Here is a 144,179-nt window from a genome sequence, read left to right on the forward strand (position 1 = left end):
AGGCAGCACAGGTGAGTCTGAGATAAATAAAGTGTGCATTTCAGTGTTTCGTTTTAGGAAAGGTGACAGAAGATGAGGCGGAGAACTGGAAAAAAAGAAGAAGATTGTGATAGAAGGCAGCACAGGTGAGTCCGAGATAAATAAAGTCTGCATTTCAGGGTTTCATTTCAGGAAAGGTGACAGAAGATGAGGCGGACGACTGGAAAAAAAGAAGAAGATGTTGCTAGAAGACAGCACAGGTGAGTCTGAGATAAATAAAGTGTGCATTTCAGGGTTTCGTTTCAGGAAAGGTGACAGAAGATGAGGTGGAAGACTGGAAAAAAAGAAGATGGTGATAGAAGGCGTTTCAGGAAAGGCGACAGAAGATGAGGAGGACGACTGGAAAAAAAGAAGAAGATGTTGCTAGAAGACAGCACAGGTGAGTCTGAGATAAATAAAGTGTGCATGTCAGTGTTTCGTTTCAGGAAAGGTGAGAGAATAAGACGAGGCGGACGACTGGAAAAAAAGATGGTGCTAGAACACAGCACAGGTGAGTCCGAGATAAATAAAATATGCATTTCAGTGTTTCATTTCAGGAAAGATCTTGACCAGCTTAATATAGACATTGAGAAATATATAGAACAGCAGCTGCAGTACAAACGAGACAAGTTCAAACTGGTGAATCAAGACTACCAAGAGGGTCATGTATATCCCTTGCTCAGTGGGATTAGAGAGGGAGGTAACCCACGTTTTCCACCAAGGTTTCCGAGGAGACCAGGACGCCCCAGGAAGCCCAGGCCGCAGAAACCCGGCGGTAAGGGGGGCGACGTGGGGAGTGAGAACCCTACATCAGAGAGTGACAGTGCCCCTGGACCAGCAGAAAAACCTCAGCACCCTTTTCAGGAGGGAGCCGTAGGAGGAGACCCAGGAGGGGGAGGAAGCGCAAGGGCCGGCAACTACTCCCCAATACAGACCAGACAACAGAAATACCGGTAGTACATTTATCCCAGAAGATTCTTTCTATTGAAGAAGTAAAAGTACTGTCCAAAGGTCTTTCTTTCTGCCCTTTTTCAAATTTTAATAAATTTGATTTTGAAATCAACATGTTCAGGTATGAACGTAATATGAAGTTAAAACAACACTTCTCCAAAGAACTAAGGGCCACCAGAGAGGTATCCACTAATCCGTTCAAACTCAAAAGTAACTTCATTCCACCCGGCCAGTTTCCATCTATTGAAACCTTTACGCAGACCATCAAATATGAAGTTTTACAGGCGGCTGACAAAATCTGACCGAGATACAATCTGACAGCGGGAGAAAGAGCGGCACTTGATAATTTAAAAAAAGATCATACCATTATAATCAAGCCAGCGGACAAGGACGGTGCCATTGTGGTACTGGATTACTGTGAGTATCGGAGATAAATGAATGACATGTTGGGTGATATTACAAGCTATAAGAAAGTGCTGGGGAACCCTACCTCGACGGTGGTTGCCAAAATCATCCAGCTGGTGGAGATGGGTTACCAGCATGGCTGCTGGATCATGGCTGAGACGAAAGGGTACCTTATGTGTGAATATCCACAAATTCCAGTCATATACGGATTGCCAAAAATACATAAAGGTATGACCCCCCTTAAATATAGACCCATTATCTCAGGGTCGGACTCTGCAACACAACTGTGAGAAAACGTGGAAAAGCCGCCGCGTGTGCTATTGAGGAGGCGGCTGTTTCCACGTCCAATGCAGCGGTTTGCACACGGAGGCGTGCGTCTGGTAACAGGGCAGAACGCGGAAAAGCCGCCGCATGTGACAACAGTAAGGCGGCTGGTTCCGCGTCCAGCGCGGCGGTTTGCACGCAGCAGCGTGTGTCTTGTGTGGCTGGGTCTGTTAGTGCACACAGGCTTAGGAATACATGCGCGCGCGCTGAGAGGCAGAACTCTTATACTGGATAGGAGAAGTCAGCTGATCACACCGATCAGCTGACGCCAGAACAAGATACTATTGGTTGATCATTTAGGGGTGGTGCTGGAGAGCACTGCTCCATATATACTTGCTGCTGGCCAGTCTCAAGTGGTCTGCCGTTGCGAACACTACGTGGAAGCACTCAGACCTTAGTCAGATCCTACAGTGTGTTTGAACCAGGTGGACCTGGGAATTCACACTGAGCCAGATTACTTGTATTGTTATTCTGTTTATGCTTAGACTAGTTCCAGGGTGTAGAGACCACGGACCTCACACCCAGACTAGGGAACTTGCATTTTCATTGTGTTATACTTCAGACTAGTTCCAGGGTGCTGAGACCACGGACCTCGCACCCAAGATTAGGGAACTGTACTTTCATCTGTGTTATACTCCAGACTAGTTCCAGGGTGCTGAGACCACGGACCACGCACCCAAGATTAGGGAACTGTATTTTCATCTGTGTTATACTCCAGACTAGTTCCAGGGTGCTGAGACCACGGACCTCGCACCCAAGATCAGGGAACTTGTGCGATTATTTCTGTTATACATCAGACTAGTTCCAGGGTGCTGAGACCACGGACCTCGCACCCAAGACTAGGGAACTTGTGCGATCATTCTGTTATACTTCAGACTAGTTCCAGGGTGTAGAGACCAAGGACCTCACACCCAGACTAGGCATTGTTTGATATCTGTTATGACTTATTGCTTTCCTGACTACTCTTCTGTCCTCTGATTCGGTACCTCGCATTTCTGATACTCTGTTGCCAAACCCTGCCAGCCTTGGATACCAAATCAGCCTTCTGTCTATGTACTTTATCTGACCGTGTGTTGCCGACCTGGCTTGCCAGACCTCGAGAGCTATCTCTCTCATTAAGAGATAGTCTCTAGATCAGATAGTAAAATCCACCTTCTAGGTGTCACTCACCTTCTGGTCCTTCCTACCTCCAGTCTGACTCCACCCCTTGGAGAGCCTCAGGCTGCTGGAAGGTTTCTGTCAGGGGCGAGCCTGGGCGGGTGCAAGGCACCCAGGCGCCTGCCTCTGAGAGGCGCCGCCCGGCGTCACTCTCCCCCTGTGGCCGCCGCTCTGCCTCTCTCCCTCCCTCTAGCAGCAGGTGCACTGGCGCCGTGTCAGACCTCGATCAGGCGGCGACCAGTAGTGCGGGCGCTAGGACCTAGCATGCCGCACTGATATGCGGAAGTGACATATAGAGCGGGTGCGTCCGGCGCCCGCTCATACTGGTCGGGTCGCCCGCTGATCGAGGTCTGACGCTGCTGCAAGGTGAGGGGGGGGGGGGGCAGCGGCGGCGGCGAGGGGGGGGCGGACTGTCACTCACTAACTAACTAACTAAAGGGGGTCCCTGTCACTCACTACATCTTCTGAGCACATATACCCCCCTGGCTACATCTACTGCGCACATTAACCTCCTGGCTACATCTACTGGGCACATATACCCCCTGGCTACATCTACTGCGCACATATACCCCCTGGCTACATCTACTGGGCACATATACCCCCTGGCTACATCTACTGGGCACATATACCCCCTGGCTACATCTACTGGGCACATATACCCCCTGGCTACATCTACTGGGCACATATACCCCCTGGCTACATCTACTGGGCACATATACCCCCTGGCTACATCTACTGGGCACATATAACCCCTGGCTACATCTACTGGGCACATATAACCCCTGGCTACATCTACTGGGCACATATAACCCCTGGCTACATCTACTGGGCACATATAACCCCTGGCTACATCTACTGGGCACATATAACCCCTGGCTACATCTACTGGGCACATATACTTCCTGGCTACATCTACTAAGCACATATAACCCGTGGCTACATCTACTGGGCACATATAACCCCTGGCTACATCTACTGGGCACATATAACCCCTGGCTACATCTACTGGGCACATATAACCCCTGGCTACATCTACTGGGGACATATAACCCCTGGCTACATCTACTGGGCACATATACCCCCTGGCTACATCTACTGGGCACATATACCCCCTGGCTACATCCACTGGGCACATATAACCCCTGACTACATCTACTGGGCACATATAACCCCTGGCTACATCTACTGGGCACATATAACCCCTGGCTACATCTACTGGGCACATATAACCCCTGGCTACATCTACTGGGCACATATAACCCCTGGCTACATCTACTGGGCACATATAACCCCTGGCTACATCTACTGGGCACATATACCCCCTGGCTACATCTACTGGTCACATATACCCCCTGGCTACATCTACTGGGCACATATACCCCCTGGCTACATCTACTGCGCACATATACCCCCTGGCTACATCTACTGGGCACATATACCCCATGGCTACATCTACTGGGCACATATACCCCCTGGCTACATCTGCTGGGCAGATATACCCCCTGGCTACATCTACTGGGCACATATACCCCCTGGCTACATCTACTGGGCACATATACCCCCTGGCTACATCTACTGGGCACATATACCCCCTGGCTACATCTACTGGGCACATATAACCCCTGGCTACATCTACTGGGCACATATAACCCCTGGCTACATCTACTGGGCACATATAACCCCTGGCTACATCTACTGGGCACATATAACCCCTGGCTACATCTACTGGGCACATATAACCCCTGGCTACATCTACTGGGCACACATAACTCCTGGCTACATCTACTGGGCACATATACTTCCTGGCTACATCTACTAAGCACATATAACCCGTGGCTACATCTACTGGGCACATATAACCCCTGGCTACATCTACTGGGCACATATAACCCCTGGCTACATCTACTGGGCACATATAACCCCTGGCTACATCTACTGGGGACATATAACCCCTGGCTACATCTACTGGGCACATATACCCCCTGGCTACATCTACTGGGCACATATACCCCCTGCATACATCCACTGGGCACATATAACCCCTGACTACATCTACTGGGCACATATAACCCCTGACTACATCTACTGGGCACATATAACCCCTGGCTACATCTACTGGGCACATATAACCCCTGGCTACATCTACTGGGCACATATAACCCCTGGCTACATCTACTGGGCACATATAACCCCTGGCTACATCTACTGGGCACATATAACCCCTGGCTACATCTACTGGGCACATATAACCCCTGGCTACATCTACTGGGCACATATAACCCCTGGCTACATCTACTGGGCACATATAACCCCTGGCTACATCTACTGGGCACATATAACCCCTGGCTACATCTACTGGGCACATATAACCCCTGGCTACATCTACTGGGCACATATAACCCCTGGCTACATCTACTGGGCACATATAACCCTTGTACATATACTGGGGACATATACCCGGAGCAGTGCTTTTCAGCGCTGCTAGCTTTGGGCGCAGCCAACGCCGCCATAGACTGTAATGGGAATCAGTCTATAGCGGCGCTCAGTGAGGAAGGTCGGCTTCGTCGGAAGACGGAGCCGAAGTTGCTTAAAAAACACAATAATTCGGCCTCCAGCAATTATTTCATTCCCCCACTATCCATGGCGGCCTGGAGGGGGAATAGTTATTAAAACGGCCCGGACTTGTGCAGAAGCAGGACCAGCCATAGAACAGCTGGATCCTGTGCCCAAGTCTACCGGCGCCAATTTCAAATGTACGCCATATACCTTTGGCTACATATACTGGGCACATATATCCCTGGCTACATATACTGGGGACACTGGCTGTTTGTCATTATGTGCATTTACTGGTGAAAATCTGTCTCTTATTATGTGCATTTACTGGTGAAAATCTGTCTCTTATTATGTGCATTTGCTGGTGAAAAGCGGCCTCTTATTATGTGCATTTGCTGGTGAAAAGCTGTCTCTTATTATGTGCATTTACTGGTGAAAAGCGGCCTCTTATTATGTGCATTTACTGGTGAAAAGCGGTCTCTTATTATGTGCATTTACTGGTGAAAAGCGGTCTCTTAAGTGCATTTACTGGTGAAAAGCTGTTTCCTATTATGTGCATTTACTGGTGAAAATCGGTCTCTTATGTGCATTTACTGGTGAAAAAAAGGTCTCTTATGTGCATTTACTGGTGAAAAGCTGTCTTTTATTATGTGCATTTACTGGGAAAAAGCTGTCTCTTATTATGTGCATTTACTGGTGAAAAGCTGTCTCTTACTATGTGCATTTACTGGGAAAAAGCTGTCTCTCATTATATGCATTTACTGATGAAAGGCTGTCCATCATTACGTGCATTTACTGGTGAAACGCTGTCTCTTATGTGCATTTAGTGGGGAAATTTTGTCAGTAAAAATCTTTTGTCAGTAAATTTTTAGGTATTTGTCAGTAAAAAAATAACGTGAAAGGTTGGCAACACTAGCAGGCTGTGCGGCGCAACGGGAGAGATACAGGCAGCCCACCTCACGCTTGGGCTTGGCGGGGGGAGGAGCCGACGACAGCGAGCGAGAGTAGGGTGGCCGCAGGCAGCCATAAATACGCAGTGTGTGACTGCGTTGCACTCGCAGAGCCTCTCAGCCTGAGTCAGTCCAGAGACTAGCAGACTTGCAGGCAGCCAAAGCCCGCCAGGAGCAAGCCCATGGAAGAGGGGTAGGAATGGGGTATCACATGCATGCGTAAAGAGGTGGAAGGTGTGGGTCTGATTAGGCAGGACATGGGTGTGGTTATGTTGTTGGGCACGGTTAATTTAACCACTCACATAAGCGCCAGAGAAAATCTTGAACCCAGGTGCCAGGCACCCCAGGCTCACCCCTGGTTTCTGTGTTCTCTAGAGCCTAGGTTCTCAACATGTGGTACGCGTACCCCAGGGGGTACTTCTGATGGTTGCAGGGGGTACTCGGGCTTGATATGCTTAACCAAGAATAACATATTTAGAGTTTTAGAAAATGATAAATATTATCTAAACAACACAAATTTAGTATTTTAGCTAATTATAAGCAATAGTAAATACTTGGAAATTGTTTAGAATCAATTGTCATGTACTATGATTAAATATACTGTATATTTGTCAAGGGGTACTTGTGATAATGTTTCCTATGCTAGGGGGTACTTGGTGAGTACAGGGTTCTAAAAGGGGTACATACCAATAAAATGTTGAGAAACATTGCTCTAGAGCAGTATTCCTATACTGCCTATGGTCATCTGCTCAGCAGGTGCATTACTCAAAGCACTACTGTTACACCAAACACTCACATACCTTAGGTGTTCAGAGGTTAGCAATATATCTGTATTATCGGTGATTCTGCAGATCATCAATAATCAGGTATATATCTGCATTCTTGGTGATACTGCAGATTACCAATAATCAGATACTCTCTGCGTGCTGACACCAATCGTTACAACAACCCATGGCCAGGTATGTGGATTTCTACTTACAGCCATTGGTTAAGGAGTTACCAGCATACCTCAGAGATACTGATGATTTTTTGGGTAAGCTTAGCAAATATCAAGGGGACATTAACTCCGTTATTTTGTGTTCCATGGACATCTCGGCGCTATATACCAGCATTCCCATTGAACTGGGTTTGAAAGCCGTGCATCACTTCTTGTCTAAACCTGAGAATGATCAAGGTCCCGGACAGTTTATCATTCAATGTCTTGAAACTGTATTAACTAACATTTTTTTCCGATTTGAGAATGATTGGTATGAACAGGTCAAGGGAACAGCAATGGGAAGTTCGGCTGCCCCATCTTTCGCAAACCTCTTTATGGGGTTTCTAGAAGAGACTATGATCTACCCCAATCATTTATTCAAAAAATAAGTGAAGCTTTAGCTCAGATTCATAGATGATGTGTTCATGATCTGGGAAGGGGAGATTGAAAAATTGCAGGAATTTATTGTGTTTCTCAACAGTGTCGCTGATGGTATTGTATTTAATCCAGAGGTTTCCAGGGAAAGTATTACATTTTTAGATGTGAAAGTCAGCAAAAACCCACAGACCGCAACAGTTTGCTGCGAGCTGAGAGTTACCACCCCCCACACCTGGTCAACTCATTGCCAATTTCTCAGTTCCTGAGGGTCCTGAGAATTTGCAATACTGACGTGGAGCGGAACAAACAGATTGAATCCATGCGCTGCAGATTTCTGGAGCGGGGTTACTCTGAAACCATCCTGGCTGATGCCCTCAGCAAGATCCCTGGCAAAAGTATATGCGGAAACCATTTAAATTGTCGGAGCGCACGGGATGTTACAAGTGTTGCAAATGCAACATATGTAACTCACTTATCACGGGAAGTGCGTTTACCCACCCACACAGTGGCAAGAAATATGCCATTAGGGACTATGTGAATTGTGATACTGATCATGTGGTTTACATGCTCAAGTGTCCTTGCGGTATGGCGTACGTCGGCAAAATGACAGGTCCCTTCAAAAAACGGTTTCAAAGACACCGCAGCGATACTCGCACTATGTATAAAGCCATTGAGAAAGGAGAAACCCCTGACTCTACGAAACCTGTAGCGCTGCACTTTGTTGAACAACAACACTAGGTTCATACCCTTAGGGGCATGGTCATTGAGTGGGTACAAACACCTAGAAGGGGTGGAGACAGGAAATGCCTATTATTACAAAGAGAGGTATTTTGGATATACACATTGAATACAGTGGCACCTGCGGGTCTGAATAGCTATAATGGTCTAACCTGTTTTCTGTCTGAGAGATAAGATATTGCAAAGTTTGCTGATGTGTAATTATGATCTGTGTTTTACATAATATGTATATATATGTATGTAATCTTGTGTTTTTTTACAGGACATCTTCCTATTTTTCTAAGGGTGAAGGGTTTCCAGCTCCTCTTGTTTCCACGGTGTCACTCTGCATTTCTCATCTTTTGGTGGTTTGTAAGTAGTGTCTATCTTCTTTTTTATTCTCACGTAGGTGTGCTCATCTTGAACGGTATTGCCTTCATCCTATTAGGGTCCACAAGATATTGCTATACCCATCTGTCAGTGTATAATCCGGTCTGTGTGCGGCAGGGGTATGCTTATTTGTCCAGCAATTGCATTGTCCGGTTATAATGTACATATGACACCTTGTGTCAGCGTGTGCATTACTCCTTTTCCGATGTGTCTGCTCGGTTCTTCAGAAGTACTGAAGCACTGAGCTGGTGTTTACGTGTAGTACGCCGCAGATGTGAGGAATCATGCCCAGTATCAACCCACAAGGGTTGTCATGGAAACCGATGCTCTTTTGTAACTATGGCGCGTTTTAGCGGCGGTGCGCCGACGATTGGTGCAGTAATTTTTTTTGGTTGCCATGACAGCGGAGGGTGATAGGGATTGGTGTGATGGATGGTGGTGTTGACCAATCCTGATGCTCTCCTACGGTGCGCAGCTGCAGGGCGTGACGCACTGATGCCGTTAGAGGGGGAGGAGCTTGCCCGACACTGAGTGATGCCGGTACAGGCCAATCCAGTTCATCTGTCGGGTAGACGTCTTCGAGTGTGAGATTTCCGCCCTAACCCCTAGGGGATTTCCGCCCTAACGGCCGTGACAATGTAGTTGCTGGGGACCCCTGGTGACATGACAGGCCGGTGACTGACACGATGCAACAGAAGATGGGTAATTATGTTGTTTTTGTGTAGTTAGGGGATGCAGGTCTCCATGCACTCAAGCAGATGTTTATTGTACTAGCATTGAGCTGTTGTGTAGATATGCTAATCATGTATTGTAGCGGCAATTTCGAATGAGCTGGGGGAGTGGTTAATGATTTTAGTAACTACTTATAAATGGTTTGGCTGCTGTTCACATTGTCACCATTCTGTGTTTTGTTGCCTTGATAAAGGGGACCCCACGGGGCCCCGAAACGAATCGTTGGCTTATGGAATGGCATGTGTCACTTTGTTTGAATTAAAACAGTGAACTTGGTTCATACAGAGTGTGCGGATTAATAGGATCTTTTTTGCATTGAAATACTAATCCAGCACCTCCATGGTGGTGTGCAATTCTTCATCAGACTTGTCGTTTCAGGAAAGGTGACAGAAGATGAGGTGGAAGACTGGAAAAAAGAAGACGTGATAGAAGACAGCACAGGTGAGTCCGAGATAAATAAAGTGTGCATTTCAGTGTTTCGTTTCAGGAGAGGCGACAGAAGATGAGGTGGAAGACTGGAAAAAAGAAAACGGTGATAGAAGGCAGCACAGGTGAGTCCGAGATAAATAAAGTGTGCATTTCAGTGTTTCGTTTCAGGAAATGTGACAGAAGATGAGGCGGAAGACTGGAAAAAAGAAGATGGTGATAGAAGACAGCATAGGTGAGTCCGAGATAAAGAAAGTGTGCATTTCATTGTTTCGTTTCAGGAAAGGCGATAGAAGATGAGGTGGAAAACTGCAAAAAAGAAGATGGTGATAGAAGACAGCACAGGTGAGTCTGAGATAAATAAAGTGTGCATTTCAGTGTTTCGTTTCAGGAAAGGTGACAGAAGATGAGACGGAAGACTGGAACAAAGAAGACGGTGATAGAAGACAGCACAGGTGAGTCCGAGATAAATAAAGTGTCCATTTTAGTGTTTCGTTTTAGGAAAGGTGACAGAAGATGAGGCGGAAAACTGGAGTTAGACTGGAAAAAAGAAGACGGTGATAGAAGACAGCACAAGTGAGTCAGAGATAAATAAAGTGTGCATTTCAGTGTTTCGTTTCAGGAAAGGTGACAGAAGATGAGGTGGAAGACTGGAAAAAAGAAGAAGATAGTAATAGAAGGCTGCAAAGGTGAGTCTGAGATGAATAAAATGTGCATTTCAGTGTTTCTTTCCAGGAAAAATGACAGAAGGTGAGATGGAAGACTGAAAAAAAGAAGAAGATGGTGATAGAAGGCAGCACAGGTGAGCATGAGATAAATAAAGTGTGCATTTTCAGTGTTTTGCTTCAGGAAAGGTGACAGAAGATGAGGTGAAAGACTGGAAAAAAAAGAAGAAGATGGTGCTAGAAGACAGCACAGGTGAGTCCGAGATAAATAAAGTGTGCATTTCAGTGTTTCGTTTCAGGAAAGGTGACAGTAGAAGATGAGGCGGAGGACTGGAAAAAAAGAAAAAGATGGTGCTAGAAGACAGCACAGGTGAGTCCGAGATAAATAAAGTGTGCATTTCAGGGTTTTGTTTCAGGAAAGGTGACAGAAGATGAGGTGGAAAACTGGAAAAAAAGAAGAAGATGGTGATAGAAGGTAGCACAGGTGAGTCCAAGATAAATAAAGTGTGCATTTCAGTGTTTCGTTTCAGGAAAGGTGACAGAAGATGAGGCGGAAGACTTGAAAAAAGAAGATGGTGATAGAAGACAGCACAGGTGAGTCAAGAGATAAATAAAGTGTGCATTTCAGTGTTTTGTTTCAGGAAAGGTGACAGAAGATGAGGCAGAAGACTGAAAAAAAGAAGACGGTGATAGAAGGCAGCACAGGTGAGTCCGAGATAAATAAAGTGTGCATTTTAGTGTTTCATTTCAGGACAGGTGACAGAAGATGAGGTGGAAGAATGGAAAAAAGACGGTGATAGAAGACAGCACAGGTGAGACCGAGATAAAGGATGAATACAGCAGCAGCAGGAGGAGGAGTGACGTGTGGCAGCAGGCAATGCAATGGGGCCATGGTACTTAGCGTTGGTTCCACGGCTGTAAATAAACAGCAAGATCAGGAGGTTCCGGACAGCAGTCGTGAAGCCCACATTGTGTCCAATGGACAACTGGGACAGCACAGTTTTCAACCCAGACACCTCAGAATTTTTTTTTTTTTGTACAACAGTATATAGCTATTGTAGTGGCGTAGTAGCTAGTGGTGCATGGCAGCAGGCAATGTATTCTGTGGACCCTGGCGGTGGGAACACAGACAGCAGGAGGATGAAAATCAGCGCTGCGTAATATGTTGGCGCTTTATAAATACAATAAATAAATAAATAAATACATACATAAATAAATAAAATCATAAATAAATAAATACAGCAGCAGGAGGAGGAGTGACGTGTGGCAGCAGCAGGCATGTCACAGGCCATGGTACCTAGTGTTAGTACCGCAGCAACTAAAGAAAAACCAGGCCAAATTATCAGGACTAAGCGACTGAAGGTCAAATAATGATTCCCAGACACCTCCTGTCCTCTCGCCAACAACAGGTGCCAGGAACGTGCCTTCAATCCAGGCCTGGTTAACCTTCAAAAATGTCAGTCTATCCACGCCCTCTGGGGACAGACGAGAGCACTTCTCAGTGACCACGCCACCGGCAGCACTGAAGCACCTCTCGGACAGCTCGCTGGAAGGGGGGCAAGACATTACTTCCAGGGCGTACTGCGCCAGCTCACTCCAGATGTGCAAGCTCTCCACCCAGTACTCCGTGAAGGACCCCATGTAGTCGGCCACCATCCAGGTCATGCACTGGCTGTGACTTCGCAGTCCATTGCTGCGCAGGTATTTGAGTCCCTGGAGGAGGATGAGGAGGAGTTGGAGGTGCTGGACGTTGCTGCTGAGGGGGAACAGCGGAGCACAGCAGCAGGGGCCAGAGGAGGAGGAGGACGCAGACCCCTTTTGTGGAAGTTCGCGAACCCGGTTCGCAAACTGAAAATCGGAGGTTCGGGCCATTTCTAGTACTGAGTTCAGGCCTCACCATATGAATGCCACCCAGGCTGCAAATCCCCAGGATCTCGGTCTGTAGGTAGCTGCAGCTGGGTGGCCTCTATCCACATACACCCCCTCCCCCCCAACGTGACGTGGCCTCTACCCACATACATTCCCCCGTCGTGACATGTGGCCTCTACCCCCTCCCCACCACAACATGACATGTGGCCTCTACCCCCCCCCCCCCCACAACATGACATGTGGCCTCTACCCCCTCCTCCCCCCCACAACATGACATGTGGCCCCTACCCCCAACATGACATGTGGCCTCTACCCCCTCCCCCCAACACGACATGTGGCCTCTACACTCCACAACATGACATGTGGCCTCTACCCCCTCCTCCCCAACATGACATGTGGCCTCTACCCCCCCCCCCCAACATGACATGTGGCCTCTACCCCCTCCCCCTCAGCATGACATGTGGCCTCTACCCCCCACAACATGACATGTGGGCTCTACCCCCTACCCCTCAACATGACATGTGGCCTCTACCCCCCCCCCCCCACAACATGACATGTGGCCTCTACCCGCTCCCCCTCAACATGTCATGTGGCCTCTACACCCCCTCACAACATGACATGTGGGCTCTACCCCCTCCCCCTCACAACATGACATGTGGCCTCTACTCACATCCCCAAAACATGACATGTGGCCTCTACCCCCCCCCCCCAACATGACATGTAGCCTCGACCCCCCCCCCTACCTCCACAACATGTCATGCAGCCTCTACTCCCTCCCCCCAACATAACGTGTGGCCTCTACCCTACCCAACATAACATGTGGCCTCTACCCCCTCCCCCCAGCATGACATGTGGCCTCTACCCCCTCCCCCCAACATGACATGTGGCCTCTACCCCCCCCAACATGACGTAGCCTTGGACCCCCCACCCCCAAAACATGCCATGCGGCCTCCACCCTCTCCCCCAACATAATGTGTGGCCTCTACCCCTTTCCCGCCCCAACATGACATGTAGCCTAGAAGCCCCCCACCCCCACAACATGACATGTGGCCAGCCAGATAGAGGGTAAGACAATACAATACAAAATACAATACAATATACAGAGTCACACTAATACCAATACAAAACAACCCAATACCACCCCCCATAAACCGCCGTCGCTTACAGACACAATCCCGCCCTCCCATTCCCCAACCATCACACTTGCTCGCTCACTGCCGCAATTACTTATCTAGCAGCAGCTTTGAGGACATGGCCTCGCACTGAGAGAACACCCGCCTCACCGCCCGGCAATGCAGCAAACAGTCAGTCCGCCCGCCTGCCTGCCCGCTTCTCCACCTCACCTCAGGGCCTGTCAACTTCAAAACGTGGTCGCTTCAGCGCGCTCTTCTACGCCTCCTCCTATCGGACATGCACTGTGCCCCACTTGCCAGCAGCGTCTCCACGTACATGACGTCAGCTATGAGACGCGGTGTTCTGAGCCAGGGCCAGCAATCTTTGATGCATGGGGCAGAGCAGATAGAGCGAGTAGCCTGCCAGAGAGTGAAAGAGCCGCAATGAAGTGGCTAAAGATTCCGAGTACAAAAACGTGGGTTTTTTTTTGTTTTACCTCTTATAAATGGCCATGCACAATGCCTTTGTGCTTTTTAAAAAGACAGGCCACACTGACCCCTACCTACAGTGCCAGAGGGTAGTGATGAGGTCACTGATTAACCAAGCTGTTCATATTATGGATGAATTCGACCTTATGCAATTCGATGATACAGTTTAACTAATTGGAAGACATTTTCCTGCCCTGATCCCCCTGAATGAAGTTAAAGAGAGCCCAAGGGGGGCTCATATAATAAAAAAAAAACCTAGGCTACCTGATCTGGGGGGCTTCTAGGATCAGGTAGCCGCAATTCCCGCCGCCCACACTGCCCCACTTTCACTTTTGTGACAATTAGGGTCACAACGCTGGAAGGAGAGAGATCTCTCTCAGCATGCAGGGAGGCAGGAGGGTGGCAGGGGGCATAGCCAGGGAGAGAGAGCTGCCCAATGGCAGCTCTAGAAAGCTTTTAGGAACGCCTTTAGTGGGAGTTTTGAACAGGGAATCCCTCTCCTCCCATTACCCTCCGAGATAGCGACAAATATTGGCACTAATTTCAGGGGGCTATAGCTCAGCGATGAGGGAGCAGAGAGTGGGGGACACAAAGGCATGTCATGAAGCATGGCTCCATGTCCCATCTGCCCTCCCTCCTTTATCCATCAGATTCAATCTTAATCATCAAATTTGGCAGAAATCGAAGCTGCAACATGGCCACCCAATCGATCGCTTTGATCAATTTATGGCCAAATCAATCAAACCGACATGGTAGAAAAATATTGGTTGAAAGGGCTTGATTAGGTGCACGGCAGACACATTGTTGGATTTCCCAATGACCGATGGACCCCCAGCCAGTCTCTCCCAAAGTGGTATGTATAAAGATCTCCCCTTCGTAATGGTTGCAGGCTTCCCTGTCAGGCTGGCATGACTTCTCGCCTCCTCCTGTTTCACACTTCCTTCTCCATTGGCGCCCCTACCTTCAGCTCTCAAACATCCCAAATGCTATTATCTCGCTTGTCAAAGTGAAAATGATAGACCATATCCATAATCAGATAGCTTTTTGGGCACACAGCAGACTGTTAACCACCATTTTTTTTTCAACAAATCAATGTCATTATTTCTTAGCAAAGCCTCTGGTGTGTCTTAACATTTGATACATGTCGTAGATGTTAACATTTTGAAAACTAGAGACCTGGGCCTACTTACATATTGCTATTTTGTAGCATTTGGATTTATGGTTTTGCAGAAATTTTCATATCATGTGATAAAGATGCCTATGAAAAAGGGCGCCACATAGACATCAATATTAAACTGTTTTCTTTTGGCGATAACTGTATAAAAAGGGTGCTGCGTTTAATTTAAAACAATTTTTTCATTTGTAAAATCGTTTGCCAAAATATAAAACAAATATATCGCTTGTTATCTTTAACTTTCATATCCATACCAAATGTATTGATTACAGTAACCCACTATTTAATAAATAATTGTTTCTATACTGTATAAAACTGTTCCCTACGCTTTCTCAGAAAAAATCGTTTACATTTCAACTTTGTTTTTCAGTGTTACAAATTATTGTTTTTCAACAAGTTTAGTTAAACTTATATATGTAGAAAACGTTTATTTTTACGTTTGACTCCTAAATTATATATTTTTTTCTTCTATGTTAAACTAAAACATAAACAATAATTTACTCATTTATTTTACACCAACAAAATGGGGGATTAAGGTTAGGGTCCATCCATGGGGAATTAAGGTTAGGAGCCCCCGGGAGAGTATTAGGATTAGGTACCACCAAGGGGAGTCTTAAAGCTAATGTAACCCCATGTAAATAAAAAAAAAAGGCAGATACTCACCTAAGGAGAGGGAAGGCTCTGAGTCCTAATGAGCCTACCCTCTCCTCTCCCGGTGCCCGGTAAATCCTCCATGCAAATCCGCCGCCACGGGGACTTCGGAAGTCTTCGGGAGCACTCGGGCTCCCAAAGGCCGGCGGCTCCATACTGCGCACGCGCGAGTGCGTCAGAGACGCGTGCGAGTGCGTCATAGAGTGCACTCGTGCATGCGCAGTATGCAGCGGCCCGTCTTCGGGAGCCTGAGTGCTCCCGAAGACTTCTGAAACCTCCCTTCGGTGGCGGAAGTGACAGTAGTTGACCGAAACGGTCGAATACTGGTACGGGGATCGTGCGTGGGACCGGACACCGGGAGAGGAGAGGGAAGGCTCATTAGGACCGAGCCTTCCCTCTCCTTAGGTGAGTATCTAACTTTTTTTTTATATCGGGTTCCCATTAGCTTTAACCACTTCACAACTGAGGAGTTTTACCCCTTAAAGCAGGGGTCTCAAACTCAATTTACCTGGGGGCCGCAGGAGGCATAGTCAGGATGAGGCTGGGCCGCATAAGGGATTTCACAAAAAAAGTCAATCAGCAGCTATCCCCCCCCCCCCCCTTGCATTGATTTTAATTTCAAAATCAAATTCACACTGAAGCAAACTATTTTGCCTATTTTACCTTATAGTTCGCTTCAGTGCTCCCATTACAAGTAATCCGCTGTGTCCCCGCCGCAAACCGAGGGCTGCAGAGCCCCCAAATCGCCCGGGGGCAATCCGCCAGCATTTCCTGGAAGGGGCAGAGCTTTCAGCTTCAGCTCTGCCCCTCCTGACGTCAATCACGGTGCATTGCCACCTCTCCCCACCCCTCTCTGTGAAGGAAGAGTGAGAGGGGCGGGCAGAGGTGGCGATGCGCCGCGATTGACGTCAGGAGGGGCAGAGCTGAAGCTGAAAGCTCTGCCCCTTTCAGGAAATGCCGGCGGATTGCCCCCCGGGCGATTTGGGGGCTCTGCAGCCCTCGTTTAGCGTCGAGGATGCGGCGGAATCCTTGGGAGCACTGAAGCGAACTATAAGGAAGCTTTTGCTGGCGAGGGCCACAAAATATTGTATCGAGGGCCGCAAATGGCCCGCGGGCCGCGAGTTTGAGACCCCTGCCTTAAAGAGAACCCGAGGTGTGTTTGAAGAATGTGATCTGCATACAGAGGCTGGATCTGCCTATACAGCCCAGCCTCTGTTGGTATTCCAAACCCCCCTAATGTCCCCCTGCACTCTGCAATCAGACATAGATCACAGCCGCGCTGTGCGTAATGTGTTTACATCTGTAGTGTCAGTCTCGGCTGCTCCCCCGCCTCCTGCAGAGCTCGGGTCCCTGCCCCCCTCCCTTCCCTCTAATCAGCGGGGAGGGAAGGGAGGCAGGCGGGGACCGGAGTTCTGCAAGAGGCGGGGAGAGCAGCAGACTGACACTGTAGAGAAAAACACAGCCTGCTGCGACACGATGTGTGTCGACAGCACGGCTGTGATTTATGAGGGATTGCAGAGTGCAGGGGGACCTTAGGGGGGTTTGGGATACCAACAGAGGGTGGGCTGTATAGGCAGATCCAGCCTCTGTATGCAGATCACATTCTTCAAACCCACCTCGGGTTCTCTTTAAGCACCAGAGCAATTTTCACCTTTCAGAGCTCCTTCCATTCATTCGCCTACAACTTTATATTTCATTCACTTATAACTTATCACAATAAAATGAACTATATCTTGTTTTTTTCGCCACCAATTAGGCTTTCTTTGGGCAGGACATTATGCCAAGAATTATAATTTTATTGTAAATGTGTTTTAATGGAAAAATAAGAAAACATTTGGGAAAAAAAAAGACATTATTTTTCAGTTTTTTACCATTATAGTCTTTAAATAATGCATGCTACAGTAATTAAAATCTACAAAATGTATTTGCCCATTTGTACCGGTTATTACACCATTTAAATTATGCCCCTATCACAATATCTGGCGCCAATATTTTATTTGGAAATAAAGGTGTATTTTTTTCAGTTTTGCATCCATCCCTAGAGGCGGCAATAGCGAGACACAGAAGCGTGTGATTATGCACAGAACATGCGTCTGTGTTCTTCTAAAGGGAACCTAAACTGAGAGGGATATGGATGTTTCCTTTTAAACAATACCAGTTGCCTGGCAGTCCTGCTGATCTCTTTGACTGTTGTAGTGGGTGAATCACACACCTGAAACAAGCATGCAGCTAATCCAGTCTGAGTTCAGTCAGAGCACCTGATCTGCATGCTTGTTGAGGAGCTGTGGCTAAAAGTATTAGAGACACAGGATCAGCAGGCAGGGCCGGATTTGGGGGAAAGCCTCCAAGGCCAGTTCCTAGGGCGCCAGAATCTACCGGAATCCTAGGGGCGGGTGGTGACAGGTTGACTGCACCTGTCTGTCGCTAGCCCTGAGAGGAGCCACTTGGTGAGTCCACAGCTGCCCCTTCACTATGCCGGCTTGGAGTGGTGCATGCTGGTGGAGCGAGCGAGCCAGGCAGACTGTCTACTGTGGGCCAGCCGGGCAGCACTGTGCAGCCAGCTTCCTGTTAACGGCCAGTGGCCGCATCACTTTGAGCAGCGCCCCTCTCTTCCCCCCCTCCCCGATTCTCCCCCGCATATTCCAGCAGAGTAGCAGTCTTTCTCCAGTCAGCGTCTCTCACATGTGACTCGCCGGCAGGTTACCGGCGAGTCACATGATGGGAATCGCCAGCAAGAGAGAGGCGCCCAGTGGCAGCGGGACACAGGAAGCTTCGGCGCTGGAAGCCTGGAGAGGTAAATAAAGTGACTTTCTCTACTGCTACTTTGCGGGTACGTGCGGGGGGAGGATCAGGGAGGGAGAAGGACAGAAGACAAGGACTGGATCCTAGTCTCTGGGGGTGATAGAATGGACATGGTTGGAGGTCGGACAACATTTGGTGGGCCCCTCCCTATACTAAAAGAGGGACACAGCATAGCCTCTGGCCACCTATATGGGGGGGGGGGGGGGGGTAATGATAGCATCTCACTGCCTGTGCTAATTGGGGAAGGGCAATGGGGGACAGCACCTGACTACCTATACTAAGGAAGGGGGGGGGAAGCACCTCACTACTTATACTGGGGGGAGGGGGAAGCACCTGACTACCTATACCAGGGGTCCCCAAACGTTTTGGGTCGAGGGCCGGGACAACATACTTCAGACTGCTGGGGGGCCGGAGTATATATAAAATGGTGTAGAAGTCCTTTGCGGGCCAGACAGGCGTCAACCTGCAGCCCAATTGGACAGCAGAGTCACCTGACGTGGAATTAGATTGGAAAACAGCAAATTACTACTGCTTTCTGGGTTCCATGTGGATGTGTGGTGCCAGCACTGCTATTCTATATGCGGACCACCAATATTTAAAGATGTAGCTGACCACATCTATAAGTAATACATTTTGTGTGTGGGGGGCCGCTAAAAAAGCCTCAGAGGGCCACATTTGGCCCACGGGCCTTAGTTTGAGGACCACTGACCTATACTAAGGAAGGGGGGCAGCACCTCACTACTTATACTGGGGGGAGGGGGCAGCACCTGACTACCTATACTAAGGAAGGGGGGGCAGCACCTCACTACTTATACTGGGGGAGGGGGCAGCACCTGACTACCTATACTAAGGAAGGGGAGGCAGCACCTCACTACTTATACTGGGGGGAGGGGGCAGCACCTGACTACCTATATTATACTAGGGGGAGGGGGCAGCACCTGACTACCTATACTAAGGAAGGGGGGGCAGACAATGGGCCTTGGGTGGTAAAAGGTACAAATCCGGCCCTGTCAGCAGGAGAGTCAGGCAACTGGTATTACTTTAAAGAAAACCTGTACTGAGAAAAACCTCCCCTGGGGGGGGGGGGGGGGGGGTTACTCACCTGGGGTGGGGGAAGCCTCCGGATCCTATTGAGAGTTCCCCCGTCCTCCTCGGTCCCATTTTGGCAGAGATAAAGCTTCCCGAACAGCGGGGATGTAAATATTTACCTTCCCGGCTCCAGCGCAGGCGCAGTATCGGCTCTCTGCTCGGAGATAGGCGGAAATAGCTGATCGCTGTCTGGCCGCTCTACTGCGCAGGAGCAAGTCTCCTGCGCCTGCGCATTAGAGCGGACCCGATGGAGATCGGCTATTTTTGCTATCTCCGTGCGGAAAGCTGCAACAGCGCCCCCGCTGGAGCCAGGAAAGGTAAATAAATCAGCGATTGTCAGGCTTGTCGAGGGAGGAGGACACTTCAGGGGAGCCAGCGCAGGACTGCCTGCAGCTACAGGGGAGGAGGAAGCCTCATTGGGACCCTGAGGCTTCCCCCTTTCCGAGGTGAGTACCCCTCAGCAGGGCTGGGCCGAGGCAGAGGCTGGAGAGGCTCCAGCCTCAGGGCGCAGTGTAGAAGGGACAATTCATTCAGCTGTCATTCCCAATTGTGTTTGAAGCAGAAAGAAATAAGAAAAGGGGATACATGGCAGCGACTGAAAGCCAGATAAGTAGAGATTAAGGTGTTGGTGGGGTTGGGGGCCCTGGGGCACCTCTTAGTGTAATAGCAATCAGTGTGTGACGGTTGGGGTGGGAGGGATGGGGGGGCGCACTTTGCTGTCTCAGCCTTGGGTGCTGAAGGACCTTGTCCCGCCTCTGCCCCCCAGGGGAACTTTTTTTATTACAGGTTCTCTTTAAAAGGAAAAATCCATATCCTTCTCAATTTAAGTTAAAAGGCAAACTTCTGTTAACAGTGGCACAAGATCGATTTCTAGCAGCAGACACATATTTAGCAGATATACAGAGTGGCCAGAAGATAGCGCAGTAGAGCCGCCTATAGATACTGAGAGCTCTCCGCAGCTCAGACTCCCTCCTGTGTTCCATACGTGAGAAGCGATCCTACTCACTCTTCTCTGGCTTTATTAGATTTCCAGCCCCTTCCGGATGTCCCGGGTTGAAGCTCCACCTTGTGTACAACTCAGGATTTCGGAAAGCAGCAGGTCGTGCGGGAGGGGAAAGATCCTGGTTGGGGCAGGTCAGTGCTGTTGCTATCCCTCTGCTAACACTGATAAGCTGCAGGGATACAAGTGCTCTACAATCTCAGCCTGTCACTGTATTTTTACACTTTCCTTGGCTTGTCTGTCCTGCACACACAATACATGAGTACGGCAGCCTGCAGCTCTATGCACAAGTTGCTTGTATTTAGTTTTTGTTTGTAATAATAGACGTAGGACGATGCACATTACCTCACTATAGCTGCTGGTTGTGTTAAATGTGAATGGAACAGAAAATCTGTCATGGCTACAATTCTGATAATCTGGGCGCCCATAAAGTATGATGCTGATACCTGTAATGAGCAGTCCTTAAAGTGTCCATCAGTAATACAATCTTGGTTGTACAATTTTACCACATGTCATGTGAGGGTCTAAATAAGTATCCATCCAGAGTGTATACACACAGTTTACCCTAGAGTTGGTAAGATTGTACAACCAAGATTGTATCATTGATGGTCACCTGACTCCACAGCCATTGACCTATACCGTCAACCCTAATGCTGGGGATACACGGTACGTTTCTGTACCGTGTATCGATCAGCTGATATGATTCAGCTGGCCCGATCATGCCGCTCGATTCCCGCCAGCGAACAATGGCAGGGAATCGAGCAGTGATAAGGAAGCGCCGGCGGGGATGAGCGGCAATCGATCCGCGGGGATGCGCCGGCATCGAGCCGCTGGCTCGATCTGGCGCATAAAACGAGCCGTGTATGCACGGCATAAGGGACTGTTCAGATACACTGCTCGTTTCGTTGCAATGATAAAGCAATTTGAAAAGAGTTTGTTGTAGTTTGTCGTCTTGAAGACTCCTAGGGAGTGCGTGCCAGCGTATCGGGGGAACTCATCCGACCGCAGTGCATAACCAAAAGTTGGCAATCAAGGGTAAACCAAAAGTGCCATGGCAGCATTGGTTAACACAATGCATGTCACGTTTGAACTTGTGGGGGCTTTGCCCTGTGGCGAAAAACACATGTTGCGCTTGAGATGGTTGGGAGGGGGGGTTCCCCTGTTCCCCAGCTGTCCACCATCTGTGCCCAGCGCTAGCAAGCTCACAGCTGGTGGAGAGGAGCAAGATAACAGGTGGTGAATTCACTGCCTTCAGCTGCCTGTGGAAAAGAGGCCTTACTTCACTTCCTAGCTATAACCCATATAAAGAGAGCATGTTCATTCAGTTAAAATAGTAGTAGTATTATAATAATAATAATAATAAACTTAACATTCTCTATTGCTCAAAATTATAATTTCATGGTCTCACTAAACGTCAGTGCATCTCCTCTAATGCTAAACACACAATGCAATTTCCCAGTGGCGTAACTAAGGAGCTTGGGACCCCAGTGCGAGTTTCACATGGGGACCCAAGCACTGTATTGACATGGAGCCCAAAAAACCGGAGCAGTGCTTTTTCTGCGCTGCTAGGTTTTGGCGCAGGCAGCGCCGCCATAGACTAGAGTGGGAATTAGTCTATAGCGGTGCTCAGTGAGTAACGTCGGCGCCGTCAGAAGACGGAGCCGAGGTTGCATAAATATCACAATAATTCGGCCTCCAGCAATAGCTGGAAGCCAAATTATTTCATTCCCTACCATCCATGGCGGCCTGGAGGGGGAATAGTAATTAACACGGCCCGGAATTGTGCAGAAGCAGGATCAGCCATATACTGGCTGTATCCTGCGCCCAAGTCTACCGGCGCCGATTTCAAATGTACTCCAAAAACCAACCAACGACAGCTGCAGTGTCGGAGAGGAGTATTTAGAGTAAGGAAACAGTTTAAGGATTGCCACTATTCAATGCACTTATAGAGGTTTTCATTACCAGCATTAGCTCCAATGAAAAGCTTATTATTAATTAATGAAGCGCCAACATATTCCGTGGTGTGGATAAGATGTATGAAGGAGGGCCCTTATTGGCCCATTCTAGTCCAGTGACCTCGGTGCAGTCGCAACCTCTGCGTCCCCTTTTGTTACGCCACTGCAATTTCCCGTCCTATTGACTGGAATCGGATGATTATGTCTAACATGACCGATCTGCTCCCGTTCCATAATAGGATCGGTAAGTTATTATGGGAAATCGTTCCTGTTATCGATCGGGAGCAGTTTGGACATGTACACACAATGCAACTTCCCATCCAATTAACCGTCGATTGGACGGGAAAATGAATGGTGTGCATCCAGCATTAAGGATCTGAGAGTGACGAGATCTATTCAGTTTTCCCTCTCTCTTCCCCCTTGTCTGCTGTTTATCACAGCACTGTTCAGTGATTAGGCTATGTTCATAGAAGATTGCAGGATTGCAATGTGATGGAGGGGTAAATCCGCATTGCCTCGACTAGTAAGGGTCCTTTTACACTTAAAGCGGAACTAAAATGACAACAAAGAGGTTCACTTACTTGGGGCTTCTGCCAGCCCTGTGCAGCCTTCCTGTCCCACACCGGTCCTCCGTTCTCCCGCCGCCAGCTACTTTTGGTACTATTGTATCGTCGACTTACAAGTCAACAGCAAGCCACACATATCTTTCTTGCCTGCAATAGTGTCCGGTGCTAATAGCGCAAGCCGCTATTGCAGAGAAAGATACGAGTGGCTCGGGGCGCACAGGCGAAGTTGCTGAGTCGCGGGAACCGAAAGTAGCTGGTGACGGGAGAACAGAGGATCGTGGATGACTGGCGCAGGACAGGAAGGCTGCAAGGGGCTGGCAGAAGCCCCAGGTAAGTGAAACATATTTTTTTTTTTTTTTACATTTCAGTTCTCCTTTAATCAGTTGCTCTCCGTTATAACTGATAGAAAACTTATTTTCAAAGTACTGTATATTCTGGCGTATAAGACTACATTTTAACCCTTGAAAATCTTTTGAAAAGTCAATGGTCGTGTTATACACTGGGTATCATTGATGCCGGGTGATACACCCTATCCTGTTACCGCCTCTCAGATCTCGCAGCTGAGGACTGTAGTGCACAGGTGCACATGTGTGAGATCTGAGAGGCAGAGAAGGAGGTAAATAGGATACAAGGGTGGGCCAGAAGGGTGAAAGAGGCGTGTTTTATGGGCATAGCGCACCTATTCTTCCATACCGCTCTGATAAACAGGTGAAAGAGGAGTGCTGACCAGTCCACTTAGGGAGCGTTGACCAATCCAACCAGTCAATCGCCTACAGTGGAGGAAATAATTATTTGACCCCTCACTGATTTTGTAAGTTTGTCCAATGACAAAGAAATGAAAAGTCTCAGAACAGTATCATTTCAATGGTAGGTTTATTTTAACAGTGGCAGATAGCACATCAAAAGGAAAATCGAAAAAATAACCTTAAGGGCTTGTTTCCACTGTTGCGACGCGATTTCGGCCGCATTCCGACGCTTGTAAAAACGCATGCGGATGCGTTTCCACATGCGTTTTTACCCGCGATTTCGCCTGCGATTTCGCATGGCAGGGTGCCATGCGAAATTAACCATGACACTGCCAGGGCTAAATAAAATTGAAAAAGGTGCGAAATCGCACGCGAAATCGCGGGTAAAAACGCATGTAACAAACGCATGCGTTTTTACTATTAAATACATTAGCGGCGATTCGCACGGATTCCCGACGCAGGCGAAATCGTTGGCTCTTTTGTGCGTTTTTTTCACACTGAAAAAAACGCACCTCAACAACGCTACAGTGGAAACAGGCCCATCCACTTGTATTACATGTGCGGATCTGCATGCGTTGGACGCATGCAGATTCGCGATAGTGGAAACGAGCCCTAAATAAAAGATAGCAACTGATTTGCATTTCATTGAGTGAAATAAGTTTTTGAACCCTCTAACAATAAAAGACTTAATACTTAGTGGAAAAACCCTTGTTTGCAAGCACAGAGGTCAAACGTTTCTTGTAATTGATGACCAAGTTTGCACACATTTTAGGAGGAATGTTGGTCCACTCCTCTTTGCAGATCATCTCTAAATCCCTAAGGTTTCGAGGCTGTCTCTGTGCAACTCTGAGCTTGAGGTCCCTTAATAGGTTTTCTATTGGATTAAGGTCCGGAGACTGACTAGACCACTCCATGACCTTAATGTGCTTCTTCTTGAGCCACTCCTTTATTGCCTTTGCTGTATGTTTTGGGTCATTGTCGTGCTGGAACACCCATCCACGACCCATTTTCAGTTTCCTGGCAGAGGGAAGGAGGTTGTCGTTCAGGATTTCACGATACATGGCTCCGTCCATTTTCCCGTTAATGCGATTAAGTTGTCCTGTGCCTTTAGCAGAAAAACACCCCCAAAGCAAAATGTTTCCACCCCCATGCTTGACGGTGGGGACGGTGTTTTGGGGGTCATAGGCAGCATTTTTCTTCCTCCAAACACAGCGAGTTGAGTTAATGCCAAAGAGCTCTATTTTGGTCTCATCAGACCACAGCACCTTCTCCCAGTCACTCACAGAATCATTCAGGTGTTTATTGGCAAACTTCAGACGGGCCTGCACATGTGCCTTCTTGAGCAGGGGGACCTTGCGAGCCCTGCAGGATTTTAATCCATTGTGGTGTAATGTGTTTCCAATGGTTTTCTTGGTGACTGTGGTCCCTGCTAATTTGAGGTCATTCACTAACTCCTCCCGTGTAGTTCTAGGATGCTTTTTCACCTTTCTCAGAACCATTGACACCCCACGAGGTGAGATCTTGCGTGGAGCCCCAGAGCGAGGTCGATTGATGGTAATTTTGTGCTCCTTCCATTTTTGAACAATCGCACCAACAGTTGTCACCTTCTCTCCCAGCTTCTTGCTAATGGTTTTGTAGCCCATTCCAGCCTTGTGCAGGTCTACAATTTTGTCTCTGACATCCTTGGACAGCTCTTTGGTCTTTCCCATGTTGGAGAGTTTGGAGTCTGCTTGATTGATTGATTGATTGATTGATTCTGTGGACAGGTGTCTTTTATACAGGTGACTAGTTAAGACAGGTGTCCTTAATGAGAGTGACTAATTGAGTAGAAGTGTCTAACCACTCTGTGGGAGCCAGAACTCTGAGGGCTCGTTTCCACTGTTGCGGTGCGTAATCGCCTGGATTCCACCGCAGAAGAAATCGCATGCGGCTGCGTTTCCGCCTGCGGATTTAGCCGCGATTTCGCATGGCAAGGAGCCAGGCGAATTTAACCATGTCACTGCCTGAGTAAAGCTCCATAGCAAACCATGCGAAATCGCTGGGAAATCCGCATGACAAAGCCGCATGCGATTTCCCTATTAAATGCATTAGCGGCGATTCGCCCGCATTCCTCCCGCACGCGAAATCTGACGGCTCTGCCGTGCAGATTTCTGCCGCACCGAAAAACGCTCCCGCCGCCGCACAAGTGGAAACGGCCCCATCCACTTACATTGACTATGCGAATCCGCATGCAGTGCCCGCATGCGGATTCGCTATAGTGGAAATGAGCCCTGAATGGTTGGTAGGGGTTCAAAAACTAATTTCACTCAATGAAATGCAAATCAGTTGCTATCTTTTATTTAACCAGTTCGCATTCAGTCGTTTTTCGCTTCATGCATCCGAACAATGTTCACCTCCCATTCATTAGCCTATAACTTTATTACTACTTATCACAATGAACTGATCTATATCTTGTTTTTTCCGCCACCAATTAGGCTTTCTTTGGGGGGTACATTTTACTAAGAGCCACTTTACTGTAAATGCATTTTAAAAGGAAGAATAAGAAAAAAACGGAAACAAATCATTATTTCTCACTTTTCGGCAATTATAGTTTTAAAATAATACATGCCTCCATAATTAAAACCCACGTATTGTATATGCCCATTTGTCCCGGTTATTACACCATTTAAATTATGTCCCTATCACAATGTATGGCGACAATATTTTATTTGGAAATAAAAGTGCATTTTTTCCGTTTTGCATTCATCACTATTTACAAGCTTATAATAATAAAAAAAAAGAAATATTTCATCTTTACATAGATATTTAAAAAGTTTAGACCCTTAGGTAAATATTTGTGTTTTTTTTTTTTTTATTGTAATGTTTTTTTGTTTTTTTTTAATTAAACATTTTATGTGGGTATTTTTGGGAGGGTGGGATTGAAATTGTATTTTTTTTTTGTAAATATGTGTATTTTTATTTTTATTTAACATTTAGATGTACTTTACTTTTTGGCCACAAGATGGCAGCCATGAGTTGTTTACAGTGACGTCACTCTAAGCGTACCACGTACGCTTAGAGCGACATAGGAAGCAGAAAAAGCATAGCTTCCGAGAGAAGCTGTCGCTTTTTCTGCGGGGGAGAGGAATCAGTGATCGGGCACCGTTGCCCGATTCACTGATTCACTGGCTAACAAACCGCCGGCCGGGAGCGCGCGTGCACGCGCGCGATCGGCCGCGTGGACGCGCAGGAGCGCACATGGCTTCCTGGACGTGAGTTTCACGTCCAGGAATGTCAAATAGTTAAAGAGAACCCGAGGTGGGTTTGAAGAATGTTATCTGCATACAGAGGCTGGATCTGCCTATACAGCCCAGCCTCTGTTGCTATCCCAAACCCCCCTAAGGTCCCCCTGCACTCAGCATTCCCTTATAAATCACAGCCACGCTGCTGACAAACAGCTTGTCAGAGCTGGCTGTGTTTATCTCTATAGTGTCAGTCTGCTGCTCTCCCCGCCTCCTGCAGAACTCCAGTCCCCGCCTGCATCCCTTCCCTCCCTGCTGATTGGAGGGAAGGACGGGGGCAGGGATCGGAGCTATGCAGGAGGCGGGGGAGCAGCTGAGACTGACACTACAGATGTAAACACAGCCTCACAGCATGGCTGTGATTTATGAGGGATTGCAGAGTGCAGGGGGACCTTAGTGGGGTTTGGGATAGCAACAGAGCCTGGGCTGTATAGGCAGATCCAGCCTCTATATGCAGATAACATTCTTTAACCTATTTTGGTTCCTGGACGTAGTTTCTACGTCCAGGAACCATGCGCGCTACCGCGCGCCCCCGCGGCTGATCGTGCGCGTGCACGCGCACTCCCGGCCGCGGATTCGGTAGCCAAGGAATCAATGTATCGGGCTACGGAGCCCGATCATTGATTCCTCTCCCCCGCTGAAAAAGCGACAGCTTCTCTCGGAAGCTGCGCCTTTTCTGGCCGTTCCCTTCCCGATGTGTCACTCTAAGCGCGTGCTACGCTTAGAGTGACGTCATGTAAACAAACTCATGGCCGCCATCTTGTGGCCAAAAAGTAATACTACACCTGAAAAAAAAAAAACAGAATTAACACACATTTACATTATAAATCTATTGTTTACCTCCCACCCTCCCAAAAGTACCCTAATAAAATTTTTAATATAAAAAAAAAAACCATTACAATAATAATAAAAAAAACATATAAATATTTACCTAAGGGTCTAAACTTTTTAAATATCAATGTAAAGATGAAATATTTCTATATTTTTTTATTTTAAACTTGTAAATAGTGATAGATGCAAAATGGAAAAAATGCACCTTTATTTCCAAATAAAATATTGTCGCCATACATTGTGATAGGGACATAATTTTAACGGTGTAATAACCGGGACATATGGGCATATACAATACGTGAGTTTTAATTATGGAGGCATGTATTATTTTAAAACTATAATGGCTGAGAACTGAGAAATAATGAATTTTTCCATTTTTTTCTTATTCTTCCTGTTAAAATGCATTTACAGTAAAGTGGCTCTTAGCAAAATGTACCCCCCAAAGAAAGCCTAATTGGTGGCGGAAAAAACAAGATATAGATCAGTGCATTGTGATAAGTAGTGATAAAGTTATAGGCTAATGAATGGGAAGTGAACATTTCTCACGTGAAAATGACGGAACCTGAATGGGTTAAACACAACTCGGGTTCTCTTTAAGGTTATTTTTTCGATTTTTCCTTTTGATGTGCTATCTGCCACTGTTAAAATAAACCTACCATTGAAATGATACTGTTCTGAGACTTTTAATTTCTTTGTCATTGGACAAACTTACAAAATCAGTGATTAGTCAAATAATTATTTCCTCCACTGTATATACTGTTATATACTGGGTACCACATACAGTACAGCACCAGTATCTGTTCATACATAGCACCGGTATATGATGTTTAATTTTTATTTGGTGTGCGTTGGAAGAGGGATAGTCTTATACGGCGATTATATCCCAAACTCTATATTTTACCTGGAAAAGTTAGGGGGTCGTCTTATACGTCCAGTCATCTTATATGCCGGAATATACGGTAATGTCCATATTTCTCTATGGCACAGGTCATGCTATAAGTGTTCTAACTGAAAGCTTTTTCACAATGCACTGCTATGGAACACACACACACACACACACACACACACACACACACACACACACACACACACACACACACACACACACACACACACACACACACGCGCGCTTTGACCAAAATCGCATCGCAATCGGATCGCACTAATGGAAATTACTGCTGCAGTTTCCATTAGTTTAATGTACCTTGCGATTTGCGGTCAGAAGCAAATCGCAAATCGCAGGCTAGTGGGAAAAGGCCCTAAGCCTGTGGTGTATAGGAAGTGTCTGTACAGCCTCCTTTGCTTTGTGTATAATGCTTTATTTAGCTAGCAGTCTTTCGCACACCTGTTTTATTGTTGTCTTGCAGCAGAGCAAGAAGATTGGGGAAGTAGCTGATGCCTTCATAAATATGTCACAGAACTAGTATTTGCTAAACTTCACACATGCTGTGCAGTACCATCTGCCTACAGTGGTGTAGCAATAGGGGATACAGTTTGCAACTGCACTGGGGCCCTTAGGTCAGAGGGTCACAGTATTAACTCTCTGTTGGCCCTGTGTTGGTAATAATCACTTCTATAGATGCTTCAGATAGCAGTAATCATTAACAAACTTTTCCCCATCCCCCTTCTTGCATCTCTGACACTGTAGTCCTTGTCAAGTTTTGGTACACCATATGAATTATGTATAGAGCAGCACTTGGGGTACAATGTAAAACTTGCACTGGGGCTCCTTAGCTACACCACTGTCTTCCTATAGTAATATCACTTATCTAAAATATATTCCTTTCTCTATTCTTTCTGCTGGCTTGGCAAATTAATAGAAAGGTGCCTATACACTTGTCGATGGCCACCAGATTTAAAGGACACGTGTAGGTATATGGAGTCTGCCATAATACCAATTGCAAAGCATGCAGCAAATCAGGTGTTTCTGACATTATTGTCAGATCTGGCAAGATTAGCTGCATGCAGGTTTCTGGTGTTATTCAGCCACTACTGCAGCCAAATAGATCAGCAGGGCTGCCAGGCAACTGGTATTGTTTAAAGGATACCCGAAGTGACATGTGACAAGATGAGATAGACATGTGTATGTACAGTGCCTAGCACACAAATAACTATGCTGTTCCTTTTTTTTCTTTCTCTGTCTGAAAGGGTTAAATATCAGGTATGTAAGTGGCTGACTCAGTCCTGACTCAGACAGGAAGTGACTACAGTGTGACCCTCACTGATAAGAAATTCCAACTATAAAACACTTTCCTAGCAGAAAATGGCTTCTGAGAGCAGGACCGAGATAAAAAGGGGAATTTCTTATCAGTGAGGGTCACTCTGTAGTCACTTCCTGTCTGAGTCAGGACTGAGTCAGCCACTTACATACCTCATTTTTAACTCTTTTAGGCAGAGAAAGAAAAAAAGGAACACAGCATAGTTATTTGTGTGCTGGGCACTGTAGATACACATGTCTATCTCATCATGTCACATGTCACTTCGGGTATCGTTTAAAAGGAAATAAATATGGCAGCCTCCTTATCCCTCTTGTTACAGTTGTCCTGTAACTATTGGATGGATTCCACTCTGATTTAATCTAATTTGGAAATGGATTCACTTCTAATAGATTTTATTGGAAATCTATGCAGCCTCCTCCACCTGCCGCCCTCCAGGTCTCCCCCCTCCCCCCCCCTGCCTAAAATGTGCCCTAGCCCTTCCCCCAGGGTGTGCAGAGTGTCGCCGTCGGGGACCTTGTACCCCATGATGTGGTGGCATGTATGTATCCACATGGCTGCTATTGGAGGTCATGGTGTACAAGCAGTGAGGGAGAGAGAACACAGGAGGGGGTGAGCCAGTGGATAGATGAGTGTAAGCTCCGCTGCCATCTTTGAGGGGAGCACAATTTAGATTCTGGGAGACCGGTCGTTCCAAAATTGAATGCCGCTACTGCCACCCACCACGCTGCCTCCTTTCCAGCGGCATCTTTCCTACTTACATGATCAATACAAATTACGATTGGGTGGTCATGTGGCATCAGACCCTGGCAGATTCAATAATAATGATCTAATCTGCTGGGAACATCGAATAATGTATGAGCGCCGTTACAGATGCCTCAGACAATGGTGTGATTACTACAGGGAGCAGCTTACAGGAAGTGAAAAGTGATTTTCCTGTAGACTCATCATCAGAGTTCCTCTTTGGCCAATATTGCATGTTTTTCTTGTGTATTTATAGCTGTGTTGCGTGTAGGAGAATTTCTGGCATATCTTATGATTAAGCAGCAGCCAAGCTTGAGTGGATGAAAGTGAGCATACTGGAGCTTCACTTCTCTGTAACTTAAAGGAGAACTGTAGTGAGAGGTATATGGAGGCTGCCATATTGATTTCCTTTTAAGCAATACCAGTTGCCTGGCAGCCCTGCTGAGCTATCTGCCTGTAGTAGTGTGTGAATCACACCAGAAACAAGCATGCAGCTAATCTTGTCAGATCTGACAATAATGTCAGAAACACCTGATCTGCTGCATGCTTGTTCAGGGTCTGTGGCTAAAAGTATTAGAGGCAGGGGATCAGCAGGGCAGCCAGGCAACTAGTATTGCTTAAAAGGAAATAAACATGGCGGCCTCCATATCCTCTCACTACAGTTCTCCTTTAAGTGAGTCGTCCACAATATCTAGGGAGGGATGTTATGAGTGGGGTCCTCAGACATGTGCGTCAATCAGTACAATCTTGTAACTTAAGTTTTCTGGAGAGAGTGAGCTGGTTAAATGAATGCATGAGCATGTGCACAAAGATGCACACCCTGAGCGTGCATGCGCAGTGTTTTAACTGCTGAATGTAAATTTTACGTACTGCAGTTAAAACGCTGCATGGTGCACTCACATGTGCACATGCTCGTGCTTTCGTTTCCCCCCAAGATTTTCTCTTCGCGCCCCCCCCCCCCCCCCAAGTAAAATATTAATTCCCACCCAACTAATTAACACATTGTTTTACCTATATTTAGCCCTAAGATTGGGGGACACCTGTAACGGCTGCTGCCTGTAGCGATCGCTAGGACGAGAGCTCCGAGACCCAACATTGTACAGATGCATCACTGTGCTGTTGCCTAGCAATGTATCTGTACAGCACTTGGGTCCCTAAACTGTGCACGATAGTGGTCGGATCCAGTCACTACAGATGCACAAGTTGGTGATAATGGTATGCCACATTCTCAACTAGTGGCAAAATGTCACGTAGGGTATCATTGTAACTGGGAAAAAACAAGTAACATTTTTAAGTTTTGAAAGGGTGAAATATGATGTGTGTACCCACCTAGATTGTCCGGAAAAAAAACTACATGATACACAGTGAATCACTCTGATGGCACAAGTAATAAAAAAGTTATTGCTGTATCAATAGTGATAGCTGAAATGCCAAAATTGTCAGGACTCTTAAAGGTGGCAAAAGAGAAAGTGGTTAAAGAACCGATTAATTTTTTCAGCGGTTTCAATCATTTATTTTTATTGGGGAAAAATTGAATGTGTCACATTGGTCAATTTTTTTCAAATTTTACAATTAATTAGAAAAAATTATTGTAATTCTTGAGTTTAAAATCACTATAAAAGTTGTATTTTGTGTGGCTACATTTTTAAAGCTCTACATTACAGGTTGATTAATGAATATGCCATTCAGGAGCCAGTGAAAAAAATTGTCAGTTCTGCTGACTACAAACCACAAAAAACTGAAAAGTTAGGTGAAGCATTGGCTACCTGGTTCCTCCAGTTTATTAAGATTTGTGAAAAACTGCCATATGACAAAAATGCATAATCTCCTGTTATCTGGCACCTCTATCATTCTAATGACTTTATTTTGTTTGTTTAGGTTATGCATTAAGTTTCTATGGCTTGGCTGGAGGTTACCCCAGAGAACCTCTATTTATCTGAGCAGGTGATAGTTCTGCTGTCCTGTGCATTATCCTTTCTGGGCTCTGCACTCATCATCTACACCCACATCCGCTGGCCAGAGCTCCGAAGTCGCCCCCGGCAACTGCTTCTATTTTTATCTGTAGCTGACCTGTTCTCAGCCGCCTCCTACTTCTATGGAGTCCTACAAAACTTTGAGAGTACCACCTGGGACTGCGTGGCTCAAGGAGCCTTATCTACCTTCTCCAACACCAGCTCCTTCTTCTGGACCATGGCGGTGGCACTTTACCTCTACCTCACCATTGTGCACTCTCAGCAGAGCCTTGCTGAGCACATGGTCTACTGGTTCCACTTAATCAGGTTAGTAGAACCTAGCTAAGGTTTACCAGCGCTACAACAGCTGTTGAACTGTAGAAAAGAAATGAAAATGAAATATAAAATAATGCTACAGTAAAACAAAAAGAATTGCTTACAAAATATAAAAACTGAACACATTTATTTAGTAATGAGTACACATAAAAACATGTTTATAGCAGAAATAGTATAAACAGAAGAAAAGGCAAGCAACGTTGTGGCTGTGAGGCATGGCAGAGGGCGTAGGGGAAATAATGCCATTCTTACATTTGCAGCTCCCCACCATGCACATCCCTGAAATCTGCATTCCCGCATCTGTGTGCAGCCATTCCTTTACCTACTGCTCTGCACAGTCATCAGCTGGTGTAGTAATCACATAGACGGACTACATCTCCTGGCGTACATTGCGGCGCTTCGAAGTTCACCACACTGCATCCGGGGATGGGAAATGGGGGGGAGGGGTAGTTAGAGGAGCAGCTCCTGTAGGTAAGTAAGCAATGATTTCAAAATGACCATTAGTCGCCCCATGCTGTTGACAACATTAAACAACTACAGCAGCTGCAACATTTGATTGGTCCATTCACAGCCCCATACATTTTCAACAACTCGTTGACCGTCCCTATAGTCCCATCGTCATGGATACCCAGTGGAAACCCCTTCCTTTTTTTTTTTTTTTTTCTTATTTATTGTTATTCCCATAGCAGGGTGACAGCTGTTTGTCCTCCTCCTCTTCTCTCTATAGAACAGAGTAGGCTGCTCAGCAGGAACCTATCTGCATGTGTGTACAGCAATCATTCAACGATCATTCCTATACTGTCAAATATTGATAGTGTGTACGCTGATGATCCCAGAAATATATCCGGTTGTAGATTTACTACAAAATGACAATACTGCTGTGTTTAGGTAGCAGAATGTTTAGGTCTTGGATGCTACAACGGGGCACTGGGCAAAATTAACATTGGCCCCCAACACCCAAAGCGGCATTAGGGGCCCCATGAGGGGCTCCCCACCCTGAGTTGCTCCGCTGATGAAAACTCTGCTGGAGCCTGGTGGACCGCAAAAAGGTGTGTGTGTGTGTTTTGTGTGTGTGTGTAAAAGCAGTTACAATACATGTGGAATAAGTTTGCTAGATGCTTGTGGCTGGTTAAGGCTAATCTCAAAATTCAGAAAGAAGAATTGTGCAGTTTCATCATCACAGAAGTCTGCAGGGAGGGTTAGTGACTTGTGCTGCCCACACCACTTGTGTGTAACTCAGCTGGTCATTGTCCTCTAAAGTTTCTAAGTGACATGGAATGCAGCAGAGCCTGACTGACACAGAGCTTTTGTAGGACAGGCTGCATATTATGGGTCACTGATTTCAAGTCTTTAAAAGTACATTTTCCTTTTAACTTGAAGGACATCGGAGGGAAAAATAAACTTATGAGAAAAACAATTGTATCTATCCTCAGTCTCCTAAAAAATGACAATTTTAGATATCCCACAGCTTTATTATATATTTAAATCTAACATTTAAGGTTTTTTTTACTATTTCATTGTCTCTGCTCAATGATAACTTCATTGAAGTATGTCAGAGCTCAAATCTATGAATCATTGACCCTTTTTATCTCTTTCCTGCTCTCAGAAGCCATTTACTGACAGGAAAGTGTTTTATGGCTGTAATTACTTATCAGTGAAAGTTATGCTATAGTCTGACCTGGTCCTGACTTGGGCTGAAACTGTCACTTGCATACCTGATGTCTAACATTTGCAGGCAGAGAAATAAATAAATGAAAACAACCTAGTTAGTTGTGTGCTTGGCACTATACATACACACGTCTATCTCCTCATGTCACCTCGGTTGTTCTTTAAGTTTAAAAGTGTACTTACGTTTTCTGGAAGTGTTTTCTGCTCCTAGATAACTTTCCTCTGGCTCCCGTTCCATACAGTTCGGAAGACGGTTAAACAAATACAGCGACTGCAGCATTTGCTTGGTCCATTTCACAAATATGAATTTGCATCAACTTATTGACCGTCCCTATAGTCCCATCGTCATGGATATCTGGTGAAACTGTTTTTCTTTTGTTGTTCCCATAGCAGGGTGACAGCTGCTTGTCTTCCTCCTCTCCTCTCTATAGAACAGAGCAGGCAGCTCTAGCTACGTGTGTGTACAGCGATCATTCCCATACTGTCAAATATTGATAGCGTGTACGTTGATTATCCCAGAAATATCAAGTTGTAGATTTACTACAAAACGGTAATACTGCTGTGTTTGGGTAGCAGAATGTTTAGGTCTTGGAGGGGTTCTGGGTCTGCCAGGGCTCCTTACTCTGAGTTGCTCTACTGATGAAAACTCTGCAGGGGCCCCAGTGACTGCAATACAGTTGGGTGGACCTGGGAGGCCGTGGAAATTCCATCAGGGCTGTGGAGTCGGAGTCGAGGAGTCTGAGCAATTTTGGGTACCTGGAGTCGGTGGTCTCAGTAAACTGAGGAGTCGGATAATTTTTAAACCAAATCCATAGCCTTTGTAAAAATTAGACATAGGAGTCGGAGCAATTTTGAGTACCTGGAGTCGGTGGTTTCATAAAATGAGGAGTCGGATGAATTTTGCACCGACTCCACAGCCCTGAATTCCATGACTTATGTATGTATGTGTGTGAATAAGCAGTTACAATAAATGTGGAATAAGTTTGCCAGAGGCTTGTGGCTGGTAAAATATCAGAAAGAAGAATTGTGCAGTTTCATCAGCACAGAAGTCTGCAGGGAGGGTTGGTGACCCTTGCTGTGCACACCACTTGCAGCTGCTCATTGTCATCTTAGGTTTGTAAGTGACATGGAATGCAACAGAGCCTGACTGACACAGAGCTTTTGTAGGACAGGCTGCTTTATTATGGGTCACTGAGTTCAAGTATTTAAAAGTACATTTTCCATTGAACTAAAGCTCAAAGCGTGCTTACATTTTGTGGAAGGGTGTTTTGCTTCTAAGCCAGCTTACCTCTGGCTCCCCTTCCATGAGTAGCAGGTGTTCCTACCATTCCAAGTGCAGCCCCCTCTTCCATATGTAACACAAAGATGTACTGCTGCCTCTCATGTGTTGCTGCCCATTTGCAGCTTTGCCTCTCCATTTGAAGCAGCCTCTATATACAGTAACATTTTCTTCATGCCCAGTCACCCAAGGCCCAGGCCTGTGTGGCCCTTCCAGAATCTTGGCCCTGGCCATAAACTAGGGTCTAATAACACACTGCTACTCTGTTTGTTTGTTTGTTTAGCACACTGCTGTTCTTTTCAGGCTCCTCTGTTCTGCACTATAGTTGTAGCTTGTCTTTGCACAGAAAAGAACGGGAAGGCCCTTTGCCATCTGCTGAAGTGTTTCTCAGCTTTGTACAGTGTGCACTGGTGAAGGTAATGAAATATTTAGCTCACAAGAGGCCAGCCACAATTTAAATATACGTCACACATTAACGGATCTCTCAAGGATGAGTTGAACAGAATCAAAGCTCGATTCCATGTACAATTTTTTTTATTCCTGCTACTGAGTGGCATATCTTGTTTTATATGTGTACAAACACCTTGCGGAGCTGCTGATGGAAAGTCCCTGTGGCATTACTCCCTATTTAACCCCTCCTTCCCAGCGACGTCACAACCTAGGCTGGTAAGCTGAGCTTTCTGGGAGACCAGGTATTATTTGTACTGGCTTTGTAACACACAAAAAACAAACATTCTGCATTAATGCACATGGTAGCAGTAAAGATGTCACCTCTTGTGATAAATTTCAGAATTTAAATGGGGGTGAGGGAAAATTTTACATTGAGAAAACACCTAAATCCTTTATAAACCAATATTGTAAAAAAATAAGCAATTTTATTCATTACAATATTTTCAGCTCAGTTCCTCTAAGTCTGTTCATAAAATAACATTCATACATGAAGTACGCAATTAAAAAAAACAAAAGCAAAAAAAAGCATTGGTCTCATCTTGACAAGATAAAAACTAATTTCAAAGGACAGTTTGGCATGAATTTATATTTAAAAAACAGTATCTTTATTAGATACAAAAGCAAAGGAGTTCTTGAGTCTCCAATATCCTCAAAAATTATACAAATGCAATAAAGCTGAAACAGATGAAGGGGTTATTTTCTGTGATCAGTAATACACCTATGAATATGCAGATATCAAAACCAATTTATAACCTTAAAATAAAGTCTAATAGATGGATATCAAAGCAAATCTCCATACGATATACACACAGTACAAGTAACAGGTAGCAGGAAAAAAGGGCGCCGGCAGCTGGTGGACGATAAGGGCAGCACCATAGACTCTAATGCAATTATCGTTGTTTCGGCAAAAGAAGCAGAAAAAAGGGCGTTAACAACATTAGATCATTACAGTTTGTTGAGTAGGTTATCGTTTTAGAAGCTTGCAACATTATAGTTCATGTCATATTATTTTGTTTGTATATAAAGATTTTACGTTATCAAAGATATTATCGTTTCTATTTGTAAAAGGGGGTTTCTGCAGAGGGAGTGGTTAGGGTTAGGCACCACCAGGTGAAGTGGTTAGGGTTAGGCACCACCAGGTGAAGTGTTTAGCATTAGGCACGATCCGGGCGGCATTTAGTTCTAGGCAACACCAGGGAGGGTGGTTGGGCACCACCAGGTGAGTGGTTGGGCACCACTGGGGGTTTAGGGTTAGGCACCACGTAGGGGGGTTTAGGGTTAGGCACCACCAGGGGAGGGGTTAGTTTTAGGCATCACCAGGGGAGGAAAGGGTTAGGTTAAGGTGTATTGTTACTGTACTTAACGATTTTAACGTTAATATCTTTTCATTATCCCCCGTATGTGTTTAAAACAGTATTTATCGTTAACTAAGTTCCACAATGATATTTATCATTATTAAGATGCAGTTATCCACCAGCGTCATTTCGTTATCCAGCTGGGCCCTTTTTTCCTGGCGCCCTTTTTTTATGCACGCAAATAACATACAGTGTGTAGGTGATTTATGAAGCACACAGTTTGTGAGCAACAAGCCACTTTGCTGTGTCTGTATGATACTGTACTGTGGACTTTTATTGTTTACATGGACAGTCTTCTAAGATTTATTTCATTGTTCTGAATAATTCATAACCTTAAATTAAAGATGATTGCTAATGTTATCCATGTGTGTATTACTGCTGACCAAAAATAACCCCTGTATTTTTAAATGAATAAAGAGTTATGTTTGTATTTATTTCTTTTCTCCCTCACTTTTTTTTTTAATTCAAAGAGACACAGACACTGTTTCTGCTGAGGCTGCAAAGTACCGGAGAACTGACTACAATTCTTCTTGATGTGATCACATTGATTACATAATTTAGAGTGTGCTGATTAGCTAGGGGATTTGAATGCATACAAACATCCAATTTTGATTGGACAATGATTGATCAATGTTACCACTTCCATGTAGCATGAGAACTTACCTGTACAATTTGTTCATAGTAATTAAACTCTGTTGGCCCTCTTACTGAATAGAAGTGGTAAAATTGCATGTTTGTAAACATCCTTAGGGATGTGTGGAAGTAATGTTATTGATGCTGGTATATAAACTGTGCCTTGGCTGAGTAGTCAGTTATTCTGTCTGTTTCTATATGGCGCTTGGTACAAAAGTCGTGGTCAAGAGCTACCTCACTAGTCACTTCCTGCAACAGACATTTTAAGCTTCAGGCTGTGGTCTTGTCAGCTGTGCCTGTTCTCACTTTCCTTCCCAACACCCCCCTTCCTTCCTTCAATAAGTCTCACACACTCTACATTTTAATAGCATTGTAGTCAGGGCTGTGGAGTCGGAGCAATTTTTGGGTACCGACTCCGACACCGAATGAATTTAAACTGTACTTTAAAATATAAAATATGATAAAATGTTCTCTTTCTCAGATAAGTCATCATAAATTATATATACAGTAATAGCTCTGCTTAGCCCACAAAAATGAAATAAACCAATCAAAAATAGTTACTTGTGCTGCTTCAATAAAGCAGTCCCCGTATTTTTAAAGTCAGATACGGTATACATATCTGATTGTGACTGTATATATGATGTGTACACAGGAATCTTTTTATATATACTAAATAACATCTATGCTGTAAGAATAAAGCCTTATGTGTAGATGTCACTAATAGAGATGGTCATTGAGATGAAAATAATTCTGCATTGGTGCTGGTTTATGAAAATGTATGCACTCCTTTTGCTCGTGAAATCAAATAATTTGATATGATGTTAAAATTTGGTTTGGTGACTAAAGGGTACCTGAGACGGATGAAAAGAAAAGTTTTTTTATACATACCTGGTGCTTCCTCCAGCCCCCTTAAGGCTAATGAGTCCCTTGCTCTCCTCCTCCACCACCTGAATCTTCTGGTATGAGTCCCTGTAATTCAGCTAGTCATCGCAGGCCGGCCGTGTGCCGCTTCCACAGCCTGGAGCGTTCTGCATCTGCGCAATAGTGCTGTGCAGGTTTAGTACGTTCCTGGCGGCGGAGCATGTGCATGTGCACTCAAGTACCTGGACCCATAGCAGAAGATCCAGGTGGTGGAGGAGGACAGCGAGGGCCTGATTAGCCTGAAGGGGGCTGGAGGAAGCCCCAGGTATGTATAAAACTTTCATCTGTCTCAGGTTTACTTTGTTTCACAGTAATACTATACTCTACATATGCACTCTCCACAGAGCTACAGGGAATCCACTGAGAATGTTGTGTACATAGACAACACCTCTGTGTTCCATCACCCATAAACCTGGTTCAGATTGTACATGAAGAATGGGTATAAGCATCTGCAAATTTTGATGACAGGTGGTCTGAGCCGCCGAATTTTGTAGAACCGGTCATAAGCAGGGTGGCCTCTTAGAATGATGACAGGTTGTAATGGCACTGAAGTACTAAAAGCGCAGGATGTTCTCAAATCGTGACCTGGACATGGCAGCAGAGAACATGGGCATGTGGTGTATTGGGTGCGTAGATCAATAAGACTGCAATACATTCTTTTTGACTAGACCAGGTATGTCAAACCGGTCCTACGAGGGCCGAGATCCTCACACATTTTTGATACAGCTCAAATGAATTGATGGGTTTGAATCAGGAAAGGTGTGGTCCATCAGGTAGAACACATTCCTTTCTTTCTCAGTCCATCCTAAACACTGGCATGGATCACGTTTGGAAACTTGGAGTGGTTTCCACCGAAAAGGCTGGGCATGGTAGCTTCTTGGATTGGCAGTTGCGTATTGTGTGGCATAATGTTTGGTCTCAGCCACAACCTCCTGGGCGTAACAGACGAGCTCAGCAGACCCCTTGCTATGGGGTGGATCGGGACTCCCTCTGACGTCGATGACGTCATTCCGTTCGTCGCCATGGCGACGGGGTAAGCTCTACAGGGAATCCTGTTCAGAACGGGATTTTCTGATGGGTTTGATCGCCGGCAGCGATCGGAAGGGAGGGAGCAGGGAGGAGGGAATCATGCAGCTAGCCCTAGGATAAAAAAATCAGGTGAAAAAGACACCCGCAGCCATATGGCTGCGGGGATTTAAAACGCTAGGGAGGTTAAGTCGTAGAGAGAGCAGTGATGAGAAAAAAATTCTGTCACTGCGGTGGGGCGGGTGAGGGTTTGGCCGGGTGATCAGAAGCCCGCAGCGGACACATTAGGGCCTGATCTGATGGATAGGAGTGCTAGGGGGTGACAGGAGGTGATTAATGAGTGTCCCAGGGGGTGATTAGAGGGGAGAATAGATGCAATCAATGCACTGGGGAGGTGATCGGAAGGGAGTTTGAGAGGGGATCTGATGGTTTGGCCGAGTGATCAGGAGCCCACACGGGGCAAATTAGGGCCTGATCTGATGGGTAGGTGTGCTTAGGGGGTGACAGGTGGTGACAGGAAGTGATTGATAGGTGTCTCAGGGTGTGATTAGAGGGGGGGAATAGATGCAAGAAATGCACTGGGGAGGTGATCAGGGGGGTCTGAGGGTGTGGGCTAGGGTTGCAACGGTATGATAACCATCAAAAAAAATACCACGGTATACGGTATTACGCAATTATTCTCATTACAATTACCCTTATAAAAATAAGAAAAGGTCAAAGTTGAACAAACTCTTTTTTATTAGACCCTTAATGGTTAGGGTCCTCTTCCTCCTGTCATACTTGAAATATTTACTCTTCTAAATGTCAAAAAAAACAAGAATACCAAACAATACCAAAAGTAAAACTCATTCTCCCCGTGTCACATGACTGCCTATGGCAGAGAGGGCAGATAATAAGGCCATTTGAAAGCACAGTAGGTTAATATGTCTGCTTCCATGAATCAGGAAGTAGAAACTGCAGATGCTCAGACATCACACACACATCCATCAGGCAGACATACATTCATCAGGCAGACATAGCTCAGACATCACACACACATCCGTCAGGCAGACATACATCCATCAGGCAGACATAGCTCAGACATCACACACACACATCCGTCAGGCAGACATACATCCATCAGGCAGACATAGCTCAGACCTCACAAACACATCCGTCAGGCAGACATACATCCATCAGGCAGACATAGCTCAGACATCACACACACACATCCGTCAGGCAGACATGCACCCATCAGGCAGACATAGCTCAGACATCACACACACATCCATCAGGCAGACATCCATCCATCAGGCAGACATAGCTCAGACATCACACACACACACATACATCAGGCAGACATCACTCAGACATCACACACATACATCAGGCAGACACATCACACACACATGCCATACATATACATACATATACCTTTAGATTGTAATCTCGCAAGGGCAGGGCTCTCACCCTTTTGTGTCATGGAATGTTATTAATGAAATTGCTTGCACACTGTTAGACAAGACAAATAACATTTATATTGCGCTTTTCTCCTGGCGGACTCAAAGCGCCAGAGCTGCAGCCACTAGGACGCGCTCTATAGGCAGTAGCAGTGTTAGGGAGACTTGCCTAAGGTCTCCTACTGAATCCGTGCTGGCTTACTGAACAGGCAGAGCCGAGATTCGAACCCTGGTCTCCTGTGTCAGAGGCAGAGCCCTTAACCAGTACACTATACAGCCACCATTAAATTGTAATCAGCAGTGCTGTATCTTGTATCAGTGTTTATATTTCATGTATATCATTCTGTATCATTATGTATCCCTTGTTTGTTTTCTTACATTGTACAGCGCCACGGAATATGTTGGCGCTTTATAAATAAATAATAAAAAAATAATAATAATATACACACTGGCAGCATTCAGACACAGCACCTCTCACACAGCAACACTGCTTATCTGTTGTCATAAGCTTCAGCTCCTCCACATGCAGTGTGTTTCTCGCTCCTTCTCCCAGGCGGGCGGCAAGCTCATCATTTTCATGGGGGGAGGAGCGCTGGACATTCCTTTGAACACTGATCTGTAGCAGTGTTTATGTCAGCTCTGCAGTCGGGGGAGGCAGGGGGCTGCATGCATCTAGCAGAAGGGAGAACGGGCTGTAGCCTTTTCTCATTTGCCGTATTTATTTTGGTAGGAATGACCTGGTGACTCCCCCTCTGCCTTTGTAGTACAGTCCACAATAAAAAACTACAAGCAGATACATTGCCGGGAAATAGATGTCTGTGTGCGCTCCAGCCGTGCTCGCGTCATCACAGGACACGTATCACCACCCAGCTCCTGCACTCGTGTCGGCAAGCCTCCCGCAATCAGGAACTAGCTTTGGGAGCTTGCCTTCATAACGGAGGAAGACGGAGAGCAGGACAATGCCGCAGCGGTGGCGGGGGATACGGAAATACAGCAAAAACCGGTATTTCCTAAAAGTGCACGGTACGATTACCGTGCATTGTAAAACCGTGGTATACCGTAATACCGGTAAATCGCGGCAACCCTAGTGTGGGCGGGTGTTTGGGTGCCCGAAAGATTAGGGTCTGATCTGACGGGTAGCAGTGACACCGGGTGACGGGGTGATTGATAGGTGATCAGGGTGTGATTAGAGGGGAGAATAGATGCAAGCAATGCACTTGCGAGGTGATCAGGGGGGTCTGAGGGTGTGGGCAGGGGATTGGGTGCCCTCAAGGAGCAGATTAGGGTCTGATCTAATGGGTAGCAGTGACAGGTGGTGACGGGGTGATTTGATGGGTGATTAGAGGGGAAAACAGATGTAAACAATGCACTTGGGAGGTGATCTGAGGGCGGGTCTGTGGGCGATCTGAGGGTGTCGGCGGGTGATCAGGTGCCCGCAAGGGGCAGGTTAGGGTCTGAACTGATGGGTGGCAGTGACAGGGGGTGATTGATGGGTGATTGACAGGTGATCAGTGGGTGATTGCAGGGGAGAATAGATGTATACAGTACACGGGGGGGGGGGGGTCTGGGGAGGATCTGAGGGTGTGGGGGGTGATCAGGAGCCCTCAGGGGGCAGTTTAGGACCTGATCTAAAGGATAGCGTTGACAGATAGTGACATGGGGTGATTGATGGGTGATTAGGGGGTGATTGGGTGCAAACAGGGGTCTGAGTGGGTGATCAGGGGGGTCAGAGGGGTGCTGTGGGCGATGGGGGGGGGGGCAGGATCAGTGTTTGTGTGTGCTTACTAGGGGGGCTGCCTCCTGCCCTGGTGGTCCCTCGATCACTGGGACCACCAGGGCAGGAGGCAGCCTGCATAATACGCGTTGTATACATTACAAAGTGTATTATACGCTTTGAACGCGGCAGATCGGGGGTTAACAACCCGCTGGCGCTGCTAATTGGCCAGCGGATGGGCGGAGCCTAATGCCGGCGGATGCGGCATCCCCGGCTATTTAGGCCCCCGGGTACCGACGCCTATTGGTGTTATGCGGTCCTGGGGGGTGCCACTTTGCCGCCGGTAGTGGGCGGTCGGCAAGTGGTTAAAAGGGAACAAATATGGCAGCCTCCATATCCCTCTCACTTCAGTTGTCTTTTGAAATTCCTAAGCGTTGGCAGTTAAGAGATGCTATTTATGTTACATACTTTCAATTAACAAGATTGTAATATGCAAATGAGGAATCGGTGGAATCCTAACCTGAGGAGTCTGAGTCAGAGGATTTTTGTACCGACTCTACAGCCCTGATTGAAGTCCTGAGCCAACAGAGGTTGCTGCTCCGCTCTAGAATGTTAACGTGTTAAGTATGGTAGAATTGGGTCTCAGAATCAAACTTTTACAATTGGATGTTTAGCTGCTGGAGCGGTTTCAAGCAGAAAAGGTGACATTTGAGTACTTTGCTTACAAAGCTATTAAATGGTATATTTAGATCCATGCCTGGAATTGGGCTTTAACAGTGCTGCTTTTGTATGCAGTTCTGTAAACAAGCCTCTGTTGTATTCTTGGTAAGTTTGTTGATGTTTGTAATGTCACGCATTAGTTACAGTTTTAGGCAGTTTACTGATATAATGTAGAGGAATGGGATAAGTCCGGAGAGCAGGCTCATGTCATGTGACCATGTGGCTGCTTACTGCCCTGGCTGAGAGGATACATACATGCAGTGGCGTAGCTAAGGAACCTTTGAACAAAACCAAAGAATCATCATGTGCTTAAGTTTACTTTAATTATTTATCTGCAGAATCTTGTACAAAAACAATGGCTCACAAACATTAAAACATCCTAAAACCAAATACTGGCACAAGAGCTGCTACTTTCCTATATCCCATTGTCACTGTGATGTTTAATACCACATCGATGCCGCAGCCTATGCAAATCGATGGGTCACACAATCACAATTGGACAATTGTGGGCCCTCCACCCGGCACACACCACGAGGCCTCCACATTCAAACTGTATAGTGCACTATCACACTGGGGCAGCTAGCTGGACGGCTCCATCTTCTATGACAGTCCTTGATCTCAAAGGGTCTTAAGGCAATGATGCTTGCAACACACTTAGAGCATTTTTCCTAATTTATTTTGGGGAGAACAGATTTACTGTCCATTCTGGACCGCTCTCTCACATCCCACATAAAGCATTACTGCTATGTTTCTACATGTGTACAATGCCCGTACTGTTACACCATTTCAAACGTCTAAATGTCACTGCAACAGCTAATCACCCGACTCTTCCGCCCATCAGGGCTGCACATATCACAACTTGAACTTGTGTGGGTTACTCACAACCTTCACACAGTGCTGCGCTCTTCCGAGGGAGCTCCGCTCAGGGCTCCTAGTCTCTGGATGCCCGATGCTTTCCCCGCATCACCTCACAGCGTCTCCTGCTCGGGTTGTTTTCAATCTTTCCGCGGAGGTTCCTGGCGTGGCCCGGCGTCCCGGGATTTGGTGAGCGCTCACGCGTGCCAGTCAGGCCCCGCCCGCTGATGCGTTTTGCCCCGCCCACGAGGCTTTCTCAAAGCGAAAAGGGGATGGAGTTCCCATCAGCAGTGCGGCCTTAAAGTCTCCAACAATTCAGGTTTAAAGGTCATCATACATCCAGGCGGCCATTTTTGATGTGGTAAAAGAGGGCCAACTAACTGAGTATATAGAGCTTTACGTCAAAAAGGTTTTTTGACACTAATAGTTACTTTTTCTCCTTCACCGTCTATAATCTGTCTCCCCTATTGTTAACTCAGGAAATATACCATATTTAAATCAGAGTTCAACCCTTCTGGTATTCTGGTTCCTAAACGATAAATCCAGGTTGCCTCAATTTTATATAACTCATTTTCGATATCACCTCCTCTGTGTGACAACTTTTGTTTGACAATCCCCTTGAAACGTAATCCAGAGGGGTCTCTGTTGTGATAGCGGGCAAAGTGAGTTCCCAAGGGGCTGTCCTTCTCCGCTTTCTCAATATTTTTAACATGCTCCCCTTTTCTCGTGCCCAAACGTCGTTTTGTTTTTCCCACATACAGTAGGTTGCAAGGACATTTTATACAATAAACCACTCTTTCTGAGTTACAGTTAATGTTATCTCTAATATCAAATTCTCTTGTGCCCTTAGCATTTGTAAACGTTTTTGTTCTTTCCACTAGGCCAACTTCCTGAGTTAACAATAGGGGAGACAGATTATAGACGGTGAAGGAGAAAAAGTAACTAACTATTAGTGTCAAAAAACCTTTTTGAAGTAAAGCTCTATATACTCCACTAGTTGGCCCTCTTTTACCACATCAAAAATGGCCGCCTGGATGTATGATGACCTTTAAACCTGAATTGTTGGAGACTTTAAGGCCGCACTGCTGATGGGAACTCCATCCCCTTTTCACTTTGAGAAAGCCCCGTGGGCGGGGCGAAATGCGTCAGCGGGCGGGACCTGACTGGCACACGTGAGCGCTCATCAAATCCTGGGACGCCGGGCCACGCCAGGAACCTCCGCGGAAAGATTGAAAACAACCCGAGCAGGAGACGCTGTGAGGTGATGCGGGGAAAGCATCGGGCATCCAGAGACTAGGAGCCCTGAGCGGAGCTCCCTCGGAAGAGCGCAGCACTGCGTGAAGGTTGTGAGTAACCCACACAAGTTCAAGTTGTGATATGTGCAGCCCTGATGGGCAGAAGAGTCGGGTGATTAGCTGTTGCAGTGACATTTAGACGTTTGAAATGGTGTAACAGTACGGGCATTGTACACATGTAGAAACATAGCAGTAATGCTTTATGTGGGATGTGAGAGAGCGGTCCAGAATGGACAGTAAATCTGTTCTCCCCAAAATAAATTAGGAAAAATGCTCTAAGTGTGTTGCAAGCATCATTGCCTTAAGACCCTTTGAGATCAAGGACTGTGATAGAAGATGGAGCCGTCCAGCTAGCTGCCCCAGTGTGATAGTGCACTATACAGTTTGAATGTGGAGGCCTCGTGGTGTGCGCCGGGTGGAGGGACCACAATTGTCCAATTGTGATTATGTGACCCATTGATTTGTATAGGCTGTGGCTGGGTGATCGATGTGGTATTAACCTTCCTGGCGCCACGCAGGAGGTTTTCTCAGGTGTACGAGAGAGAACGGCGCCGGAGACTTGGGCGCAGGACACAGCCAGTATATGGCTGATCCTGCTGCCGCACAAGTCCGGGCCATGTTAATTACTATTCCCCCTCCAGGCCGACATGGATAGTGGGGGAATGAAATAATTCGGCTTCCAGCAATTGCTGGAAGCCGAATTATTGTTTTAAAAGCAACTTCAGGTCCGTCTTCTGACGGCGCTGAAGTTACTCCCTGTGCCTGCGATAGCCGTAGTTCCTATTACGGCCTATGGTGGCGCCGGCTGCGCCCAAGTCTCCTGCGCTGCTGCGCCCAAGTCTCCAGCGCTGGATTTACCGTGTTCGTTTCTCAGGCCCTGCTGGGCCGATTTGAGTAATTTTTTTTTTGCTGAACGCAGCTAGCACTTTGCTAGCTGCGTCAGCACTTCGATCGCCGCCGCCCCGCGCTCGATCGCCGCTATCCGCGTCGCAACACAGTCCCCCCCCCCCCCCCCCGACCCCTGCGCTGCCTGGCCTATCAGCGCCAGGCAGCGGCAAGGGGTGGATCGGGACTCCCTTAGACGTCTTGACGTCGGTGACGTCATCCCGCCCAGTCGCCATGGTGACGGGGGAAGCCCTCCAGGAAATCCCGTTCTTTGAACGGGATTTCCTGATCGCCTATCGCCGGAGGCGATCGGCAGGGCTGGGGGGATGCCGCTGAGCAGCGGCTATCATGTAGCGAGCCCTAGGCTCGCTACATGATTTAAAAAAAAAAAAAATAAATCAAAAAAACTGCTGCGCTGCCCCCTGGCGGTTTTTAATAGACCGCCAGGAGGGTTAAACATTACAGTGACAGTGGGATATAGGAAAGTAGCAGCTCTTGTGCCAGTATTTGGTTTTAAGATGTTTTAATGTTTGTGAGCCATTGTTTTTGTACAAGATTCTGCAGATAAATAATTAAAGTAAACTTAAGCACATGATGATTCTTTGGTTTTGATCAAAGGTTGCTATATACATTCAGGGTACCATTGAATCTCCTCTAATCGAGTCGTGCTAATTAACAAATTGTGGCCGCCTTAATTGTGAGTGGGATAGGCGTAGCTAAGGAGCTGTGGGCCTCGATGCAAGTCTTACATTGGGGCCCGCCAAACAGGGGATGGGGTATAGGGAAAATATTAGGGACATAAGTAAGTTAATTAAACATCACCTTTAACAAGTTGGGCAATGGTCCTGAACCTTATTTGTAAATGCAAATCAAATTAACACAGGGCTCCTTGGGACTCACCAGTGTATGCAAAAATGAAAAACTTTATTGACTAATACATATTGCAAGACCGACTGAAAAATGCACACGGAGCTATAAAAGCAACATCGCTGTTGTCAATTAATACCAAGCCAACATACACACCACACTAACACACTTCACACCATACGTAACCAGATGTTTACGGGGTACCCCATAAGTGGCAACAAGATTAGTCCGCCTGCGGGAAGAGGGACAGCCTAGATTCAAGAACACACAGGATTCTGTAACACAGTGTCCAATGTCCTCCAAATAGTCGTAACGAGGTCTCATTCAAATAAACTGGCACATCATGAATCCTGTATTCACTGAGTGTAAATTCTCATACTCACGACCTCAAAATGTCCGTCGCAAGTTAGATGAGAGTAATGCTTCACCTGGCTATTCGATCAGCCGCGCAGGCAGCCTGCACCAATTGTATTCCACAAAGGTGGGGCCCCCCTGGGTACGGTCCGGTCCGGCGTGTGATCCAAGAACGTTGATAGGTCTCGGACTTCATTGACTGGGAGATCAATAGAGCGCGTCTGCAAATGCGCGGTAGGGTGTAGCGTGATCCGCTCACCTCCTTCTCCTCCAGACAACCAGCTCACCCGTTAGAGTTCATCCGCAAGCATGGACACCCTGCACAGGTCTCAATTCAAGCAGTCGGCTTACTCGGTGGAACGCCGCGCTTCACGCGCTGAAACGGGTTCCCCAGCACGTCACCGCCTGGTGAGTCCGTGGTCAGTGGGCTGGATGAAGGCAACCAAACGCCGACTAGTTTCGCTTGGCGTCACCAAGCTTCATCAGGGAGGGGCTTGGAGACGTGAGCCATCCTCTTAAAGGGAATCCTCAGCTCCTCCTCTCCTAACGCAGCAATACTGTATTTTCAGATGCGGAAGTCACAGCCATCCAACCAAAGAGAGGAAGGTAATAGGTCCATCCCATCTGCCCTTACATGGACACTCGAATCAAATCATACTCTCAGTACCACAGATTGAATCAAGAGTTAGGCAGTATAACAGTTGTGACATATATTCACATGCACACAAGTGTGAACCCATCTTTCACCTGATGCGGATATATCGACACACAACAACGTTGCATCACATTTTGTATATATCTATTTGTAGAAAGAGACGAGATCACTTCAAACCAACCAAACATACTGCTATAAAAGCAGGGAAGAACAATGTTGTTATAACAAAAACGAGAGGGGGGGGGGGGGAAACAAATTGGAAGGGGGAAGGAAATTAGTTTTAGGGAAAGGGGGAAGGGAGAGAGATAGAAAGGGAAGAATAAAGAGGAGTTAGGAGTTGTAATATAAAGGATTTTTATAATTAACCTGTATAATCACTTGCAACCCTACAGGTAACATTTCAAGGAAAAGTCTGTATTTAAACCTGCGGGGAACACAGATCCCAATCGGTGCATCCACATGGCCTCTTTTTGTAAGAGCATTTTCTCCGTGCGTATATTGCGAAATGACAGAGAGGCTGTCAATCACCAATCCACGTAACCCTGCCGTTGATCCCCTGTGTTCCTCCTGGAAATGCTCCGCAACTGAGCATCTGCGCTCCCCGCTAACAATGTCACACACGTGTTCCAGCAAACGCGCCTTAAAGGCCCGAGTAGTCATCCCTACATAATACTTTTTGCATGGACACATAAGTAAATAGACGAACCAGGTCGTGTTGCAGTTGTAGAACGATTTTATCCTATATTCTCTCGATCCATCCTGTGACTCAAAGGTTCTTGTTCTCAGAACATATCTACAACCCTTACAATTGCCACATGGAAACAGTCCAATTGGAGGCGAAATTCTATCAAGCCATGTTCCAGACTATAATCTCGGTAATTCCGACCTTACTAGATGATCACGTAATTTTTTAGCTCTTTGTGCATTGAGCAAGGGGCGTGGCCCCACAATTCTCCTGATATTCTCATCTATCTGAAGAACATGCCAATATCTATCAAGTGCCTTCCTTATTTCAGACCATTGTGCATTGTACATAGTGATGATACGGGCACCACCACCAGAAATAGGGGCACGGGGCGGAGCAAATGGTTTCTATCCTCATGCAGGGCACCGTTCTATGCTCGACGTAAAGTTCTATGCCCATAATCTCTTTCTCTAAATCGATTATATAATTCTACCGATTTGGTTTTGAATTGCTCGATATCTGAACAATTGCGCCGCAACCTCAAGAATTGACCGACGGGGATTCCCCTGACCAAGGACATCGGATGATGGCTGGCAGCATGGAGGAGGGCTTTCCAGCGGTGGGCTTTTGAAACGTTTTAGTCTCCAAATGATCACCACACTTAAAGATCAGCAGATCCAAAAATGAAATGCAGGATAAATCAATGGAGAAAGTCAAACGAACGTTTCGTGTATTGCGATTCAGTTCTTCAACGAATCGCTCAAAATCATCCCTGGATCTCCTCCACACTATCAGCACATCATTGATGTACCTCAGCCAGAGGACCGCCCCCGAACGGAACAACTCATTTGTATATACCTCCATCTCCTCCCACATGCCCAAATGCAGGCAGGCATAAGATGGGGTGCACACACATGACCTGTCTACCGCTTGGAGGATGTTGGTTTCCTCTAACAGCTTGCATGCAACTTGTTAGGTACTCGTCCCTCCCACCGTCGTAGAAGTCTTTCCTCCATGGGAGGGGACCTAACACTAACTAAATTATACCTATGCATATGCATAGCCTGGGCGCGCTACCAAGTAAAATTGAAAATTGCGTAAAAAAAGTGGGATCAGCGCATCACCAGGCCGCCACCGATTGGCCTCAACTCAGAGATGCGCTGAGCCCCCCCAGAGACTGCAAACGCACCTTGAACCAAACAGAAGCTCTGCATATACACCAAAAGCAAAACTGTTAAGTGGGAGCAGCTGGCCGGAAATAAATTGAAACATAGTAAAGAGCTGAGCAGCGCTACTTAAAAACAGATGAATGCTTACCTGCAAAAGTGTGCAAGCCCCACTGATGGGATAAAATACACACTGAGCACACACATGACCTGTCTACCGCTTGGAGGATGTTGGTTTCCTCTAACAGCTTGCATGCAACTTGTTAGGTACTCGTCCCTCCCACTGTCGTAGAAGTCTTTCCTCCATGGTAGGGGACCTAACACTAACTAAATTATACCTATGCATATGCATAGCCTGGGCGCGCTACCAAGTAAAATTGAAAATTGCGTAAAAAAAGTGGGATCAGCGCATCACCAGGCCGCCACCGATTGGCCTCAACTCAGAGATGCGCTGAGCCCCCCCAGAGACTGCAAACGCACCTTGAACCAAACAGAAGCTCTGCATATACACCAAAAGCAAAACTGTTAAGTGGGAGCAGCTGGCCTGTGTGTGCTCAGTGTGTATTTTATCCCATCAGTGGGGCTTGCACACTTTTGCAGGTAAGCATTCATCTGTTTTTAAGTAGCGCTGCTCAGCTCTTTACTATGTTTCAATTTATTTCCGGCCAGCTGCTCCCACTTAACAGTTTTGCTTTTGGTGTATATGCAGAGCTTCTGTTTGGTTCAAGGTGCGTTTGCAGTCTCTGGGGGGGCTCAGCGCATCTCTGAGTTGAGGCCAATCGGTGGCGGCCTGGTGATGCGCTGATCCCACTTTTTTTTACATAAGATGGGGTGCAAGCCGCCCCCATGCTCCTCCCCTGTACCTGATGATAGTACCTCTCCTCAAAAGTAAAGAAATTATTAGTAAGGACAAAAGAAATTAACTCCCGTACAAAAAGATTGTGCACTTCGTGCAAGGGGTAGGCTCGAAACAAAAAATGATCGACTGCCTCCAATCCAACGTGATGTGGAATCGATCTGTACAGCGACTCCACATCAACTGATGCCAAAAACCAACTCTCCTCAACTCTAAAGTTCTTAAGTTGTTCTAGAACCTCCATTGAGTCGCGTACATATGCCAACCCATGAACCAACGGTTGCAGTTTCTTATCCAGGTATTTTCCAGCATTCTCACAGGGGCCATTTACAGCAGAAACAATCGGTCTTCCTGGCGGCGGGTGAGTAACCTTGTGGATCTTCGGAAGAATATATATTGTAGGTTTGGAGTAAATCTCCACCTTCATAAACCTATACTCATCCGAATTGATCACACCGTGACTCAAACCGGCCAGGAGACGGTAATTTAACTCATCAGCTACATGTGGAAAGGGGTCATTGGTGATTCTCCGATAAGTATCCCTATCGAAAGCTGTTTATAAATTTCATTAATGTACATATCACGTGGCAAAATCGCCAAGTTTCCCCCCTTGTCACTAGCTTTAATGATAAGACTCTCCTGCTTTTTTAGATCCACTAATGCCCATCTTTCACCTGGTGTAAGATTATCAACGGTGTTGGAGTTGCTCCAATCAATCTGTCGCAACTCTTTTTCCATGAGTTCTAAAAAAGTACTCAGATACTTGTTTGTAGAGAGAGAAGGCATGTATGTGGATTTCGGTTTCACCGGAATTGATTGAGGGGATTTTATAGCACTAAGCCAGTCATCACAACCCTCAACACCTATCACATCATCCCCGGGGGGGTCTCCCGAATCACCAGACCCAAGGTATTCATACTTCAAAGCTACAACTTACATTGGGGCCCCCCAAGCACTCTATACATAACGATTGATACAGCGGACCAAAACCTGCTAATGGCAACTACAGTGTCAGAGGTGCAAGAAAGGAATGCGGTGGAGTTTGTTAATGATTACCCTATTCAAAGTATTTATATAAGTGATTATTATGAGCACACGACCAAAAGAGCGCTAATACTGCAGTTGAGGCAGTGTACCTCTGGCCCAAGGGCTCCGATTCGACTGCACCCTCTGCACCCCCTATTGCAGTGGTTCTCAAACTAAGGCCCGCAGGCCAAATGTGACCCCCTGAGGCTTTTTTACCGCCCCCAACCAGAAAATGTATTACTTATAGATTAGGTCAGCTCCATCTTTAAATATTGGTGGTCTGCATATGTAGTAGCAGTGCTGGCATCACCCATCCACATGGAAGCCAGAAAGCAGTAATTTTGCTGGTTCCCAATCAAATTCCACATCAGGTGACACTGCTGTCAAATTGGGCTGCAGGTTGTCACCTGGGTATGCTTCACTGTCTGGCCCGCAAAGACTTCTACATCATCTTATGTATACTCCGGCCCTCAACTAAAAATGTTTGGGGAACATGCACAAACCGCATGAGCTTCTGCAAGCAATGAGCTTGTACTGTGCCTGCGCAGGAGTGGAGGGTGTAAATATTGCTGTGCACTGCAGCTCCAACTTTGCCTGGCGCACCGCCAACAAGCTTTTTGGCTGATGTTTGGGGCACTGCTGGATCCCAGAGGATGAAGAGGACAGGGGAAGCCACATTAGGATCCAGAGGCTTTTCCCTCCAGAGAGAGGTAAGTATCCCATTGGGGCACTTTTTTCATTACAGGTTTTACTTTAAAGGATACCCGAACTGAAATGTGACATAATGAGATAGACATGTGTATGTACAGTGCCTAGCACACAAATAACTATGCTGTGTTCCTTTTTTTCTTTTCTCTGCCTGAAAGCGTTAAATATCAGGTATGCAAGTGGTTGACTCAGTCCTGACTCAGACAGGAAGTGACTACAGTGTGACCCTCACTGATAAGACATTCCAACTATAAAACACTTTCCAAGCAGAAAATGGCTTCTGAGAGCAAGAAAGAGGTAAAAAAGGGGAATTTCTTATCAGTGAGGGTCACACTGTAGTCACTTCCTGTCTGAGTCAGGACTGAGTCAGCCCCTTACATGCCTGATATTTAACTCTTTCAGGCAGAGAAAGAAAAAAAGGAACACAGCATAGTTATTTGTGTGCTAGGCACTGTACATACACATGTCTATCTCATTATGTCACATTTCAGTTCAGGTATCCTTTAAGTAGCCACACACACCTTTTTCTACTACAGTAAAATCTCGTTATATTAAACTGTAACATAGTGAACCTCTGGATATAGTAAATTCAGTCCTCAGGTCCCAGCAAATGCATCTGTATAAATATACTATTGTGATATAGTAAACTTCTGATATAGGAATCAGACACTATAAGTGCTTTTCTGAGGGCTTTTTGGCCTCCAGAGCTTTCTGAGCGCTTTTTTTAAATAAACGCTCCCATTGACTAAAAGTATGCTAAAATTGCGGTAAAATCAGTTTGCGATAAAATCAAGCAATTTTACCACGATTTTAATGAAAGTCAATGGTAGCAGTTTAAAAAAAAAAAAAGCTCTCAGAAAGCTTTGGAGGCCAAAAAGCGCTCAGAAAAATGCTTATAGTGTGTCTGAGCCTATAGTAAGCTACTTTTCCTGGTCCCTTGGAGTCTACTATAGAGGAATTCTACTATATTAATAAAAGGAAGAATAGCAGAATGCTGTATTTACATTGGACACATGATGGCGAAGTTGTAGGGTGGGATAAAGGCGACCAGGGTTGATGTATGTATATAGAAATTCCAAGATCGGGACTGTGGTTTACTTTTTGCTGTGCGTGTAGATGGCAGGGATAACGGATTATGAATTATTGAAAATGCGCTTAGTGGCCACAGCTCTCTTCAGGCTGCTCGTGTGCAATGAGTCCTACAGGAGGAAAAACCCTTTACAAAATATAAGGTCATAGCTCATTTCATTGTATTGTTGAAATAGAATCTTGTAGCTGTGCCATTCTGTGAAGCTGTCAGGGTAACAGGTCTCTCCTTTGCTTTGGAAAGGCACTCAGCATGAAGTGCATGTAACTCTCAGATGACAGTGATTACACAGAGCTGGGACACACAGCCAATCTTTCCAAATTACATACTTGAAAAGATCTTGTTATGATAGTGGCAAACAGCATAGACTGAAATTAGAGATGTCAGTTTAAGGTGGCTGTCTAAGTTGGGGCTCTTTTTTTTTTTCCTCTGCACCTAATTGGATGTTTGAAAACAACAGATTGGAGACTCTTAAAGTGGACCTGAACTCTTGCACAGGACTGAAGGAAAACTGAGAAATGTGTATATGTAAGTTTAGCCTGTCTAATTCCCACTCATTTGTGTCTAATCACAAGTTGTAATTTGATCTCTCCCCTGTGTAAGATGACTGCCGTGGCAGATAAGGCAGATAAACTCAATTGAAAGCACAGGATGTTAGCAATATGTCTTCTTCCATGAATCAGGAAGTAGAAACGGTGCAGACTTATTTCAGGATTTGTATCAGCTGTAATAAAGAAATGTTTTTTTGTTTTACCACTTCTGGACGGCGGTGATTGAAATCTGCGCCCTGTTTTGATGCTCTAATACCTGCCAGGGCGTAGATTTCACATAACCGCCACATGTTCTTGACGCTTTTGTTGCTCCCACCGATCTTATCGCTGTGTCCCCGCCAGGGCTGTGGAGTCTGTCCAAAAATCCACCGACTCTGACTCCTCAGTTTAGGATTCCTCCGACTCCTACTCCTCTAATTTGCATATTACAATTTTGTTGATTAACAGTATGTAACGTGAAATTCGTCTCTTAACTGCCAACGCTTAGGAATTTTACAAGACAACTGAAGTGAGAAGGATATGTAGACTACTATATTTATTCCCTTTAGACTAAAACTAGTCCTTGGTAAGAGTACTTGTAAAAGGTACAGACCGCAACAAAGAACCTCTATCAGGCCCTAGGCAATGTGACTGTGGGTACATGTAAGAATGATGTGCAGGTACTCTGCAGGGGAATAAGGAGATTCTTCCTCTATTACACATTCTTCATGCACAATCTGAACAAGGTTTATGGGTGATAGACAACACCTCTGTGTTCAATGTGCACAACATTCTTAGTGGATTCCCTGCAGCTCTGTGGGGAGAGCATATGTAGAGTATAGTACTACTGTGTAACAAAGTGAACCTGAGACAGATGAAATTAAAGTTTTATACATACCTGGGGCTTCCTCCAGCCCCCTTCAGGCTAATCAGTCCCTCGCTGTCCTCCGCCACCTGGATCTTCTGCTATGAGTCCAGGTACTTGAGCCAGTCTGGTGTAGTGCGCATGCACACACTCCGCCGCTGGGAGCATACTACACCTGCGCAGAACTATTGTGCAGGTGCAGAACGCTCTTGGCTGTGGAAGCGGCACGTAGCCAGACTGCTCTAACTGGCTGAATTACCTGGACTCATAGCAGAAGATCCAGGTGGCGGAGGAGGACAGCGAGGGACCGAATGGCCTGAAGGGGGCTGGAGGAAGCCCCACGTATGTATAAAGCTTTTCTTTAAATTTGCCTCAGGTACCCTTTAATTCATAGTCACCAAACCAAATTTTAACAACATATCAATTTATTTGATTTCATGAGCAAAGAGAGTGCATACATTTGCTTAAACCAGCATTAATGCAGAATTATTTCCATCTCATTGACCATCTCTATTAGTGACACGGCTACACATCAGGCTTTATACTTACAGCATAGATGTTATTTCGTATATATGAGATTCCTGTGTACACATCATATATACTGTACAGTCACAATCAGATATTTATATCTGACTTTAAAAATACGGGGACTGCTTTATTGAATCAGCACAAATAACTAATTTTGATTGGTTTATTTCATTTTTGTGGACTGAACACAGCTATTACTGTATATATACACTGTATATATACATTATTTTTAATGACTATTATCTGAGAAATAGAACATTTTATCATATTTTCTATTTTAATTACAGTTACAAACTCATTAGGAGTAGGAGTCGGAGTCGGTGCATTTTTTTCCCGACTCCGACTCCAGGCACCCAAAATTGCTACGACTCCGACTCCACAGCCCTGGTCCCCGCCGCAGTTCACTCGCCCTGCCATCTCTAAAACAGCAGAGCCCTGTGAGCCGGTCAGGAGCCGATTTAATTTGCTTCTGACCCTGTCATCAATGCAAGCAACTCCCATTTGGCTTAAATTGATGGACAGATTCAGGAGCCAATTAAAGCGGGTGGCCTGAGGGTCTGGGTGGCCAGCGGTAGCGGCAGTTATGTGCAGCTATTCAGCAGTTTCTGGTACCAGCGGTCTCTGGTCCTTAAGAGGCAGAGACCGCTGGTACTTTATTTATTGTGTTTATAAAGTGCCAACATATTACGCAGCAAGGAAGTTCTGAGTTCAGTTCTGCTTTTATGTCATATTTGCTTAACCCCACCTGCACTCTTTGTAGCTTCAGTGGTTCTAATAAAAATCTACCAGTGTGTGGCCAGCATTTGATAAGTACGTTAATGATCCTTGTCTGCACTGGCTCCTGACCTTCATATTGGAGTCCTTGTTACACAGCAGAGTTTAAAGTGGGATTGTCACCATAAAATTTAAACAGCAGCTGGTCTGAGTTTATTAAGTGATAAAGATGCTAATCCTGCATTCAAAACTTTTTCTGCTGTTATGGTTTGGAGTTATCACATACTGTAGGTGCACTGGCCATTTAATAGTCAGTGCCAAACAGTTGCATGCTAGAGTATCTTTTTATCTATAATATATTCCTCCTCTTCCCTTTATTTCCCCCTCCTAATGACATAAGACAGTGCACTTCCTAGTATAGGCCTCGGTGAGAGTGTCTGAAGACTCTGGGAGGAGGGCGGGTAACGAATACACATTTAGCAAGAGGAGAAAAAAGAGTGAGGGAGGAAATTATGTCAGGATTAGCTTCATTTAAAGCTAACCTAGATGGAAACTGTCTAGAATAAGATTCTCTGCTTTTCCTTTATTAAATTCACAGGAACCATAACGTGGACAGCGCAATATATCTGTTATATAAGTAGAACTAGTATTTATCTACTTATTTATGTGTTTTTTATTTCTAGGTTAACATGGGTGTCACTTGTTCTTTAAAAGTCCTCCTAATACATTAAGCGGTGCAGAGACCATGTCCTGACTGGCAGGGAGTGTAAGGGCACACAGAAGGTAAATAAACTCTTGTCACAAGTCGCAATCTGAGATGGCCTGACTGCAGGGCCTACTATTTATAGAAGCCTGGAACAGTGCATCCTAATTCCTCGGCCTATTCTCTTGTGTTTACTCCTTTTCATCTTGCAGATCTTTATTTACAAAATACAGCGTACAGATATGCATTGTAATTGCACTTGGCATCCAGTCAGAGTGGTCATGTTTCTTGTGTAGGTAACCAATCAGAAGTGGGCCTTAGTTACTGCTCACAATAGCTCTATTTCTCTGTAGTCTTACTAAGTAACCATCCTCTGGTTTTGACCTCCAGTTTATGGCTGTGTTAATGCCAGCAGAGCATAGGTTGAGCAGTGCTGTGGTTATCTGGCAATGTAGGGATTAAAGGATATTCATGGTTTAAGATGACTTAGAAAAGCTGAAATTATTGAAGCAGAACTATGGACAGCAAGCCACACACATAGATAATTACATACTGATATGAAAATAGTTTAGATACTGATTATATAACTAGTTTAAAAAACGTGACTGTAACTAAAAATATAAACTTCTAGTACAATTGTTTAACAGAGCACTTGCAGCAGTGTAATCTGACTGTGCCTTTTCCTTGCACATTTGCACTCTAATATTCTGCAACTAAGAAGACTTTAATTACTCTACAGATGTCAGTCCCTTTCAGCATTTTGAAGGACTGCTCATACATTCCTGCTGCCTCAGGTCCTCTTTGCTAGTCTACAGCTGCAATATCAAAGAGGAGGCTGGGGATACAGCTCGGCAGTATTCACAATGCCCGCCACAGAACTTGCATTTCTGCATATCCTGTAGACACTAAATAATAATGGCAGTATTTGTATAGCGCCTTTCTCCTGTCGGACTCAAAGCGCTTGCGAGGCAGCCACTAGAGCGCACTCAGTAGGCAGTAGCAGTGTTAGGGAGTCTTGCCCAATGAACTCCTTACTGAATTACTGGCTTACTGAACAGGCAGAGCCGAGATTCGAACCCAGGTCTCCTGTGTCAGAGGCAGATCCCTTAACCAGTACACCATCCAGCCACTAAAGGGGAATTCTTGTAACCACTTTGGAACCCAAGAAAAAAATTCAGCCAGATCTTTCTAGTAAGTAAAGGTGCTTTGTGTTTTGCTTTAAACCTATCTCAGCCTACACACTATTCATTTACATATTGAGCATGCCTGCAAGATGCAAGCAGCTGTTATTGCGTGAAGAGGTTTCCTTGACAGCGTTTTAAGACAGAAATGGTTTTTTTATCACCTTGTTGATTGAACAGCCTTTTTATGGGCATATAATGCAGTCCTTATGCAGAAACGCTGTCCCTTTCAAATGGGGCAAATTGACGCATTAAGAGCCGGTAGGGATGGGCATCTGCCGGCGTGTCAGTCAAATGCTTTTCTGCAGGAGTGCAGAAAAGCATTTAATGCCTTCTGGCGATTTTCACCCCCACAGGGGGAGACAGACGTGGCAAGAAGTGACCCTACAAGCGGCATGTTGCTTCCAGGGTCTGCTGAAACGATGGAAAAACTTGGGATCAGAACGCTGCATTTGTGCAAACCACGGTAAACTATGGTACAGGTGCAGGCCATTAACTTTAATGGGCAGCGCGTCGCGGGTGGCGGGAAATGACCCTCCGGATTTCTGGCTGTCACATCTATACCAGAGTGAACCTATGGCTATGGTGTTACTATAATGACCTTGGTTTGATTTTGCTGACGCAGTGGTTATATAAATTGTCCATTTGTAATGATAAATTAGAATCTACAATTACTTACATGGGATATCCATGATCAAAATAAGTTTTTATCTTGGTCTCATCGGACCACAGGAAATGGTTGCAGTAATCCATGTCCTTAGGGCCTGTACACACTGCTGCGCTTGCGTTGCGTTTTTAAAAACGCATGCGTTTTTAAAAACGCAAGGTCTTTTGAAAAAGAATGAAAATCGTGATGACTTGTACACACTGGTGCGATGCGTTTTTAAAAAACCGCAAACGCAGTGCCTGCTGCGCTTTTTTAAGCGCAGCGCATGAAAAACGCATTAAAAACGCATGCGCTTGCGTTTTTGCCTGCGTTTTTCAGAAGTCAGTATCCCAGAAGACTCTGCAATGTCCTGATTCCTGTTGAAATGTAAACTAGAAAAAAAACAAAGGATTCTTTAGCCAATCAGCAATTACAAGAAAAACGCAAACGCACAAAAAACGCAGGCAAAAGCGCATGCGTTTTTAAAACTACAGGCACTTTAAAAACGCATGCGCTTGCGTTTTTGCCTGCGTTTTTCAGTGTGTACAGGCCCTAAGTCTGCTTGTCTTCAGCATACATTTTACAGGCTTTCTTGTGCACCATCTTTAAAAGAAGCGTCCTTCTGGGATGCCAGCCATGCAGACCAATTTAAAGCAGTGCATGGCATATAGTCTAAGGACGCCACTGACAGGCTGCCCCCATCCCTTCAACCTCTGGAGCAATGCTGCCTGTACTCTATTTGCAAAAGACAGCCTCTGGATGTGACGCTGAGCATCATCCATGACCATGCTTCTGAGTGAAGCCTGTCCTGTTAACCTACTGTATGGTCTTGACCATCGTGCTGCAATTCAGTTTCAGGGTGCTGTCAATCTTCTTACAGCCTAAACAATCATTATGTAAAGCAACAATTCATTTGTTTTACATCCTCAGTGTTTTGGGCCAAGGAAAATACTATAAGCACAGGGAAAAAAATGCTCGAACTCTGTGTACATATGATGCCCCTTTCACATTTCTGACTGCCCCCTCATATGTTCAACACACACAAGCAATAGAACACAGCCCCCTCATATGTGCCTGTCTAGAACTGGCCCTGTGGTGCAGTATCGTCAGATATACGGAGGATTAAAATTATATAGATACATACTCACAAAGGTGGGTTACAGTTCCTGCAACCACCGTATAGGCCTGCAGGGAATTAACCGTCCCTGCTCGGTACTCCAGGTTCTGCTGGATACTGAATGGTCGCTCTCCTGTAGTACGATAGACTTTCCAGAAAAAATGCAAAGCTGTTACCTCTTTTTATTATATAATTTTTTTATTTGTATTTTAAAATACTAAAATAGAACACACATTGGGTGCCTCCATCCTACCCATTACCTGTATAAAAGACACCTGTCCACAGAAGCAATCCGATTCCAAACTAGCAACATTTCCAAGAGCTGGCTTGTTGGGCACAAGATTATAGACCTGCACAAGCATTACTAGGCCATAAGACCCATTGATGAGAAGGTGAACAGTTGGTGCAATAATTTGCAAATGGAAGAAATGCAAAATAAATGTTAATATCCCTCAGTCTGGGGCTGAGATTCAAAATGCAAAAGTCTGGGTCATGATCCTTATTTAGATTGCTGCATACTTGTACAAGGCCAAGTAGTAGCTCCACAAAGATAAATGTATAATGCTAGCTTACCACTTGCAGCTGGACCACAAACTGTCAGCGGGGAGTGGTTAGTGTAGTGTCTGCAGCGATGGTATGTTGTGGTCTGGTTGAGGGGGGGGGGGGGGGGGAGATGCATTTCAGCCTTAGACTATCACATCTGCCTGTCTGGGAAAATCGCGGCAGGGTTGTAGGTGGGGGTAGTGTAAATATGTTCTACCATGATGTTATAGGGTTCTGAGGCTCACCCCTCAATCATATCTTGGTACTTAAAGTGTTTTGCAAAAGTATTCGGCCCCCTTGACGTTTTCCACATTTTGTCATATTCCTGCCACAAACATGAATCCATTTTGTTGGAATTCCACGTGAAAGACCAATACAAAGTGGTGTACGTGTGAGAAGTGGAACGAAAATCATGCATGATTCCAAACATTTAAAAAAAAATAACTGCAAAGTGGGGTGTGCGTAATTATTCGGCCCCCTGAGTCAATATTTTGTAGAACCACCTTTTGCTGCAATTACAGCTGCCAGTCTTTTAGGGTATGTCTCTACCAGCTTTGCACATCTAGAGACTGAAATCCTTGCCCATTCTTCTTTGCAAAACAGCTCCAGCTCAGTCAGATTAGATAGACAGTGTTTGTGAACAGCAGTTTTCAGATCTTGCCACAGATTCTCAATTGGATTTAAATCTGGACTTTGACTGGGCCATTCTAACACATGGATATGTTTTGTTTTAAACCATTCCATTGTTGCCCTGGCTTCGTTTAGGGTCGTTGTCCTGCTGGAAGGTGAACCTCCGCCCCAGTCTCAAGTCTTTTGCAGACTCCAATAGGTTTTCTTACAAGATTGCACTGTATTTGGCTCCATCCATCTTCCTATCAACTGTGACCAGCTTCCCTGTCCCTGCTGAAGAGAAGCACCCCCAGAGCATGATGCTGCCACCACCATATTTGACAGTGGGCATGGTGTGTTCAGAGTGATGTGCAATGCCACACATAGCGTTTTGCATTTTGGCCAAAAAGTTAAATTTTGGTCTCATCTGACCAGAGCACCTTCTTCCACATGTTTGCTGTGTCCCCCACATGGCTTGTGGCAAACTGCAAATGGGACTTCTTATGCTTTTCTGTTAACAATGGCTTTCTTCTTGCCAATCTTCCATTAAGGCCAACTTTATGCAGTGCACAACTAATAGTTGTCCTATGGACTGATTCCCCCACCTGAGCTGTAGATCTCTGCAGATCGTCCAGAGTCACCATGGTCCTCTTGACTGCATTTCTGATCAGCGCTCTCCTTGTTCAGCCTGTGAGTTAAGATGGACGGCCTTGTCTTGGTAGGTTTACAGTTGTGCCATACTCCTTCCTCCATTTCTGAATGATCGCTTGAACAGTGCTCCGTGGGATGTTCAAGACTTTGGAAATCTTTTTGTAGCCTAAGCCTGCTTTAAATTTCTCAATAATTTTATCCCTAACCTGTCTGGTGTGTTCTTTGGACTTCACGGTGTTGTTGCTTACAATATTCTCTTAGACAACCTCTGAGCCTGTCACAGAGCAGCTGTATTTGTACTGACATTAGATTACACACAGGTGCACTCTATTTAGTCATTAGCACTCATCAGGCAATGTCTATGGGCAACTGACTGCATTCAGACCAAAGGGTGCTGAATAATTACGCACACCTCACTTTGCAGTTATTTATTTGTCAAAAATGTTTGGAATCATGTATTTTCGTTCCACTTCTCACGTGTACACCACTTTGTATTGGTCTTTCACGTGGAATTCCAATAAAATTGATTCATGTTTGTGGCAGTAATATGACAAAATGTGGAAAACTTCAAGGGGGCCAAATACTTTTGCAAACCACTGTATATCCCTAACATCATTAGTCAGACTTTTGTTTTTTATGGCAGCTCATTACCATTGTTTTTAACATTTATTAAGTAAAAGTTAAGTTTTAGTCCTCCTATACAGAACACTATTGTGTTAATATTCTAAATCCGGTCTCTGTTGTTGTTAATAAAATCGCAGCAGGCACAGGTCTGCTTACTACTACTGATCCGTTACTGTCTGGCAGGTATGAACAGATCCTATTTATAAAATGAAAACACAGCCTAATGCCTGGTACATGCAATTGCCAGTCAGATGGGTTGAATCGATTATTTCTGACAGGTTCGATCTTATTTCTGATTGATTTTCTGATCGATTTGTATAGAATTGGTTGGAAATCAGATTGGACCTGTTGGAAATAATCTATTTGACCCGTCTGTCTGATGGTAAATGATGTGTACCAGCCATAAGGCTTCTCTGGCAATCCCTACATATATTGCAAGAGGCTTCATAGAAATCCTTATCAGTAACATCATAAAGCTCTCTCTCTGGAACTAAGTTCTTATTGGATACACCAGAAATCGGGGTTATATATAAACAACAGCGCTGGGAATATAGGTGCTGATAAGCACATTTTAATAAGTAATCAATTCACTTCATGCAATTAAACACATCATATGTTGCCAGGATCAATGTGTTTGCAACCAAACCACAATAAAATTGTAAAATACTAATAAGAATAGTCAATATTGTGAGACTACATGTGTGTGTGTATGTATGTATGTATGTATGTATGTATGTGTGTGTGTGGATAGATAGATAGATAGATAGATAGATAGATAGATAGATAGATAGATAGTAGTAAAACCCAGGTATGCAGTGATGTAGCTGGCTTTATAATCACAAATCGCACAATGCAGTATGTGTTATGCACATGAAACGTGCATACAGCATTCACGCCTGAGCCACCCGATGCTCCTCATGCTTTGAGAAAGGCCGCCGAGACCGCTGAAATGCGTTTGTGGCTAGTGTTGGACCAGGATCCCCCAGCCTGCACCAACGCTAGTGTGTAACTTCACGAACCAACCTGGAAGTGCACTGCCGTGCCTGGCGAGTACTGGAAGTATCTTCTACACTCACAGCTGCTGCTCATTCCGATCGAGGAGGAGAAGCGGCCCGTGTGGGGCCTCCCTCCAAGCGCCCTCTACGTATCACACCAGAAACCTGGCCTGCAGGCTGGTGATTTCTTGGCTGCCAGCAAAACTGTGTGTACAGTAGAGCAATTTATGGTCCACTACACTACCAGAAACATCGACACCTCTGACAGACCTGCTGTTCTTAGGCAGACGTAGTGTAAATGTGCAGTTTTTTAAGAAGGCATAATATCAGTAATGAAACACATTCTTGCAGCATTAGGGCTGGTTCAGACGGACGTTTGGAGGCGTCGCGTTCTTTGGTGTCGCGGCGGCAATGCGTTCGGGCTTTCAGCAGCGTTCGCGTTGCGTTTGGATGCGGTCGCGTTTTTTCTTCCCCTAGGGGGACATTACCCGTCGCGGTTAACCGCCCCTGGAAGCTACATGTAGCTTCCAGGGGCTCCTTGAACGCCAGGGAAAATCGGGACCCGAACGCCGAGTTCGTGTAAATGCATGTGAAAGCTTAGTACAAACGCTCCCATTCACTTGAATGGGAGCGTTTAACGCCAAGTCCCGAACGCTGGCGGTAAACGCTCCGCAAGCGTCCGTCTGAACCAGCCCTTACTGAAGTGTGTGACATATTGAAAAGGTTTTATTGATAGTTGTCCTTTAAGCTCTTGGAAGTGTATAGTGAAGCCTTTAGAAAAAAAAAATTACTGGTTAACACTGAAAGAGGCATTGTATTAATAGTAAAACCTAATTAGGACCCAACCCTGTGTTAATTACGGTACAGTATACAGGCCTAATTCATTAATAATGATGCTAAAATTATCACAGAAATTGCAGCACGTTGCCTACTTAACTTTGTAATTTAACCACTTGAGGACCTAGGGCTTTCTACCCCTTAAGGACCGGCCACTTTTTTTCCATTCAGACCACTGCAGCTTTCACGGTTTATTGCTCGCTCATACAACCTACCACCTAAATGAATTTTGGCTCCTTTTCTTGTCACTAATAAAGCTTTCTTTTGGTGCTATTTGATTGCTCCTGCGATTTTTACTTTTTATTATATTCAGCAAAAAAGACATGAATTTTGGCAAAAAAATGATTTTTTTAACTTTCTGTGCTGACAGTTTTCAAATAAAGTAAAATTTCTGTATACATGCAGCGCGAAAAATGTGGACAAACATGTTTTGGATAAAAAAAAACCCATTCAGCGTATATTTATTGGTTTGGGTAAAAGTTATGGCGTTTACAAACTATGGTGCAAAAAGTGAATTTTCCCATTTTCAAGCATCTATGACTTTTCTGACCCCCTGTCATGTTTCATGAGGGGCTAGAATTCCAGGATAGTATAAATACCCCCCAAATTACCCCATTTTGGAAAGAAGACATCCCAAAGTATTCACTGAGAGGCATAGTGAGTTCATAGAAGATATTATTTTTTGTCACAAGTAAGCGGAAAATGACACTTTGTGAGAAAAAAAAAAAAAAAAAAAAAAAAAGTTTCCATTTCTTCTAACTTGCACCAAAAAAAAAATGAAATCTGCCACAGACTCACCATGCCCCTCTCTGAATACCTTGAAGGGTCTACTTTCCAAAATGGGGTCATTTGTGGGGTGTGTTTACTGTCCTGACATTTTGGGGGGTGCTAAATTGTAAGCACCCCTGTAAAGCCTAAAGGTGCTCATTGGACTTTGGACCCCTTAGCGCAGTTAGGCTGCAAAAAAGTGCCACACATGTGGTATTGCCGTACTCAGGAGAAGTAGTATAAATGTGTTTTGGGGTGTATTTTTACACATACCCATGCTGGGTGGGAGAAATATCTCTGTAAATGACAATTTTTTAATTTTTTTTACACATAATTGTCCATTTACAGAGGTATTTCTCCCACCCAGCATGGGTATGTGTAAAAATACACCCCAAAACACATTGTACTACTTCTCCCGAGTACAGCGATACCACATGTGTGGCACTTTTTTGCACCCTAACTGCGCTAAAGGGCCCAAAGTCCAATGAGTACCTTTAGGATTTCACAGGTCATTTTGCGGAATTTGATTTCCAGACTACTCCTCACGGTTTAGGGCCCCTAAAATGCCAGGGCAGTATAGGAACCCCACAAATGACCCCATTTTAGAAAGAAGACACCCCAAGGTATTCCGTTAGGAGTATGGTGAGTTCATAGCAGATTTTATTTTTTGTCACAAGTTAGTGTGTAAAAAAATCAAAAGATTGTCATTTACAGAGGTATTTCTCCCACCCAGCATGGGTATGTGTAAAAATACACCCCAAAACACATTGTACTACTTCTCCCGAGTACGGCGATACCACATGTGTGGCACTTTTTTGCACCCTAACTGCGCTAAGGGGCCCAGAGTCCAATGAGTACCTTTAGGCTTTACAGGGGTGCTCACAATTTAGCACCCCGCCCACTTGCCAGGACAGTTAACAAACCCCACAAATGACCCCATTTTGGAAAGAATACACAACAAGGTATTCCATGAGGGTAATGGTGAGGTCATTGGAAATCTTATTTTTTGTCACAAGTAAACGGAAAATGACACTTTGTTAGAAAAAAAAATAAAAAAAAAATTCTGCTAACTTGTGACAAAAACTAAAATCTTTTATGAACTCACCGTGCACCTCACATAATACTTTAGGGTGTCCTCTTTCCAAAATGGGGTCATTTGTGAAGTCTGTCCTGGCATTTTAGGGTCTCTGCAATCATTACATGTATGGCCAGTATTAGGAGTTTCTGCTATACTCCTTATATTGGGTATACGGGTAATGCACTCTGGGCTGAAAGGAAAAATGAACGGCAAACATACCTTGCTCCACATCAATGGCAGATCTTCCTCCACATCAATGGCAGTGATAACCTCAGGAGAGAGACACCCCGTGCCACCCTGCACTCAGGGTGAGCCACCAACTTATGTGACTGGGCCTCAGAACTTTAGTATACAGCATTATGCCTGTAGGATACAGCAATATGCCTGCCAATAGAGATGACTCTGTGTGGCATTAAAGCATCATCATAGGCCCAAATCACATATAAACCGGGGGTGTCCACACTCAAGGGAAATTCAAACATGCCGTCTTATATCGCCAACCCAGGACAGATCAGCAATATCAAGCATGGAAACCGATCCTTCTTGCCACGTTTATGCTTACCCGTTTGGTTTTCAAGCTTACCTCTCCTCTCCCTGCGACAATGTGCGAAAGACCACTGAGTGTGTGCCTACTCCTGTGTCTGGAGTTCCCTAGGTTCTAATAGTGTACCTGCTCATGGTACCTCTCAAAACACGGCCCTACACATAGGCCAGGCTGGTCAGGACAGCGGGGACAATAATAAACAGTGTCAGTCCTTGTTCCAGCCCTGCTGCAGACACGGCAACGTTTTCTTCGGATGCGTTGACCTGGGGCACACGGAAGCTGATAGGCGTAATGCCTTCCATGCAGTCGGCTAGTTGCATCTGGGGGGGGGGGGGGGGTCCTGGCACCTCCTGGATACAGGATGTCCAGAACGATCTGTTCCTGAAATTGAAGGGAAGATCCAGTTCTCCCAGCCTTACTGTAGAGAACAAAGCTGTTGTAAACTGCCAATTGAATCAGATAAAAAGACACTTTCTTATACCAGCGTCTTGTTTTCCGGGAAATTAAATAGGGCGCTAACCTCTGGTCATTGAAGTCCACCCCTCCCATGTTGACATTATATTCGTGGACGACAAGGGGCTTTTCAATGACCTTAGTTGCCCGTTGAATTTGGACTGTCGTGTCTGTGTGAATGGTGGACAGAAAGTAAACGTCCCTCTTGTCCCTCCATTTCACCGCGAGCAGGTCTTCAGTACGCAAGGCGGCCCTCTGCCCCCGTTGAAGTCTGGTGGTAACGAGCCGTTGGGGGAAGCCCTGGCGACTAGGCCGCGCAGTGCCACAGCATCGGATTCCTTCTAACTTTAAGTGCTGAAGTCGATCACGGGACAATCAAATACAATTACAGCACAATCGACTCCAATCACAGCACAAGCAAATCTGATGCACTCGGAAGGTGATGGGGGGAGGGTGGGATTGGGTGTGGCGGGAAGTGGGGTCTCAGGCAATCAAACAATCACGGGGCAATCGAAGTCGATCACGGGACAATCAAATACAATTACATCACAATCGACTCCAATCACAGCACAAGCAAATCTGATGCACTCGGAAGGTGGTGGGGGGGGAGGGTGGGGTTGGGTGTGGTGGGGGGTAGGGTGGGGTTGGGTGTGGCGGGAAGTGGGGTCTCAGGCAATCAAACAATCACGGGGCAATCGAAGTCGATCACGGGACAATCAAATACAATTACAGCACAATCGACTCCAATCACAGCACAAGCAAATCTGATGCACTCGGAAGGTGGTGGGGGGGGAGGGTGGGGTTGGGTGTGGTGGGAAGTGGGGTCTCAGGCAATCAAACAATCACGGGGCAATCGAAGCCGATCACGGGACAATCAAATACAATTACAGCACAATCGAATACAAGCGCAGCACAAGCAAATCTGATGCACTCGGAAGGTGATGGGGGGAGGGTGGGATTGGGTGTGGCGGGAAGTGGGGTCTCAGGCAATCAAACAATCACGGGGCAATCGAAGTCGATCACGGGACAATCAAATACAATTACAGCACAATCTACTCCAATCACAGCACAAGCAAATCTGATGCACTCGGAAGGTGGTGGGGGGGGGAGGGTGGGGTTGGGTGTGGTGGGGAGGAGGGTGGGGTTGGGTGTGGTGGGAAGTGGGGTCTCAGGCAATCAAACAATCACGGGGCAATCGAAGCCGATCACGGGACAATCAAATACAATTACAGCACAATCGAATACAAGCGCAGCACAATCGAATACAAGCGCAGCACAGTCAAATACAATGCACTTGGACGGTGATTAGGGGGGGGGTCTGAGGGCGATTTGAGGGGGTGGGGGGTTGATCAGGAGCCTGCACGGGGCAGACTGAGTCCTGATCTGATGAGAGGCAGACACAGGGGGTTACTGATCGCAGATCAGTTAGTGATCGCTGGGGAGGACAGATGTAAACAAAGAGCAGGGGATGTAATCAGAAGGGGGGTATGAGGGCAATCGAGGGCCTGGGCAGGTGATCGGTTACCCCCGCGGGGCAGTTAGGGTCTGCTCTGATGGGTGGGGGTGCTAAGGGGTGATGGACAGGTGATAGACAGGTGATAGACAGGTGATCAGAGGGGGATCAGGGGATAAGGTAGCTGTATACAGATGTATACAGTATACAGGGGGGTAGTCTGGGATGGGGTCTGGGGGTGATCTAAAGGTAGGGGGGGGGGATCAGGGGTGATTAGGAGGCAGTTAGGGACCTAAACTAAAGGGCAGCATCGCTAGTTAGTGGCAGGTGGGGTGGGTGGGGGTTTTGCAGGGGTGCAAGGGTGCTGGGCAGGGGTCTGCTGGGGTGATCAGGGGGGGTATGAGGCCTGGGGTGGGTGATCAGGGAGGCTGTGGGCAAAATCAAGCTGCGTGCAGTGAGACTTACAAGTGCTTCCTCCTCGCTGGTGGTCTCTGGAACAATGATACCACGAGGCGAGGAGGAAGCACGTATAAGGCACTTTGTTTACCTAACAAAGTGCCTTATACACTCTGATTGGGCAATTATGCGGATTCCTCCGCTCGCCGGCTCTAAGTGGCCGGCGAGCGGAGACAAAATGCCCGAGTAACGATCCCGGGCGGAGGATCACGTCACGGATGACGCGATCGCTCCGCCCATGCCCTTAGAAGGACCGCCGCCTCTGTGGGTGAGCCGGTCCTTCAGGGCTCCACTTCCCGGCCGCCTCTGTGCGTTAGGCGGTCGGGAAGTGGTTAATACACACAGATCAAACTGTTTATTCTAGAAATCCTAACTAAATATACAGTAATGCTGGGTACACACTATGAGATTTTCTGGCCGATTTACTGTCAGATCGATTATTTCCAACATGTCCGATTTGCTTTCCGATCGACTTCCTATTAAAGTGAACGGAAATAGATTGGAAAATGCTCGGAAATCGATCTGAAAGCAAATCGGACATGTTGGAAATAATCGATCTGAAAGTAAATCGGCCAGAAAATCTCAGTGTGTACCCAGCATAAAAGACTATTCCTAATCTGCAGAATCCACAGTTTAATAACGGTAGAATGATTCATTTGATTCTGTAGGAGAAGGATATCTGGGGTTAGAAGAAGTGTTTAAAGAATTATCATTTGGTATGAATTTTCAAAATGGATTACAATTCTTAACCTCTTGACGACCAGCTAACGCCGATTGGCGTAAACTGGTCGTCTGCAAGTTTCCATGGAAAGAACGAGCGGCCTTTCCATGTCTGTTCACGGAGCCTGTCTCCCTGAACAGCCGGAGAGCCGCCGACCACGGCTCGCCGGCAAAATGTAAACACGCGGGGAAGAAATCCCCGCTGTTTACATCATACGGCGCTGCTGCGCAGCAACGCCGTAAGGCAGATCGGCGATCCCCGGCCTCTGATTGGCCGGGGATCATCGGCATATGATAGGCTGAAGCCTATCCTACAATGCGCAGGACGGATATCCGTCCTGCGCAGCTCAGAGAGGGAGGGAGAGGGACGGAGCCCTGAAAACGCTGCAGAGGGGGGCTTTGAAGAGCCCCCCCCCCGCAAAGCGCAGAGAGCCGGCGGCGATCAGACCCCCCCCCAGCAGGACATCCCCCTAGTGGGGAAAAAGGGGGTAAGTCTGATCGCCCTGGCTGCTTGCTGATCTGTGCTGCGGGCTGGAGAAGCCTACGCAGCACAGATCAGCCAGAAAGCCACTGGTCGGCAAGTGGTTAATAATAATAATAATAAAAAAAAACCAAGCAAGATTAGAGATAAATTCACAAATTTCACTTTTAGATAATGACAGTAATAAGATAGCAATGTCCCCGTGTTGATGGAGCCCCTTGCTGGGTTAATTTACACTTGTAATATAATTTATGATCTGAATGGAGTAGAGGAATATATATCACTATTTGTGGACATTGTATTGATCTGTTTGGGAGATCCTGGCGTTTCATTAACCACTTCAGCCTTCAGTCGTTTTTACTTTATGCATCCGAGCAATGTTCACCTCCCATTCATTAGCCTATTGTAATGATCCGCTCAGCTGTCTGCACAGGCAGACAGCTGTTTGACCATTCCATAAGCCTGTGGTATGCAGGTCTCTGGATAAGAGACCTGTCTTTGCTTTGCAAGCTTCAGACCTGCTCTGCTGCTGAGGAATTTGCATATACTGGTTATGCAAATTGCCTAGTTGCCTCCTCTGAAGGCTTGCAGTATAAATACCATGTTCTCCCAGAGTCCTTTGCTGGTCATGAAGGTTTGTTCCTGCAACACTCCCAGAGTGTCAGCCTTGCTGTCGTTTGCTAAGATTATCTTAGAGTATACCTTGGGACTGCACTAGGCATTCCCATTAGTGCAGTCAGGTTGTATTATCTGTATTGCCTGTTCTGTCATGTCTTTGCGGTTGCACTGTCGCCAGCGGTTGGCGATGGTAAATCGTTTGGTCCAAAACCTGGATCGCACTTGCCCTAGCGTTAGTGGCAGTGGATCTCTCTAGTCTATGTCTTGGAGTTTTACCGTAGCGGCGGTTGCTACTGGTTACTCCTTCTGTCTGTCTTGCCGTATGGATCGCACTCGCTCTGGCGGAAAGAGCAGTGGATCCTGCTAGGCCTATTCCTGTACTTGGATCACACTTGCTCTGGTGGAAAAGAGCAGTGGATCCTGCTAGCTCTGTTTCTGTACGTGGATCGCACTCGCTCTGGCGGAAAGAGCAGTGGATCCTGCTAGGCCTATTCCTGTACTTGGATCACACTTGCTCTGGTGGAAAAGAGCAGTGGATCCTGCTAGCTCTGTTTCTGTACTTGGATCACACTTGCTCTGGTGGAAAAGAGCAGTGGATCCTGCTAGCTCTGTTTCTGTACTTGGATCACACTTGCTCTGGTGGAAAAGAGCAGTGGATCCTGCTAGCTCTGTTTCTGTACTTGGTTCACACTCGCTTTGGCGGAAGAGCAGTGGATCCTTCCTGTCCTGTCCTGTCCCTGAACCCGGATCGCACTCGCTCTGGCGGAAGAGCGGTGGATCTTATCTGACCTATTCCTGTTTTCCGTTCGTCTGTCTGGAGCAAACGTTTGCGGTTGCCTGAAGTAAGGCAGCCGTTTAGCAAGCGTTCCTGTTATTTGTTCGTTTATGTTCATTCGTTAGTCAGGGTGGCGTGCTTGTCTCTGTTGCGCTTATCGTGCGGAGACCGCGCCGTAAACGCGCTTGTCTCTGTTGCACCTAACACGCGGTGACCGCGTTTAGGTAGTGCGTTTGTTATTTTCGTTGTCATTCTCATTGTATGATATGCTGTGCCTTTCTCTCTGCTCCTGTGTTTAACCTTTACTCTGTCTTGTGTCACTATTGGCAATCGCCATTCTTGCGATTGCGTTCCTACTTGGTTTCTGCTGTTGTGTGTTCACCGTCGCTGGTTGGCGACTAGATTGGTGCACACACATACATTCTGTCCCTGTGGTCATTCTCATTGGCAATCGCATCTCTTGCGATTGCGTTCTCACTTGGTTTCCACTGTTGTGTGTTCACCGTCGCTGGTTGGCGACTAGATTAGTGGACATACATACATTCCTTCTCTGTGCTTATTCAGTCTTGTGTCGCTGTTAGCAATCGCCATCTCTTGCGATTGCTTTACCACCTGGTCTTCACGGTTGTGTGTTCATCGTCGCTGGGTGGCGACTAGATCGGTGGACACACATACACCCTGTCTGTGTGCTCTCTCTTTAAGGGCTATCTTGCCTTGCATAGCTTCCCCCCGTACAATTCCTATCTGGCATCTGTGGCTGTGCAGAGGATCTGTTCCTCTGCACTCCACAGCTCCATCTGCCGGCAGGAATTCCCCTCTACAGGTGCATAGCACCATTGCTGGGTTCTCTCAGATTATACGCTTGTGGAGGATTTCCTCAGTGTCAGCGCGCATCCTGTGCGCTGACCACGGAAAGAATTACACAATCGTTACACCTATAACTTTATCACTACTTAGCACAATGAACTGATCTATATCTTGTTTTTTCTGCCACCAACTAGGCTTTCTTTGGGTGGTGCATTTTGCTAAGAGCCACTTTACTGTAAATGCATCTTAACAGAAAGAATAAGAAAAAAACGGAAAAAAAATTATTATTTCTCAGTTTTCATCCATTATAGTTTTAAAATAATACATGTCTCCATAATTAAAACTCACGTATTGTATTTGCCCATTTGTCCCGGTTATTACACCGTTTAAATTAAGTCCCTATCACAATGTATGGGGACAATATTTTATTTGGAAATAAAGGTGCATTTTTTCCGTTTTGCATCCATCACTATTTACAAGTTTAAAATAAAAAAAATAGAAATATTTCATCTTTACATTGATATTTAAAAAGTTTAGACCCTTAGGTAAATATTTACATGTGTTTTTTTTTTTATTGTAATGTTGTTGTTTTTTTTATATCAAACATTTTATTTGGGTATTTTTGGGAGGGTGGGATGTAAACAGTAATTTTTTTTATGTTAATATGTGTTGATTTTTATTTTTTTTTCATTTAGTTGTAGTTTTACATTTTGGCCACAAGATGGCAGCCATGAGTTTGTTTACGTGACATCACTCTAAGCGTAACATACGCTTAGAGGGACGCATGGGGACGCAAGAGCCAGAAAAAGTGAAGCTTCCGATAGAAGCCCAAGTGCTCCCAAAGACGGACCACTCCATACTGTGCACGTGCGAGCGATCTCTCTCGCGCACTCGTGTGTGCGCAGTATGGAGCAGTCTGTCTTCAGGAGGACTCTGCTCCCAAAGACTTCCGAAGTCCCCCACGGCAGGGGATTCAAACGGGGTAGCCAGCGCAGCACCAAGGGCACCAGGAAAGGAGAGGGAAGCCTCTATAGGACCTAAAGCCTTTCCTCTCCTTAGGCAAGTATCTGGCGTTTAAAAAAAAAATAGAATCCCAATGACTTTAAGCCATATGTTTTATGTATTGCCCTTCATCTTCTTTGATAGTCATGTTGGTCACTTTTTTGTCTTGTTTCTTTTCTGGCACAGCTGGGGGGTCCCACTGGTCATTACAGTGGCAGCGGTGTGCTTGAAGAAGATTGGTTACGATGCATCCTATGTGTCAGTGGGCTGGTGCTGGATCAACATAGATGCTGAGGATCGGCTGATGTGGATGCTGCTGGCTGGGAAATTGTGGGAAATCTTGGCTTACCTTGTCCTGCCTTTTCTCTACATTCAAATAAAGAAGCACATTGGCAGAGCGGTAGGTACTGTTTACTAAATGTCTCTTTGTACATCTATTCCACAGAATAACCAAGCAGCTCGGGGTGACCTAAAACCACTATTCAGAGAGGAATATGTAATCAATTTTTAAATTGTTTTCAATGCAAACAAAAGCCTGATTTATGTGGGTTGCTGCATGTTCAAATCTATGCACATGCTCAAAAAAATTTATCCCAGATCGATTGTTGGTTATAACTTCAGGTGACTGGTTTCCAAAGTGTACAGGCACACTGTTCAGCTGAGGCAAGCCTGAACTGTTCCATGGAGAAAGGAGGGAAACTAGAGGTGACAGATAAGACTAGTGAGTTGTTCCTTGGGATGGGAAGAACAATGCTAGTCAGACAATATTGCTTGTTTGTTGTTTCAGTATTCTGCCATGATGGATTATGAAACATCTCTATGGAACAGCTGTACTGATTCTAGATTTTTCTTCAAGACTGTCACAAGCTCACTTCCAACATATGGAAGATCGAGCAGCATTTGAGTAAAGCTATGTGCCCACATCGCAATTTTACCAATTATTTTCAACCAGTGGTTTTTTTGACCGGTGATTTATTTATTTTTGAGTGCCAAGCGGTCGATTTTGCATTTTTGTGACCTGGGTACAGGCACATGACCACACAAATGTTGCTTAGCGTGGTGCCACAAGAACGACTGGCACGGCACATTGTTTACATTCCCGACAACTCCCGCGCAAAGTACCACAATTAATAGAGTCTTCTTTACGCCTGACGTGTGACGTTGTGCGTACCCATTGGCAGGAAGAGTTGTCTCTGAATGACCGTCGTCAAGGGGATGTCGCTGGACCCATCAGGTGGTGAGTATGGAGCTTAACTGAGTTAACTAAAATATACATGACAGCAGTAGGAATAGTCACAGAGTTTTTGATAGGCTCACTAAATTAGATCCAGTTTACACTGGCATGGATGGAAAACTAATCCATGGCACAGATCAGTTTTTAAAAGCCATCAGTATTCCATCCATGACCCTCCAGTCCCTTAGCGCATGGTCAATGCGACACATCTGTTGGTCTGAATCGCCAAAACTTGTGGTTCGTTCAGTGGAACAGACGGAAACAATCCCTTTTTAATGGAGCATCTCCGTTGGGGTCCGTTCTAGTTCCGCTAAATGGACTGGATTTATTTATTCTTTTGTCCAATGTGAACTGGGCCTAACCCACTTTGTAATATCGTTGTCTTCCAGCACCATATGATTTTTTTCAGGGCAACAGATAAACTGTTATCCATTTTAATGTTATCCTACTCTTCTAACTTTCACTCTTAACCTAACTTTAACCCTGTCCCCTTATCTTTAACTTATGCTACATTGATGCCAAAGCTTTGTCAAGATCCAGAGATTATATAGCACTGACATCTTCTGCAGCCCTTTAAAAAAATGTAGTCTTGTCACGAACTGTCCCTCAGAAGGGAGAACATGCTTTTTGCAGCTAGTACTTTGGCTGGGATTTGAGCCAGGGAACGGGGGCTGCAAGGTACTATCAACTATGCCACTGTGCCATCCATATGTTCTGTTGGTGGATAACACTTGAGCTAAACAGCTATTTGGAAGTGCATGCACAGTAGGAGGCTGCTCCTGTGGTGAATTTTCCATGCAGTATTACTGATTTTCATAATACAGAGTCATTTTTACTGCAGTGATACCTGCACTCTGTTGTACAAGGACCTCTTCTTTTTTTTTTTTTTTTTTTTTTTTTTCCCCCTCTGAACTTGGAGCATTTGGATTACATGATGGGTTTAGGCTCGAGCCATGCTTAACAGAGTTAAAGATCTGTGGCAGTTCGCTGTGCAGTCTGGCATCCTTCCACCTGCCAGTGTTTAATGAACGGAGTGAAGTAATCTCCTTACTCAGGTTGTATTGTTCCTTCCAGCCAGACTGAAAAATCCTAAGCTTAATACTGCCCAATATGTTTTTGTGAATACTTTTCAAGATGCTGAAAATGACATGCCCTTCATACTTATACAGCTGATAAACCTTTCCCCCTGCAGCCGCTGCGATTTCAAAGTGTACCCAAGATGAAGTAATGTGCAGCATTGATACTTATCTGTGGCTTTCTCCAGCCCCATGTGCACCATGGGATCCCTATCTGTCCTCCTAGGTGCTTCTGTTCTTCTTCATTCTTCACCGGTAATTGGGTTCCGGCCAGGCTGCACTGCTCATGCTCCTGTTGCACACGCTGCCACGCATGCGCAGACCAGCCTGACTGGCACGACTGGGACCCAATTACCGGCGAAGATTGAAGAAGAACGGAAGCAACTGGGAGGATAGCTATAGGGAGCACATGGGGCTGGAGGAAACCACAGATAATTATAAATGCTGCACATTACTTCATCTCGTGTACACTTCAAAATCACAGCTCCTGCAGAGATTGATGAGTAGACTACACAGGAGGTAAGTATGACCTGTGTATGTTTATTTTGAATTTTTTAATTTTCAGTTCAGGTTAGCTTTAAGGCAGTTTCCATGCTCTTCCTTCATTGAATGTATTCTTCCTACTTAGGGAGCCACAGTTACCCTTGACTGAACCAGCAACCAATTGTTTGACAAACATTTAAAGTGAACCCGAGGTGGCACGAAAAAAATAAAATAAAGGGAACATACTTATCTAGTCTAGTCTGTCCGTGTCCCCAACGACTCTACCTTTTCCATGCACGGACCCTCTGAACATCTGACAAGAGCTTGTTAAATAGGTTCTCGTAGCCACACTCCCCACTGAGTACAAGCATGAGTTCACTGCGACTGCATGATTATGCTCAGTAGCTCCATGCCACTGCACACATGGTCAAAGAGGGGCATACTATCAGAAGGTACTGGGCAGCGGTGGTGGTCTCAAGGAGGAAAAGAGGATGTGGAAAGCCTCTGGAGGATCCAGAGGCTTTCATGTCATAGGTAACTTGAATAACTTGAGTTAAAGAGACACTGAAGCGGAAAAAAAATATGATATAATGAATTGGTTGTGTACTATGAATAATTACTAGAAGTTTAGCAGCAAAGAAAATATTCTCATATTTTTATTTTCAGGTATATAGTGGTTTTTCTAACATTGAACAGTTCTATAATATGTGCAGATTACACAACACTCAGCATTCAAAATGATTCTTTCAGAGCAGTCTGTGAACTAATGACCTCTCCTCTGGCAGAAGAAAAGTAATTAGTTCAATAACACTTGAGATAATAAAAGTCAGATAACAGCCCTCTCCACGACTTTGAAAGTCGTAGAGCTTAATTGCTTTTTTTGCATAGAGAGAACAACTGGAGTTTCTTAACTCTTCCTGTACTGGAAACAATTAGACTGATGTATCTGATCTTAATGTTTTATTTCTTAGCTGTACTACACATACAAATCATAATATCATAATTTTTTTTCGCTTCAGTGTCTCCTTAAATGGCAATACATTTAGATACATTTCTAAAATACAATAAAATTTCTAAAATAAAATACATTGCTTCAATACACTGCTGATATTCACTTTTGGATTTGTTTTGAAATAAAATCTACTACTGACATCTAGTGGTGTGTTGTAGAGTAGCACCATTGTGTGTAAATGGTTGGAGCAGACCCTTTGCTCAATTTAAAATGACCACAGAAGACATGGAAAAAGAGTTGATTGTTTTCCAAGTAAACCAGATATTGTCTTTTAAAGGGATATCCACTTACATTAACCACTTAAGGACCACAGAAATGTTCAATGATCTGTGCTGGGTGGGCTCTTCAGCCCCCAGCACAGATCAGGTGGCAGGCAGGGCGATCGGACTCAGACCCCCCCCCCCCTTTTCCCACTAGGGGGATGTCCTGTTGAGGGGGTCTGATCGCCACCAGCTTGCTGTGCGTTGCGGGGGGGGGGGGGGGGCACCTCAAAGCCCCCCTCCGCAGCGCTATTCCCCCTCCCTCTCCTTCCCTCCCTCCCCTTCTCTCTATGGGCGGTACAGGACAGCGATCCATCTTGCACCGCCTCAGATAGGCATCAGCCTATCAGATGGCGGCGAACCCCGGCCGATCAGAGCCCGGGGATCGCCGATCTCCTTTACGGCACTGCTGTGACAGCAGCGCCGTACAATGTAAACACCAGGTATTACGTCCCCGGGTGTTTACATTTAGCCTGAGAGCCGCGATTGGAGGCTCCCAGACTGTTCACAGAGCCCCCCCCCCCCCCCCCCGCCGTGAACTGATAGGAAACGGCCGCTCGTTCGTTTCCATGGAAACACATGTGCGACCAGCCGCCGCCTATCGGCGTTGGCTGGTCGTTAAGTGGTTAAAACATGATCTAAATATTTGTTAGTATTATTAAGCAACTTTTGTAATTTATTACTATTAAAACATGTACTGGACCTGCCTAACCATACCCAAATCGCATGATCATGTATCTTGTACCCTGTTTGCTTTTTATAACTTTTTATTTATGTTGTGTAACCTTGCTACCATGTCCACAGTGCTGCGTAATATGTTGGTGCATTATAAATACATTAAATAATTATATACTAGATGCAGCAAGCAGCTCCGCATCAACTTACAGGAGGTATAAAGTACTTCTAAACACATGTATCCACATCTGTAACCCAGATTACTGGGGGGGGGGGGGCGTTAGCTAACTAGAAAATGTGGCTAAACATGTGAATATGTTCACATTTGTAACTTATATTGAGAGGGGGGGCTACATTAATTTAACTGAAAATTTATAGGTTTTAAAAATAATCTTTCAACTTGTTCTGCTTTGCTATTCAAATCATGCCAGGACATTCAGATTCACTTCCTTGAAACCATGACACAGGTTTTTTCCTTAAAGAGGAACTGAAGGGAAAATAACAATCAATAAAATTGCTTATTTTTTACAATATTAATTTATAAATTATTTACTAAGAGTTTGCCCATTGTAAAATCTTTCCTCACTCCAATTTACATTCTGAAATTTATTACTGGTAGCAACAGCTTTAGTCCTGCCAGGTAATGTCTGTGTGTAGAGCTCTCAGAATCAGAATCATCTTTATTCGCCAAGTGCGATGCAGGGTGCCACACCCGGAATAGTGCAGATAGTGCAGATCACAGCGACAGTATAACTACAACAATATTAACAATAACAAAACATCAACAATAACAGCAATAACCAAGCACATAGTGCGGATAGCAGCCCCATCGTGCGGGAAACCCATGATATGATGTGTACTATGTGGAGCAGTGTGGCCTACAGGCATGCTCTCATTCGTTGAGTAGGAGGACTGCCTGGGGGAAGAAGGTGTTTCTGTGCCTGGTGGTTTTGGTGGGGATGGTCCTGTAGCGGCAGCCTGAGGGCAGGGGGTTGAAGAAGCGACTGCCAGGGTGGGATGGGTCATTGATAATTTTGTTGGCCCTGGACCTCATTCTAGATGTATGGAGGAGGTCCAGGGCGGGCAGAGGTGACCCTATGATCCTCTCAGCAGCGCTGATTACTCTCTGAAGTTTATGCTTGTCTTTTTCATTTGCCCCTGAGTACCAGACAATAATGGAGGAGCAGAGGACAGACTCAATGGTGGCCGTGTAAAAGCTAGTCATTAGCTCCCGCGGCATTCCAAACTTCCTCAACTGCCTCAGGAAGAACAGCCTCTGCTGGGCTTTCTTTTGAGTTGCGGAGGTGTTCACATCCCACCTTAATTTCTCAGTGATGATGGTGCCAAGGAACCGAGCGCTGTGTACTCTGGTGACCTCAGTGCCATCAATGGAGACCGGACAGGGAGAAGGGGCATTCCTTCTGTAGTCTACAATCAGTTCCACAGTTTTTGCTGCGTTTAGTACTACTTTGTTGTCCGTGCACCACCTGTGGATCCGCTCAATCTCGCTGCGATATGCGAACTCCCCATTTTCTCCAATGAGACCTAGGATGGTGGTATCATCCGCAAACTTGATGACCTTGACGGAGTCGGCGGATGAGGTGCAGCTGTTTGTGTACAGGGAGAAGAGAATTGGGGACAGCACACAACCTTGCGGGGCTCCCGTGTTGGTGGTTCTGACACTAGAGGAGCAGCCGCCGATTCTCACTAGTTGCATCCTGTTGGTGAGGAAGTCCTTGATCCATGTGCAGAGAGTGAGGTCGACACCGAGTCGTGTCAGGTTGTCATGCAGAATGTTCGGGCAGATGGTGTTAAAAGCGGAACTGAAGTCCAGGAGCAGGATCCTGGCGTAGGTGTTTGAATTGTCCAGATGGGCCATGATGTGTGCTAGGCTGATATTAATGGCATCCTCCACGGACCGGTTGGCCCTGTACTTGAATTGCAGGGGATCCATTAAAGTGGACCCAAACCAAACATTTTTTTAAATGAAAAATATTTAGTTGCACCACTCTAACACATACAAAGATACATAAACACTCCTTCAAACCTATGAGCATTTCAGTGCATGCTTTTCACCCTTCTCTTTTCATAACTAGGGTTATACTGGGGACAGCCATTAGCAATTCCTCCATTGCCGGACACCACCTATTCCACCAGTTTGCCGGAAAAATACCGGCAATATGAAAGGAAGGGAGGGGTTCCTCCAATAAATGTAAAATATTTTATATTTGTCATCATGCAGCTGAAAAAAGGCTACTATTTATTATTATAATTTAGAAAATAGATTATATTCCTGAAATCTTGTATTTTTAATTTGGGTCCACTTTAAGGTGGCTGTATGACCCTTTAGGTAGGTTAGAACCAGTCTTTCGAAGGTCTTCATGATGATTGGCGTTAGAGCGACAGGTCTGTAGTTGTTTAGATCAGTGGCTCCTGGTTTCTTGGGGACTGGGATGATGTCAGATTTTTGAAGCAGGAGGGCACCTTGCCTAGCAACAGGGATTTGCTGAAGATGGAGGTGAGAACCGGGGCTAGCTGGCTTGCACATGTTTTCAGGCAGGTTGGAGATATGCCGTCTGGGCCTGACGCTTTCCTGGTGTTGAGCTTCCGGAGGTGCCGTAGGACGTCGGTCTCCTGAACTATTTCCAGTGCTAGGGGGGCATGAGCAGAGTGTAGGATGTCGGTCTCCTGGTCTATTTCCAGTGCTAGGGGGGCATGAGCAGAGTGTAGGATGTTGGCCTCATGGACTATTTCCAGTGCTAGGGAGGCATGAGCAGAGTGAGATAAGGAGGGGAGAAACTCCCTTGGTGAAGAAGTGAGTACTAGGTCCTCAGTAAACGAACATTCCACAAAGGGAGATACTGTATGCTTGGCAGTTGGAAACGGCCGTTATTTCCCACAATGCAATGAGGTTCACAGACAGGAACTGTCAGGACCGTGGCCCTGACATCACACTGTGGGAGGGGTTTCACCACAATATCAGCTATGCAGCTGTCCCTGATGATGAGAAAAGGTAAATATTTAACAGTTGATACAATACTGTAACATTTAACAACAAAAATATATAATAAAAAAGCAGTGTTGTATATTTTGTACATTTCAGGTAGTGGAAACAGTATAGAGATGTCATCACCCACATGGAGAGGACAAAGCCAAATTCCAGTGTTGCTCATTGAGTAGTTCATCCAGAGCAGGACTATTCACAAGTGAATTCTGCTGCAGCCCACTCAGAAATCACTGATAAATAATTTTACATTAAGGCTACTTGCACACCAAGACGTTGCGTTTTAGGTGACGTTATGGTCTCATACCGTGCCCCTAACGCAACGCATGGTGGTGCGGGAGAGGACGGTAGAGTGAGCCGCGTTAGGCGGCTCTATACGCATAAGGTTTCCCAGGGTGGTGCTGATTGGCCGGCGGGACCACGTGATGCGGAGCGAGACACTCCGCATTACGTGGTCCCGCCGGCCAATCAGCGGCCGCCAGTGCAGTGCATATTAAGTAGCCATGTGCGCGGCTACTGTAGCGGCATCTCCCCGCCTCCTCTCTGCCCCCCACTGAGCATGTGCAAACAGTCTAACGCGGCTAAAGCCGCTAGAACGCACAGCATGCTGCACTTTCAATACAACGTGCAGCGTTACATGTAACACAACGTGGGCAGTGTGAACAGCCCACTTGTGTTACATTGCTGTGCGTTGGGGGAGCGTTACAGGCTGCACTAACGTGCGCCTGTAACGTCCCTGTGTGGAAGCAGCCTCAAGGATACCCGAAGTGACAGGAGATAGACATGTGTATGTACAGTGCCTAGCACACAAATAACTATGCTGTGTTCCTTTTTTTCTTTCTCTGCCTGAAAGAGTTAAATATCAGGTATGTAAGTGGCTGACTCAGTCCTGACTCAGACAGGATGTGACTACATTGTGACCCTCACTGATAAGATATTCCAACTATAAAACCTAGCAGAAAATGGCTTCTTAGAGCAAGAAAGAGATAAAAAGGGGAATTTCTTATCAGTGAGGGTCACACTGTAGCCGCTTCCTGGCTGAGTCCGGACTGAGTCAGCCACTTACATACCTGATATTTAACTCTTTCAGACAGAGAAAGAGAAAAAAAGGAACACCGCATAGTTATTTGTGTGCTAGGCACTGTACATACACATGTCTATCTTATCATGCCACTTCGGGTATCCTTTAATATGGTTCAGATCTGAACTTTAGTGACCCTTGTTTAGAACATATCATTAGATTGATTTATGTAACGCACTAAATTGCCCTAAAATAAATAATGAACTTGTGTGGTAACTGGCATGTGTCTGCCATGCGGATGAAGAAACACTCTTTAGTATGTGATAGGCGCTCCCTAGCTTGGCAAGGCTACCCTCTTATTACTGTTCACATGCAAGATACGTGGCCTGGAAACCTAAAATCAAAGTTACTTTCCTGCTAACGCCTTCTTACATCATTTCATCATATAATGTGTAAAGGCTTCCTAATTTGTATGTTCCTGAAATAATTTACACTGTACCTTATCATTTATCACGCAGTCGAGTGCAGTCTATTGTTTTATATTGCCAGCAAATTAAATGATCATTTCACAAAGTGTTATTGGACTTCGGATTAAGTAGAATTTATAATTTAATAGAGTTTAATATTATACCTATTATTGCTGATTTTTTTTTTAATTTATTTATTATTTTTCTTATTTTTAAACCCTTCCCCAACACAGGTTATTTCCCCCAAAAAATCTGAGCAATTTTCACACATCACACTCCTCCCATTCATTTGACAATAACTTTTTTTGCTACTTAACCTCTTGAAGACCGCAGTGCTAAACCCCCCTAGTGACCAGGCCATTTTTAGTAAAATAGGCCACTGCAGCTTTAAGGCCAAGCTGCAGGGCCGCACAACTCAGCACACAAGTGATCCCCCCCCCTTTTTTCTCCCCACCAACAGAGCTCTCTGTTGGTGGGGTCTGATCGCTCCCCCCATGTTTATTTTTATTTTTTTTTATAAATATTATTGTTTGTGTTTTTTAATTAAAAAAAAAAAACTGTTTCTTTAAATGTCTTCCCTCCCTCCCCACAGCCAGCCAATTACGGCGATCGGCTGTCATAGGCTTCTGCCTATGAGAGCCGATTGCTCTCTTGTCCCCCAAGGGGACAGCCGTGTGACACAACTGTCTCCAGTACAGCGCTGCTGCTGATCGCAGCGCTGTACATGTAAATAGACGGCGATCACGCCCCCCCAAGCAGGAGATGCGCGCAGCCTGCGCGCAATCTCCTGCATTAGCTTGCCCCAGGACTTCGCCCATCGGCATGACGCAGTCAGCAAGAAGTTAAGACATCAAAATGATCTATACATCGTTTTTTTTTCACCACAATATAAGGTTTTCTTTGGAGTGTAGTTTTTGCTAAGAATTATTTTATTTTAGCTGCATTTTAACCCTCCTGGCGGTTTTCTAAAAATCCTCCAGGGGACAGCAAATCCGTTTTTTTTTCTTTTTCATGTAGCGAGACAAGGTCTCGCTACATGATAGCCGCTGCTCAAAGAACGGGATCTCCTGGAGGGCTTCTCCCGTCGCCATGGCGACCGGATGGGATGACGTCATCGACGTCGTGACGTCATAGGGGACTCCGATCCACCCCACAGCGCTGCCTGGCACTGATTGGCCAGGCAGCGCACGGGGTCTGGGGGGGCGGCAGCGGCGCGACGAATAGTGGCGGATCGGCGGGTAGCGGCGGCAATCGCATTGCACACGCAGCTAGCAAAGTGCTAGCTGCGTGTAGCAAAAAAAAATTATGCAAATCGGCCCAGCGGGGCCTGAGCGGTGCCTTCCGGCGGCATAGCCCGTGCTCAGCACGGGCTTACCGCCAGGGAGGTTAAAGGGAGTAATAAGAAAAAATTGAAGAAAAATATTTCTCAGTATTCAGCCATTAGAGTTTTAAAATAAAATGTGCTACGATAGATAAAGCTAACATGATTTATTTGCCCATTTGTCCGGGTTATTACAATGTTTAATTTGTGTCCCTAGTACAATGTATCACGACAATATTTTATTTGGAAATAAAGGAGTATTTTTCCCATTTGCGTTTCTTTATACTAGATCAATATTTACCAGCCTTAATTTGCAATAGTAGTAGTGATATACCCTAATGACATACATATTAAAAAAAAAAAAATCTGAGTCTCTAAGGTAACTATTTATGATTTTTTTTAAATCTTTTTTTATAACAATATCTATAGTTTTATAGATAGGAGGGGCAATAAGGGGTATTCTTTTATCGATTAACATTTTTAGGTGTCATTTTCTTTTTGGCCACTAGATGCTCCCATACTCTCCTGTGTAGTGAACAGCACACAGGAAGTAGTGAAGAGCTGTAAATGACGATCAGCATGCCGTTGATGCCAGATCATCATTCACTACTGGCACTGTGATCGGTGAATGGGAACACATGCATACCTCCCAACATTTTGATTTTGAAAACCGGGACATTTAGGCCACGCCCCTGGTCACACCCCCAACCCCCTAGTCACGCCCACCCCACAAAAAAGTTTTTTTCCCCCAATTATTAATTACTCCCAAAGGGGAGGCCCTGTGAGGGTGCCAGTGGGGGGGGGGGGGATAGTGAGGGTGCCAGTGGGTGGGGGGGAGGAGGGGGAGGGTGGCTGTGGGCGGGCAGAGAGAGATCGAGGCACCAGCCCGGTATGCGGCATGGATAGCCGCCGCCCGCCGCCATTACACTTCTCCCTCCCTCCCTCCTAATATGCCCCCAGTGTCCCCTTCTCCCCCGCAGTGTAAAATGGGCAGCGGTCGGAGCAGGCAGTGAGTCTTATCACTGCCTCTCTGCTGCGTACCGGGATCTCCTCTGATCTTCCTGCTTCCTGTGACGTCACAGGAAGCAGGAAGATCAGAGGAGATCCCGGTACGCAGCGGAGAGGCAGCGATAAGACTTACTGCCCGCTCCGCTGCCCATTTTACACTGCGGGGGAGAAGGGGACACTGGGGGCATATTAGGAGGGAGGGAGGGAGAAGTGTAATGGCGGCGGGCGGCGGCTATCCATGCCGCATACCGGGCTGGTGCCTCGATCGTTTTTTTTCCCCCACTCACTCCCCAACGGCCGGGACCAGGGGGGGGGGGGGGGGGACAGCGGGACGGCCCCCCAAAATCGGGACTGTCCCGCCGAAATCGGGGCGGTTGGGGCCCCTGCACATGTTCTTGTTCACCAATCAGTACTCTACTACATGGGGATGGCCGGTAGCTGCAGTGGTGGGAGCACATTGATGTAAACAGCGCAATACGTTTATCTACATCCCTGGTGCTGAAGTGAAGTCCACAAGGGCGTTGATTCACGATACGGCGCTGGTGAACTGGTACTATTAGTGTTTAGACATTTTGGGCCTTGTACGTAGAAGCAGCTCTCCAGCCAACCTTTTGGGTAGTTGATTATTTAGATTTATATCCCGATCCTGGATGGATGGGAATGCCAAATCAACGACACCCTCCACTTCCTGCTCCCTTTGTCACGGATTACTATTTGGTCCTCAGACACTGATTCAACACTGCAGACAAAATAACCTTTTGGATTGGTTGGTGAGTCCACACACAATACAATTTTCGATTGTATATACAGTCGATACAATCTGTGATCTCCTTTAGAGACCAGTTAAGCTGCCACTATTTCTCATTGAATCACGAGAAGACCCTATGCTAATGCTCTAGCTAGTCCTGTAGGAAAAAGTGTTATTTCAACAACCTCACTGGATATAACAATATATATTAATAAAACCTTTATGGCAATGTTCTCTCTGAAAGGCAGGATTCCTTGCAGAAGGTATTCAGAAAAAGCACTTAGACAAACTATTTTTAATAGTTGATTTTATAAAAAGTGCATGAAAAAAAAAATACAAAAATTGCATCAGTTGGAGCCATGAACAGGGGGCAGACAGTTGCAACAGAGGGGGTCCCTGCCAAACTGGGTCCTGTATGTATCTTCTTGATCATTTTGGGTGACAGTTTACAAATGAGCAGCTTTGGTTGTCTGCCAAGCACCCTGCTCTACTATTGAGGGGGGTGAGCAGGAGGAGTCCTGTTGCACATCTCAATGGAAACTGAAATCGCAGTCTGCTAATCAGCATGCAATTCTGCAGATTGCTGAGAGGGGGGGGGGGGAGAGGTTCTTCCAGTGTATGGCATCTGAACTCACACTAAAATATATATATATAGACTGGTGTTGAATGCAACAATTTCTAGAAAGATCTCGGTGATATTGGTGATGCTTCAACATTGCCAAGATCCTGTTTTCACTTGGTTTTTATAGGGAACTGAGTGTTGAATGAATGATCAGAGATTGTTTTTAATTTAAACAAGTGTGCTACGAGGGCCTTCTGTACCATAATGTGATGGGATTTCCATAATTGTTTCAATGCAGTGTTCATTGGCCAGGTTTATTGAACTTCAGAAACACTAACACCTGCTGTATTTAAAATACAGAAAAACTACATAACAGGAACTTACTAGTATGCATCGTTATTTGCATTCCATTCCATAAACCAAAACCTGTAAATATGTCCCTGGATGTTTCTCTGCATTCACCGCTATAATTCTCTCTTTTTTACAGTTCCGATTGGCCAGTTTCAATCAAATATAAGAAGCAGATGGCCAGGGCTGGCGCTAACATAGATGCAAAGGGGACCCCTTCAGGGCCCCGGAACTGTGCTCCCTGGGTTCCCTGCCCCAGTTTTGACAGCATAGCAACTCAACTGTCCCAGCATGCTGCGCTATCTATGCTCCCCATCTTCATGCCTGATGGCTGCCTCTTTTTCCATGACCCATCCAATATTATTGTGCAATAACAGGTGCCGAGTAGGATTGCTCGTAATTGAAATTACGAGTAGCACTTACTGGCCACAGGAGAGGGGGTTCAAATTATCTATGCCGTCGCTTATAGCCGATGCGCTCCACTTGCGTTCCACGTCACTCCCATGCTACAACAGTTGTGTCCTCACAATTTATATACTGTACCTAATGTCATTTGGAGCAGAGTTGTTAAAGAGAAACCATAACCAAGAAGTGAACTTCATCCCAATTAGTTGCTAATTCCCCCTTTCCCATGAGAAATCTATTCCTTTTCTCAAACAGATTATCAGGGGGTTCTGTATGGCTGATATTGTGGTGAAACCCCTCCCACAGTGTGATGTCAGCGCCTCACAGCACTGAGGTCCTGACCTCACACTGTGGGAACCTTGTTGCATTGTGGGAAATAACACTGTTTCCAACTGCCAAAAAAAGCAAGCAGCATCTCCTTCCAGTGACCTCACCTGCCAGCAGTAAAAATGTCACCATGTGATAAATGTCAGAATGTAAATCAGGAAGAGGAAATATTTTACAATGGGCAAACAGTGACTAAATCATTTACACATAATTATTGTAAAAATTAAGCACTTTTATTACATTTTCACTGGAGTTCCTCTTTAAGTACTTACCTTCTTGTGGTATTGATATCGTGGCCTTTTCTCTGCAGCACCGAGCTCTGTCTGAATATCGGCCAATCCTATCTCCAGCTCCCGTGTACCAGCCCAGGACTATAGCGGACAAGAAGCTTGTCTTCATCCCCATCATCTTCATCTTTCTCCGGATCTGGAGCACTATCCGATTTATCCTGACTCTGTGTGGCTCTTCAGCAGTTCACAATGGCATCCTTGTCATTCTACATGTAAGTGATATTGAGTAGCATGTTCTTTCATCTCCAGGATATTTGGTGATCGGCTGGTACTGGAGAGTTACGGTAGCCATACATCTAGCGATTCTGATTCAATGGACAAAGCGATCGACTTCAGTACGGTTGATTGAAAGTTGATCGACTAGTGTTCCATACACTACAAGCAGTATCCTATGCAGTTTACCTTCACTAATCAATCTGACTGATGTTGTGCCTCCAGGCTCTGAATGCAAAAATCGATTCAGTCGATTGACATGTGAACATTAGCAGATTCCTGTGTGATCGACTGATATCTTCCATTCTGCTTGATTGACTAAGCTGGCCGATTGTACATGATATCAGTCACTTTTCATCGATGGCAAGTGAAGTAATCAACGTTTTGTTGGTTTGATGTCTGCTTTTCATCGATTGGGAATTCTGGAACACACTCAATGCTTTATCGATTCTATAAAATGATTGAATTGAATGGTCGAGTGAACAGCTAAATCGCTAGATATATGGCTAACTTAAGCTGAATGGGAATGCACAGATCATCAAGGTGGGAGGCGCTACGAGTTGGGAAAGAGAATTATTTAAGTCTCATTTTTGGATGTATCAACCCCTTGAAGGGTACCTGAAGTGACATAAGTAAGTGAATGTGTGTGTACAGTCCCAATCCTACTCCGAAATACTATAATAATGCTAACATTTGTACAGCGCTTTTTCTCCTCTCATACTCTAAGAGCTTGAGAGCTGCAGCCACTGAGTGTGCACTAATTAGCCTGGAGTCTTGCTCAATGACTCCTTAGGCTGGGTTCCTTTTTCTTTTTGTAAGACTTAAAGGACACCTGAAATAAGAGGGATATGGAGGCTGACCTATTTATTTCATTTTAAACAATACCATTTGCCGGGCGTTCTGCTGATCTTTTACCGGTATGCATCAGTAGTGTCTGAATCACACACCTGAGGGCCCTTCCACACTGGGATGGTGCGTCAAATTGTTGCACTGCTACCGCAGCCTAATGCAATGGGGAAGTTCATACTTTCCACGTTGCGATACACTGCGCAGGAAGTCACCAAATCAAACGCTAGAGCAGAAGTACGTTCGTTACCATGCGGGATCCACGGCGAGCTGCGTTGGGACGGAAGAATGTTAGTCTATGGCAAGGCTTTTTTTTTTGTCAATGTCATGCATGGAACCATATTTTCACAACCTGCTTCCATGAACTTCCGCATACCCCGAAGCAGGAAGTGACCGCAAGCGTGCGTCACTTCCTGCTTGGCTGGTGGCCAGACAGGGAACACCACGTACTAACATTTCCATCAGTTTGCAGTGTGAAACCGGCCTGAGACACGCATGTGGCAAATCCAGTCAGAGGCCCAGTGCACACCGAGCGGTTTTGGATGCGATCCGCCGGCCGCATCCGCTTGTAAAGCCGCTTGACTAATGTATTTCAATGGGATGGTGCACACCGGCCTCCTGCTGCACGTTTGCGGTTTGTAGAAGCGTTTCTGCCTCAATGTAAAGTATAGGAAAAATGCAATCCGCTCTGAAACGCTACATCAGAGCGGTTTGCCAGGCGTTTTTGTTACAGAAGCTGTTCAGTAACAGCTTTTACTGTAACAATATATGTAATCTGCTACACAAAAACGCACCCAAAACCGATAGGTATGTTTAGAAAACGACTCCAAACATGCCTAGATTCACTCTGAAATCCGCTCCAATAACCGCTAGCATTTTGTGGATCTGCTAGCGGTTTTGGTGTGCACTGGGCCAACCTTCAGTCAAACATCTGATCTGCATGCTTGTTCAGAGTCTATGGCTCAGGGCCTATTTACACTTAATCGGTTGGTACGCGTTAGTGTGCATTGGTACGCGTTTTTTTCCATAGCAGTGCATTGTGAAAAAGATTTCAGTTAAAACGCGTTAAGTGTGAAAGGTGCCAAAGGAAAACATGGACATTACTTTAAAAATCAGTTTTCTTTCCGTTTTAAATGAGAGCAACTGATCAAGTGTAAAAGGGGCCTAAAAGTATTAGGGGAAGAGGATTAGCAGGACAACCAAGCAATCTGCATTGTTTAAAAATAAAGAAATATGGCAGCCTCCATATCCCTCTCACTGCAGGAGTCCTTTTAAAGTGACTCAGAGGGGTGAGTGATATGGAGGATGCCATATTTATTTCCTTATAAGCAATACCAGTTGCCTGGCTATCCAGCTGATCATCTGCCTCTAATACTTTTAGCCATAGACCCTAAATAAAGATGCAGCAGATCAGGTGTTTCTGACATTGTCAGATCTGACAAGATTAGCTGCATGCTTGTTTTAGGTGTGTGACTCAAACACTACTGCTGCCAAATGGATCAGCAGGGCTGTCAGGCAACTGGTATCATTTAAAAGTAAATAAATATAGCAGCCTCCATGTCTGGACCATAGACATAAGGCAGGTCCACATTTGTCAGGTTCCAGGTCCGATCTGTGTCAAACGGGTCCATTTGAAAGGGATTTGATCTGGATGGTTGGGCACGTTCCGCATCCGCACATCGATTGCATCGACACGTACGCATTGCCACTCACCTGTCTCGCTGCCACCACTCGTCCTGCCTATTCTCTCGCCGCTCAGTGCCTTCACGAGCCTGGAGGCCAGAAGAAGCGTAACTCTCCATAGGCTGCAACAGGCCAATTCTGCCTAGCAACAGGAAGAATTTTCATTGGTCCAACATGAACCAATTAATAATTTTTGTTGCTGAGGATTCCCATTGGTCTTTTGCAGCCCAGTAAAGAATGTCCATGCTTCTGTTGGCCTGCGATCCGTGTTTCTGCACGAGTGGGAGCGGGTCCTATTTTTAACATAGGATCCGCTTCCAGCGTTTCTGCAGAGCTTTAGGTACAGGCTAACCAAAAAGCTCATGGTGAACCAGAACTCATTGGATTGTGCAAGGGGCTACAATGGTCCAAAAAGCCCCCTTACTAAAATGCTATGGTAAACAAAAGTTTGCATTCATTAACCTCCCTGGCGGTTTATTAAAATCCGCCAGGGGGCAGCAAATACGTTTTTTTTTAAAAAAAAATTCTTTTTCATGTAGCGAGACAATGTCTCGCTACATGATAGCCGCTGCCGAGCGGCATCCCCCCAGCCCCTCCGATCGCCTTCGGCGATCAGAGATCAAGAGATCCCGTTCAAAGAACGGGATCTCTTGGAAGGCTTCCCCCGTCGCCATGGCGACGGGGCGGGATGACGTCACCGACGTCATCGACGTCGTGACGTCAAAGGGGAATCCGATCCACCCCACGGCGCTGCCTGGCACTGATTGGCCAGGCAGCGCACGGGGTCTGGGGGGGGGGCGGCTGCGGCGACGCGTATAGCGGCGGATCGGCGGGTAGCGGCGGCGATCGGAGGTTACACGCAGCTAGCAAAGTGCTAGCTGCGTGTAACAAAAAAAAAATTATGCAAATCGGCCCAGCGGGGCCTGAGCGGTGCCTCCCGGCGGCATAGCCCGAACTCAGTTCGGGCTTACCGCCAGGGAGGTTAAACAAAGTATTTGCGAATAATTCAGGTTGGAGTAAGCTCTGAGATGTCTCCTTGGAAGCTAAACACACCTCCAGTCCAGATCAGCTGGAATGCAATGATGTGTCGGATTATTATGACTGTGCAAATAACAAGCTGTCATTTCATTGCATTCCAGCAGATCTGGAGGTGTGTTTAGCTTCCAAGGACCACAATGGTTGATTTGCATATATTCAGCAGTGATGCACTGGGAGACATCTCAAGCTCACTCCAACCTGAATTATCACAAATTCTTTCTGTTTTAAGAAAGGAAACTTGTTTTCCATAGCATTTCAGAAAGGGGGCTTTTGGAAATTGTAGCCCCTTACACACTTGAATGAGTTCTGGTTCACCATGAGCTTGATGGTTAGTCTGTACCTCTGGATGCACTGGGAGATATCTTGGAGCTCACTTCAACCTGAATTATTGCAAATACTTTGTTTTAAGAAAGCAAACTTGTTTTGCAGAGCTTAAAAACATCCCACGCATTAGAGATGGGAAGTTCGGATCTTTTCAATGATCCGGATGATTCGAATCGGATCATTGAAGAGATCCGGATCTTTGATTCGAATCTCGGATCATTTTACTACCGGAAGCATTCGGGGGTGAAATGAACAGCAGGACAGGTCTGTGGACAGGAGAAGGGGAGGGGGGTGGACACACAGAGAAGGGGAGAAGATGGACAGAGGGCAGGGAGTGGACAGAGAAGGGAGGAGGGACGAGCAGAGAGCAGAAATGTTTGCACACAATACCCACATGCTGAAGTCATATGCTTTACATATATTTCACCTATATGCTCATCTGTACACTTTGAAAGAAAAGGTCGCACAGTGAAAGAAAGCATTCCCAGAAGATAAGTGCAGCTGTTTAGTGCCGAGTGCAGGAGGATCATATAATTGCCTTTCAATCACACTGTCTGCAAAGTTACTGAGCTATGCTGAGCCAAAAGCTTCCCATGTGTTCACTGTGCAGCACTACGGAACAGCCAGCCTATAATGAGCAGCACATTGCAGCCAGTATGTGTGCTCTACACATATCTGGCAGTAGCACCCATGTCCCCTCTCTCTCATCTACCTGTGGCTGCAAGGCTGCTTCCACTCCAACTCAGCGATCCCTGCTTCCAAGACCCCGCTGCCCGCTGAGAGGGGGCGTGTCGCTCCTGGCCCCGCCCCTTTTGCGATCCGAATCACTCATTTTGATGATTCGGATGATCGACTCATAAAATAGATTCGGATCAAAGATCCGAATCGTTCATGATCCGGACAACACTACCACGCATACATTTTTAAAACAAGAGTGAACCGGCCCATAGTTCTGATTCTTTTGTCTCTAGTACTTTCAGCCATAGACCCTGAACAAGCATACAGATGTTTCTGATAAGATTATCCGCATGCTTGTTTTGGGTTTGTGATTCAGACAATACTGATGCCAGAATGATCAGCAGGACTGCCAGGCAACTGGTATTGGTTAAAAGGAAATAAATATGGCAACCTCTGTACACACCTCACTTTAGCTTTCCTTTGAATAAGTAATTGTAAAGTTATCCTGCTCAGTAGTAAACAAATAAAATAGTGTGTTAGTTTCACTGTTTTCTAATCCTCTTTATGTTTTTAATTTGCAGGGTATTGGAAACAGCTTCCAGGGTGGGGCCAACTGCATCATGTTTGTCCTTTGTACGCGGGTGGTCAGAACACGCCTGCTGAAATCGTTTTCCTGGTGCTGCTGCAGGTCAGGAGGCTCTGGTGACGTCCCAGAGAGCACTGTGTCTGAGGGGCAGGTATCAGGCTATGGTTCCACAGCAGGACTACTTGAAAGCCAGACTTGGCCTACACATCCGCCCAGTACTTGATTACACTGCTGTGCCTTCCTTCTCTGTCTTCCTATTAGGCTATAGAATGGACAGGTGGCTCTTGCCCCTTTCACTGGTGTTACACATGCAGTCATATAGATAACCTGGTTAAAGCTTCAGTGAGTGCTCTATAGTGAAGCTGTAAGCTGCTCAGGATTCAGAAAGTCTGAACTTTGTACTTACAGTTAGGTGATTTTCTATGCAATATTTATAACATGGATTTACTGAACAATGTACACATTAGGAGCGGAGTTTACAAGCAATCAGTTGTCTGTACAGTACACAGGATGTACGACGTCCTTTCGGCTAGTTCTTTTGTTTACGCCAAGGTGCTTAATGTTATTGCGAGACTGGTAATGTGGTGTGAAGTGTAGCCCATACCATATGTGCACTTTTATGACATCTCAGAATGTGTGCTACGAGGTCCAGCACCTGCAGAACCCCTACAAGTGTCCTTTCTGAACTCTATTCTTCCATAATGAACCTTTTTACACTTTTTATAATAAAAATATGGATAATAGGACCTTTCAAATTTTCTGTGTGGATGGGCTGTATGTTCACTGTTTTGTAATGAAATGGCACACTGGCAGCTAACTGCCCAATCTGATTTGCAAGAAAGAAAGAAAAAAAAACATAATAAATCTGATATATATGTTCAGTATCACCAATTGTTATACTCATTTCCCTATGACATTCTTACAACTGCCAAGTTCAAAATTAAAGGCACTGTAGTGGCATATAGTAGAATGCAGGACATTATTCAGAATACCCACTTTTGCAGTAATTCCTGGTTTCAGCATCAAAAACACTTCCTATATGTACCATATTTTTCAGCATATAAGACACTTTTTCTCTCCCAACAAAGCTTGGCTTATGAACACATGCCGATACGAAGCGCTGACCCGCTGCAATGCCGGGAACTTCCTGTATTGACCCCTTGTGTCTGTTCCGTTTCCCCTTGTGCCCCCTCTGTGTGTACTCCTGTCGCCCATGTGTGTCCTTGTGTCTGCTCCCCCTTGTGTCCCCTTATGCTGTCCATGTAAAGTTACAAGTAGCGGCAGCTCACCTGATCCAGTGGTGAATGATCACAGACCTCTCCTCTCCTGCGCAGCTCCCCTAGTGCCGGCTTCTGCTGATCGCATCATCAGCAGAAGCCGGCATTAGGGGAGCCACTAGTGGGGGACAGGACGACACACAAATGTGGGACAGGACAAGCAGAGGGGACACAAGGGGGAGAAGAATGGACAGGAGATCACACATGGGGACACAGGAGGTACAAAGGGGGCACAATAATTGGGGGAGAACAGCTACAAGATGCGCTTGGACCATGTACGCACCAAGTTTAGTATAATCTTTTTTCCCCCTGGTTTTTGCCCTCTAAACCTAGTTGCATCTTATAGTCTATAGTGTCTTATATGCCGAAAAATACAGTTTATATTTTCTGTATATTGGTAAGTAACCCTGACCTCCCAGTGATGACAGCCTAGTTTTAACTGAATGTAGCGGAATTCTCCTCCTAGAGCATTCTGGGAGACCAGGTATATTTTCTGCTAACTTTGGAACTCTCAATTAATGAACATCCGCAGAGCTGAACCTGACAGGACTAAAGAGGTTGTCACCTGTAATAAATTTCAGAATGTAAATTGGGGTGAGGAAAGATTTTATAATGGGCAAACACTGGCTAAATAATTTATAAATACATAAATATTGTTAAAAAAAATAGCACTTTTATTCATTATAATATTTCCACTACAGTACCTCTTTAATGAATTAAAAGAGCTGATCATGTCAAAGATAAGAGTTCCCCTCCTCCACAACTGGGCAGTAGACTCATGTGTAAAAGTCTAGCTAAATCCAACTGCCATTGCTGTCTCACATATCAGAAATGTTTTTTGTGTGGTGCACATCTACGATACAAGACAAATTTATATAAAATTTATAAAACATTTATATTGAGCTTTACTCCTGGAGGACTTAAATCGCCTGAGCTGCAGCCACTAGGGCACACTCTATAGGCAGAAGCAGTGTTAGGGAGTCTAGCCCAAGACTCTTACTGAATACGTGCTGGCTTACTGAACAGCCAGAGTATGGGATTTGAATCCAGAGCTAACCATTCAGCCACTAATGTTCACCATATTCCTTGTCCTTGCAATGGGAAGCAGTGTGATGCTGAAGAGGCAAGATGTGGAACATGGAGGAGGCATCTCTGTGAGTGGAAAGGATCAGCATCCCGGTCAAGCTAAGCATTACTGCACTTCGCAGTCAGATTGTACTGGACTGTTATACGGGGCATTACGGTGCAGTTGTAAGGGGGATGGTATCAGTGATGATGCAGCCTATGACTTCCTGCATGCCTCTGCTTGGTAACATCTTCACTTTATTATTTTGTACCTCGCACAAGCATTTTAAAGAGGCACTGTAGTTGACATATGGTCGGATGCAGTAGATTATTCAAGATACCCACTTTTATGGTAATTTGCCTGGTTTTAGCATCACTTCCTATTACTAAGAAGCCCCACTCTCCCTGTGATGCTTAAGGCTCATACACACATCAGACCATAGTCTTTGGAAAATGAAAGATCACAGACCAATTTTACCCCCTTCCACGTAGTATGATAGCCATACCTACACAGTCTATTCTATGGAGCTGAACTCCCCATCAGACAGAAATCTTTGCAAGATGCTGCACACAAAGATGCTGTACACATTCAAAAGATCTGTTCCTGCAAAAGATCCGTTCCTGCAAAATGCATTTATAGTCAATGATATCTGCAGATCATCATACACACCTTGTCTAACAGACATTCATCTGCAGATCAGATCCACCTGGATGGATTTTCAGATCTGCAGATGATTGTCTGATCTGCAGATGAATGTCAGTTAAACAAGGTGTGTATTAGGCATGGTCGGAATAGCCCATTTCCGTTTCCGGCACAATTCCGCATTCCGTCATATAGAAATTCCGTTACCGTTCCATTCCGACGGTATACCGGGGTAATTCCGCGGAATTCCGTTTAAGTCGGAATTCCGCCGGAAAATTTTTAAAATTCTCTCTCCCTCCTCCTCCTCCTCCTTCTTCTTTTTTCTTCTTCTTCTTCTTTTTTCTTCTTCTTCTTCTTTTTTCTTCTTCTTCTTTTTTCTTCTTCTTTTTTCTTCTTCTTCTTCTTTTTTTTTCTTCTTCTTCTTCTTTCTTCTTCTTTTTTCTTCTTCTTCTTTTTTCTTCTTTCTTCTTCTTCTTCTTCTTCTTCTTCTTCTTCTTCTTCTTCTTCTTCTTCTTCTTCTTCTTCTTCTTCTTCTTCTTCCAAAACAGCTTATATACCATAGCTGGGATTTGAACCCAGAACCTAGTGTGTAGTAGGTATGTGTCTTAACCTCTAGACCATGACCCACACTACATGTTAAAGCTGGCGGTAGCATAAACCATACTTCCATTATGATCAATTCGATAGAAAAAGTAGCATGATTAAGGATTTGTACTTTTTGAAAAGCATGCCTATATACCATAGCTGGGATTTGAACCAAGGACCTAGTGTATAGTAGGTATCTGTCTTAACCTCTAGACCATGACCCACACTGCATAGTAGTAGGTACCTGTCTTACCCACTAGTAAGGGAGAGGCTGCAGCCTCAGGGCGCAGTGTAGGAGGGGGTGCACAATTCATTCAGCTGTCATTCCCAATTGTGTTTGAAGCAGAAAGAAATAAGAAAAGGTGATACATGGCAGCGACTGCAAGCCAGATAAGTAGAGATTAAGGTGTTGGGGGTGGGGGGGGGGGCCCTGGGGCACCTCTTAGTGTAATAGCAATCAGTGTGTGACAGCTGGGGTGGGAGGGATGGGGGGGTGCACTTTGCTGTCTCAGCCTTGGGTGCTGAAGGACCTTGTCCCACCTCTGACCACACTACATGCTAAAGCCTGGCCCTGAGTGTGGTTGATGGTCTAGAGCAGTGGTCCTCAAACTAAGGCCCGCAGGCCAAATGTGGCCCCCTAAGGCTTTCTTACCAGCCCCCCACACAGAAAATGTATTGCTTATAAATGCAGTCAGCTACATCTTTAAATATTGGTGGTCCACATATGGAATAGCAGTGCAGCACCCCCCATCCACATGGAAGCCAGAAAGTACAAATCCTTAATCATGCTACTTTTTCTATCGAATTGATCATAATGGAAGTATGGTTTATGCTACCGCCAGCTTTAGCATGTAGTGTGGGTCATGGTCTAGAGGTTAAGACAGATACCTACTATACACTAGGTCCTTGGTTCAAATCCCAGCTATGATATATAGGCATGCTTTTCAAAAAGTACAAATCCTTAAAGAGGAGCTGTTAGGTATAAGGTCTCAGAGAAAATAAACACATATATCAGTAGCTAAAGATTGGCTGTACTTACATTACATATGCATTTCACTGTCCACGTTTGGATTTCACAGAATTTGTATATAGTATATGCAGAGAATGATGCTCCTGACAGCCCATGGCAGGTTCCATGTTTGTGAAGCCAAATGTGTCGTCATGTCCTGCCTGCTTCTGATCACAGAACAGCTCGTACAGAATAACACAGTGTGCAGTGAATATTAATGAGCCATGTGGCTAGGAACAATAGCGGACTCCTGCAGAGTAATCTTCCCGGAGATTTATCTGTGCTGTGAGTTTAGAAGCTGCTGAAACTTGATCCCGTCTTCTCCTTAGCAGCCGAGGGGAGGGCCCCAGAATGCTTTGCAGTATGGAATGCGGCTTGCGTCCTCCTTAGGAGCTTAGCTTTGGTGATAAGCACACATTAAATGTAAGAGAGATTTTTATCTTTAGTAATGTCTTTTGGCTTCTGTCTAAACTGTTTAACACAGGAGAATAGAGGTTTAAATTAGCTTCTGCAGCCTGACAGTTACTCTTTAATCATGCTACTTTTTCTATCGAATTGATCATAATGGAAGTATGGTTTATGCTACCGCCAGCTTTAACATGTAGTGTGGGTCATGGTCTAGAGGTTAAGACACATACCTACTACACACTAGGTTCTGGGTTCAAATCCCAGCTATGGTATATAAGCTGTTTTGAAAATCTGCAATTCCCTACTGCGATGGATGGATGGATGGAGGGAGGGAGGGATTTTTGTGCTATTCCGGAAAATTCCGTCGGAATTATAAAATTTCCGCGGAATTCCGTTTGAGAGGTATAGGAATTCCGATTGACTACCGGAATCGGAATTAACCTTATTCCGGCCGGAATCACGGAATTTATAATTCCGCGGAATTTTCCGAGCATCTCTGGTGTGTATGATGATCTGCAGATCTCATAGACTATGAATGCAATTTGCAGGAGCGGATCTTTGGCAGAAACAGATCTTTTGCAGATACTGATCTTTTGTGTCTGTACAGCATCTGTGTGTGCAGCATCTTGCAAAGATTTTTTTCTGATGGAGTTCCGCTCTATAGAAAAGACTGTGAAGGTATGGCTCTCATACTACATGGAAGGGGGTAAAATTGGTCTGTGATCTTTCATTTTCCAAAGACTGTGGTCTGATGTGTGTATGATCCTTTAGCCTAGGCTGCTAATTATGTGGATTTCTGCCTCCTGGAGTATTCTGGGAGACCAGGTATATTTTCTACTGGCTTTAGAACTCTCAGTAAACACATTCCACTGAGATTACCTGACAGGACTAACGGGATGAGGGTTCAGAGCAGCTGTTACTGACATTTTTGTCAATTCTGACAAGATTAGCTGCAAGCTTGTTTCTGGTGTGATTCAGACACCACTACAGCCAAATAGATCAGCAGAGCGGCCAGTAAACTTGTACTGTTTAAAAGGAAATAAATATGGAGATCTCCATGTGCAGAAGCTGCCGACCTGGCCAGGTCGTGACCGCAACGGAGGGGACTGCAGTCTGCCAATGGTGTTTTGAGGAGGGACACAAAGACTTCAAGAGGCTGGAGGAAACCCTGTGCAAGTAGATCAGCAACTTTTTTTTCTTTCTTTCCTTTATACTTTAAGGTAACAGAATGGCAGGCTCTGTCTGGGACAATTAATAATCAGTGACATTTATACAAATTCTTCATGATGATCCATTTATATGCAGTTGTAGAGGACACAAAAGGAGATTTTCCAAACAGAAAGCAAAGGAAAAACTGTATAGAGAGATAAGTTAAAATGGGCAGTGATGTAGCAATAGGGGATGCAGAGGTTGCTAACCCACCTGGGCCCTTGAGCCAGAGGGGCCCTGGGGCCTTCCATCAACCACAGTATTAGCTCTATTGGTCCTGTGCTGGCAATACTATAGATCGTTGAATAGTAGTAATCAATAACAAACTGTCCCCCCTCCCCTTCTTACACCTTGGACCTCGGTTGTCCTTGGCAACCCCTTGGGGTGCCCAATTTACAACTTGCTCCCTGTGCACAGCAACTGTATGAGTTTACTAATTATGCCCCAATAACTGATATGCAAAGGATACATTCATTTAACATATCTTGGAATTGTCCTTCAAAACCATGGTCACTAACACATTTTTACAAATATACACACGCACCTAACAGTGAATATGGTGATTTCTTAAAGTGTTTATGCATATTGGTGTGAATTATAAATTGAAACATGCTTTGTGAAGATGTGCATGACTACATCTGTGCATCTCTCCACATACACCTGAGGTCTCTAGAGCTGTTAAAAAGCATACTTAACCCATGAAATAGGATTTACCTGCACTTAGCTTTTATATTTACTTACCCTGATGGCTAGTAGAATTAGTTCAATTTTGGGATTGGTTGGGTTTTAAAAAACTGAATACCTCAATTTATAGGTAGATGGCAGCAGTCCTACTACAACAAAATATTTTCCATATTTATGTGGATTTTAAGTTCCCAAAGTCATGTGACCACACCTTATGTATGGACTGCCTATATCCTTTTAGCCAGAGTACTTATTTAATGCAGGTTGAAACTGCCCCGTTCCATAACATCCCACATCAAAAACCTAATGACCCATCACAACTGAGGGACCTCTCTCCCCCACTGCCTCCCCTTACTATTGTCATACCTTTTCCCCTTGTCAAAATGTGAGGTGAAGGTTAGTTGGTGGTAACAGCCTTCTTAAAATCCAGACAGTAGTGAAGGGAGGGAGTGGTTTGTGTGTGTGCCACACCCCTCCCAGAAGTGACTGCAGGAGGTTATCTCCTCTGATGCACTGGCTCTTCTTCAGAAGCTTCAGCATGACATCATTGTGACCCAGGTGAGGGGTACAGATAACTTAATAGACAATTTATGTAGTCAAGGTTTTCTAGATCACATTTCACTGCACTGACAGCAGGCCACCTGCTATGATAAGCCAGCACTTTCTTCTCCTATTTGGTCCCTTTCCCTTTATCTCCAGCACTTCCTTTCCCTCTTTTGCTCTAATGCTATTTTTCCACTGACTTTTAGCTATGGCACCCCCTTTCCCTTCAGCACTCTTCCTTTCATTTAATTGGCTGGACAGTTGCCTGCTCTATCTGATTCATTGAGGATACTCACACATGAGAAGATCAGAGGATATGCCTGCCTCTGTCCTAAAGAAGCAATAACATGGAAACTGTGTGGTCAGGAAAGGTATCTCTTGAAAGATTTATGACCTCGGTACTAACCATGATGAAGAATAGCTAACATGCTTTTTCTATACTGCTGTCAGTGACCAATCTGTCATAATGCTGACATCAAAAGTAGCAGGACTCCCTATTAAGGCTGGGTTTACACTGAATCAGTTGCTGTTGGCTATAATACAACTGAAAGGAGAAAAGGCAATTTCAATGTTTCCCTATAGCTCAGTTTACATCCATGCATTATAACAGATATAAACTGACCAATCGGAAAACATTCCTTCTCATCCGTTACGTTATAGCTGACAGCTACTGATAAAGTGTAAACCCAGGCTGAGAGAGACAGTTAGACTCTAAGTAAGCAGTGTAATGATCCTCCGGAATAGAGATGGTCCATAGTGAAGCTAATTTTATGAAAATGAATGCAGCTTGAAAACTGACCAACATGCACTGTGCATAGTGTGAATGTACTTGGAGGCCCAGTGCACACCAAAAACCTCTATCAGATCCTCAAAACGCTTGAGGTTTTTGAAGCAGATTTCAGAGCGATTCTCGGCATGTTTAGAGACGTTTTCTAAACATGCCTAGCGTTTTTTTGGAGTGTTTTTGTGTAGCAGATTACAAATATTACAGTGAAGAATCAATCATTTTTATTCGCCAGGCACAACAGGGTCATGCTCGGAATTGGGTTTGGCACAAGCAATTAACAGAGTAGAGATAAAAAGATAACAGGGGAATAAAAGCAGAAAGGCATAAATACAACCAAGGCAATACAAGCAAACAAGAAAAGCAAACAAAAAGCAAAAACAAGCAAAAAAAGGGGGGAGGGGGGGGGGGGGGGGGGGGGCGGCAAGGTGCAGTTCAGAAAACAGTGGTGGTGGGGATGGAATGACCTACAGGGAGTTCAGGAGGGTGACCGCTGAGAGAAAGAAAGAGTTCCTGTGCCTTGAGGTTTTGGTGGCGATGGACCGAAACCTACGGCCTAACGGAAGTCTGCAGAAGAACCGCTGGCCCAGGTGGGAGGGGTCGCTGGCAATCCTCAGTGCTCTTGTGCGTAGCCTGGAGTTGTGGAGGTGGACAAGCGAAGGGAGAGGTCTGCCGATGATTCTCTCTGCTGATCTAATGACCCTCTGAAGTTTGTATCTGTCTCTGGTGGAGGAGCCAACGTACCAGACTAGGATGGAGGAGCAGAAGACAGACTCGATGGTGGCGGTGTAGAAACACGTCAGTAACTCTTGAGCTGTTACTGAACAGCTACTGTAACAAAAACGCCTGGAAAACCACTCTGATCTAGTGTTTTTCAGAGCGGTTTTCCACTTTCCTATACTTAACAGTGAGGCAGAAATGCCTCAGAAATCTAAAAAATGCTGCAGCCCCCGAGTTTGCGTTTGTGGAAAAAACGAACTGCTCTGTTGTGCACCATCCCGTTCACTTTCATTAGCTAAGCGGTTTTCCCCCTGCAAGCGTTTTAAAAAACGCTCCAGTACCGATCTGGTGTGCACCAGCGCTTAGTGCACAGAATCAACTGCACTTACAGGCAGGTACTCATTACCTAGCCAATAAAGAATATAAAAATTAGATTCAATAAAAAACCCTTCTTGGAGTCGCTTAAATAGGTGCTTAGAGTACAACCTTTTGGCAAATGTTATAAAAAAAAAAAATGTACAAACTGTTAAAGGGGCAGGGCTATGCAGTCGGAGTTGTAGAGTCAGAACAGTTATTGGGTATCTGGATTCGGAAAAAAATGTAATGACTCTCAAGAAGTTTAAACTGTAAATATATGTGTGTGTGTATGTATGTATATATATATATATATATATATATATATATCAAAAACAGAAGTTGGAGGAGCACTCATCCATAGGAAGGAACTGTTGTGTGCCCAAGCCTTGGATCCCTGTATCCTCAGAATCCTCAGTAGTCAAATGTAGAAAGGAGGCTGGCACCACCAGAAGTAGAAAAGTTAAAATTAGCTCTTTATTGATCAGTCATAAAATGACAGCATGGTCAAAAATAAGGCTTTGGCGGCGACAGCCCGCTGTTTCGAGCTGCTATAGCTCTTTCTCAAGCCGAACAGCCCATACAATGTTAGCAACAATGACCACACCCTTATATACTGGTCTATGCATCAATTAGCCAATCATTTCAAAATCAGAAACACCAATCAGAGTGCAAGGGCATGTGGATGGACCTGATGGGAAACAGGCAGTGTGTGATGTCATCAAAACATACCTCCCAGTCAGCTGACCAAGGACAGCCCATCGCAGCATGGCAGAGAAAGTTCCACATGTAAAAGCAGGAAGTGCACTGTAAACAAAGTTCACATGCACCAATAGGGACAGGCTCCAACGGCCCACCCATCTTAATATGGCATGGTAAACGCGTACAAATGTCCACATAATACGCGTCCTATAGACGCGATATCAATGCATAATAGCCGCCGTAACTCGCCATCCAAACGCATTATCAAAACAATGCGTACAAAAAGACGCATAATGCGTAATACTGGACGCTAGATAACCGCATGCCGCTACTAATGCCAACGCAATAATAATGCGTACAAACAGACGTAAAAACGCCCCCTGGCCGCATAACTCTATAATGGACGCGTACAAAAAGACGCATAACGCGTGGTACTGAACGCAACATAGTCGCATACTGTTCATACCAAATGCCACATTAATGCGAAAAAAACGTCGCAAAAATGCCTTCAGGGCGCATAAAAAATGGATGCACAAAAAGAGGATATAATGCATAGCATCATGGCGGGACTCAAATCAAGTCACGCCTAGAACTAATGCCCAACATTATACACGTGGAAATCGCATAGCTAGAGAGAACAATTCTCACCAGGCCACAAAGTTCTTCCCTCCATCAGCTCACAGGGACTAAAGAAAAAGAAGAAAAAAACACATCACTGCAAAAAATATCAAAGTTTTCAAAAATATTATAATGCTCCCAACCAGTACTCCACACCCCCTAGCACAGCATAATAGCTGCCTCTTATCATAGTAAATATCCCACATCACTATTTACAGATTCAACAGGAAAATTAAACACAAAAACTTAGATCGTATTCCCTATTAAGTCCTCCCTTTCCCATCACATGCAACCTTCTAATCCACCAGGCCTCTCTTTTGGCCAACTCATCCTGTCTATTTAATCTCCCTCGCCAATTACTCGGAACACTGTCAATAACCTGAACTTTAAATTGGGACAAATTATGTCTAGCTGAAACAAAGTGGCTAGACACAGCCTGGGTCATATCCTTGCCACGTATGGCTGTCTTATGGCCAGACATTCTGACCTTCAAAGCATTGGTGGTCATACCCACGTATCCCAATCCACAGGGGCATTTAATTAAATGCACTACGTAACTAGAATCACAGGTATATCTGTGTCTAACCGTGAATCTTTCCCCTGTGGTGGGATGTGTGAAAGACCCACCTTTAGCTATATGGCTACAAAGATGGCAACTGAGGCATGGAAAAGTACCATGTCTGTTTTGCGTGACCTGTGTCCTCGACTGGTGATGATGGAAGACCTTGTCTCTAACAGTAGGGGCCCTTCTGAAAGACATTAATGGAGGGTACCTAAATTCAGGTCCCCTACTGTTAGAGACAAGGTCTTCCATCATTCCATCTTCCACTTTGTTTCAGCTAGACATAATTTGTCCCAATTTAAAGTTCAGGTTATTGACAGTGTTCCGAGTAATTGGCGAGGGAGATTAAATAGACAGGATGAGTTGGCCAAAAGAGAGGCCTGGTGGATTAGAAGGTTGCATGTGATGGGAAAGGGAGGACTTAATAGGGAATACGATCTAAGTTTTTGTGTTTAATTTTCCTGTTGAATCTGTAAATAGTGATGTGGGATATTTACTATGATAAGAGGCAGCTATTATGCTGTGCTAGGGGGTGTGGAGTACTGGTTGGGAGCATTATAATATTTTTGAAAACTTTGATATTTTTTGCAGTGATGTGTTTTTTTCTTCTTTTTCTTTTTCTTTAGTCCCTGTGAGCTGATGGAGGGAAGAACTTTGTGGCCTGGTGAGAATTGTTCTCTCTAGCTATGCGATTTCCACGTGTATAATGTTGGGCATTAGTTCTAGGCGTGACTTGATTTGAGTCCCGCCATGATGCTATGCATTATATCCTCTTTTTGTGCATCCATTTTTTATGCGCCCTGAAGGCATTTTTGCGACGTTTTTTTCGCATTAATGTGGCATTTGGTATGAACAGTATGCGACTATGTTGCGTTCAGTACCACGCGTTATGCGTCTTTTTGTACGCGTCCATTATAGAGTTATGCGGCCAGGGGGCGTTTTTACGTCTGTTTGTACGCATTATTATTGCGTTGGCATTAGTAGCGGCATGCGGTTATCTAGCGTCCAGTATTACGCATTATGCGTCTTTTTGTACGCATTGTTTTGATAATGCGTTTGGATGGCGAGTTACGGCGGCTATTATGCATTGATATCGCGTCTATAGGACGCGTATTATGTGGACATTTGTACGCGTTTACCATGCCATATTAAGATGGGTGGGCCGTTGGAGCCTGTCCCTATTGGTGCATGTGAACTTTGTTTACAGTGCACTTCCTGCTTTTACATGTGGAACTTTCTCTGCCATGCTGCGATGGGCTGTCCTTGGTCAGCTGACTGGGAGGTATGTTTTGATGACATCACACACTGCCTGTTTCCCATCAGGTCCATCCACATGCCCTTGCACTCTGATTGGTGTTTCTGATTTTGAAATGATTGGCTAATTGATGCATAGACCAGTATATAAGGGTGTGGTCATTGTTGCTAACATTGTATGGGCTGTTCGGCTTGAGAAAGAGCTATAGCAGCTCGAAACAGCGGGCTGTCGCCGCCAAAGCCTTATTTTTGACCATGCTGTCATTTTATGACTGATCAATAAAGAGCTAATTTTAACTTTTCTACTTCTGGTGGTGCCAGCCTCCTTTCTACATTTGACTACTGAGGATTCTGAGGATACAGGGATCCAAGGCTTGGGCACACAACAGTTCCTTCCTATGGATGAGTGCTCCTCCAACTTCTGTTTTTGATCTGTACTTGTATCCACGGAGAGACAAGCACCATGGAGGACATTATTACTGGGGATACCCCAGAAACTTTATCCTACACTGCTGATCAGGCCAACAGGATCATGGCACGATTTGATGGTGAAGCAGGTTTTCTTCAAGCACCGGATATTAAATCGGTTAAACGAGAGTTGGAGAATTTACGCAAACGGCGCATTGATTTGGATTTGCATGCCAAAACCTTGGTGGAGTATTGTAAATCTACAAAGATCCCCTATTTACCCTATGCTGTTTACAGATGATGTTGATTTCTGTTCCGGATGGGCAAGGATATGGAATAAGGCCTCCTTTGATGCCATGATACATACGGTGGCACGGATCCAAAAAGAATTGCCCATTATCGACAGTAAGATCAATGTCATTGGTGATCGATTAAAGGAGTGTATGCCGGATGGGGAATTTCAGTCATATGTCGATGGCTTGAACAAAAAGATGGAGGAGTACAGGAAAAATGGTGAGGAGATCAAGAGATCGAAATATCATCGTGATCTCTCAGATTACACCACGGGCTATGTTTATGCCTGGCAAAGGGCCTCTGGAGCCTCGAGAGGCAGAAGGAATCCTAAACCTGGACGCCCTAAACGGAGAGACCCTAGACCAATTACCTCTGAGCCACAATCCTCATCCAGTGATTTTTTACCATCCTCCCGGGAGGTCTCACCGAATGGCCGAGGAGGAGGAGAAGGAGAGGGGGCAGGAGGTATAAGCAAAGTAGGCACCAAAGGCCAGATGACCCTCAGACAAAGAAAGGACCAGAAGGTCCCTCACTAGTAGTGAATATCTCCAGCCATGAATTATCTACCATTGAGGAACGAGTACTGAATTATGGACTCTCTTTTTGCCCGACTCATAAACCAGATTTTTTTGTGCTTGATCAAGAACTGTTTCGCTTCTTCCGTAACATCAAACTAAAGCATTTTTTTGGCACTAGACATGACTTTCCGGTGGAAAATAGAGAAAACATGGATGTGCTGTCACTGAGGAACACTGGACTTAGGAACAAAAGTCGTTTTACACCCCCTAGCCACCCAATGATTGATGTGTTCATGGAGAGAGTTAGGGAAGAGATTGGTGGGATAGAGTCAAGGGCCGGTACCTTTAGTGTGGACTTTAATTTGAGTAGGGAGGAGCATATAGCATTAGTTGGTCTAGGACAACGCACGGAGATAACAATACGTCCAGCAGATAAAGGAGGTGCAGTTGTAGTGTTAGATACATTGTATTATGAACAGGAGATCTTGGGACAATTAGCACAACAGGATGTATATGCTAAGGTGGAGGGGGACCCGACAAGAGCAGTGCAGCTGTGTATCAAATCTGTACTTGATGATGCGAAATCTTGTAATATTATTGATGATAACCTCTTTACTTTCCTCCAACAGGATTCACCCAAGATCCCAACTTTTTACACCCTTCCTAAAATACACAAGGACCCACGCCGGCCACCGGGGAGACCCATTGTGGCCGGCATGGGTTCTGTATTTGTACCCCTTGCCCAATATGTAGATCGTCTACTCCAACCTATTGTTACCTCTCTTACATCCTACATTAGAGATACTGACATGTTCCTTACCAAATTGAGATCACTTGACATCTCTGGAGATGAGACTCTCCTTGTTACTCTTGATGTCGAGAGCCTCTACACCTCCATCCCTCATGATGGGGGTGTAGAGGCTGTAGAATGGTATTTGATGCAATATGCAGATATGTCTGAACCTCAGAGACAGTTCATTGTGAAGTTGTTGAATATTATTTTGAGACGTAATTATTTTTCTTTTCAGGATTCCTTTTATGTCCAGCGACGAGGTACTGCGATGGGGTCGAATGTGGCCCCGTCCTATGCGGGACTTTTTATGGGTCAGTATGAAGACAGTTTTGTATACACCCACCCACTTTTTCACCGGCACGCTAAGTGCTGGTGGAGATATATTGACGACATTTTTTGTTTGTGGGCGGGGCCACATTCGACCCTCGTTGACTTCGTTGCCTCCCTACATTCTTGTTGTCCAGCGATTAGACTAACTGTACATGCAGACAGCTGTGAGGCAACTTTTCTGGACACACGCATTATTAGGAGACAGGATAAATTAATTACCAATTTATATGTAAAACCCACCGATAGAAATTCATTGCTACACTACCAAAGCTTCCACCCTCCCCCAATAAAAAATGCCATTCCAACCGGCCAGTTAAAACGTGTTGAAAAAATAGTCTCTTGTGATGCTGAGGCAGTAACTCAGAAGAATATATTGAAACAAAAGTTTTTGGACAGGGGTTATCCTGATAGGACCCTGATTCCAAGAAATCATAAAACTCGTCGTGAACTTAAGCAATTTCGTATGCCATTTGTCTCTACATACAACACGTGTAGCGAACTGGTTGGACGGGCAATTCGACACCATTGGCATCTGTTACAAGATGCGTTTCCCACGATACCTGAATTTAGGTACCCTCCATTAATGTCTTTCAGAAGGGCCCCTACTGTTAGAGACAAGGTCTTCCATCATCACCAGTCGAGGACACAGGTCACGCAAAACAGACATGGTACTTTTCCATGCCTCAGTTGCCATCTTTGTAGCCATATAGCTAAAGGTGGGTCTTTCACACATCCCACCACAGGGGAAAGATTCACGGTTAGACACAGATATACCTGTGATTCTAGTTACGTAGTGTATTTAATTAAATGCCCCTGTGGATTGGGATACGTGGGTATGACCACCAATGCTTTGAAGGTCAGAATGTCTGGCCATAAGACAGCCATACGTGGCAAGGATATGACCCAGGCTGTGTCTAGCCACTTTGTTTCAGCTAGACATAATTTGTCCCAATTTAAAGTTCAGGTTATTGACAGTGTTCCGAGTAATTGGCGAGGGAGATTAAATAGACAGGATGAGTTGGCCAAAAGAGAGGCCTGGTGGATTAGAAGGTTGCATGTGATGGGAAAGGGAGGACTTAATAGGGAATACGATCTAAGTTTTTGTGTTTAATTTTCCTGTTGAATCTGTAAATAGTGATGTGGGATATTTACTATGATAAGAGGCAGCTATTATGCTGTGCTAGGGGGTGTGGAGTACTGGTTGGGAGCATTATAATATTTTTGAAAACTTTGATATTTTTTGCAGTGATGTGTTTTTTTCTTCTTTTTCTTTTTCTTTAGTCCCTGTGAGCTGATGGAGGGAAGAACTTTGTGGCCTGGTGAGAATTGTTCTCTCTAGCTATGCGATTTCCACGTGTATAATGTTGGGCATTAGTTCTAGGCGTGACTTGATTTGAGTCCCGCCATGATGCTATGCATTATATCCTCTTTTTGTGCATCCATTTTTTATGCGCCCTGAAGGCATTTCTGCGACGTTTTTTTCGCATTAATGTGGCATTTGGTATGAACAGTATGCGACTATGTTGCGTTCAGTACCACGCGTTATGCGTCTTTTTGTACGCGTCCATTATAGAGTTATGCGGCCAGGGGGCGTTTTTACGTCTGTTTGTACGCATTATTATTGCGTTGGCATTAGTAGCGGCATGCGGTTATCTAGCGTCCAGTATTACGCATTGTGCGTCTTTTTGTACGCATTGTTTTGATAATGCGTTTGGATGGCGAGTTACGGCGGCTATTATGCATTGATATCGCGTCTATAGGACGCGTATTATGTGGACATTTGTACGCGTTTACCATGCCATATTAAGATGGGTGGGCCGTTGGAGCCTGTCCCTATTGGTGCATGTGAACTTTGTTTACAGTGCACTTCCTGCTTTTACATGTGGAACTTTCTCTGCCATGCTGCGATGGGCTGTCCTTGGTCAGCTGACTGGGAGGTATGTTTTGATGACATCACACACTGCCTGTTTCCCATCAGGTCCATCCACATGCCCTTGCACTCTGATTGGTGTTTCTGATTTTGAAATGATTGGCTAATTGATGCATAGACCAGTATATAAGGGTGTGGTCATTGTTGCTAACATTGTATGGGCTGTTCGGCTTGAGAAAGAGCTATAGCAGCTCGAAACAGCGGGCTGTCGCCGCCAAAGCCTTATTTTTGACCATGCTGTCATTTTATGACTGATCAATAAAGAGCTAATTTTAACTTTTCTACTTCTGGTGGTGCCAGCCTCCTTTATATATATATATATATATATATATATATATATATATATATATATATATATATATTAGAATCTACTTGTGCTTCTGCAATAAAGCAGTTACCAAATGTTCAAAATCGCATATACATTTCTGTAACAGTGCAAACAGGAAAGGAATATGCAGCACTTGTAATGAACCAAGACACCTCACCTGTCTGGATGGAAGCTGGTGTTGCAGTAATAGGTGTCCTCCGTGCTGTGCTCTGCACACAAACCGCAACATTGGTAAACCAAAAAAACAAGATGTAATTGTACACCAGTCGCGGGTGTTTAATTTTCCAGTTGCACAGCAATATACAGCAGTAGCTAAAATATCACACAACAAACATCAAATTGTGCCATGTGAAGTATATGGTAGTGAGGTGGATGGGGGAGGTGGGTGAAGAAACTACACCTATTCCCATGCTTGTCCACCAAAACAATACAAAAACTGAATGTCCACAATTGGAACAGTAGCAGCAATGTCGCCTACTTATGAACCATATTCTGTAAGGACTCCACTGCTAATTGTACTGCATTGCAATCTTGCACTTGCCTCTGTGTTTGCCATAGCTGCTGGGAATGGAGTGCGATCACGGCAAGAATTGCTCAAGCCGGTGATTGCGTCCAAGGTAAAAACTATGCGCACTAGTGGGAAATGGGTACCGCAGCTTGTGGAAAAGGGCCCTAAGAGGTCCACTCACATGACTCATTGAAACCCATAGGATGAGTCTGGGTGAGCATGATGATCCAAACAAGGCAACAGTCTAGAGTTCCATGTTGTTTAAAAGATATACAGGATCTTCTCAAAAAATTAGCATATTGTGATAAAGTTCATTATTTTCTGTAATGTACTGATAAACATGAGACTTTCATATATTTTAGATTCAAATACACACAACTGAAGTAGTTCAACCCTTTTATTGTTTTAATATTGATGATTTTGGCATACAGCTCATGAAAACCCAAATTTCCTATCTCAAAAAATTAGCATATTTAATCCGACCAATAAAAGAAAAGTGTTTTTAAAACAGAAAAAGTCAACCTTCAAATAATTATGTTCAGTTATGCACTCAATACTTGGTCAGGGATCCTTTTGCAGAAATCACTGCTTCAATGCGGCATGGCATGGAGGCAATCAGCCTGTGGCACTACTCAGGTGTTTTGGAGGCCCAGGATGCTTCGATAGCGGCCTTAAGCTCATCCAGAGTGTTGGGTCTTGCGTCTCTCAACTTTCTCTTCACAATATCCCACAGATTCTCTATGGGGTTCAGGTCAGGAGAGTTGGCAGGCCAATTGAGCACAGTAATACCATGGTCAGTAAACCATTTCACTGGCAAACTGAGGGGGCTATTCCGGGTGTCTGGAACCTCCCCCCTGCACTGAGCTGTGTATTCAGCCAGGGAAGCCCGCATAATATAAACAGCCTCATTCTCCCACCCTTCTTACTTCTGGTGCTTCCCTCCAGCTAATAGAATGAGAGAGGCAGCCCAGCTTCCCTCACAAGAAGATGCAGCCTGCAGTGAGAGAATGTTGATTATGGAGTCCTGGACTCTCCACAGCACAGAAGTGTCAGACATGATGAAATTAGAGTACAGGCAAGCTGGTAAATATACACAGCATGATGCAGAGCTTGCCTGGACTCAGGGTCTGTGGGCAAACATCTGTCTGGTCTCTCCCCATTGTTATAATGACTGCATGTGTGTGGGTAAGGTGTTTAACAAGCTGAAAAGTTTTTGACAGTCCCTAGACTCCAGGAGGGCTTCTTTCTGACTTGTGTGAGAGACTGACAGGGACAGGAGTCCGATTACAGGCAAGTAGCCTGTGTGATGTGGGACTGCAATACAGATACGTTCTCTGCTCCATCTCAGGCTATTCTCAATTTCTCCACTCCTCTCTCTGGGCTAGTGCACGCCAAAATGACAATAGCAATCGCTAGCAATTTGTGAGTGTGATTTTGTGAAGTGATTTTCAGAGCTATTTTTGAATGAATTGCTCAAAAACATGCTACATGCAGTATACCTGCGATTTTGAAAAAATCACAACGCTGCTGTGGGAACACCCACATAGGGTAACATTAGCCAAGCGCTTTTCAAATCACTGTTGATTTGAAAAACGCTCAGAAGCCCTCTTGGTGTGCACCAGCCTCCTTCATTCACCTTTGTTTCCCTCTTCCCCTAGAGCTGGCTGTGTGTTCTTGTCATACAGGAAAGCTAAATAAAAGTGCAATCCTGGTGAGGCAAAATATTATTATTTAGTATTTATGTAGCGCCGCCATCTTCCGCAGATGCATATATCCCTGCATCATATGGGTATCGCTTGTGCTATGTGACATATTCCACTGAATTGTCCAAACTAAGTCTATCTCCTGTTTCTCTCTTGGGGAGTTGTTCCAGCGCTGTACCCCGTTCACATTTGCTGCTACCAGAAGCCCTCAGAAACACTCGTGTCCTTGAGTACTTCCAAAGATAGGCAGCTCCGTAATACGCCAGCGCACTTTTGTGCATGGGCAGTATGGAGCCACCTGTATTCAGAAGCACTCGGGGACATACGTGCTTCTGGATCTTTCAGGAACCCCCCCCTTAAAAATCCTGCGTTTGCCCCTGCATTTACCAGTGGTTTTGGCACTGTGAGCAGGTGCCAGGTCATGCTGAAAAATGAAATCTTCATCTCCAAAAAGCTTTTCAGCAGATGGAAGCATGAACCCACTTTTGAACCAGAAACAGCGGCAGAAGCACCTGACCTGGGCTACAGAGAAGCAGCACTGGACTGTTGCTCAGTGGTCCAAAATACTTTTTTCGGATGAAAGCAACTTTTACAGGTCATTCGGAAATCAAGGTGCCAGAGTCTGGAGGAAGACTGGGGAGAGGGAAATGCCAAAATGCCTGAAGTCCAGTGTCAAGTACCCACAGTCAGTGATGGTCTGGGGTGCCGTGTCAGCTGCTGGTGTTGGTCCACTGTGTTTTATCAAGGGCAGGGTCAATGCAGCTAGCTATCAGGAGATTTTGGAGCACTTTATGCTTCCATCTGCTGAAAAGCTTTATGGAGATGAAGATTTCATTTTTCAGCACGACCTGGCACCTGCTCACAATGCCAAAACCACTGGTAAATGGTTTACTGACCATGGTATTACTGTGCTCAATTGGCCCGCCAACTCTCCTGGCCTGAACCCCATAGAGAATCTGTGGGATATTGTGAAGAGAAAGTTAAGAGACTCAAGACCCAACACTCTGGATGAGCTTAAGGCCGCTATCGAAGCATCCTGGGCCTCCATAACACCTGAGCAGTGCCACAGGCTGATTGCCTCCATGCCACGCCGCATTGAAGCAGTGATTTCTGCAAAAGGATTCCCAACCAAGTATTGAGTGCATAACTGAACATAATTATTTGAAGGTTGACTTTTTCTGTTTTAAAAACACTTTTCTTTTATTGGTCGGATAAAATATGCTAATTTTTTGAGATAGGAAATTTGGGTTTTCATGAGCTGTATGCCAAAATCATCAATATTAAAACAATAAAAGGCTTGAACTACTTCAGTTGTGTGTATTTGAATCTAAAATATATGAAAGTCTAATGTTTATCAGTACATTACAGAAAATAATGAACTTTATCACAATATGCTAATTTTTTGAGAAGATCCTGTATAGTGCGCAGAAATACATGGCATCTAAAAGACCAGCAGGAAATATAATATTAGCAAAATTTAAAAAAGTGAACAAAATTATTTTTCCAAAATAATTTACAGGGCTGCCTACCAGGCCTCTGTACATCCAGCTTGTGTGCCAAGCCGTAGTGAGTACAGTGTTTTCAAAGGTGGAGAAAGCTATGTCACTCCTCTTGGCAAGGTGCTGCCCAGTGGCGTAGCTAAGGAGCTGTGGGCCCCGAGGCAAGTTTTACAACGGGGCCCCCCAAGCACTCTATACATACATAACAATTGGTGCAGTGCACCAAAACCTGCCAATGGCAATTACAGTGTCAGACATGCGAGAAGGGGATGGTGAACAGTTTGTTACTGATTAACACTATTCAAGGTATCTATAGAAGTGATTATTATGAGCATAGGACCAATAAAGAGCTAATACTGTAGTTGAGGGAGGGCCCTAGGGTCCCGATGTGGTCGAAACCTCTGCAACGCCTATTGCTACGCCCCTGGTGCTGCCACCTACTGGAAGCAGGTATAAGAAATGGGGAGAACCGCCACCATGCTTGCAATGTTCTCTCTATGCTTGTTGCTATATCCTATACCTGGGGGCAGAACTGGTATAGCCTTAGGATGAAATGGGGGAGGACACTTTTATTTTCCACAAAACTGAGCATATCCAGCACATTACAAGCTTTACCTGCAGTTGCAAAGTAGATTTGCTTATCCGGCTGCAGCACGAAGAGTGATACTTAGTCATATCGCATTGGCGTGCATGCCAGGTAAACTTTGTGTGTTCGTTTGCTGAATACATTTTGCAGATCTGCATTTGTAATGTATACAGAATGTCTAAACTGAGGAAATTTCAGTTTAACTGGAGTGAAACTCTTGCTGATGTAAAAATTGGACAAGTTTTGTTTGTCTTTAGCTATACAACTACTGAGAGGCTTTCTCAATAGTGTATATAATCAGTACCATGTCTTACATTTCATGCACTGGTTCTACAGTCTTGTATAACATTTATGTATTTGATTTATTTTGTTACTATTAGGAACATGAATATTTGGTGCTTCACCTGCATGTTCAGCTGGTAATGTGAGAGCATGTCAAGAGTTAAAATACATCTTCCGTGAATTGTCTTAAGTAGGAATATATTATAATACACTGCCTGCGACCTCTACCTGCAGGTTACACCAGAGTGAGCAGCCCTCTCCAGTGCCCTCACCGCCAGGGAAACCACCCACCATTGCCCACCAACATGTTTGTATTTAATTTGGGTAGTAGCGGTGGATGGCTTGCCTGGTGGTGAAGGCACTGGGGAGGGCTGCACCCCCCTCCCCCCCACACACTCTGCCCCCTGTGGTGTAGCATGCTGGTAGTGGTGCCAGGCAATGGCAGCGCTTGTGAGCCCGTCTGTATTGCTCACCTATGTTTAACCAGTTTGTGACTGTGCTAGTTGAAAAGAGCTGTTATCCCTGCCAGAACGCAGACTTATTTAGCCTACCGCTGATCGCACCGCTCTCTCACCGTTGAAGCTCACTCGCTCTGCCGTCGGTATGATGACAGAGCTCTGTGAGACGGTCAGAAACCCGATTTCATTGGCTCCAAAGTTATTGGCTCCAAAATATTGGCTTACATTGATCACAGGGTTAGGAGCTAATGAAATCGGCTCCTGACCAGCGCACAGAGCTCTGCCATCGCTATGAGTGAGTGAGTGAGCTTCAGTGATGGGTGAGCGACGCGTCTGTGCAGCATGTCATTGGTAAGCCCGTTTTTTTTTTGTACCAACGGTCTCTGGTCCTTAAAGGACAGATGCGAGGAGGTTTTTTTGTAAAAAAAAATAAAAAAAATAGGAGGTACTTACCCGGGGCTTCCTCCAGTCCCTGGCAGCCGATATGTCCCTTGCCGCAGCTCCGATTCCAGACAGTGTCCCGGTGTCCACTTCGTTACAGATGCCAACCAGTGTCTACGCCTGCGTGAGCACAGCTTACTATCTTCCTCACGTGGTCTGGAGTGTTCTGCGCAGTAGATGCCGACCTGGGGCCCCAGGCTGGGAGCGGAGCTACGAGGGCACAGAATGGCTGCCAGGGGTTGGAGAAAACCCCAGGTAAGAAAATCTTTTTTTTTTTTTTTTTCTCGGACCTTCTCTTTAAGGGGACAGAGACCACTGGTACTGAAGTGGTTAAGGAATATTTTATAAGCCATTTTTATAAATAAGACATAAGATCCAATATAAACATTATTATCGATAAAAAAAAGGCAAAGGCTACTCCTCAAGCGATAGAGCAAGCTAGAGAGCTAGAGGCAAGTGGGCAGGAGCGACAGAAAACTGAGCCTCCATAGCTTTGTACTGCATGCAGCAAGCAGTAAAAAACTTGTAGCAATGGCAAGGAGGGGAAATATTAAATCAGATCTCTGCTAAGGTCATATCTAATATCCTTAGGGACACTGAGGTAAGGTAGTAAATGATCGGTATCAGGTAGATATCAATCTTTTACCATATCTAGCTAGTGAATGTCTAGCTTAACATTATCAGGGGATAGGCCCCAGACTGTTAATGCACTGCAGAAAAACAAGACCCTTTTTGTGCTACAAAGCCAGTCAAACCAGTAGGTGAAGCTATACATAAATTCACCAGGGGTGTAGCAATAGGGGTTGCAGAGGTTGTGACTGCATCGGGGCCCTTGGGCCAGAGGGGCCCCAAAGGGTCCTGCCTCAACTACAGTATTAGCTTTCTATCGGTCCTGTGCTCATGATAATCATTTCTATAGATACTTTGAATAGTGGTAATCATTAACAAGCTGTTCCCCATCCCCTTCTTGCACCTCTGACACTGTAGTTGCCATTGGAAGGTTTTGGTGCACCATTTCAATTGTTAAGTATGGAGTGCATGGAGGGCTCCAATGTAAAACTTGCATCGGGGCCAACAGCTCCTTAGCTACGCCACTGAAAATCACTATTTATTTCTGATATTTCCTGAATAAAATCTCAAAACATTCTTTTTAGGAAAAATAATAATATTTGTTTTTTGTAAATATAGTAAATAAACCATAATTAGAAACAAAATCACAATAAGTTTCATTTAATTGTGTAAAAGTAAGTCAATAATAATAAAAAAAAAAGTTTGTCAGACACAACTGCTTTGATGTTTCGTATTCAGTATACAGTAAGTAATACCATGTGCAATGCCTAGTAGGGATAAGCATTGGGTGACATTTTGCCCTCAATCACTTTACGGCCAAAACAGTTCATATAAAAATTAGGGGGGAGGGGAAGGGGGGATTAGCAAGTGTCTTTCTACAGTTTACAGCAGAAATTACAATGACAGTTGGACAAGGCTTTCTAGTGCATATGGTTACCATGGTCCCCACCCTGTACACCTGTTAGCTACTATAGTCACATATAATCATTTCAAGCAATGAAAATCTAGCGTACAAAGGTACAAACAGATGCTGGTACTTATCCGTTAGCCGGGCGCATCCGGCAGGTGGTGACAAAACTCCACTCCCTACTATCCATGTCGGCCTGGAGGGGGAATAGTAATTAGCGCCACCTGCCGGATGCGCCCGGCTAATGGATAAGTACCCAGATGCTATATTTCTCTTGGACAATGAACACTAAAAGGTATACATTTCTCCTTATATGTCTTAACTATTAAATTCACTTGTCATTTATGAGTGTAACTGTGCCAGTGTCCGCAGCTTCCCCAGGTGCATTTATTGAAACTGATTACATGGCATGTTTACCCTATGGCAATAAATTATCTATATTTAGTACTATATTGGAGGTTGGAAATATACCAAGTTACATGATGTTGGCATACAATAAAAAGCCAGGAGGGCGTGTTCATTTACTGGAATAATAACGTGGCAGCTTTTCACTTTATTTAGTACGTGGTACTGAATCGTAGAAGACAGCGTGCCTCTTGGAGCTGCTATATGTGAGTACCTGTACATACAATGGGAGCATGGCTTAAATACATTCGTTCTTGCTAGATTTTTAAATCAGACTTCAAATGTTGGTTTACTACAGACTTGAGATTTTAGCTATTGAGGATTCGAGTCACACAAAATGTAATGCTCCCTAGCGGAGAGTTCCCTCACTGGGGCCATATGAAACCAGGTAAGGAAATTACTTTCTACCTCAGTATTTAAGGAATAATCACAGGAATAAGGATGACCTCCTTGTAGACAGTTCTGGGTGGACTGACACTTTATGTTGGCCAGCGTTATTAAACTGTAGAAGTAAAATTATTATTATTAGTATTTACATAACGCCGACATCTTCCGCAGCGCTGTACAGAGTATATTGTTTTGTCACTTAACTGTCCCTAAGAGGGGCTCACAATCTAGTCCCTACCATAGTCATATGTCTATGTATGTATTATGTAGTGCATGTATCATAGTCTAGGGGGGAAGTCAATTAACTTATCTGTATGTTTTTGGGATGTGGGAGGAAACCGGCGTGCCTGGAAGAAACCCATGCAGACACAGGGAGAACATACAAACTAAGGGCTGGTGCACACCAAAACCCGCTAGCAGATCCGCAAAACGCTAGCAGATTTTTAAACGCTTTTTTTTATTTTTATGAGGCGTTTTGCTAGCGTTTTGCGGATTGCTGCTGCGGTTTTCAGTATAGTAGATTTCATATATTGTTACAGTAAAGCTGTTACTGAACAGCTTCTGTAACAAAAACGCCTGGAAAACCGCTCTGAAGTGCCGTTTTTCAGAGCGGTTTGCGTTTTTCCTATACTTAACATTGAGGCAGAAACGCATCCGAAATCCAAAAAATGCCTCACCCAGGCATTTTTCGTTTCTGCAAAACGCCTGCCGCTCTGGTGTGCACCACCCCATTGAGATACATTGACCAAGCAGATCCGCAGCCGCAAGCGGATCTGAAAACGCGGAAAAAGCCGCTCGGTGTGCACCAGCCCTAAGTGCAGATAGTGCCCGGGCTGGGAATTGAATTGAGGACTCAGCACTGCAAGATGAGAGCGCTAACCTCTATGCCACCATGCTGCCCAGAAATGTAGAAATGTTCTCATCTGATTAATTAAAAAATCATAAGTAAGAACTGTCTTCTAAGGAGGTACCGTACTTTTGCAGATAACACTCACCTTGCAGTGCTAGCATCCCAATATCAGATCTCGGCAAGAACTATATCTGCATGGAGTTTGTATGTTCTTCTTGTGTTTGTGTGAACTTTTTCTGGGCATTCCATTTTCTTCCCACATTAATACTGACAAGTTAATTGGTTTCTCTCAAATTTGCCCTTTGATTATTATAAGGGTAATAGACTCTGACTATGGTAGGGATTAGATTGTGAGCTCCAGAGGGACAGGACAGTTAGGCTCGGCCCACACTAGGACAGAATACACAAGGTTATGTTACCTACAATTCTGTCTTCTGATTCAGCTTATCCAGGTTGATCCATACTTCAAGTTTTTCACACTTTTTCTGTCAGTTTTTGTTCAGTTTTCTGTGCAGCAAACTAGACTAAGAAAGGATGTGATAGCAACTTTCCTGGTCTTTTGTGAGGAGGGGTTTCTGACCAGATATGTTTAGAAATCTTGTTCTTCTGGACGTTCTTATGGTCTGGGTGCCCTTTATCATACAGTAGAGGGTGCTCATGCACTGCAAATTGTAGGTCTTTTGCACTAAAATAGGGTTTGTCATTTTGTTTAAAAGATCTCTCCTGGGCCCACGTGCAATTATCTTTTTCTCCTGAGTTTTCTCCTAGGAGATAATTTTTCATCTTCTATTTAAAATAACTTTTCAGCACTTTTTAACTGAAAAAGTACCAAAAAGTAGGTGAAAAAGTACTATTGTAATTATTTTGAGTATGTTCTCACTTGCTGGGGGTTCTGAATGGTTCCTAATCCTCACTATATACAAAATACAATTATTTGTAGTGTATACCTGCTGTATGTAACTGAGTCTACATATAAGTGGGCAAACTGGAAAAACAATGTGTCTATAGTCCTAATCCTACGATTTTCCTAAAATCACATAGTATTATTTTGTTAACGACCGCCTAACGCCGATAGGCGGCGGCAGGTCGTAAGTGAAATTACATGGAAACGGCCGCTCCTACGAGCGGCCTTTCCATGTCAGTTCACGGAGGGTGTCTCCGTGAACAGCCTGCGAGCCTCCGATCGCGGCTCGCAGGCTAAATGTAAACACCCGGGGAAGAAATCCCCGGTGTTTACGTCGCACGGCGCTGCTGCGTAGCAGCGCTGTAAAGGAGATCGGCGATCCCCGGCCTCTGATTGGCTGAGGATCGTCACCATCTGATAGGCTGAAGCCTATCAGAGGCGGGAAAAGGACGGATCGCCGTCCTGTACCGCCCATAGAGGAGAGGGACGCAAAGAGAGGTAGGCCTAAAATCGCTGCGGAGGGGGGCTTTGAGGAGCCCCTCCCCCCGCAAGGCACAAGTAGCCGGCGGCGATCAGACCTCCCCAGCAGGTCATCCCCCTAGTGGGTAAAAAGGGGGAGGGGGGAGTCTGGTCGCCCTACGTGCCCGCTGATTTGTGCTGTGGGCTGGAGAGCCTACCCAGCACAGATCAACTAGAATTTGCCCGGTCCTTAAGTGGTTTAAAGTGTACCCAAGCCAAAGCTCCGCTACAAAATCAGATACTTATCTTTAAGAGAGAAAAGCCTCAGGAGGTTGAGGTTTCCCTCGCTATTCCTTGGTCCCCCGTTGCTGAGCACGGCCCCAGAATATTAGAGACAGTGTATTGTTGCTAATCACACCGAGGGCCAGGCAGCTCCTCTTCTTGGTTCAAGTGCGCACAATAGCCAACTGAGCCCGCCCGTGCTTGCACAGTAGCAATGCATACATTTTAACCATAAAGTGGAGCTGTGTGGCGATGATTGTGAAGCAACGGGGGGCTTGTTACAACTGCGGGAAGCCTCATTAGTATCCTTAGGCTTCCCTTATATAAATAGTAGCAGATTTTGAACCGGAGCTCCGGCTCGGGTTTGCTTTAAAGTTTGTTTTTTTTTTATCTTTTTCAGCCCTCACACAGACAAATCTTGAACTTTTTTTTTTTTTAATCCGTTCCCTGCACTCAGAAGTGCTTCTCTCCAATTCAAGAGTTTTACCAGATTTGATTGGTTGTCAGAAGCAGTAGAGTGTTGTACCAGGTTAGCCATCAGTAAAAGCAAGAGGTTTTGAATCAGGATGATACCATTTATTGGCTAACTTAGAGGTAAAAAAAAGTAAGTTTTCTCAGACTTCCTGTATACAGCCAATAAATGGTATCATCCTAATTCAAAACTTCTTCATTAGTTAGTGTGAATTATTCTGCAGTTCAACTGCAGAGAAACAGGCATTTAGAGCCTTAAGGTGGCCACACACCATACAATTTTTTAAATATCTGTTCAATTTAAGAATTGCAATCAATTTTTCTGACTTGTAACATTTCAAAAATATGACCAATGTACCACACACATATGTAAAAAATTTTCCCCAATTATGATAAAAATTATTGGAAACTCTGAGAACATTTCTAGGGTGTGTATATTAATAAATTGACAATCTACCACACACCATACAATCTTTAGAAATAGTGAAGAAAAATATCTGGCATTCCGGGTCGAAAAAAAATCGAAGAAAACGGGAAATCCGATCGGATTTTTCAGTCCAATGAAAAAAAGCTTTCGATTTTTTGGGGAGATCCGATCGTTTTTATCGAATTGCCGTAAAATCGGATCATTTTATTGTATCATGTGTGGCCACCTTTACATTTAAACCCTTTAAAAAAGGAATGTGGTGCACAGCCTAGTTCTAAGTAGGATTGGGACCACATGCAGAAATGTTTAATTAGCTCCCATCCAGAGAAATTCAGATTTTTTTTTATCTGTTCCCTGTGTTTTTTTCAGCTACACAGGAGTCTTATAACATCTAATTAGTTATCAGTGAGAGTTACACTCCAGTCTTACTACAGAGAAGCCATCATTTAGAGCCTTGGATTTTTAACACTTTTTAGTGAACAAAAAAAAAAAGGAACACAGGCTAAACTTCTGTGTAGGCTTTTCATTGTAGTTTAAAGGACTTCCGAGGCCAAAATCCGGGCCCAAAACATAAAAAAAGTTAGCTACCTTCATGGCTTTGTAAGGCACGGAGGACGCCGTCCGCGCCCTCCGTGCCGTTCCGCCTGGTCCCCTCTGGTGAATAGCCCCCCGAAAGGCTGCGACCCCACGGTCCGGGTCGGCATCTTCTGCCCCTATAAAGATGGCCGCCGGAGCTGGCCACGGCTGCGCAGTCCGCATAGCCGCTACTGCGGCTGCGCAGCTCTAGGGCCAACCCTCCGATCCACGCTGCCTGTTACGTGATCGGGGGGTTGGCCCTAGAGCTGCGCAGCCGCAGTAGCGGCTATGCGGACTGCGCAGCCGTGGCCAGCTCCGGCGGCCATCTTTATAGGGGCAGAAGATGCCGACCCGGACCGTGGGGTCGCAGCCTTTCGGGGGGCTATTCACCAGAGGGGACCAGGCGGAACGGCACGGAGGGCGCGGACGGCGTCCTCCGTGCCTTACAAAGCCATGAAGGTAGCTAACTTTTTTTATGTTTTGGGCCCGGATTTTGGCCTCGGAAGTCCTTTAAAACTTTATCTCATCATGTCACTTCAGGGTCTCTTTAACCTCTTGCCGACAGCGTCACGCCAATGGGCGTGGCCGTGGCGGCAGCCCCAGGACCACCTAACGCCAATTGGCGTAAAGTCCTGGGGCTCTGTTTTGCAGGAGATCAGACCCCACCAACAGAGAGCTCTGTTGGTGGGGAGAAAAGGGGGGGTGGGGGAATCACTTGTGTGCTATGTTGTGCGGCCCTGCAGCTTGGCCTTAAAGCTGCAGTGGCCTGTTTTTTTTACTAAAAATGTCCTGGTCACTTGGGGGGTTTAGCCGTGCAGTCCTCAAGAGGTTAACTGTATGCCTGCATGTCAAACAAAGTTTCCATATCAAATACAGGTGACTTGACACTCAGTCTACAACAATACTCCTCCCTATTTCCTGTATTTATGATGAGAACCATTGTTATTATGTGCAGTTATGGACCACACTGTAAGCCCAGGATCTCTCTGGCCTATCACCACTGTCATAGTGTAAAATATCTTTTCTGCATGTTAAAGTCCCAACATTTCTGCCCTTTCATTTTGGATTTTTGGCTTCTTCCACATAAGTAGGGCTGAAGGTGTTACCCAGTAGCTTTGTATAGGCACCATAATAATTTGCAAGGTTATATAAGGTTGGGATGGGCACTCATGAAAGTTCCTCCTACTGTGCAGAAGCTTATGCAACCACTTGCTCACCATCAGTTTACTGTACACCAAGATAATTTGAAGATAATAATCCTCCAAAGTAGCCACAATCACAGAATGTTTAAGGATGCTGATAATAATAACAGGAAGATGATCTTCAGGAGTACCGATATTAACTGTTTGCAGGAAAACACACATAACTATGGCTACACTATGCAATCTAACTTTACAATCAATCAATAATCTTACCTTTTTTTCCTATCTTTTATGTAGTACTAGTTTGTAGCCCGCCTGTTAGATAACGAGCGCTAGGCTCTTTTTCATAAGCCATGCGCGCGCTCGATCACGCTCCCCGCCACGAGCACACGGCCTCGCACGCACACGGCTGTGATTTCCACCGCTCGCACCAACGGCCGCCCGCCACCTTGTCCCCATCCTCCTCCTGTCGGCTACACATGTGCAGTAGCCAAAAAACACAGACACAGACAGGAGGATGACGCAGGGACAGTTAGGGTTTATTATATAGGATAAGAGACTACCTGAAAAATATATCCAAGTCACAGTGAATCTATTGGTGTAATTTTCTGGCAGATTTACTTGCCAGATTGATTATTATTATGTCTGATCTGAATTTCGATCGCTTTTTCAATTTTCCGATTTTTTTTTTTTTGATCATTTGTTATCATTTTTTAATCAATTTTCATAGAACTGAACGGAAATCGATAAAAAAAAAATTTAAAAAAATTATTTGAAAATTGAAAAATTGATCGAAATTCAGATCAGACATGTTGGAAATAATCGATCTGGCAGGTGAATCTGCCAGAAAATTGTATAGTGTGTACCTAGCATAAGATTGTATAAAATTGTACAGTGAGATTGCATAGTGTGTGGCCATCTTAAAAAAGACAGCTGAAGCGAGAGGATAATAGAGGCTGCCATATTTCTTTTTTTTTTTTTTAAGCAATGCCAGTTGCCTGGCTGTCCTGCTGAACCTCTGCCTCTAATACTTTTAGCCATAGACCCTGAACAAGCATGCAGCAGATCAGGTATTTCTGACATTTTTGTCAATTCTGACAGGATTAGCTGCAAGATTGTTTCTTGTGTGATTCAGACACTATTGCAGCCAAATAGATCAGCAGGGCTGCCAGGAAACTGATATTGTTTAAAAGGAAATAAATATGGCAGCCTCCTTATACTTCTCACTGCAGTTGTCCTTTAAGGCCCTAGGGCCTAAACCAACATCACTGAAATGATTCCAGCAAGACAGCTTACAAGAGTCTTGCTCTGTGCCTGTGGCAACTGTGAGTGCTGTATTAATATTTATGTCTAATTAAAATACTATTAATCTGGGTGCCAGATGGTGCTCCGATCATTATAGCTAATACTCTGGGCACTGTAATTAGGCATGTGCAAAACGTTTGGGTCTGTGCATTTTGGGTGCGTGATATTTGACACATATTAGCTGACACTATTGGCTCACCTTTCCAGCATGCAGCAGTACACATCTATGTAACTGTAATACTATTCTCTGTTTAACAGTCATCACACTGAAAATATACAGTACAGCACCGTAACCTTGCACAGCAACAAGAGTGTCAAACTCAAATTCAACGGGGGCCGAAATTGTACACTGGGACCTAGTTGTGGGCCAACCTCGATGTCTACTGCTCCCTTATAAAGTTCCCTGGTGCCTAATGACCCCTCTCCAACCCTTATACAGTTCCCTGGTGTCTAGTGATCCTCCCTCCTCTATATAGTTCCCTGGTGTCTAGTGGTCCCCACCCTACCCTATACAGTTCCCTAGTGTTTAGTGCTTCCCTCCTATCTCCCCATATGGCTTCCCTGGTGATCTACGGCTTCACCTCCAATATAGTTTCCCTGATGGTCTAGAGTGGGCCAAACATAATGCAGAGTGGGCGAACCACTTGAGGGCCAAAAATAAATGCCTCTGAGGGCCAGATTTGGCCTGCAGGCCGGAGTTTAACATGCATGACCTAGGTGGTAGATGGATTAGTTTGGTGTATTCAGGATACACATGACATTACAACTGTATCTATGTGTACGTTTTAGTGCCCTGAAAAACTTCAATACAAATGTGGCAGTTGACAGTGGCATGATCTCTGTGTTACCAACAAGATGACCCTTGTCTAGCCCAGCCAGTGCCAGGGCAGGGTGAATCTGAGACATACTGCACAATTGTGTAAGATGCCATGGACACATTGTCCACATTGTCCAACTTTAAAGATGGCCAGGGTGGTTATACAGAACTGCGTATTAGAGGAACTTAAAGAGTACCCAAGCCAAAGCTCAGGTACACAATCAGATACTTACCTTACAGGATACATCCAAGCTGATAAAAAAAAAACGAGACCTACGTACCCGGGGCTTTCACCAGGCCCTGGCAGCCGATATGTTCCTTGTCACAGCTCCGGTGTCCCAGGATCCCTTCCCTTGGAGATGCCAACCTCACCAGGTCGACATCTACTGCGCCTGCGTGAGGGCCACTCTTGATCGAGCTCACGTGTTTTGGTGTGACCATGTGAGCTCAATCGAGAGAGGCACTCGCACAGTCGCAGTAGATGCTGACCTGGTGAGGTTATAATATTGTCTGCTAACATTCTACAGAGAAAGAGTCCTAGTTTTACCAGCCTTTAGGGTTTATGAGGTGCTCTAGAATTCTTAAAGGATATCTGAGGTAAAAATTAACTGATGAGAAAAACAATTTTCCCACAGTTTTATTTTATATTTAAATCTAGTTTTTAAATGTTGACCGTTTCATTGTCTCTGCTCCGTGACACCTTCACTGAAACATGCCAGACCTCAAATCTATGAATTATTGAGTACTATATGAGTCGCGGCTTGGCTTTCTATTGGAGGAAGCTAACCGAGGAGGAGAGCGGAGCTTGTTATCAAGGGGTCGATGCGGAGGAGGCTGATTGACAAGCCTCAGACAAACAAAGCAGGCTAGCGACAAGCAGATTGTCGCTAGCCTGGCGATCTTTTCAGGGGGGACAGCAGAGCGCGTGAGGGGGGGGGGGGGGAGGGGCTGGCAGCGGCGATAGAATGATACAGAGGCATGTCATTGTGCACATGACATGCCTCTGGGTCCTATTAGGATTTTAATATTCTGCCTCGGGTTCTCTTTAAATATTTCATGCCAAACAAGATACAAAACCTAATGTATTTAAGAAATCAAAGGACTTACAAAATGTGACCTCTGTGTCCTAACTTGTCAGAAAGATCTACACAAGGGTATCAAACAGAGAAGCAGGTTGGCACTTGCAACTGAATGTTGTAAAATAGCTTTAATTGATCCGGCTAATGCAACATAACATGCATAGTGCTTCTTCACATAAATGGATCCTACAGGGTCTCATGAAGCTATGGGGTAAGGTGGGAGTAGTGGAATGCCTGACGATCGTTTCGCTCCCCTGAGCATCCTCCGAGACCCTGCACACATCTACACAAGGGCACTAATCAAGAAAATTTAAATTTATTTATAGAATTGTATACAAAATAAAGTTCACCTCTTACCATCTACACAAGTAACATTCCCATAAGAGCACCATACTGCTCCTCCAATCCTCGCAATCTGCGGACATACAAGACCTCGCTTTTCCTTAACCTCCAGCCCCCTCTCGGTTAGGGTCCCCCAAGGCTCTGTTCCTGGTCCTTTGCTGTTTTCACTTTACACTGCTTCCATTGGCAAACTCATCTCCTCCCTGAGTTTCAGCTTCCTCCTATACGCAGACGACACCCAGATCTACCTCCATACCAAGGATCTCTCCACCCTCACCATGGAGAAGGTATCCTCCTGCCTCTCAACCATCTCATTACTGATGTCAGCTAGGTTCCCAAAGTTACACCTGGACAAAACAGAATTTCTAATTTTCCCACCCTGTGCAATCTCCCCCCGCAACCACCACCCCTAAACCATAACTAGGACTGCAATTTCCATTTACAGAACATCTCCATGATCCACCCATTCCTGCATTCCTGCCAAATTCCTTGTCCATGGCTTCATCATTATTATTTTTTATTATTATTACTTAGTATTTATATAGCGCCGACATATTACGCAGCGCTGTACAGTGTATATATATATATTGTCTTGTCACTAACTGTCCCTCAAAGGAGCTCACAATCTAATCCCTACCATTGCCATATGTCTATATTATGTAGTGTAAGTACTGTAGTCTAGGGCCAATTTTTTAGGGGGAGCCAATTAACTTATCTGTATGTTTTTGGAATGTGGGAGGAAACCGGAGTGCCCGGAGGAAACCCACGCAGACACGGAGAGAACATACAAACTCTTTGCAGATAGTGCCCTGGCTGGGATTCGAACCAGGGACCCAGCGCTGCAAGGCGAGAGAGCTAACCACTACGCCACCGTGCTGCCCGTTACGCCACCTCTGCCTGTGCTACTGCAACACCCTCATGTCAAGCCTCTGAACCACATTGCCTACAATGCATCATAAACACAGCAGTCAGACTCATCTACTCCTGCCACCACTCCATTTTCATGACTCACTTATGCAAATGTCTTCACTCGCTCCCAATTCACGTCAGAATCAGCTTCAATATCCTATGCCTGACCTGCAAATTTATACATAAGTCCTGCCCATCCTACATCTCTGACCTGGTCCGCAGATACACAACCACCCGCCCACTGTGCTCCCCCAATGACCTCCTCCTAACCACACTAAACATCTCCCATCCCCATGCACGACTACAGGACTTCACTAGAGCCGCCCCCATCCTGTGGAACTATTTACCACTACCACTATTTACCACTACCCATCAGGCTTGCCGCCTCCTTCAGCACCTTCAAACAAGCTCTTAAAACTCACCTCTTCGAGAAGGCCTACCCTTCCTTGCCTCTCTTTCTCAAAATTTTGAGTTTTAAGATTTTTGTTACATTTCCATGCATGTTATCTGCTTTTTATTAATTCACGTGAACATTTTTTTTTACAGAAAACCTTTGCTCTTTTTTGTTCCTTTTTGTTTATCAATTTTTTCAGAATAAAGCGGGGCATGACTTAGACTGTAGAATGTGTTGTGGGGCAGATTTCAAGGCTTTGGAGATGTAAATACAACCTTGCCTGTGCAGCCTTACAATAAGTATTCTGACTATTGACCTAATCTATTTATCAGATAATTGATAGGTTATTTTATTGCTACCATGCGTTAATCTATAAATATATGACTATGATTGTTCTTAAATGAGGTTACTGTTACCAATACAAGGAAAACACCACTTCATGATTACATGAAAATATTTACTTTGCTGCAAGCAATCTGTTACAAAACACAGACTTTAATCTCAGATGCCTGGCTGCAGAGGACATGCCCTCATTATCAATGTAAAATGGACCCAAACAAAAAGTCCTCATGCATAGCCGTGTCAAAAGGCAGCACTTCTGAAAGTATAATGACTTAAAGCAAACCTGAACTAAATATTAAAAGTCAAAATAAACATACACACGCCATACTGTAATCTACTTATCGATCTCTTTCTCCTCTCCTGTGCCCTGTTTGTCCACTGTGATCAATGAGATTCTCCATCCTCCATTTTGAAAATCGGCATTACCCCATAACAGCTTCCTGGTCAGCCCACTGTTAAACTGTAATATCACCCATTTGAGCCATAGGAAAACATGGACAATACTTTGCTCATCAGTTGTCCTTTCATTTATAACTGGCAGCAACTGATATATTTCAGTTCTGGCAAAATCTTGTCAGAACTGGAATGAAAGAAAGAAGAAAATGGTAAGCTTCTGAGAGGAACTAACAGAGAAGTAAGTATGTAATCATCATTTGCAGGTATATAATGTGTTTATTTGAAATAGTCTTACTCGGTTCAGGTCTCCAATTCCCTCCTCCCTTCCTCAGGAGCAGTTGAAAAAGTCATGGCCAAAAATGGGCGCAATTGTTATTTATCGATATATGTTGGCACAATTGTTATTTATCGTAATATAGAAAGCCATTGCGCTATTTAGCGGGTGGCTGCAATCAAATTGAAAATTATTGTATTATTGTTAGCGGGATTAGGGGTTGTTAAGGTTAGGCACCACCAGGGGGGTCTTAGGGTTAGGCACCACCAGGGGGGTCTTAGGGTTAGGCACCACCAGGGGGTCTTAGGGTTAGGCACCACCAGGGGGACATTAGGGTTAGGCACTGCCAGGGTGGTTTTAGGGTTAGGCACCACCGGGGGGTGTCTTAGGGTTTAGCACCTCCAGGGTGGTTTTAGGGTTAGGCACCACCAGGGGGATTTTAGGGTTAAGCACCACCACGGGGGGTCTTAGGGTTAGGTACCACCAGGGGAGGGTTCTGTGTGAGAGTAGGGAGAGGTTAGGTTATAGTTAGGTTCAACATTATCAGCAAATTTACCAATAATGTAATACCGCAATTAAATTGTTATTTACTGTTTTTGATACCGTTTTTGTTATTTAACATTGCGCTTAAATTGTTTTTTTTACCAATATTGCTAGTAATATCGTTACCAAAATTAGCTTGCCACTATTTCAAATGTATGCCCATCCTCTGCCTCTCCTTCTCACTCTTTGCTACTTTTTTTTCAGCATTTCCATAAACCTTCCAGCAAGCTCTAATTTATGTTCCCTGCCAAACTCAGGAGTCAGTTTTTAAGGTAATATGAAACTTAGAAGGAGAGCTCAGAGTCAAATATTATTCCCAGACAGAGTGCAATAGGCGTTGAGCTACTCAAGTGTTCTCTACATTTAGTTTCACAAATCTTTTATGGAAATGTATTAAAATAAGAAATTATACCAGTGGCTGAATAAACTGAATCATATTTACAGCTTTGGAAAATGGTTATATTCATCCAGCATAATGCAGGCTAATACACATTTTCCTAACGTAATCTCTTCTCACAGAGACTAGTAACCAAAACAATGATTCAACTCTTACATTTTAACCCTAGGTCCATAGAGGACCACATACCGGTACTTATGATCTTTACCATCATAACATGTCAGTACTGCTGGATTCACATTAGAAGGAGAATAGTTTTGTCAAGATATTAGTGCTCCCTATAATCTCTATCCATGGCTTTGAAAGTGTGGCATATTGTCTACTATTGTGCATTAATATGTTCACTTACTGTATATGGTTCATTTTATTCAGAACTTGGTCAACCCTTAAATCAGGTTTGAGCCATTGTGTGACAACATGTAGTTTGGTGGCTATTGCTATGAATCAATTAATTGTACACGTTTGTGATTTGCATATTTAACTTGATCTGGTTTAAGCCCCAGAAGGAATATTTTGGGGTCTTTAAAATGTACCTGTTGTGGTAGAAAAAGTTCTAATTTACTTACCTCAGGCTTCTTCCAGGCTCACAACGTTTTATAGGTCCCTCAGTTTCCTCTCTCTGCACTCCACTGATCAGCTGGGCCTCTTCAAAAGTCTCTCAGCTCACCATTCAGAAGATACTATGCATGGGCAGTAGCTCCCTAAACATGGTATATGGTGAACATAATGCATAATTTTAGAAAGTTGCGCTAAACTTGTTTGGGGGGCATGCCATTTATCCACCTATTTATAGTATTTGGGGATATTCTGTCTAATTTTGGGATTTGTGGGACATGCCTTGCTACTTTTGTCCACATGCCCTCCTAATTATGTTAATTATGTTTTTGGGGAGCATACTGTTAAGTATTTGACATGCCTAATGTTGTTATTTTGGAGACATGCTGCCTCATTTTATTATTTGAGAGACATGCTGCCAAAACTTCTTAATCTGGGACATGGTGGCTAAAACTATTTTTTTGAGGGGACATGCTCTCCAAACCTCTTGTTTTTGGCAGGACATGCAGCCTAAAAAGGTTATTTATGGGACATAACTGTCTAATCTTATTTGGGGGTCACGAGCAGGGACGGTTCTCTCATGAAGCAAGGTGAAACATTTGCATCAGGTGCAGAGGTTACAGAGGCAGCATTTTGGTAACAGCATGCAGTCAGAGTAGGAGGAGAAGTGAGGGGAGAGCGAGGTGAAGAGGCCATTCTGGGAAAAAGCAGCTTATTGTGCTATGTGAGGAGTCTGGCAGTGAGTGAGGAGGGGGAGGCAGGAGAGCAGCAGTGTTTCATTTGACTTGCACAGCAGAAGGGAAGAGGTGGCACTGCTGTCCTGACTGAGGAGGGGGCACATCCTCACAAGTTTGCCTCAGGCAGCAAAAAGTCGAGAACTGGCCCTGGTCACGAGGTCACTGAAGGTATTTGGTGGACACACCTTCTGATTTTATTATTGGGGACATGTTTCCTAATTATGTTATTTTTGAGGATTTTATGTTATCTACAGGACATGCTGCCGAATGTAAATTTGGAAAAATGCCTGACTAATGAAGTTATTTGGGCAGCATGTCTGCCTTATTATTTTATTCAGTAAGACATGGTATCCATTTATGCTATTTTGGGGAGTATAGTGCCTAATTATATTATTTTGATGAGCATGCTGTCAGTTATGTAATTTGGGGAACATGCCATCTATTATTAAGATCTCATCTCAGATCTCATCTGGTGCTTAGGGACTTTTTTCTGTGCAACCCACAGCAAAACCTATAGTTGTGCTACGGGCTCCTCTAAATTCTGTGAAAGGGGCACAAAAATGGCAGATTAGGGAAAAACTGGGTCCCTATGTGGTCCTGGGCCCCACAGCAGCTGCTACAGCTATTTATACACCCCTATGTGCAATGTAATATGGTACCATACTTGTTTAAAGGAACATATTTGTGCGAATTTGAACGAGAAGCTCTATAGCAAAAAGGATAAGTAATTATAGTGCTAATAATGCAACACCTTCCATAAGTAAATGGAAACCGTTCCTGTACAAGCTTTCTATCATGGCCTTTTCTCTGAAAAAAAATATGTGCTCAATGAAATGTGAAGGCTTCTCTTGCCTGCAAAGCATGTTGCTTTCTGTGCACTTGTGATGAAGGTCTACCTTTCATGATTTCAGATTCACTTTCTTAAACTCTTTCAATCCACTGTAGATGATTTCAATCCACTGTGTCTTGTAGAGGATGCAGTCAAAGAGGATATTTGTACATATAGATTTGATTGTTCATGTTTGGCGAGTGTATACAGGTGTCCTCCTGTGCTTAGCAACCTCCTCCCCAGCAGAGGAAAATCCACACTAGAGCTCACAGTGGGGCACCTCCTGCACTCCTCTCCTCCCCCTCCTTCTAGAGGACAGCAAGTGCTGTATGGAAGAGAGCCAAAAAGGATGTCTTTAGCGTGATCTTGGGTAAACAGTCACCTGAAATGAACTCAAGAGCTTGTTGTGGGCGGATATTATTTACAGTGCTGCTTAAAGTGAAATGACACTCTTGGTAAAAACATTTTTTTGCTGTATACCTGTTTCAGTGCTGCACCAATTTTTTTTCAGTCGAAGGCCATGTCCTTCCTGTGGCCGTGTCACTAAGCTGGTTCTTTATCCTATTCTAGAAATTAGTGCGACTAGTCAGTGATAATGACTGCCTGCTATTGTTGACAGTTCTATTATATCTAACCTATGTAATAATTTCCCTGTCCTTGCGTCCTCCTGAGTTGGTGTGTCCATTGTGCCCAGTGCACATGCGCGGCATGTGGGTGGCTTTAGACAGCGGTCGTGAATGGGTATGCGTGCATGGGTCACGTGTTGCAGCGGGTAGCAGCCCTTGGCCTAGCACCCGTTATTTAGCTCTCCTATTACTCAGTGAAGCCACCCATTACAGGAGATGACTAGTAGTTAAGTCAGGATGGTGCAAGGGGCCGGGCTAAGGTCGACTTTTATCTAACCTCAACCAAAATGCTAACCTGACCTGAACTCTAACAAAGTCCTTCGGCCTCTAACATCTGAAATCATACTTACTTGTTCAGACTGACAGTTCCAAACAATGGGGCTCCATGCAGCAGTATTTTACACTGGCATTCGATGGTAAAGACTGCCACTATGCAACGCACACATGCCAGTAATCATTACCACTATTAGACCAGTAAGGAACAGTCACAGCAGCAGATGCAATTCCCCTCACAGGCTCTTAGGAAAAATAGCCCAATAGTGGTCGCAACCTCTGCAACTACTGGGCAGCACGGTGGCGTGGTGGTTAGCGCTCTCGCCTTGCAGCGCTGGATCCCTGGTTCGAATCCCAGCCAGGTCAACATCTGCAAGAAGTTAGTATGCTTTCCCCGTGTCTGCGTGGGTTTCCCTTGGGCACTCCAGTTTCCTCCCACATCCCCAAAAACATTCAGATAAGTTAATTGGCTTCCCCCTAAAATTGGCCCTAGACTACAATACATTCACTAAACAATATAGACATATGACTATGGTAGGGACTAGATTGCATACCTCCCAACTTTTTGAGATCAGAAAGAGGGACACTTAACCACTTCAGCCTTCAGTCATTTTCACTTTATGCATCCGAGCAATGTTCACCTCCCATTCATTAGCCTATAACTTTATCACTACTTATCACAATGAACTGATCTATGTCTTGTTTTTTACGCCACCAATTCGGCTTTCTTTGGGGGGTACATTTTGCTAAGAGCCACTTTACTGTAAATGCATTTCAACAGGAAGAATAAGGAAAAAACCGAAAAAATGCATTATTTCTCAGTTTTCGGCCATTATAGTTTTAAGATAATACATGCCTGCATAATTAAAACTCACGTATTGTATGTGCCCATTTCTCCCGGTTATTACACCGTTTAAATTATGTCCCTATCACAATGTATGGCGACAATATTTTACTTGGAAATAAAAGTGCATTTTTTCCGTTTTGCATCCATCACTATTTACAAGCTTATAATTAAAAAATAAAATAGAAATACTTCATGTTTACATAGATATTTAAAAAGTTTAGACCCTTAGGTAAATATTTATGTGTTTTTTGTTTTTTTTCATTGTAATGTGTTTTTTTTTTTATTATTAAACATTTTATGTGGGTATTTTTGGGACGGTGGGATGCAAATCAATTTTTTTTGTACATATTGGTCTATTTTTTTAATTTTTTTTTGCATTTTAATGCAGTTAGCTTTTTGGCCACAAGATGGCAGCCATGAGTTTGTTTACAATGACGTCACTCTAAGCATAACACGGACGCTTAGAGTGACGTCGGGGGAAATAGGAACAGAAAAACCTCAGCTTCCGTGTGAAGCTGACGTTTTTTCTCGGGGGGAGAGCAATCAGTGATCGGGCACCATAGCCCGATTCACTGATTGCCTGGCTAGCGAACGGGCCGGGAGTGCGCGTGCACGCGCGCGATCGGCCGCGGGGGGGCGCGGCAGCGCACATGGCCTCCTGGGCGTAGCTACTACGTCCAGGAGGCCAAAGTAGTTAAACCACACCTCTTACCACGCCCCTAACCACACCCCCTATCACGCATACAATAAAGGATTTCATAAGAAAAAAGTTGTTTTATATTTCGAACCACTTCATCCCAGTACATTTCCTTCATATTAATGTTCGAAAATAAGAAATATATATCAATCAAAAGGAAGGGAATAGTTTAAACTCATTTTTCAGTAGTAATATACATAATTTAGATACATCTGTACCTGGGTCCTGAAAGAGGGACAAATGAGGAAGAAAGAGGGACTTGATTTCCAAAGAGTGTCAGTTGGGAGCTATAATTTATGCACAGTACCAGAGCAAGCAGCCTGTTCACATCCTATTGTGAACAGGAGAATGCACGTCTACATGGATGCTGGGGCTGCCTGAAACTCTCTCTACACGGCTGAGCAGAGACCTCTCTCTTCCAGCCAGCCGTAGTTCTAGCTGATCAGGGTCGGGTGACAGGGGGCTGTAGCTCAGCTCAGCCAGGATAGCTATGAGGCATGAGCTGCTAAGGAGACTCCAGGCTGAGGCTGTGCAGAAGGAGAGAGCAGAGCAGCCATCAGCCCCACATCGCTCAGATCTGCCCGCAGGCAGGGACGGATCTAGGGGGGGGGGGCAGGCGGGTCTCTTGCCCCAGGTGCAGTTTGTTGGATTCTTAAAAAGGCGGCAAAATGAATGGCAGTTTAGGCGTCAAAACTTTACCTTTAGGCACCAAAGCCTGACCTTGCCCCAGGCGCAACTTGGTCTAGATCCGTCCCTGCTCGCAGGAAGAGCCGTGGGCGGTCTTAACAAGACTGACAGCAGCTCCATCCTATTCAGTGGTGACAAGGAACTTCTCTTACTCGCAGCTCCGTCCAGCAAGCTAGCAGTGGGGGAGGGATTTTTGTTGTCACGGTGCTGTCGGATTTCTCAGGCTAAAACGGCTGACCATGAGGCGGAATCCAGCCTCTCAAACCGTGAATGTCCCGCCCAAATCGTGACTGTTGGGCCGTATGAGATTGTGAGCTCCTCCGAGGGACAGTTAGTGACAAGATAGATATATATATATATATATATATATATATATATATATATATATTACATTACTCTGTACAGCGATGCAGAAGATGTCAGCGCTATATAAATAATAATAATAACAATAACTCCGATTTCCATGTCTGTGGTCCCAATACTTCAACCTGTTAGCATACAAGGAATGTATTGTATATGCAACAACTACTGTATGACTAGTATACTGCATGGCCACTAGATGGCAGTGTTACTTTTATGTGTGTTCCTGTTCTTGCTGTGTCATAGTGATAAAATAAAAAGTTCTGTGCTCCTTGGTTCCTGAGCAGAGTTCAGTGTAACACATAGACTAGTCTGCCTGTCCTTTGTGTAGCCTAAGAAGTTATATCCATCACAACCCTCCCAGCATGAGGCCTGGAACCCACTAGCAGTATGTTACTAAGCCATTACTAAGCAGCTGTGATTTTAAAAGCTCTTGCTAATGTAATACTATGGATGTGATCCCACTTGAGTGATGTGATTTTATAAAAATCCCCCATAGCATTGCATTAGCAAGAGCTTTTTCAAATCACTAGTGCTTAGAAAAGGCTGCTAGTGAGTTTGAGACCTGACCCTGATCTTGCTGTACTCAGCTTGACAGTAACAAGTATTACTAATCATTTTGAAATGCGGCTTTCAATGAAGCAACCTCAGATTATGTAACTTGGTGAACACATTCCAAGCATAGTTTTTTTTTTCCTGTATCCATTCTTATCAGCTATTGTAAAATATTTCTGGCAATCATTTTTTGTCCGATCAAACATATATTTATGAATCTTTACTATGCGCAGATGAGAGGTGTGAGGTCCATCTTGTTTCTACAGAGGTCAGGCAGCTGCCTGAACACAAAGTCATGTCAGGTCATAACTATGGCTTTCTGAGATTGTCATAGCGACGGAAGATGGTATGAATGAGAGGATATCATCTACCCTAAAGGGAATTTACAGTTTCTGAGTTTATAGTCTCATTAAGTGATGATTTTGCAATCAATTTACAGAAGGACTAAGGAAATAAAAAGCTACTAATAACAATAAAATAAATCATTACACTCTAATTACATCATCTAAATTGGTTAACCACTTAAGTGCTGAGTCACACAGGCTTTGTCGGGCGGTGTGTTTAGCCGATGGTAAACAATTTTCTGCAACCAAACAGAAAAGTGTTTGGCATCGGTTCCCGTCGTTCAGGGGCGGCGCCAGGGGGGTGCTTGGGGGTGCTCGAGCACCCCCTAGAATTGTCCAAGCACCCCCAAAGCACCCCCTGGAGTGAACTGACTTCAGGCGTCTGAAAGACGCCAAGTCAGTTCACACAGCGGCAGCACGGAGCAGCAGGCAGGGCTACGGTAAGATGGCCGCCCGGAGCCCTGTTCTGCAGACTTCGAGTCTGCAGTGCATGACTTCGGGCGGCCATTTTCCCGTAGCCCTGCTCTCAGTATGCAGGGCAGGCAGGAAGTCTCGTCGTGACGTCGGGAAGGAAGAGGATCGTGGGCGCGCGGGCGCTGCGCGCCACAATGAGGTCGGGACAGGAGGTCGGGAAAGAAGGTCTTCTGGCTGTAGGTGAGTAAATGGGTTTTTCTTTTCTTTTTCAGGTGATGCTGATTGTGCATATTGGGGCCATATCTGCTACGGATTGTGCATATTGGGGTCATATCTGCTACGGATTGTGCATATTGGGGTCATATCTGCTACGGATTGTGCATATTGGGGTCATATCTGCTACGGATTGTGCATATTGGGGTCATTTCTGCTACCGATTGTGCATATTGGGGTCATTTCTGCTACCGATTGTGCATATTGGGGTCATTTCTGCTACCGATTGTGCATATTGGGGTCATTTCTGCTACCGATTGTGCATATTGGGGTCATTTCTGCTACCGATTGTGCATATTGGGGTCATATCTGCTACCGATTGTGCATATTGGGGTCATATCTGCTACCGATTGTGCATATTGGGGTCATATCTGCTACCGATTGTGCATATTGGGGTCATATCTGCTACCGATTGTGCATATTGGGGTCATATCTGCTACGGATTGTGCATATTGGAGTCATATCTGCTACCGATTGTGCATATTGGAGTCATATCTGCTACCGATTGTGCATATTGGGGTCATATCTGCTACCGATTGTGCATATTGGGGTCATATCTGCTACCGATTTGTGCATATTGGGGTCATATCTGCTACCGATTGTGCATATTGGGGTCATATCTGCTACCGATTGTGCATATTGGGACCATATCTGCTACCGATTGTGCATATTGGGGTCATATCTGCTACCGATTGTGCATATTGGGGTCATATCTGCTACGGATTGTGCATATTGGAGTCATATCTGCTACCGATTGTGCATATTGGGGCCATATCTGCTACCGATTGTGCATATTGGGGCCATATCTGCTACCGATTGTGCATATTGGGGCCATATCTGCTACCGATTGTGCATATTGGGACCATATCTGATAACGATTGTGCATATTGGGGTCATATCTGATAACGATTGTGCATATTGGGGTCATATCTGATAACGATTGTGCATATTGGGGTCATATCTGATAACGATTGTGCATATTGGGGTCATATCTGATAACGATTGTGCATATTGGGGTCATATCTGATAACGATTGTGCATATTGGGGTCATATCTGATAACGATTGTGCATATTGGGGCCATATCTGATAACGATTGTGCATATTGGGGCCATATCTGATAACGATTGTGCATATTGGGGCCATATCTGATAACGATTGTGCATATTGGGGCCATATCTGATAACGATTGTGCATATTGGGGTCATATCTGCTACCGATTGTGCATATTGGAGCCATATCTGATAACGATTGTGCATATTGGGGTCATTGGACGTGTTTTTTGTTAAAATCTGCTCACATTACGTGTATTTTCTTGAGAACACCTGCACAATTATGTGAATTTTCTAGGAAAAGGGTCACCAAAACTTGGGCCCTCTGTCTTTGCGTTGCACTTTTAAAGGGAACCCGAGGTAAGAATAATATTGAGGCTGCCATATTTATCTCCTTTTAAGTAATACCAGCTGCCTGGCTGCCGTGTTGGTCCTCTGCCTCTAATTCTTTCAACCATAGACCCTGAACAAGCATGCAGCAGGTCAGGGGTTTCTGACAATATTGTCAGAACTGACAAGATTAGCTGCATGCTTGTTTCTGGTGTAATTCAGTTCACTACTACAGCCAAATAGATCAGCAGGGCTGCCAGGCAACTAAAATTGTTTAAAAGGAAATAAATATGGCAGCCACCATATCACTCTCACCCTGGGTTCACTTTAAATTACAGTTAGCCCCGCCCTCATCCGGTCATGACCACGCCCATTTTTCGCCGCGGCGCGCTTCGCGCGCCGCAGGTTGTAGCCACACCCATTTTTGGTCGTCAGCTCCCCCGGAAATTGGTCCAGCACCTGCATAGCACCCCCTAAAAAAAATTCCTGGAGCCGCCACTGCCGTCGTTTCATTATAGTGTTGCATTTTGAGCCCCTTGGGGGGGACAGAGCTGCTGAATGCAACTGCCCACGGCATGCTACCTGCAGCATCCGAAAAGTGTTGATCAACTACGACATCAGGTAAATGCCGGCAAAAGGCGGTAAACACATTGAGATGATCACTCCCATTTATCGTAATGAGGCAGTCCATCAATCCCAGTTGTAAACGACGTCCCCAAACCCTGGCAGTCACCTGTGTAAACTGCCCCTAAAATAATCCTCCACTTTCAGGCCCAGTGCACACCAAAACCGCTAGCAGATCCACAAAACACTAGCGGTTTTGGGTGCGGATTTCAGATATTTGGTGCAGTGCACACCGAGTGGATTTGGATGCGATCCGCCGGCCGCATCCGCCTGTTAGGGCCCGTTCAGACTGCACGCGTTTCCAGCCGCGTTTTGGAAACGCGTGCAGGAGGCAGACACGCACGACATCAGACAGTGCATAGAGTGCACTGTCTGATGTTCACACTGCATGCGTTCCGGACCTGTGCGGTCCGGGAACGCATGCTGCACGCAGATTTTGTAAAAACGCGCGGCTGTCCCATTCACTTTTCAGTGATGGGATCAGCCATGCAACGCACACAAACGCGGATGGCGTGCGTTCGTACGCGTTGCGTTCCGCACGCATGGCCATCCGCATTTGTGATCTGAACGGGCCCTTAATCCGCTTGGCTATTGTATTTGAATGGGCTGGTGCACACCGGTGGTTTGAGGTTTTTAGCAAACCGTAAACGTGCAGCAGGAGGCACGTTTGCTAAAAACCTCAAACCGCCGGTGTGTACCAGCCCATTCAAATACATTAGCCAAGCGGATTTTCAGGCGGATGCGGCCGGCGGATCTGCTCGGTGTGCACTGGGCCTCACTGAGGTTTTCTACAAATACACATCAATTCTGCACAATTCTTTCAAACTACTCGAGCATAGAAATGTATTTAATTAATTTATTTATTTAAGTATTTATATAGTGCCGACATATTACGCAGTGCTGTACTGAGTATATCGTTTTTTGTCACTAACTGTTCCTCAGAGAAGCTCACAATTGAGTCACTACCATAGTCATATTTGCTTTTAAAACTTGCAATGTATATTTTCCACTCAGGTGGATAGTCATGTTTAAGATACATTGCATGGTATGGAGTTTATTATAAACAGGTGATATCGTCTAAGCTCAACAAGTTATATTGATGTCAGGCATAATAAACTAGACCAGCATTGCAGTGCTGAAAACTGATAAGCAGACTACTTTTCATGTAAGCTTTAGATGCAACTGTTATATACATAGCCTGAACATATATAACAGCTAGATATGGCCAACAAGGTTCCAAAAATTCTGGCTTGCATGCAAATGTCATGCAAAATGTTTGCAGCTTGAAACTGGGTCAATCCAGGCTGGCATTTAGTGCATCTGATGGGCTTTGCTATTAACAGCTAAAGTCGGTGGGTTTTGGCGGGTTTTTAATCACAAATACTTTTTTCCTTTGAAACTTTAAAATCGATTTTCTCTAAAACTATGGAGTTTTGAATCAGGATGATACCATTTATTGGCTAACTTAGAGATGAGTAAACAGTGAGCTTTCAGCTTATAAAAAGCCTTTGTCGGACTGGTTGCAGGAACCAGTCCGACGAAGGCTTTTTATAAGCTGAAAGCTCACTGTTTACTCATCATCGCTAAGTTAGCCAATAAATGGTATAATCCTGATTCAAAACTCCTTGCTTTTACTGATGGCTAACACGGTACAACACTCTACTGCCTCTAAAACTATAATGTCTTTTTGAAAAAACATTCCTCTTGTTCCCACTGTTCTTCTTAACATATCTGGCAAATTTTGTGTTTCTAGCATGAAAGGGGACTTTGCTATTAACCGTTAAGTCGATGGGTTTTTAATCACGAATCAAGACTCGTGTTTCGTGATTAAATACAGTTATTCAACTCAAAACCGCACTCAAGTCGCATATCTGTTTGTATTCAACATTGTGATCACGGGTCAATTCATAAGTGGGCGGAGTCGAATTTGTGATCACGAGTCAATTCATAAGTGGGCGGAGTCGAATTCGTGATCACTCGAACTCGTGATTGAGAGTATCCGAGCATCATTGGTCACAATTAAAGTCACCAGACCAACTTCTTGATTTTTACTGACAAAAGGCTCAAAAATCCTGGACACAGTTTTTTTTTTGTTTTCTTTTTTAAAGCACCTGATTGTGATGGAGAATGGGAATGTGGGGTGTGGTCAATAGGTGGGTATGGTCTTAGTGGTGGTAACTTGGAGTAGTGTTTATAGAGGACTACAATAGTGCCCTCTGTATATACTGCCCCTTGTTATAGCACCCGCTATTACATTTCCCCTTATGTTGCTCCCTACTCTACTGCCTTCCACTTTTATTACCCCAAATTCAAATGTGCCCTTTTATACTACCCTGTTTATAGTACCCACCATTATATTTCACCTTATTAAAGTGCCCTCTATTATACTTACTGCTCTCGTTTTAATTGCCTATGTTTAATGACATATGTGTGCAATTTTTTCTTTTACGCTTTTTTAGTATACAGACACGTCAACGCCAGGATTAACAGCGTAGGTAGGCATGCACTATTGCACTATATGTTGAGTCACTGCTGACTATTATTAATATTTCTATGATCAAAACTAGATCAGGAAACATTGATCATTTTATCACTTTGCACCACCCAATATCATTGAGATTGCACGGAGTGGATTAAATATATTTTGTTCACGGCTTGTAGCAGTAGGTACAAACCTATGCATGTTCTAGTCTTGCAGAATGATTCAGTTTGGTCGGAGTTATTTGATATCAACAAAACTACCTCCCTGGTCATATATGGTATGCCTAGGCTAGAATAGCCCTTGGTGGTGTAATGTATAGTTCCCCAATTCCCCCCTATCTTCAAGGCCCACCAACAGTACATGTTTTGCAGGAAACCACAAACATGCACAGGTAAGAAAATTAGTGTCTCAGCAGAGCTGATTAACTACCTCTGTGGATTTGTACAAAGCATGCGCTGTTGGTGAGCCTTGAGGACAGGGTTGGGGAACACTGGTGTAATGGATAATATTTCAGTAAAAAGCCATACACATACCCAATTACTTATTAAATTGGTCTCTTTCTATACAAGAAGAGAAATTATACTAAAATGGAATAGTGGTTTGCCTCCAGCCCTCCACTAAAGATTCTCAGAGAGGATCAGTTAATCAAGCTGTTCCCCACTATAGACTTACATATATGAACAGGAATTTCCCAAAGAAGTTTGATAAAGTGAGGAAAGGATGGATGAATGATATTATTACCAACCCTATGTCACCACCGCCGGTACACAACTGAAGCATAGATTGGCTAAGGGTGGAGTCTCAGGTGGTGGTGGTGGAGGGGAGGGGTTGTTGAGGGGAGAGATACCTATTAAAATAGGGCTTTTCGGTCTCTTTTATCCCTTTATACTTTCCTAATGGTTCTAGGTTACCATGTGCTATCTGGGGATTCTGTAGAAATAGATTGTGATCCTAGCAGGGACAGTGCATGGATGCCTCACATGAGGGAGATACTGCACACACCACAACACTATGGAAAACAGTGACAGGATGCTGTGAGAATGACCGGGCAGTGCTGAGCCAGTCGGAGCTAGCTACCTTGTTTCACATTTAGGGGATATATGGCCTCGATTCATCAACACTTAGCAAATTTGTTAACAACAGTTTGGTAAAATACCGAATTTGTTAACTTCATTTCAGGATTCATCAAAGTTATCTACAGCTGTTAGCGAACATTCGGTAACGATTCGGTAACGATTCGCTAAAACGGAATAAAGTGCAATTCATGAAAAAGAAAGTGGGCGTGGTTTAGCGTTACATTTAGGATTAGTTATCTCCTTCACTGCTCTGTCGTTATTCCTGTCAGATCATTGCTGACAGAGTAGATGGAGCCATTTGAAGTGGTTATGTATCAGCTGAGAGTGATTCAAAGGCGC

The 144,179-nt window shown here is 44.9% G+C and overlaps 2 protein-coding genes across 4 annotated transcripts in view; both read left to right on the plus strand.

Annotated features, from left to right (window-relative positions):
• The first annotated feature begins 20,845 nt into the window (after window positions 1–20,845).
• GPR157 (G protein-coupled receptor 157) lies at window positions 20,846–95,294 on the plus strand. The gene is made up of 5 exons (XM_068242780.1): window positions 20,846–20,963; window positions 33,047–33,447; window positions 74,985–75,198; window positions 89,060–89,251; window positions 94,403–95,294. Exons 2-5 carry the CDS (start codon window positions 33,065–33,067, stop codon window positions 94,628–94,630), a joined length of 1,017 nt encoding a protein of 338 aa, XP_068098881.1. The 5' UTR covers window positions 20,846–20,963; window positions 33,047–33,064; the 3' UTR covers window positions 94,631–95,294.
• Window positions 95,295–118,943: 23,649 nt separating this feature from the next.
• SLC2A5 (solute carrier family 2 member 5) overlaps window positions 118,944–144,179 on the plus strand; it is an 80,562-nt gene continuing 55,326 nt past the window's right edge. Inside the window, exons 1-3 of one of the 3 annotated variants that reach the window (XM_068240697.1) lie at window positions 118,944–118,990; window positions 130,888–130,955; window positions 142,742–142,777. The gene's annotated coding sequence lies outside the window, so the exon portion shown is untranslated. The remainder of the gene's footprint in view (window positions 118,991–130,887; window positions 130,956–142,741; window positions 142,778–144,179) is intronic. The other 2 variants (XM_068240699.1, XM_068240700.1) reach the window with 2 other exon arrangements.

This window comes from Hyperolius riggenbachi, chromosome 6, assembly GCF_040937935.1.
Source record: "Hyperolius riggenbachi isolate aHypRig1 chromosome 6, aHypRig1.pri, whole genome shotgun sequence".
NCBI lineage: Eukaryota > Metazoa > Chordata > Amphibia > Anura > Hyperoliidae > Hyperolius > Hyperolius riggenbachi.

Excerpts from the sequence above, each read along its gene's own strand:
- GPR157 (XM_068242780.1), top strand. The coding sequence starts at position 33,065 with ATGGCTTGGCTGGAGGTTACCCCAGAGAACCTCTATTTATCTGAGCAG. Across the intron at positions 33,448-74,984 it reads TACTGGTTCCACTTAATCAG|CTGGGGGGTCCCACTGGTCA; the intron begins GTTAGTAGAACC and ends TTTCTGGCACAG. Across the intron at positions 89,252-94,402 it reads GCATCCTTGTCATTCTACAT|GGTATTGGAAACAGCTTCCA; the intron begins GTAAGTGATATT and ends TTTAATTTGCAG.